General features: G+C 45.2%; 2 protein-coding genes across 16 annotated transcripts; both read left to right on the forward strand.

The window, feature by feature from the left end:
- The first annotated feature begins 1,173 nt into the window (after positions 1–1,173).
- Positions 1,174–111,626, forward strand: LOC147447623 (uncharacterized). Of its 15 annotated transcripts, XM_086523360.1 has the most exons (29): positions 2,882–3,063; positions 3,152–3,223; positions 3,942–4,036; positions 4,510–4,607; positions 4,694–4,822; positions 6,230–6,395; positions 7,493–7,769; positions 39,889–40,049; positions 40,170–40,259; positions 40,335–40,403; positions 40,804–40,920; positions 41,009–41,242; positions 65,154–65,300; positions 65,397–65,511; positions 76,451–76,638; positions 76,786–76,905; positions 77,024–77,081; positions 77,161–77,294; positions 77,446–77,539; positions 91,955–92,013; positions 92,101–92,211; positions 92,340–92,463; positions 92,533–92,645; positions 102,565–102,763; positions 104,150–104,278; positions 104,369–104,397; positions 109,295–109,455; positions 110,281–110,468; positions 110,830–111,626. In XM_086523360.1, the coding sequence occupies exons 3-29, from the start codon at positions 4,031–4,033 to the stop codon at positions 110,844–110,846; spliced, it is 3,333 nt and encodes a 1,110-aa protein (XP_086379486.1). In that variant the 5' UTR covers positions 2,882–3,063; positions 3,152–3,223; positions 3,942–4,030; the 3' UTR covers positions 110,847–111,626. The 15 variants fall into 15 exon arrangements, with proteins under 15 accessions (XP_086379472.1, XP_086379473.1, XP_086379475.1 ...); XM_086523346.1 differs by lacking the exons at positions 2,882–3,063; positions 3,152–3,223; positions 110,830–111,626 and adding exons at positions 1,174–1,460; positions 2,072–2,267 and having other exon boundaries at positions 110,281–110,794; XM_086523347.1 differs by lacking the exons at positions 2,882–3,063; positions 3,152–3,223; positions 110,830–111,626 and adding exons at positions 1,174–1,460; positions 2,072–2,243 and having other exon boundaries at positions 110,281–110,794.
- On the forward strand, positions 104,405–109,287 carry LOC147447624 (uncharacterized). The gene is made up of 2 exons (XM_086523361.1): positions 104,405–104,602; positions 104,699–109,287. The coding sequence occupies exons 1-2, from the start codon at positions 104,488–104,490 to the stop codon at positions 105,682–105,684; spliced, it is 1,101 nt and encodes a 366-aa protein (XP_086379487.1). The 5' UTR covers positions 104,405–104,487; the 3' UTR covers positions 105,685–109,287.
- Positions 111,627–144,179: the final 32,553 nt, after the last annotated feature.

Raw genomic sequence — 144,179 nt, forward strand, 5'->3', positions numbered from 1 at the left:
GAGAGGCATCAACTCTTTTATGAGTTGCTACTGTTGCTACACACCTTGGTGTCATATTGCGCGTTTATTGGCAAGGATAGAAGAGCAAATGTCCAACTCTGCTGAATTTATTAGGCCTAGAGTTAGATCTGAGGCCCCATGCGGGGGTGGGGGACGCAAGCATTGCGCAAGTGAAGGACCAAGGTCGGGGGTAAACCCTTGGCACTAAGTAACACCCATACTTAATGCGAGGTGGAGTAATGGGATCGACGGTCAGGTTGAGGGGCGAGATCTCGAGGCAGGCTAAACACGGCAGCACAAAAAGCGAGGCGAAGTGAACTCGGCTAGCGGGAAAAACGAGGTGCGTTGTCGGGGTTTGAACCGGTGGCCTTGCAGTCCAGGTTGAGGGTCACATAGGCTAATCACCGCACCCACGTGCGCATCATGTATGTCTAGTCATTTTTATGGCCTTATATTGTGAGGTGACATGGATTCCCCAAACTGTCCAGGTTTAGTTTTTGATTTGACTACTACGGCTGTGATCTCCTCGGCTTTCGCACGTGAGCTTCTCTGCCTTTGATCCCATTGCCTCCCCCTCTTAAATATGGGTGTTAGTAAGTGCTCAGGGGGGTAAGGGCGCATCCGCACCTCGCAGTGGCAGCGTTTTGAGTGACGCTAGCTATTTCGACGACTGCTCATAAGAACTAACCAAGAGAGAGAATGAAAAAAGTAGGAGAGAGAGTGGCAACGTTGAGCCAACTCTGCGATTTTGGCGGAGTTGAACATTGCGAGGCAGCGTTTCCGCTAAGCAGCCAAAACTGCATACATCAGTAAAACTCTGCCTTCGGCTGCGTGCGAATCTGCCCTAAACTGTAAACCCGTGAGAGAAAGCCCTCTTGTGGCGTTAATGGGGGTAGTAGTTGGTTGTCTGGTTCAGTGGTTAAGACAACTTCAGCCCTTAGGACACTCTGGAGTCTGGAAGCTTTCAGATTGGAAGTTGGGACAAGCGGCGGGTCCCACCTTCAGCATCTTTGGAAATCACTCCATTCAAAATGTGGCGGCGCCATTGCCCACACGTTGTTGGAATTTGGGATAGCAATGCAAATTATGCAATCATGTATATGCAATTTAATTGCTCTCTCCCCTCTCTCTCTCTCTCTCTCTCTCACACACACACACACACACACACTGCACATAGCAAGCTCAGCTGCCCAAAGCCCATTTTGCTTTTTGTGTGTGCTTTTTTCTCTCTCCTGCACTCTCTCTCAACGCTCAAGTTTCCACCTGAGGAGGCAAGACCATCATCGTCATGCATCAGCTTCTTCATTTTCTTCCATAAGCCCCTCGCTTCATTTTTTTTTTTGTGCTGCTACGCAACTTTCTCGCACACGACGTCTCCTTCCCGATGGCTTCTTTCAAGAACGCACTTCACAAAAATACTGCACCTTCAGTACCTCTTTCTTCATTCTCGACTTACTCAGGTATGTGCATTTTCTTGCATGTTGTGACAATCCCGTGGCTATGGAAAATTCTGCAATTTCTTTTTGCACCTAGGCCTCATGTATCACTTCTGTCTATTTACTGATTTGCATTGACCACTTTTTTTACATATTGTTTGCATTCAGGCTTTCAGTGTCCATTTGGGCATTTTGGCCCTTGGGTTACGGTCACCGCATAAGCTTCATGAATCATGATCTAACTTGTCCTGCAAGGGTAGGTTGTCCTCAATAGCAGTACAGCTTGCAAGTCTTCCCAATCAACTGCTACTTACAGTAGCGGAGTACTTCCTTTTGCTTTTTGGTATACAATGACAGTCTTTGCGCAATTGTGCGCGCACGCTTGCATGCTTGCACCCGTCTGTGTGCAATGTCTCTGAATATTGTGTACTCCTTTTTTGGTTTGGTTTCCATCTTGCTAGAGAGGTGAAATCAGCACGAATGAATATGAGAGAGAGAGAGAGAGAGAGAGAGAGAGAGAGAGAGAGATGTCTATGTGTTGTGAACTTTGTAGTTGGGGGCTCTCTGAGTTGTACTCCATATTTTTTTAAACTCTTACCACTCTCGTGTCCTGGTTATTGAAACTCCTTTGGCAGGCTGTCTGTAATCTGGTGATGGATATTGGAATTCTCTATAAGAAGTTGTGTTTAGTAACTTTAGGCTGCTGGTTAATTACGGATGACTTCTCTGGTTCAGACAGCTTCTGGTAAAGCTATAATAGAAACAAGAGTTCTACTTGTGTACGAGAAACTTTAACGACAAGGACACGTGAGTTCATTAAATGCCGTTCTGGTACGTCGCTTGTTTAAAAAAAAAGTGGTGAATATGCGGAGTTCCAGTGCTGGCAAATTTTTTTTTCCTGACTAGTTTTAAAGTCTTTTACTCCAAATTTCTTATAAGTTTGTAGGTTTTCTCACCCTTAAATCTAAAATGTGCAGGTAAATCTCAAAATTTGTAGTGGGATTTAACTAGTCCTATGTTTTTTCTTTCCTTTTTTTCTCTCTCTTTTCTCAGCTTTTCTGCTCTAAAAGCGCTACATTCCATCGACCTTTGTTTTGGGGGTTTTGCTTTCCTTCATTTTATCTATGATTAGTAAGGACTAGCTTTTAACCTTCTTTGCTAATGCATTTATCTGCGTATCCATGTTGATTAGTAAGGACTAGTTTTTAAACTTTTCTGGGCAGTTAAACATTACGTTATCTGGATATCCATTTTGATTCGTAAGTATTAGTTTTCAACCTTTCTGGGGCAGTTAAGCATTAATTTCCTTCTGCTGCAAATGTAATTAGTTGCGCATGATCACCTTCCTATACATAATTAGGCCCTTTTTTTGGTTCTTCCCATGGAAAATTTGAATATTTATTACCTTTTGATTACTGGATACAGTGTCTGATGCACGCCAATCGCCTGAAAAGCTCAATGTGCATATAATTTGGAAGTCCCTGCAGTCATATGTTGATGTCTCAACAGTATTAGCCAGCTAGATTCCAAAGAAAGAATACAGCTACATAATCTCATTGATGATTGGGCCTTTTACTGTTGCTCACACAATTCACCATTCAACACCCTGTTGCGGATGTAGTTTGGTGTATGGTGTCCTTTGCATCTCTTTATCCTTGCAACTAATGACTTACTGACATCACTTCGGTCTAAAACGGTTTCAATATTGTTAATAGGTTTTGTGACTGGTTGGTAAAGTTTGCATTTCAGTACCCTGCAGTGTGCAATGTTGTATCGGCTTGAAACTGGTAGGTATACACTGCTTTAACAATATAATTAACTGCTCACAATGGAGGACGTCACTACCCAGCTTGCTGTCTGTTGTTATACGCTGATTGGAAAGTCTGATATGGATGTGTAATCCGTGCACATTTTTTCATAGTTTCCCTGCTTCGTTCAACCCATGGGAAAAGGGGCTTATAAAATCTCTCTTTTCAGTTCTACAAATCAGTTGAGTGCTTGATTGTCGTTGCTTTAATCATCACCATCTCACTCATTTGAGTCCTGTTACTTGATATCCCTATATAAAGGTATATCCCACTTGTGGCTAGATCGATGCTCAGTGGACAACTTTGCACATCATTGGATTTGGAATGAAATGTTAGAAGCCTGGTGGTCTGCAAGAGTAGATGGTTATGTAGCTTTGTATGATATGAATTTTCGTTACGAATTATGCATGTATGGATAGCCTGTGACTGCACGCATCTCCTGTTGGTTTACATGATCTAGTCGACGAGCTTCCTTACATGTATATATCCAGTTAATTTCATTTGCATGCATGATAATTCTGTTACAAAGAGCTTCACAAATCAGGGACTTCATGGGGCAGGTGTCATTTTAAATTACATGAAAGTAAATAATATGACGGAAACATCTGTTCCCTCTAGTGCTTAATTTTATTAGTTTTGTTATATGAAAGGTTCAACTGGTTCTGACGACCTTCATCTTTATACTTAAATGGTACAGATATTGTGCACTTGCAACTTATAATGCGTGCAGTAATTAGCACTTCTTGAGTCTTAAGATTCAATCTTCCACCAACCAAGGGAGCAGCAATGGGGGTAATCTCTATCTCTCTCCCTCTTTCCCCCCACCCCGTTGTGTGTGTGTGTGTGTGTGTGTGTGTGTGTGTTGTGTGCAATTTATACCAGCACTACATTTGCACCTTGCTCTCAAGGACTTTTAAAATGATTACCAAATGAATCTCTTGAGCTTCCCCCTACTGAAAAATGCAGAGTTCATTCCATCTATCCTTTGTTGAAACAGAATGATGGACCAATGCCAACTCACAATAATCTCACTACTCTCCCTCTTAACACAGAGAAAAAGTCCTAGAACTTGATAACATTATCAACAGATTCACAAGTGCACTACAACTTTATATGTGCACAATGGACCTTGTGCCTTTGTGAAAATGTTCACCAGAGGATGCTAAAGGACGCACAAGAACTAGTCCCTTGCATTGACTTTACAATCTAATGTCGAAAGGATCATTGCTTTGAAAAGTGCTGATTGATCAGACCTTTTGCTGCAGGTCTTAAAGCAAGCATTACAAAAGTACCACGATGCAGTGCACGATTTATTTTGTGCATATGGGTCATTTGTTGCTGTTCATCCCTTCATCCCGCTTTGGTAAACAGTTAACCTTTGTGTCTAGACTTTAAGATGATCAGGTGTAATGTTTCACATGGAAATCAATGATTCCGTTTATCCTGCAGCATTGGAACTCTATTGTTGGGCTCTTTATGCATTGGTATAATGCGAGCTGAGAAGGAAACAGACATCGAAAATCTTTGGGTGGAGCAGAATTCTCGGGTTGTGCCTGAGAAAAAGTCTTTTAATTCTCAGTATGTTCCTTCCATCTGGCTGAATTCCCAAATAATTAGACTTTCTGCCTTCAGGCTGAAGATGGTAGCATTTTGCCGAGTCCAAGTTGTCTATGTTAACTTTAATTGTTAGTGTCTAAGTGTATTATGCAAATAAAAGAACCAGAGAAAAAAGATACAAGGTGATCCAGAAGCTACAGTTTCTTTACTATTAGAATCAGTCCACATGGAGAAGACTCAATGTAACATTGATGGTTCTCCATTTTTTTCTTCTTCTAAACACTTGTAAAACCTACATGTAGGAAGATTCCAGAGGCAAATTGACTGTGTTTGAAAGTATTGATACTAAATTACAAGAGTTCATACATGCACCTCCACAAGGTGACTCTCTAGGAGGAGGTCAGTACGTAGGAAGTTATGTTGGTCGTAGCTACCAACCATGCCAATGATTGTAATGATCACATGGCCTTATCATCTTTATTTCTGCTTTGACACTTGGAACTCCTAGAGTGGTCCCATGGTTCATGGAGGTACTCAGCTCCCAAATTCCAGTGTCCTTGTGAGATACAAGATCTTGTATGTTGACATACACCAAATCGATGTTCCCTGCGAAAACACTCCTCGAGTCAAGTGCTAGTGAGCCTCATGTGTTAGTGTGCGATTCGGAGACAAGGTGCAGGAGCTCATCTCAGCACCAGGGCCCTTTGGTGGTGGTTGCTGACATCAGAGGTAGTAGCCCTTGGATGAGGGTTGGCAGTATTCTCCTCCATGACATCAGGGAGGTGCGGAAGAAGTGATATCCCCGTAGAAACTCAGTAAGCAGACCTTTGTATTGATGTATGCTCGCGTGTATGTGTGTGGTGTGGGTGTGTGGGAGCATATATTGTTACCTAATTCTACACCCACTATTGGGCACTAACGACGTTGGTGAAAATGTCGTTGTACGTAGTCAATACAATGCATGATGGAGCTGACTGATTGTTATAATGTCTTGTGGGTGACTACCACGCGTCTATCCCCTGCTCTTTCCGTTAAGGGTGAATCTGGGCTTATCCTGGATTCATATTGGTATATCTGGTTTGATATCCTTTTGAGGGAGAAGTGGAGAGGACACTTCCCAGAACAGGGGCTAGCAGCGTAGAAAACCCTTACTCCTTGTCCCCACCTCTGTAAGCAGCCCCCATAACCATCTCATTCTATACTCTAAATGATGCTAAAGTTTTAATGCTCCTTAAAATTAGTGGTTAGTTATGAATGGAGCTCAGCTCCGATTCTTGTGTGTGGTCTTAAGATCGATGGTACATTGATCTTTTTGACCTACAGTGAAAGTGGTTTGCTTTGAAGCGCAGTTTTTTGTTGACTACAATCTTTCTAGCATATCATCTCTTTATGCATTATGGGAAGTGACAATTCTTTGTACTGCTGTAGTTTTGGAGGCATTTCTCGCAAGCAATCAGTGTCTATCACCCCAAAGAAGTACCCACATGAGAGACTTAAGGAGCTTGGTCTAGCAATGGATGCCTTAACATCAGCTATAAAACCCTTGTATGATGAGCTTGTGCTAAATTATTCAACAGACAGCCAGCTCACTCAGGTATTGATCCTGTTATCCTTGTCTCTTTACGTAGCTATATATCAAATTAAATTTGTCCATTTTGTATGAATGTCAAACCCCTGGCTGCTATGTTGTGAAATCACCCAAGGACTCTGGTGTCATTTGATAAACTGTGTGCATATTACACTTGACCAAGCCTAGAATTACATATATTTTTTTACCAATTTGTCAAATAGGATATACAAGTAGGCCTGCTACAAACTCCCAGGATTTTGGAACATAGATGAGGGGAAGTCCTTCATACAAACGAGTAGAATGGGACTAGGCTAGCACATATCAATATAGAGGTTGCAGGATTCATGTGTTCGGCATTCAAGTCATTACTGGTGGCTGTTCCTGCAGGCACATTTCTAAGCGGCCCACAAAGTTTGTGCCTCTTGTCTTTTTTCTCCTGTTTACAGAGGGTTATGTGATATAAGTTTTTACAAACCTGGTGCACAGCTTCCAAGCTGCTAGTAGGGGCATTGCTTGCATCCACCTTCTAAAGCATGCTTCAACACTTGAAGCTCTCTATAACAATATTTTAAGAAAAGGCCAAGCGTGGAGAAAGAGCCCACAATTTAAGCGAACTGTTGGGGATTTTTGAGGGCGTGTCAAAGGGGGTTGACAGCAGAGCTCGAATAGTGCCTTGACCTGCAGGTTACAGCTTCAAGGGCCTGAGAGCCAACAAAAATGGTCATCATCTTCTGTATTAATGTGTTGAGGCTTGTAAGCCTGTAAGAATGGGGGTAAGTCAATAGACCAAGGCTAAGGAAAGAGGAAAGGGCTGGAGGTACGGGTGTGAAGCTGGAGGGAATTCTTGTGTCTAAAGGGTTGTGGACCAAGGAGCCTCAAAATCTTTTCAACTGTGGATTGTTTTGGTGTACAATTGACTCATAACTTGTTCTGCTTAATGAGCCCCAGCTAACCCTTACAAGTTGTATGTCGGGCATTCGGTCTAAATATTTTCATTTTTCCGGATTGTGTTTTCAACTTTCAGCAGCAGTGTGTACCTCATTTTGAACTAATTCTAGAATGAATGAGGTTGTTCTCACCCTTATGTTGATAAATTTATTTCAGATCGTATTTGTGTGCAGAGTGATTTTTGCGAGCGGCCTCTCGTTCCTCAAACATTAAAAGGAGGGGTTGATCCTAATACACATGGAAATTGGTATGCTTGGGGCTATCGCCAGATTGCCAAATGTGCTCTGAAATTCGTAGAGGCTTTCTTAGGGGCTAATCTTACTGCATATCATCTTTCTGATGATTGGGGCCTTGATGTTCTTCCTTGTTACAAACTTTCGCCCATGGATTGCTTCCAAGAAGGTGGGGATTTTGATTATCCTGAAGGGCTGGGACAGCTTGATCAACTAGGTGAGGCACATTATCCACTTCTCCTTTTTTGTGAGTTTTCGCACAGATGTTAAAGTTTTTTTTTGGGTGTTAAAACACGTGATTTTCTATGTGACGTCTTTTGTTGATATTCAATGTCATTCAATTCTCTACAAGTTTTAGTTGAAATGTTTTCATGCATGAGATGGAAATATGTGTACAGGCATCCCCCCCCTTCCCCCCCCGCCACAAAAAAAAAGGACCAAAACACCCCCACCCAGTGAGCCCTCCTCTTCTAAATCCATCGTGGGTTCAAATCTGCTCTCATTCAACGGTCTGCACGTTCCTATTTCCCTCTTCAATACAGGCAAGAACAAAGGTCAGCCTTCAAAGCCTCGCAGCTCAGCAAATTGATTAAGTAAGAAGCGATGTCAACATTTACCAAAGAGATCAGGTACAAACCCATTGTCAAGCATATGACAACATTGTCCAGGAAGTTATTGGAAAGATCAAAGAGGAACAAATTCGAGAAGACTAGGGCAACTTCATCCCAATGAGAGGCCTCTCATATGGATTGCAAGAATTGGAGGACGGAGGATACATACCCGAATATGAGAAAATGTGTAGGAAAGTGCGGACAGCTGTCCCACTTTTACACATTGGAGACCCATGGATTAATCTCAAAGGAAAGCATGTATCTCTTTATAATAGAAAAACTATGTGACATGATAAAAAGTTCAAGCAAATGAGGTCCCTGCAAGGAACTAAGATATGTATGGCAGATGGCTTACTCCAACACACTAAGGAACAGGAAACAATAACATGCGGAGGTAGATGAGGCCCAGAAATATGGCAAATGGAATGTCTGTCGAAGGGGCAGAGCAGTGATTGAAGCCGGTCAGACAGAAGGGACTTCAAGAGAGGATAGTTGATAGTATTTAGGTGCATTGTTTTGATAATACGTAACTCATCCTAATAGAGAGCATTCTTTCCTATAGTAGTTTCATTTTCCTTTTTTATATGCCATTCGTAGCATCCCAAATTGGAATGTTTGACTTGTCCTATAGGCTGACTCCAGCTTAAAAGTACATTAATACAACTCTCTCTCTCTCTCTCTCTCTCTCTCTCTCTCTCTCTCCTCTATGATCTCGCGGCTCAATAGAGCCAAGGCATTAGTACTACGGGCCATTATTCGTGCAGAGCTGGCGGCCCCCCCACTAGTGGTAGAGGCGCTCACCAGATCAGTCTCCTTCATAAACCGCACATGGGAACTTCCCAGAGACAGATATGCTCGCATGGCACTTGAGTCCTCCCGACAGTTAGCCATACAAGGAGATACAACATGCTGGTATGGGGAGATGACATCATGGTTTCAGGCGCATGGGTTCAGCATAGACAGGCTGCCGCCATTCCAGTATGCATTGGATGCACCATCTCTCATTCTTACACAGTCAGAGATCACCAAGCTCATTCGCCAAGACCTGACCCAGCTAGACACCAGGAGGACATGGATACAACCAGCACAAGAACTGGGCACGAAGATGGATTTCTACAGAGACCACCTTCTCAAGCTTACGGAAGATGGTTTTGTGATGAGACCCAGATACATGGATACCCACCTGTCTCATGGAATACGGTGTGCTATTGGCCAGTTACGCACATCGTCTCACCAGTTGCGGATTGAAACCGGGAGATATAGCGGAGTACCAGCAGAGGCCAGGACATGCCCCTTGTGTGACATGGAACCTGAGACAGAGCTGCATTATACATGCCGCTGCCCCGTCTACTACGAAATACAAGGCCGCTTCCATTGCTTGTTCAGAGAGGGTTTTGGACCACTCTCAAGAGTAATGGGATACGAAGATCAAAGATGCCTGGGTCTGTTCTTGCTCGCGCTGCGCAGACACAGAGAGAGCCTGATGAATGGCGAGGCTAACCAGTCTCAAAGACGGATTACAGACTTCTTCAGAGCAGACACGGGACAGCCGCAAGAGCCACTCCCATAGCAGAGCTCCCCCCCCTCCGTCTCACACCAGAGGCACATTGATTGACCGAGCGATTGAACTGGGGAAATCCAGGCGCCCCCGACTGCGCAGGACTACACAGCATCGACGGAGGCTACGTCAAAAGATTTAGAGCACGCTGGCCAGGCATGCACAACTCCCGATTAGACGACTAACCAGGAGGAAATTGATGAGATCTGCCAACGACCGATGCTAGATCTTTTGTGATTCAGCTATCCCAACTAGCCGCCCATTCTTGCTTAGTTTTTCGGCTTAGCTCACATCGACCTATCTAGAATCCCATAATATATATCTTTGTTTTGTACTGTTGATTAGGTTATTTTGTTACTCTGACTTTGTATCAGATCCACCACCTTGTAACTTTCTGGTCTCATAGGTCACTATGGCCTTTTGAAGACGTTAATATAACATTTCATTTCATTTCATTTCTGTGTGTGTGTGTGTGTGTGTGTGTGTGTGTGTGTGGGGAATTACCGTACTATCATGGTAGGACACACATTGGCACGGTTGTATGCATCCATCCTTGAGCATAGGCTGAGCAGTTGGGCAGCGATTATGGGCATACGGGCACCTGGACAGGCTGGTTTCAGGAAGGGTTTCTCCACACTGGATCATGTCTTTACACTCAGAGTTGTCATTGAGGAGGGTCGAGCACATGATAAACGGATATATTGCAGCTTTGTGGACTTCCGCAAAGCTTTTGACACAGTACCAAGGGCCAGATTGTGCCAACTTATGGAATTGGGGGTACCCACAGAACTGATATGGGGGGTTATTGCATTGTACAGTTCAGTGATGGGTCATGTACGCACACCAGAGGGGATATGTGACATAATTCAGTCCACTATTGGAGTGAAACAGGGATGCCCATTGTCCTCTACTTTATTTGGTATGTATGTTGATGAGGTCTTTGATTATATTGACAGAGGAGGAGATAGAGGTGCTCAGCTTGCAGGGACATGGATCCCTCTTTTATTGTATGCTGACGATATCTTGTTGATATCCGACTCTCTAGAGGGTTTGCAGAGACATTTGGACGCATTGTATAGTTTTTCAGGGGATAGTGGATTGTCTATCAACCTTGGTAAAACCAAGGTCATGGTATTCAATACCACGCCACAGTAGGTCAGAAGATCAACACCTACATTCACAAATGGTCAGGACAGTATGGAGTACACTGATGCATACACATATCTTGGGGTGGTCTTTAGTGGATCGAGGTTCACACTGAAAGTGGCAGCAGACACTAGATTGATGTAGCCTGCTACAGTGTCACTTTCACTTTCACACGACAGTAGTTTACAATTGGGCTTTGGTCAGTTGGTCTTTGGTCTGGTCGGTTCACACTTGGGCAGAGACACGTGGCAGGGTGGTCTAGTGGGCATCGTGGCCAGGTCACCATCGCCACCCAGTGGGGATAGACTTAGATGATATTCTTTATGAGCCGTTGGTGGCTCTTGATGATTGTACATATGAGTAGTCGTTTTGGGTTCAATGGCATTATCTTGTACGTAGTGTCTAGAGTGGGTCTTTACATAGAGCACGTCTTTACCATCCCGGCACATTTGAGCCTTGACACCCCCATTGTACTTGTGAGTCCTGGGCTGGAGCTGAGTGTGTTGCCACGCCAGAGTCTGTATCAGTCTTTGAGATAGTCGAGTCATAAGTTCTGGTCTGCTGTTGTGTCTTTGCGAGCTCTGTTGACGTCTATTGTTCCTTTCTGATCAGTCTGTTTGAGGGAGTTTCAGTCTGTTTGAGTGAGATTGTCACGCACATTGCACTGAGGACTACCCACTGTAGAGAGCACGACACATTATCCGCGCTACAGGTGCTCTCATTTTTGGCGATCACGGTGGGACCTCTAAGGAAGTCTCACTCTTGTGGAGATAAAATCGTGAAGCTAATCGGTGTTACCTGGCTCTGCACACTTGCTTACACTGTGTAGATAGTTTGCAAGTCTGGTCCTCTCTCGCCCTGGTCCAAGTCCTAGTCCTCGTCCCTGGTCCTTGGTCCTGGTCTAGTCCTCGCCCCGGCCCAACCCTCCTCGTCCTGCCACTAGGTGGTCTAGTCACTGGTCCTGGACCAGGTGGTCTAGTCACTATCCTCACTTGTTCTGTGTTAGACCTGTGCTGTTCACTGTTCACTGCATGACACATACAAGGCGGTCAGTTGAGCGTCAAAGCGCACTACTGAGCCCTCTGAAGCACTATAACAAAAGACGCCCTGTGGTATCTAGTAGAAGTCCATTAACCTCATCAACCTTACCTCCACATACGAAATCCCCCATTCCTTCATTCCCCATTCCTTCATCCGGTTCCACATCTTCCAGATCACCTTCTCCAGTAAAGCTCTCTCTTATTCTGCTACAACAGGCTATTGAGCAACAGGCTCAACAAGGGGCCATGGAGGTGTTGGCTAGCGTGTTGGCCAAGGTAAACATCAAGCTCCCCACCTTCAAAGGACTCTCCTCGGAAGATGCGGATGACCATGCACGGAGGTTCGTATCTCTCTGTAGAGGACGTGGTCTTAACAGGGAAGATGCTTATCTGGTACTTTTTCCATCCACCTTGGACGGCTTAGCAAACAAATAGTACAGTCAGTTTGCAGAGAATCATTTTGCAACTTGGGCAGACTTAAGACAACAGGTCTGTGCAGCTTTCAGGCCGGGCGACTACCAAGAGAAAGTGTTGGATGAGTTGGCCAACATGGTGCTCCAGCCAGAGGAGACTTTTGCGGAGCTTATGACCAAAACCAAGTCTTGGTTGCCAAGCTTCCCCAGCAACCCGGTGAATTCATGGTTAAGAAGTGGGTGGAGAAGGCTCTTCCAAAAACCTCTCAGCAAAAACTCCGGGAGAGCCTCCGACCTGACGCCACTCTGGAGGAATTCATCGCAGCTGCTACTAGAATAGAGGGGGCTAGGAAGCTGTTCAACAACTCTCCTCACATAGATACTTCCTCTGTGTTCTCCAAAGGAAGTCCTGCTGATCCTTTGACTTCCTTGCGCAGGGAACTCGAAGCCCTCAAACTACAACGCGCCCTCCAAGAAGAGAAATCATTCTCTCTAAGACAAGAGAAACCATCGCACCTGGAGGCTTTGGATCAAATCAAGAGAGAACTAGAAGAGCTTCGGTCTCAGCAGGAGACCAAAGCTATGGTATGGTGCAGCTCTTGTCACTCTCCTGGACATCCTCCACTGGACTGTCCCCTTCGAGCTTATTGCCACTTCTACGAAAAATCTGGGCATGAAGATAAGGATTGTTTCTATATCAAAGGATTGCGGCAAATACAACAAAATCTAGGTCCTTCTCTCCAACAAGGGCTAGCACCTGCATCCAACATGGTCTCACCCTACGGCCATCAAAACCCGTTGCCTCCTCTGCTGACAACACCCCCTATGCAGCAAGGTATGCACAACAACTTTGCACCCCACAGCTTTTATCATGCCAGTACTCCCTCAGTTCCCCAAAGTTTCTACACCTCAGCCTCCAGCACCATGCAACAACAGGAGCAGCGACCACCTCGTCCCCCGTTTCGTCCGTCTAATCGGCCAATCCTATGCTACAAATGCGGTGAATATGGGCATTACCAGAGTAAGTGTCCTTTACCTGAAGGGTCTCCTCCGTGCATACATTGTCCGGAGTCTAAGGATCACTACAGTAAAGATTGTCCCAAACAAAGGGCATCCTCATCTTCACGCCCAAATCAAAATCAACAAGAGTTTACATTCCCGAAAATCAATCTAATCACAGTGAACACCACCCCTCAACCAACACCTGCTACACATACAGTTCAGCCACAACAAGTAGCACAGCCTACTGGGATGCTCACTCGAGCACAAAGAGCAGCCCTGGGTTTAATTTTGCCAATGGGACCATCCGGTCCAACACTTCAGCAACTTGTTCAAAATGTTGCATCCGTAACTGGTGCAAAAAATAGGCCAATCTCTATGCTTTCGGACATTGATGGAGCCTTCCTGGTAGCAGTAGCTGACTTGCAACAGGTCAAAGTTTCCGAGGAGGCCCAGGTTGTAGAAGCTAGGTCCACAGCGGAAGCAATTTTGAAGAACACCTTTTAGCAAGTGTCTCTTTATGAGATGCTCCGGCTAGATGCAACCCTTAGAAGTGACCCTCTCAATAATTCAGTCTTTGTACCCTGGTACAGGGCCTAGTGGCGGGCACCTACCTGTGCAGCCCCTGGAGTCCTACATGATTTCATATTCAGCTGCTCCCCTCACCGACTATAAAAGTCCACGTCTTACTGTATCTATTCTTGGGCAGTCATTCTCAGGCGTCATAGTGGATGGTGGGTCTGGAATCAATCTAATGCCTGAATTTACCATGTCAGCCTTAGGTCTGCAGCCTACTCGCCCTGCTCCGTTCGCTGTTACATTGGCAGACCAGAGGACAGTCTATCTTGTGGGCATAGTAGAGAAGGTGCCTTTGAAGGTACAAGACTTCACATTTAGCTTGGATTTTGTGGTGGTCAGTCTTTCTCAGGTGGACGGAGGATTTCCTTTGCTGATTGGTAGACCATGGTTGCAGCATACTAAGGCACTTCATGATTGGGGAAACGACGCCATGTGGATACACACTCCCGGCTCCCAAATGCAACCAATCCGGCTTGAAGGAGGGATGGATCCATTGGCTCAGCACAACTCATTGTCAGTATAGTCCAACCCCGACCCTGAGCAGCCCATCCCACCTGACGGGTCTGACGAGGACCTGCTACAGTGGTTGGAAGCTACCACTTCGATGCCATGCTACATGGTCTCTACTCAAAACTTACCTGGGCCGCCAGTAACACTCTCTCTTCAAATTGCTCAGGAGGACACAGATGTCCAAAGTCCTACAGCAGACAATACCATAGTCGAAGAAGTAAGTGTGTCAGCCCCAAATTCTCATGCTTCGAATGACCCGCCGATGGAAGCCCTCGGTCTTGGGGAACCTATAACACATCACCGAAGGGGGAAGAAATCTCCTCTGCATGCACTCGCCAAAGATTTCCCCCTTCCTGGAGCATCTCCCAAGTTGGACCCCCTTCAAAAGCACTCTGTCATGTCGTCCACATCTGAAGATTTACCCTTCGAGGAGCTCCCACAGGGATGGTTACAAGAAGACTATGCAGAGTTTCCAATCGATCAAACACCTGCACATGATGTCTTGAAGCTCCAAGAGGCAGCTCGCCTCTCATCTTCAGAAGCACCCTCTCGAGCTACACCCCCGGACCCTGTCAGAGAAGTCAACCTGGGAGATCCTGACAACCCTCAACACGTACTATTAGCAGCTTGGTTATAGGAGCATCCCGCACTACTCAATCAGGTAGTCTCTTTCATATACTCTTTTAAAGATGTTTTTGCTTGGTCCTACAAGGATAGAGGGGATTCCACCAGAATTGGGTGTCCACACTATACCTCTGGTTGAAGGGGCTAAGCCTGTAAGAGGCTGAGCTTACAAGCTCAACCCGAAGTATGCTGAGGCGGTCAAGACAGAGTTAGAAAAAATGCAAGAGGCAGGGATCATTGTACCTGTGGAGCACTCTGAGTGGTTATCACCCATGGTGATAGCGCCTAAGAAGCAGTCCAACAAAATCCGTGTGTGCGTAGATTACCGTGCTCTGAATAAGGTAACTATCCCATATGGTTTCCCAACACCTTTCACTGAGCGTGTGCTCGAAGATGTAACAGGGCATGTATTGTACAGTTTCATGGATGGGTTTAGTGGATACAATCAGTTGGGCATCCATCCAGGTGATCAGCTGAAAACGGCCTTCATGACTCCCTGGGGTATTTTTATATACACTCGAATGTCTTTTGGGTTGAAAAATGCCCCACCTTCTTTCAATAGGGCGGTATATCTCATCTTTTGTCCTCTGCTTACGAATTATCTTCGCATCTTCATGGACGATTTTTCGACCTTCTCAGGTGCTCAATGTTCAACCCCAGTGGAAAACCTAGAGGAACACCTCGCTTAGCTCTCTGTTGTCTTCGTCAGGTGCAGAGAGGCACGCCTAAAGCTAAATCCTAACAAATGTCATTTTTTGGTTACTGAAGGCACACTTCTAGGCCATGTGGTGTTTGCTGAAGGTTTAGCGCCTGACCTAGAGAAGATTGTGGCAATCTTAAAGTTACCACCTCCCATCAACCCAAAAGGGGTACAGAGCTTTGTAGGCCACACAGGGTATCATCGCAGGTTTATACGCATGTATGCACAGATGGCTCAATCCCTAACCCGCCTAACCAGTGCTGCTGTTCCCTTTCAATGGTCAAAGGCAGAGGCTGAAGCTTTTGCATACCTTAAAAAACGCCTCATTGAAGCGCCTATCTTAGTAGCTCCCGATTGGTCTCTCACCTTTCATGTGCATACAGATGCCAGTCAACTGGTTGTGGGTGCGGTACTGACTCAACCTAGTAAGGAGTATAACCTGGATCGCCCTGTTCACTATGCAAGTCGCCTACTCACCAAGGCAGAGTGCAACTATAGCACCACAGAAAGGGAAGGTTTAGCTATTGTGTATGCTCTGCAAAAATTTCGGCACTACTTATTAGGGGTCCACTTCATAGTTATTACTGATCACCATGCCCTGCGATATTTGCTCAACAAGCCGCAGGTTGCAGGTAGAGTATGGCGATGGCTACTCTTATTTCAAGAGTTCGATTTCGAAGTGGTACTCAGGACCGACAAACATCATGTCCTTGCCGACCACCTTTCTCGCGTTCACAGTGGTGAAGAGGCAACATGGGTTGCTGACGACTTTCTTGATAGCAGTCTCTTTAAGGTGGATACCACTCCGGAATGGTACGGCGATGTTTTGCATCTGCTTTCTACTAGCCTCTACCCAGAGAATGCTTCTCCCCTGCCGAAGAGACGCCTGTTGCTGAAGTCTAGGCCTTTCACTCTCATTGGGGGCCAGCTATACAAATCAGGGCAGGATGGTGTTCTGAGGCGGTGTGTCTCCCCTCATGAAGTCGAGTATATTTTAGAGGATGCCCATAGTGGTCCCACTAGTGGCCATTACCTTGGCCATATTACTGCACAAAAGATTCTCCAGTGTGGCTTATGGTGGCCCTATATTTTCCGCGATGCAATTGCCTATGTAAAGGTATGTGATGTATGTCAGCGCTGTGGCCCTAAGCCAAGCAAACAATCAAACCGTCCTCTGCAGGTCTCTATGGCATGGCAACCCTTTGAGAGATGGGGCATAGATTTTGTAGGCCCAATTACTCCCTCTGCCCAACCTGGCAATCGGAAGTATCTCTTGGTGGCTACCGATTACGCAACAAAGTGGGCAGAAGTACTTGCAACAACGGACTGCACTGGCACTACGGTAGCCAAGTTTCTCTACGAAAATATTTTGTGCAGGTTTGGATGTCCCTTGGAAATCACCAGTGACAGGGGTAGTCACTTTGTGAATGAAACAATTTCTACCTTTCTGGCCAACTACAAGATTTTTCACAGAAAATCTTGTTCCTATTACCCTAGAGCAAACGGGCAGGCAGAGAGCACTAATGGTTCTGATAGCACTCCTGCGGAAAGCATGTCATCTTCATCCCTCGACTTGGGCTCAAGCTATCCACGGTACACTTTGGGCATATCGAACTTCTTTCAAAGACACAACCAATCACACCCCATTTCAATTGGCTTTCGGTTTGGAAGCGATAGCACCTTTCAAATTCAACTCAAGATCCCCGCGAGTGGACAGTCTTCGTGCAAATGGAAATTTGGGGTCGGCATCTGTCTCTCGTCTTTTCCTTTTGGAGGAAAGCCGAGGTTTGGCTTCACTGGCTCTAGAAGCAAAGCAACTTCGTCGTAAAGCCTGGCATGATCGCCATCTCAGAAAACCGCAAATAACGCAAGGAGCACTAGTGCTACTTTATCAGGCCAAGTTTTTGAAAATAGCAAAGAAGTTGGTCCCAGCATGGCAAGGACCATATAAGGTGATGGAGATTCTACCCCACGGAGCTGTACAATTAGCCACTCTCGAAGGAGTTCCGCTGCCTTTAGTCAATGGATCTCGGATAAAATGCTATCATGCTTAAGTTCCCGCTCAAGGGTCTAACTGAGCTACATTCAAGTGTTGAGCTTCGTCGATTCGTGAACTTGTAAAGAACTTCGGAATCACTATCATCGGCATCTTGCTGTTCCTTTTCATCTTATCTCATACACCCTATGCTTACACCCTCTCATTAGACAGTTCCCCTTTTGCAGACTCTGTTAGGCTCAATGGGTTTGATTCTGGACTTGGATCAACTCTATCCTTCACTCTCTCTCTGTCTTCAATCTCTGTCTTTCTTGGGCATAACCTAATCTCCTCAATCTGACTCAGGTCCTTTTCTCAGCTTTTGCTCTCAAGTTAAACTCAGTTCTTGGAGATGCATAAATGCTTTGAGTCGGGTATTTATGTAGGATGATACTTCGCGTTTTATTTGAAATTGTTGATTCTTTCTGAGTACCTCGGTTTTATCAATGGTTTCTATTATTTTGGTCTAGCTAAATCTTTAAGGTCTCTGGGATAGTTTCCTAGGCGTTAAAGCAACCTGTTTTTTTTTTCTACCCTCACGCTTGTCTCTCCTCTCAACCCCCTCCCCTAGCCCTAATGCTCACCCTAGCCATTACCTTCCTCGCCCTAGCCCCTAGCCTCGCCCTAAACCTCCCATTCCCCCTTTCCCTGGCTCTCGCCCTAACCCTCCCGTTCCCTCGCCTATCGCCCTAACCTTCCTACTTTCCCCCTCGCACTAACTTTCCCCTCATCCTCTCGCCCTAACTTTCCCCTCATCCTCTCGCCCTCTTTCTAACCCTCCCAACCCCTCGCCCTTCGCCCTAGCCCCCCCCTCACCCTCTCGCCCTCGCCCTTTCCCCCTCGCCCTCGCCCTAACCCTCCCACCCCCTCGCCCTCGCCCTCTCCCATCCCCTCGTCCCTTGCCCCTTTCCCCCTCGCCCTAGCCCCCCCCCTCACCCTCTCGCTCTTGCCCTTTCCCCCTCGCCCTCGCCCTAACCCTCCCACCCCCTGGCCCTCACCCTCTCCCATCCCCTCGCCCCTCGCCCCTTTCCCCCTCGTCCCTCGCCCTAACCCTCTCACCCCCTTGCCCCTCGCCCTAGCCCCCGTCACCCTCTCGCCCTCGCCCTTTCCCCTCGCCCTAGCCCCCCTCACTCTCTCGCCCTCGCCCTCGCCCCCTCGCCCCTCGCCCTTTCCTCTCGCCCTCGCCCTAACCCTCCCACCCCCTCGCCCTCGCCCCTTTCCCCCTCGTCCCTCGCCCCTAGCCCCTTCCCATCCCCTCGCCCCTTGCCCCTGCCCTGTCCCTCGCCCTAGCCCCCTAACCCTCTCACCTCGCCCTAACCCTCCCACCCCCTCGCCCTTTCCCCCTCGCTCTCTCCCATCCCGTCGCCCCTCGCCCCCCTTGTGCTCGCCCTTCAACCCTAATCACCCGCCCCCAACCTAGCCTACTGTCTTGCGCAAAAGCAATCAAAGCCCAAATAAAAATAAAAACCTAAAAAGCACCTTTTAAAAACTGGAAAGCTACTTTAGCTCCAACTTAAAAGTAAATCAGCCTCAACTTCTTCATATCAGAAGCGCCAAGAGTATTCTGTTCTCCACAGTCTTCCCATCGCCAGGTGCCTCAGAAGCTCCTGCGCCTTTCTACTCCAATTTCTCACTTTCTCACTGGAAGTCCCCGCACAGTTTAGTAAGATGGTTTGTACTCGGAATAGAGAAAAGCATCTGCAATCAGAGAAAGAGCCCTCTGCCTTTGGGGATAGCTTTGACAGTAAATCAGACTATACTCCTAGTTCAGAGCAGATTTCAGAGACATCTTTAGAGGAAGATTCACCACAGTCAGTCACTGTTGACAGAGTCACCACTCTCCAAGTGCCTCGTCCGTCTGGTGCCCTCTCCAAGGTACCTTTAATAATGATATATCATTTACAGGCTCCGAATCCAGCACTCAAGGATGTGTTCTCTCAGCAGCAACTGATACACTTGGGTCTTCAAAATTTGGCTCAGACCGATTTGTCTGCCAATATCTCCACTGCCAAGCTATGTTCCCTCTTGCTAACTTTTCCAAAGCTGAATGATATTGCACTTACAGCGGAGGATATCGGACAGGCTATGGGAATATTGACTGTGCTGGCACCTCTGCCTGCAACCAAAACCTTCTCGAATCTCTCACCAGAAGAAACTGCAAATGCTTGTCAGGAACTATTGCTGGACTCACATCCAGACTATCACAGGAGTCAGCAACTGTATTCAGTGTTACATTATTATTTTTTATTGCGAGCACCAGAAAGAACAGGGGTTCCATCTTCTTTAGGTTCTCCAGCAATATGCGATGCTCTTTTTTGTCTCTACCACTGCTTGCCGTACCCATTTCACAATTTGCTGTTTAAAGCGCTACAGAACAGGGCAAAGCGTTTTCTGACTCAACGTAAAGGCAAAGCGGAAAGGTTCAATTGCTATGCAACGTCTATTACGTATTGGGTAGTGCAAATTATGCAGCAAAAGACAGATGCAAAAGCAGTTCTCACCCTTCAAGATGATCCAAAAGAGCAAGACCGTTCCAAAATGGCCAAAGGGAAAGGCATCTTGTGCAAGAGGGCAAAGGTACAAAAAGATTCATCTGAGCAGCTGGCAACACTACCTTTCTCAGAATCACAGGTCAAAATCTCTGATGTCCATACTACAACACCAGCAGTGCGTATGTCTACTTCTGTGGCCACCTCAACTTTCACACCACCTCTTGTGAGTAGTGTTGCAGTCACTAAAACACAACCTCCAGTTGTGTCGCTAGCACCATGTACTACTCTTAATGCTGGGGCACCGAAGGATACTGCAGGGGCATCTAGCTCTGGGACGCCTACATCTGACAAGCATGACATATATGATACTTTTGCGCCTCATGCCGACAGACTTTTAGAGGCAGATAGAAGAGCCATTACGACGATTATCAATGCAACCCTCTCATTGCAAGGTACCAACGGTCTGCATCGCGCTTGCTATGACGGTATGACAAGGGAAGTGCAGGCTCATCTTCAACGAGCGATGGATAGGACAATTTCATTGCTACAGCTCAAGATCGCATAAGAATCTTAACTCAACAGGTAGTGGACCTCAAACATATTGTCCACACTCAGCAAAAACAGTTAAAAGAGGCAAATGATATGACCGCAGCAGTTCAGGACCTCTCTCCAGTGGTACATATACTATGTCCTCCTTGTGCAAAATACCAAGCTATAGCCATTTCACAGGCAGTTCCAGCTACAGCTACAACTACAACTACAACCCCGGTTTCTCCGCAAGTTCCTGCTATGGCAACACAGATACCGACACAGACGGACGTTTCCAAAGCACATTCAGGGGATTCTCAAACAGCAGAGAAAGCAAATCCTACCAATATGCAGTCTAAGCCAATAGAATCGGTCTCATCACAATTTCATGGTCCCTCTATGGCCTCCCCCTCCCAATCCCCATCCTTTCCTCAGCACTTCTACGGCTTCCCGGGATTCCAACAACCTGTTACACCCTCGCAGCCTGCCCAGTCTTTTCCTGGGTTTCCACCAGCTCCACCTACTCACCCTCAACCTACTCACCCTCAACAGTCTCACATGACGCAGCCTGCTGCTCATGGGGTGGCTACTCCATATCCGATGTACCCTCCTCATGGCCACTACCCCTCACCATACACTTGGCCTCCATCTCCTTACCCACCTTACTATCAGCCTCCTCCTTCTCCATCATCCGACCACCAACAGTAGATCGCCCATATTTCAGTTCTTCAGTTCCGCTCTCCGGGACGAGCAACGGTCTTGTGGCGGGCAACCTGTAGCCTGCTACAGTGTCACTTTCACTTTCACACGACAGTAGTTTACAGTTGCGCTTTGGTCAGTTGGTCTTTGGTTTGGTCGGTTCACACTTGGGCAGAGACACGTGGCAGGGTGGTCTAGTGGGCATCGTGGCCAGGTCACCACCGCCACCGAGTAGGGATAGACTTAGATGATATTCTTTATGAGCTGTTGGTGGCTCTTGATGATTGTACATATGAGTAGTCGTTTTGGGTTCAGTGGCATTATCTTGTATGTAGTGTCTAGAGTGGGTCTTTACACAGAGCACGTCTTTACCATCCCGGCACATTTGAGCCTCGACACCCCCATTGTACCTGTGAGTCCTAGGCTGGAGCTGAGTGTGCTGCCACGCGAGAGTCTGTATCAGTCTTTGAGATAGTCGAGTCATATGTTCTGGTCTGCTGTTGTGTCTTTGCGAGCTCTGTTGACGTCTATTGTTCCTTTCTGATCAGTCTGTTTGAGGGAGATTCAGTCTGTTTGAGTGAGATTGTCACGCACATTGCACTGAGGACTACCCACTGTAGAGAGCACGACACATTATCCGCGCTACAATTGACTCGTGCCTATGCAGCCCTAGGCGGTTTAGAGAGGATTTGTTCGCAGGTTCAGTTCCAAGAACCTCGGACAAAGCTCTGGCTCTTCGACACTTTGGTTGCTTCAGTTATGCACTACGGGGTTCAGGTGTGGGGACCATCTGTTGGCAATGTTGGATGGAGTAATATGGAGAGGCCCTTGGACTCAGTCCCACATGACATCATACAAGCGGAGCTGGCTGCCCCACCTATGGAGATTGAGGCACTTACTAGATCAGTATCATTTGTACACAGCTTGTGGGACACCACCAGGGACAGATATGCTAGGCTTGCTCTTGAGTCATCCAGACAGCTGGCATTACAAGGGAATACATCATGTTGGTATGCGCAGATGAGCTCATGGTTTCAGCATGGACATGCTGCCCCCTTTCTAGTATTCTCTTGACGCACCATCTTTGGCTCTTACACGGATGGAGATTACTAGACTCATTTGGCAGGATCTTATCCAGCTTGATATCAGGAGGACATGGATAGAGCCATCACGGGAGTTGGGTATGAAGAGGGCTTCTATAGAGAGCATCTTCTCCAACTCACGACAGACGAATTTGTCACACGAACCAGCTACATGGACACACATCTATCTCATGGGTTACGATTTGCCATAGGCCAGATAAGCACATCTTCACACCAGCTTGGGATTGAGACAGGTAGATTCAGAGGCATACCAGCAGACAGGAGGATATGTCAGTTATGCCATGCAGAGCCAGAGACAAAGAGAGTTTCACTTCATAGGTCACTGCACAGTCTACTATGAGATTCGGGGACGCTTTCACTGTTTATTCAGAGATGGTTTTGACTCGTTAGATAGAGTCATGAAATATCAGGATTAGAGATGTCTTGGATTGTTTCTACTTGAGATACAGAGACATAGAGACTCTCTATTGAGAGTGCATAGACAGAGACAGTCCCAGAGACGCATCTCAGATTTCTTCAGTCCGAGTACCATAGACGTAGAGGGGCCACCACCACCACAGAGCTCGGTTCCCACCCATACACACACCAATGGTACTCTCATTGACCGAGCTATAGTGTTGGGGAGATCGAGACGACCACGACTGAGGAGGGGAGCTACGCAACACCGACGGAGATTGCGATAGAGGATCCACAAGATTTTAGCACGACAGAGTGTCGATCAGGATAGGCTTCATGCTGCTGCTATATTGTATCATGGTGACACTTATCCCCACTTTGTACCTTTGTGGCAATATACCATTGCTCAGCTTACCAGCCACCCATAGGAGTCGGTAGCACTCCTATCTCAGTTTCTAGTTTGTAGCTTTCTTTGTTTCCAGACTTGGTACTAGACTCACCAATGTAATCAGTTTGGTCTCATAGGTCATTTTGGCCTTTTGTAGACGTTAATATATCATTTCATTTCTCTCTGTCTCTCTCTCTCTCTCTCTCTCTCTCTCTCTCTCTCTCGGCTCTTCTTGTTGGGTGATTGGTTAATTTATACCAGATAGGGCATGTATTTATGGAGAGAACTAAACTTCTCAACAATGACCAGAGCAAATAAGACCACCCCTTCTCAACAATGAACTGGAGCAAATAAGATCACAGGCAGAGTACATGCCCACTACAAAATTGACCAGAGCAAATAGGACCACCCCTTCTCAACAACGAATTGGAGCAAATAAGATCACAGGCGGAGTACATGCCCACTACAAACTTGACCAACACCGTTCCCGGGGGTGGCCCGTTTATTGTGAGAGAGGTCTTCTCTCCTAGATCATAACCTCCACAAGTGGAAATCATCTGATGAGAAAATGTGTTCTACCACACAAATAGGGTCCCAACTAGCCAAAGAGCAAGATTCTTGATGAGGTGACTGAATCAGGTCCTTAATTGCACGCGCAACAAATGGGTCGTCCATATCTATGAGGCCGTTTCCTTGAGAATCCACAACAAACAGTAGGCAACCAAGGGGAGCACCCATGGGAGTTCAAGTGGTATCAAAAAGGCCACACCATCCATTATGGGTAGAGAGATCACTAGTACCTTGCATTACCTCACGCGAAGAAGGGGGGATCGCACCTCAATCTTTGCAATCCGAGTATGTTGTTTTTCCCTGTAAGCATACCAAACCAAACAACTATAAATGGTGCATCCAAACACCAATGCTGTGACCACTTCGCAAAGTGATGGTGCATGGCACCAATCCATGTTTGTCAGCTCCCCCAACCAACAACCCTCAGAGCTTGAAGAGAGGGGCAAGAAGTGCAACTTGTAGTAAAGCACATTTGAAGGGAGAGGCCTATCCAGGTGTGATCAAAACCTCTCGATGCTTTTAACACTAATGGGTGTGAAGCTATATGCTGAGGGGACTACAACCATGATGTGCAAAGACTAGCTAGCTCCATCCGGTACCAGAACTGGGGGTGTAGGATGTCATATATAGGTGGGATGTGAGTGAAGAATTTGAAATGTAGTAGTAGAGTTTGAGAAAGCCCATTCTATCTCTTCCCATTTGGTATGCTCTTGCCGTAGTTGTTTCCTCCTTCTAGATGCATTGGCCCCAAAGATTGATCCCCCTTTCACTATTTCTTTCTTTATTGCCGATCACTTAAGTACAACTGTTGGCTCTACTCTGCTTCCACAAACTTAGAATGCTAAAGTGAGAGCCTTGGTTACAAATTTAAAGGCCCTTGGCCTTGAAAATCACTCATATGAAAAGCTCTACTCCCCAAAAGCTTCAATCACCAAAAGTAAACACTCGGAACGGTGTTCCACGAATAGCGGCCCTCTTTGTACAGGTTGCCACGTCATCATGTGTTTTGTGTTTTTCGGTGGTTATCCGTACAACAGTGCCACGTCAGTAGTAGATTTGAGCCTTTTGTCTTTTTAGGGTTTGGGGCCCCTCGGCCAAACTGCCTAAGGTTAGGTTTAAAAACCTAACCCCTCGTGAGGCTCTTGCCATGTCACCAACTTGTGACATACCCCCCTCTTGAAAGAAGAGTAATTGTGGATCTCTTTTGTTAAGTTGCAATAAAACTGCTCTATTTGCTCTAGAAAAGGGATCTTTCGAGAAGCCACTGACAAAAAGGCATTCCAAGATCGTTGACAATATGTCGCTTCAGTATCGTCTTTTGTTATCCTTAGATAGTTCCAAGTTGTGGGGACATCCTCTTCATACTCCTCTGCAACCATGCCAAAGTGAAGAGTCTTTTGAACTTTACCCACATCTATGGTGCTTTCTTGTGCAAACTCAGGGTTGACCACCATGTTAGTGCATTACATTTTAGAGAAGACGCCGCATTTTGTACCTTAGAGGTTTCTGAGAAATGAACCCCAAAAAAAAGCGATGTCAAATTTTTGTGCGCAATTTGGAATCAGTCCTGTTCACGTTCCTCAGTTGCTCTTGAACTCTCAAGCCTCTCGTCGTCCTTGTCGTTCTGTTCTTTCTGTGCCGTTTTAGGGCACTTCGCGGAGATATGTCCAGTTTCCCCGCATCCAAAGCACTTCCCCTCCTTGATGTAGCGAGCTCTCTCCTGAGGAGTGAGTTTGGGTCGTGCATCTTTCTTTTCTGAGTTGCTCTTGCTCTTTCTACTTTCATTTGTCGAAATTTGTTCGGCTCTTTGTGTCATGATCTCCTTGGTGGAGTAGGTCAAACTGCCTGAGTGAATGGCAAAACCCCGTTTCGGATGACTCATCAACTCCTGAATGGAAGCTGACTTTTGTTCCAAGCAGTGATCTTGGATCTCTGTAGGAAGACCCAAGGTAAACCGCTCAATCTGTTCCTTGAACGAGATCTTCTTAAATGAAGAGGCGGGTAGAAAAGAGCTCGAGAATCTCTCGCAATAAGCGTCCACTGTGTCCTTCTTGGCCATCCGAAGATGGTTCCAAGCAGTTCGTATATCGCGTTCATACTCTTGAGTCATCCAAGAAGAAATAAAAAGCCTCTTGAATTTCAGCCATTTAACTGGCGCAGTCATTTTTAATAGAAGCATGAACCACCAAGTTCGAGCATTCCCCTTAAAGTAACAGGCAGCTCTCCAAATCTTAGAGTGCTCTGAGTAACGCCCTTCCGCGAAAGCGATGTCAAACTGTCGTAGAAAAGACAGCCTTCGAAGCATCTCTATAACAAGAAAATGTGTCAAATTGAATTGATTGTCCACCTTCCTTAAACTCTCGGACTTTCTTGCTTTTGTCGTCCAGAAAGTCATACTAGTTGGCTTTGTAAAAATTCTTCTTCTTTGCATAAAAGTTGCTGTCATCAGAGTCCGAACTGTCTTTAGACGAGTCCTCTGTAGAACTGTCAATCACGGGGCGAGATTTAGGCTTCTTTGCCTTTTTCTTGCCATAACCCGGGAAGTCACTGCCTTTCTTCTGCTTTTTGTCGTGCCTTTTAGCTTTGTTTTGCGCGTCAAAAAGCTGAGCAATTCGTGCATTAACCACCTCTTCTAATTCTTGCTCTGTATACTTCTTGGGAGTAGGAGGTTTCGTGAGAGCGGGTTTGCAGGGTGATTTTGTGGTATTCTTCCACTGCGTGTGCACCTCATCGAAAGAAGTCTGGCTCATATATATTGCCAATTTCGGGTCTTTCGCAAAATTGAGCATCATCTTTGTTGCATCGCCGATCAATTGTCGACACTCCACCTGAGTAGGCCGAGGCGGGCCATACTCCTTGCGTGAATCTTCGTTGTGATCCCTTCCCGCATCTTCGGATGCAGAGGGAGTCGACTGATCTTTGCCTGAAGCCATAAGTGTCGCGGAAAAAAAAGGATCGGATTTCCCGTGGAAGAGAAATCGGCCGCGCTCTGATACCACTATAACAGACTTGGACACTCCAAGTTGAGAATCTACCACGACACCACAGATAATCACTTCAAACAGTTCACAGTTCACAATTGGTTCAACACTGGCCCGACGGAGTTCCGTGCCTAGAGATATTGGCCTTAAAGACTCGCGCCCCTTTCGGTATTTCTATTTGTATTAATCTGTGTGCAAAGTACAAGAGTGCAGCTAGGCGCTCACACTCAGACTCTGCGTCTAGATGCTCTGAGTATGAGGCCCTGCCTGCTTATTTAAAGATTACAAGGGATGCTAAAAGCAGAGCCCAAAAGCTGAAAAATTAAAAGCTAAAGCATGTACAATCTTTTTATCTCTCATGCCATAATGGGCAATAAAGCAAAAGCTTTTTAAATAAAAGCTTTCTCTCTCTCTAACTCCTTGCGTAGAAAATAAAGCAAGTCTTGCTAGCTAAAAACAATCCGAAAACTGCCGCAAAAACAGCCCACGCAAAAGCTTCCATGTCAGCTATACGGTTCTCCATGATTAGCGCCGCAAAACGCGGGCCTGGCCGTACAGTACAGCCATGTCATCGTTTCAATCGGGACCAGCAAGGCGGGGGTGTGTGTGTGTGTACAGGGCAGCCACGTCACCAGTTTATGACATGTGAGCTGGTCTTGGTCTCCATTGTTGAATACAGTGAACAGAGTTCAACAACTCATTTTCGAACCTCTGCTCCAGTTGACCCCTCCTCAGTAGGATAAAGCTGTCCCCTTGCTGCAGCCGTGTGCATGCTTGTGCTTTAATTACAACAGCCCCCTTGCGTGCTAATTTAATAGCGTACGACTGATGACAGCAGGCAGGTGGTTGGGCAGTCCAGGAAGACAGAGAGGGAGTCGTGGGGTAGCAAGGTAGTACCGCGAGCAGAGTAGAAGGTGACAAGAAGGCAGATGGGTGCTCGCGACGAGGAGAGAGAGAGAGAGAGAGAGAGAGAGAGAGAGAGAGAGAGAGAGAGAGAGAGAGAGAGAGAGAGAGAGAGAGAGAGAGAGAGAGAGAGAGAGAGAGAGAGATGAAATGAAATGAAATGTTATATTAACGTCTTCAAAAGGCCAAAATGACCTATGAGACCAAAAAGTTACAATTGGTGAATCTGATACCATGTTTGAGTACGGAAATTACCAAGTTACAAAGAACTAACACTAAAACACTAAGGCACTAAGGAGAAAGGGAATAAGGGGGGGGGGGGGGGGGGGGGGGGGGGGGGGAGAGGGGGGTTTGTGGGTTCAGATGAAATCTCTCATTGGTCGCTATCGGATCTCATCGACTTCCTCCATGGTCAGAACTCTGATTGGGCGTCTTGCATGTCGAGCTAGAGTGATCTGTATCTTCTGTTGCAATCTTCGTCGGTAGTCGGAGGCCCCCCGAGGTCGTGGATGTCTGGATTTGCCAAGTTCAGTGGCTCTGTCAAGTAGTGTACCTCTAGTATGAGTAGGCTGTAATGACTGCTCTGTTTGCTCTCCTCTGTCTGGTGTAAAGAACTCTGTGATTCGTCTCTGAGATTGTCTTTCCCCTGATGTCCTCAGCAAGCTCTCCCTAAGTCTGCGCAGCTCTAGCAGGAACAATCTGAGACACTTCTGATCCTTGTATCTCATGACTCTAGAAAAAGGTCCGAACCCTTCTCTAAACAAGCAGTGGAAGCGTTCGCGTATCTCATAGTATGCCGGGCAATGGCATGTGTAGTGCAGTTTTGTCTCTGGCTCTAAGTTACATAGGTGACATATCCTGGTTCCTGTCGGCACCCCTCGGAATCGGCTAGTCTCGATCTGGAACTGATGCGAGGATGTGCGTATCTGTCTAATAGCGCATCTTATTCCATGAGATAAGTGTGTATCCATGTATGGTGGCCTAGTCACAAATCCGTCCTCCGTGAGTTGAAGAAGATGCTCTCTGTAGAAGGCCATCTTCGTGCCCAACTCTGTGTCGGTTGTATCCATGTGCTCCTGGTATTTAGTTGAATCAGATCCTGACGTATGAGCCTGGTGATCTCTGTCCGTGTGAGAGACAAGGAGGGTGCATCCAAGGAGTATTGAAGCGGAGGTAATCTATCCATATTAAGACCATGCGACTGGAACCATGATGCCATCTGTCCATACCAACATGCTGTATCGCCTTATAGAGCTAGTTGTCGAGATGACTCCAGGGCAAGCCGAGCGTATCTGTCTCTGGGGAGATCCCATAAACCGTGCATAAAGGACACTGATCTCGTCAGTGCCTCCACCACAAGGGGGGGGGGGGGGGGGGGGGGGGGGGGGGGGGCAGCTAGCTCGGCTCGGATAATCTCATGTGGTACTGAGGCGTTAGCCCGAATCATCCGAGTGATCATAGAGACCAGAGGCCTCTCCATACATCTCCATCCATCTGTATTACCAGATCTCCCATGGTGGTCTACTGAGGGTCCCCATACCTGAACTCCATAGAGCATAGTTGAAGTTACTAGAGTGTCAAAAGAGCCATAGCTTTGTTCGCGGTTCCTGAAACTGAACCTGCGAACACATCCTCTCCAGTCCTCCCAAAGCTACATATTCTCTCGTCAGTCTAGTCTCTGATGCTCTCCTTAGTGAAAACATCGGTCCACTGAATACTACCCCAAGATAGGTATATGCATCTGTGTACTCCACAGTCTCCTGGCCATACATAAATGTGGGTGCCGACCTCCTGACCCACTGTGGTGTGGTGTTGAACACCATAACCTTGGTTTTTCCCAGATTGACCGACAATCCACTGTCACGAGCAAATGTATGCAGAGCATCCAAATGACGCTGCATCCCCTCTGGGGAGTCTGAAATCAGCACAATATCATCAGCATATAGTAACAGTGGAATCCATGTCCTTGCTAGCTGAGCCCCCTTGTCTCCCTGCCGCTCTACATAGTCTGAAAACTCATTCACATACATCCCAAAAAGAGTCGGGGATAGTGGGCATCCTTGCTTTACTCCGATAGTGGAGTGGACCATGTCAGACATTCCCTCAGTGGTGTGTACCCGTCCCATCACTGTCTTGTATAGAGCCAGAATACCCCATATCATCTCTTTGGGCACACCCATGTCCTGTAGTCTGTGTATAAGTCTGGCTCTCGGCACTGTGTCGAAAGCTTTGCGGAAATCCACAAAGCTACAATAGATTCTCTTGCCATGGTGTCTACCTTCAATAATAGCTCTGAGTGTCAGAATTTGGTCAAGAGTGGAGAAACCTCTCCTGAAACCTGCTTGCCGTGGTGCTCTTATTCCCTCTCGCTCTGCCCATCTACTCAACTCCTGCTCAAGGACGGATGCATACAACCTAGCTAATGTGTGGCCAACCATGATGGTGCGATAATTCGCGGGAATCATGGGATCTCCTGACTTGAAAATAGGAACAATCGTAGACATACTCCAGGTCTCCGGGAAGCCTTCATACATGGCTCGATTAAACATCATAGCCCAGGAGCTCTGCAAGCATATCCCTGGCATGGATGAAGTGCTCTGCTACCAGACCATCATGATCATGCGCTCTCCTTGTCTTCATCTTGTCAATGGCTTTCCTTACCCTCTCCGCAGTAAAGAAAGAGCATGTCTCTGGGCATGTCTCTAGTGGGTCCGACAGAGGTGGTTGCCCTGATGCTGTGTAGAGAGATGTGGCATATTCCCCCCATGTCTCAGTGGAGGTGACCGCGGGTGGTGGTGAATGCTTGTGGAATAGCCTCCATGCTTCGCCTGAGTCCTGACTTATAAATAGCTGATATAGATCCCGCTCTAGCTGAGATAGATAGGCCCTTTTCTTTTGTCGCACTAGGCGGCGAAAGATAGTCCGTGACTATTGATGTGTGGTAATACCTGTGAGCACTTCCCTCTGTAGTTTGATCCTCGTCTCTTTGCACTCCTCATCATACCAACTGTTCTGGGGCATGTTTCAAGATCGTCTCCGTGTGGGCTGGCTGTGGGGGTATGCCTCTGATGTTGCATCATGGAGTGTCTCTGTCAAAATCTGAGTGAGTTCATCTAGTGGCCGTCCTGGCTCCTGGGTGCATAGCTGCCTGTATATCTCATCCATATACACAGAATCCGTCTCCCTCATGAAGGTATACCGAGTGTGTATGGGGACCCCACCTAATGGAGCTGTGCTGAACTGAAAGGTCAGGCTGAAAGACACGATAGCATGATCAACTGCTACTCCAACTGGCCTAGTGCCCACCAATCCTGAAAGAATGGGATGAGACCTGGCTGGGCCATAACATAATCCACTGTGCTTGCACCATGTCGGTGTGGAAAGCAAGTAAAACCTCCAGCTGTCGAAAATCTTTGTAGGCCATTCACAATGGCCAATCTGTGTGCGGTTCCCATATCTATCAAGTATCTACCATACTCAGTGTATTCCTCATCTTGTGATAGTTTGGATAGACCCATCTCTGTGACGTCCAGCTCCCTGAGCATCTCTTCGGAAGTATCATAGAATATTGTCTGGTGGTGGGCAGTCCTAGCATTGAAATCCCCCAGTATGATAATGTCACCATCCTTGGAAAACTCCCATATGTCATTATCCAAAATAGCAAAGGGGGATTGTCCTTTAGGTGATGCATATACTGACGTACTAGGAGGAAAGTAACAAATAGCAATGCAGAGGTATCTGCCCGTCTCTGCCTTGAGCCTCACCCACATGTACCTAGCCTGTTCATCCTTGCGTGCTATATATATCATTGGCCGCAGTTCCTCCCTGAATAGAACTGCCACTCCCCCTGAGCCCCGTCCTCGATGCTCCGATTTGGTCTCTTGTCTGCAGGCTGTCTCCCATCTATATTTGCTCACCTGTGGCGTGGATTGTCCCGGTGCTTGATGCGTCTCAGAGTAGAAAATGATGTCACTCCCCATAAAGCTATCCTCAAAGGCCCCTACATCAAGACGGAGTGACCCGTTACAATTCCAGGTTGCCATCTTTAGTGTGGTCCCATAGGTCTCGCACCGTCATGCAGGGCGTCGCTCCAATATCACCACCTTTCCATCCCTGTAAAAGGCAATCTTCCCCTTTTCCCTTGCTGCTCTTATTTCCGGCATTACTCCTTGCATATGAGCAATCTGCGAGAGGGTGAGGTCATCTCCAAGAAAGATGCCCGTCTTCTTTAGAGTCGCTCTCTTCTTCAAGAAATCTTTCTTCGCTTCCATGGAGGGGAAGCGGAGAATGAGTGCCCTTTCCTTCGAGGTTTCTCCGTTGCTCCCACTTTTCTTAGTGCCCACTCTCCAAGCCCTTGTATGCGTCTGCTCGTTGACCCCCACCAACGTCATGAGTTCTTTCACCTCTTTGTCTACATTATCTTGGTCTCTGAGGCCACATACCCTTACGTGTAAGGCCCGCACACGTCTCCTTTGCTCCTCTTCGAGTGTCAAGTTGATCATGGTTGGTGTGGGGGTGGGAGTTATTTCCTTGCCTTTCCCTTTCTTGACAATCTCGATCCATTTTTCGGCCCTTTCTGCTTTCTGCTGGGTCTTTGTGATGACATCTACCCACGAGGTTGTCATTTCTTTTTGTTGCTCCCCACATTCTTTGATGGCCCGTACTTGTTCTTGGATCGTGTTAAGCTCTTCAATGACAAAGGGTTGAAGTTCTCCCTCTTGGAGGACATTCTGCGATCGCACCTTTGCAAGCTCTTTCTTGAGTAGTGCGATTTCCTCATCTTGGGCCTTCACGCGATCTTCGAGTGTACGTATCGTGCTCTCCTGTGTTGCCACGCGTGCGTCGAGGCCGTTAATAGTACCTAAGAGGTGGGGGTTGATCTTGCAGATGGACTCATTCAGTTCTTCTTTGCATTTTTGGATGGCATCCTCCACCGGGTCATCCTTGCTATTCGGCTTTCTCATGATTGAGAGGCCGCGACAAAGGGGTGTGCACCCACACAAGCAGCGGGCGTGGTAGCTAGGCGAGTGGGGGAGCGTGTGGAGGTATGGCAAGCGAGGGGCAGAGAGAGAGAGAGAGAGAGAGAGAGAGAGAGAGAGAGAGAGAGAGGGGAGCAATGTGAAGGAACCGCGGTATAGTGTATTTTTGCAAATCCCGGCTAGATTTTGAGCTTGCCTTTAAGAAAACCGGACAAGTTTTAGTGTAAATACCGGCAAAAGCTTCAAATTTTAACTTAAAACCCTGAAAGCTTTCAAGCTTGCCCTTATTTTCTTCGGATAGGAATGTATTTTTCTAGCCTTGGGGGAGGGTGGACCAGCGCGTAGAGAGGGGGGGGGGGGGGGGGGGGGGGGGGGGACAGCGATCGCGTAGAGAGAGAAAGGGGGGGACAATGATCGCGTAGAGAGAGAAAAAAAGGGGGGGGACCGTGATCGCATAGAGAAAAAGAGAGCGCAGGGGCAGCGAGCAGGAAAGAGAAAGAGAAAGAGAGCGCAGCGGGTGCAGGGGGCAGCAGGCAAAGAGAGAGGGCGGGAGGTCGGGGCAGCAGGAGTGCAGGGGGCAGCCGGTGAGAGAGAGGGCGGGAGGTCGGGGCAGGGGAGGGCAGGGGCAGAGAGAGAGAGAGAGAGAGAGAGAGAGAGAGAGAGAAATGAAATGAAATGTTATTTTAACGTCTTCAAAAGGCCAAAGTGACCTATGAGACCAGAAAGTTACAATGCGGTGTATCTGATACAAAGTCAGATTAACAAAATAAATTAAACTAGGATAACAAAGAGAGAGAGAGAGAGAGAGAGAGAGAGAGAGAGAGAGAGAGAGAGAGAGAGAGAGAGAGAGAGAGAGAGAGAGAGAGAGAGAGAGAAGAGAGAATGTTATAAACGTTTTCAAATTAAGAAAAACAGAATGACCTATGAGACCAAACTGATACAAAAGTGGTGAATCTGTTACAATGTCTCGGTACCTTAGTACTAAAGTACTAAGTGTGAAAAGTGTGAAAGTAAATGCGAAAAAACTAAATACAAAGTATTAAATAAACTTCTTAGGAGCATTCTGGGTGTCTGGCTAGAATGCTTCTAATCCTTTGTTGTAGTCTCCTCCGGTGAAGTGTGCTTTTGCATCTTGGTCGTGGTCGTCTCGATTTCCTAAGCTCAATCGCTCTGTCAATTAGGGTGCCTTTGGTATGAATGTGGGTACACCTTTGTGTTGGCTGCTAGCCTCTTGCTTCCCCTTCCACTCCTTCTCTCGATCCGAAGAAGTCTGTGATCTGCCTCTGAGGCCGTAGTGCTCTTTGTCTTCTCATTAGATTATCCTTGTGCCGATGTAGTTCCAGTAGGTACAAGCCTAAACATCTTTGATCTTGTTATTGCATGATTCTATCTAGAGGTCCAAACCCTTCTTTAAAGAGGCAATGAAAACGCCCACGTATCTCATAGTATACTGTGCAGTGGCATATATAGTGTAATTCTGTCTCCGGCTCCATTCCGCAAAACTTGCAAGTTCCAAATTCTGCTCTCAGGTGGGATTCCCCTAAATCTGCCAAATTCAATTTCCAATTGGTGTGAGGATGTACGAATCTGACCAATAGCACATCTCAAACCATGAGACAGGTGGGTATCCATGTAACTCGGGCGAATCACAAATCCATCTTCAGATAGGTGTAGGAAGTTTTCTTTGTAGTCGGCCATCTTCGTGCTCAATTCTTGTGTAGGGTCTACCCATGTCCTCTTAGTATCCAACTGTATAAGATCCTGTCGGATGATTTTATTAGTCTCCTTTCGTGTAATTGCCAGTGATGGAGCCTCAAGAGAGTATTGGAAGGGGGGTAATCTTTCCATACCGAACCTGTGTCTCTGAAACCACGCGGATAGTTGCGCATACCAGCATGATGTATCCCCTTTCATTGCCAATTGTCGAGAGGATTCGAGGGCCAGTCTAGTATATCGGCCATTATTTGTATCCCACAAACCATGTATAAAGGACACTGATCTGGTAAGAGCTTCAATTTCTATCGGAGGGGCAGCTAGTTCCGCTCGGGTAATCGCGTGTGGTACGGAGGCCTTGGCTCTAATCATTCGGGAAATCATAGATACCAAAGGTCTCTCCATTGACTTCCAATTATCCTGATCCACAGATGGTCCGCATATCTGGACCCCATAAAGCATAGCCGAAGCCACCACAGTATCAAAGAGCGAAAGTTTTGTTCGTGGTTCCTGAAACTGTACTTGTGAACACATCCTCTCCAACCCTCCCAGGGCTGCAGAGGCTCTGGATAGCATCCGTTGCTTTCTTAAGAGTAAACTTCGGTCCTGCAAATACCACCCCAAGGTATGTGTATGCATCTGTGTACTCTACTGTATCCTGGCCATATGCAAATGTAGGTGCCGATCTCCTAACGCACTGCGGTGTGGTGTTAAACACCATAAATTTGGTTTTACCCAAGTTTATCGACAGTCCACTGTCCTCCGCGAATTTATGTAATGCATCTAGCTGCCTTTGCATTCCATCTGGTGATTCTGCTATCAATACAATATCATCTGCATACAACAACAAAGGGATCCATGACCCTGCAAGTTGAGCACCTCTGTCACCTTCTCTATCAATGTAATTTGATACCCCATCTATATACATACCAAATAAAGTAGGGGACAATGGGCATCCTTGCTTTACTCCAACGGTGGAGTGAACAATGTCGGAATCCCCTTCTGGAGTACGTACATAACCACTTACTGACCCGTATAAGGCCATGATCCCCCAAATAATCTCTTTGGGGACCCCTAACTCTTGCATCCTGCGCATCAATCTGGCCCTTGGTACTGTATCAAAAGCTTTCTGAAAATTCACAAAGCAACAATACATCCTTCTCCCGTTTGCTCTTCCTTCCTCAATAATGGCTCTAAGCGTAAGAATACGATCTAAAGTGGAATAACCCCTTTTGAATCCAGCTTGTCCTGTTGCCCTTATGCCCTCATTCTTTGCCCATCTACTCAATTTTTGTTCAAGAATGGATGCGTACAGTCGGGTCAAAGTGTGACCTACCATAATGGTACGGTAGTTCCCGTGTATCATAGGATCCCCTGACTTGAAAATAGGTACGATAGTAGATAATTTCCAAGATTCAGGTAATCCTTCACACATGACCCGATTAAACAAACGAGCAAGGACTTCTGAAAGTAGATCCCTTGCATGGATCAGATGTTCTGCTACTACTGAACCATCATGATGATATGCTCTTCTTGTCTTCATCTTGTCAATGGCTTTTTCCACCATTTCCGTAGTAAAGAAAGTAATAGTAGCAGGGCATGGCTCTAGCGGATCTGGTAATGGAGGCTGTCCATATACCATATATAATGATGTTACATAGTGACCCCAGATCTTAGGAGAAATAAGCGCCATGCCTCATGTGAGTCCTGACTCAAGAAGAGCTGATATAAATCCTTCTCCAGTTTGGCTAAAAATGCCCTTTTCTTGCGACGTACTATACGCCGAAGAGCAATTCGAGACTGCTTATATGTGATGATCCCAAGTGTAAGCTCTTTCTGGACCTGGGTTCTCGTCTCTCTGCATTCCTTGTCGTACCAACTGTTTTGAGGCATGTTCCCAGATCCTCTCTTCTGATCAGGTTGAGTATGTGGGTATGCCTCTTGTGCTGCTCCATGTAGTATCTCTGTTAATTGAGAAGTAATCTCCTCTACAATATATACTGGCTCGGCTGTCCACATCCTATTATAGATCTTTTCCACATAGACTGAATCAGTTTCTGGCGTGAAAGTATATCTTGTGTGTCTTCTTCCTTTGTACTTGAGAGGCATTGTATTGGAAGGAGATTGATAAGGTCAATAGAGCATGATCCACTGCAATCTTAACCGGTCTGGGTCCCACCTTAAATTCCTTGATACTAGAAATAAAGCTTGGTGAAGTCATGACATAATCCAGTGTCCTGGCCCCATGCCTGTGCGGGAAGCATGTGAATCCCCCAGATAACGGGAAATTCTCTAGACCATTAAGTATGGCCAAACCATGTATAGTTGCCATCTCCATGAGATGTCTCCCATATTCAGTGTGTTCTTTATCCTGTGAGTTTCTAGTAAGCCCCCTCTGTGATAAATCCACTTCTCTGAGCATTTCCTCAGAAGTATCATAGAATATTGCTTGAGAGTTGGCCATTCTGGCATTAAAGTCTCCTAAGAGAACGATGTCTCCATCTCTAGAGAACTCCCATATATCAGTATTCAATATGGAGAAAGGGGATTGTCCTTTAGGTGAGGAGTAGACTGAGGTACTCGGAGGGAAGTAGCATATAGCGATATATAGAAATCTACTTGTGTCGGCTGTCATTCTCACCCACATATACCTTGCTTGCTTGTCTTTCCTGATAATCTGTAGTAGTGGTTTCAGCTCCTCCTTAAATAATACTGCTACTCCTCCTGAACCCCGGCTACCCTGTAGAGATCTCTTATCTGGTCGACCAACTGTTTCTCATAAATAACCCTTCACATGTGGCATGCGCTGTCCCGGTATGTGGTGTGTCTCTGAGTAGAAAACTATGTCTCTGTCCCTAAAGCTGTCTTCAAAGGCACCTACATCTAGCCCATATGATCCATTACAATTCCACGGCGCTATCCGGAGCGTCGCCCCATAGGTCTCGCACCGTCACGCTGAGCGCTTTTCCAGAACCACTACTTTCCCTCCTCTATAAAAGGCGATTTTCCCCTTTTCTCTTTCTGCCCTGATCTCTGGCATCAACTCTTGCATGTGTGTCACTTGTGCCAATGTAAGGTCATCTCCCAGGAAAATACCGGTTTTCTTAAGAGTAGGCCTCTTTTTTAGAAATTCTTTCCTTATTTCTATATTCGGGAATCGGAGAATAAGTGCCCTTTCCTTTACGTTTCCGTTCTCATCGATTCCTTTCTTGCCGACTCTCCATGCACTTGTGTGAGTAGGCTCTGTGATGCCCATGCGTTGTAGCAGTTCCTTCACTTCTTCATCTACATTCTGTTTGTCTTCGACTCCTGTGACCCGCACATGCAGAGCCCGAGTCTTCCTTTTCTGCTCTTCCTCAATGGTCATATTAATAATGGTAGAAGTAGGTGCGGTCTCGAGCATCTGGGCCTTCCCTTTCTTCGCATCCTCAATCCATTTCTCTGCTTCATCAACCTTTTCTTGTGTCTTCACAAGACGTTCCGCCCATGAAGATGGCGTTTTCGATTTTTGTTCATCTCCTTCCCGTAGAGTTTTCATCTGATCCTTCATGTCCTCGAGGTCCTTCAGTACCGAAGGTTGGTCGTCTCCCTCCTCCTTAGTTGCAGATTTGCAAGCCGCAAGTTCTCCTTTTAGCTCCTCGATTATTGCATCCTTTTCCCCCATGTGTTTTTCCATATTTGTTCTCCATGCTTCAAAACTTGCTACTGCCTCATCGAGTTTCTTTTGCATAACGCATTCTGTTACATTTACTTCGGCCTTGATTAGGTTTCGTAATTCCGTTTTCAAGCTCTGAATCTCCTCTTCTGTATCCCCCGGATCTAACCCTATGTGCATGTGGAGAAGTTGTTCCTATTTCTATGGTTTTATGTAGCCTAGGAAGTGTTTTGGCACCCTTGTGAGCTTGCCCGCAGGCCGTGCATGTATAGGCACTTAAAGTAGCTGCAAGCCCTCTGATTGCACAACCCATAGCATGAGCATGTGCCAACGCAGGACCCAGTTTTGTAGTTGCGTATGAACCACCTCTTATAAGGTCATTTACTTTATAGATGACTATTATTTTTGTCAATTAAATCGTGGAGCCTCATCTAGCCTTGCTCGACCCAATTCTTGATGGCTATATAAGGAGGCCCAAGGCGCCTAGAAGAAGCAGAAGAGGCAGAAGGCACAAGGAGGTTCAACTTTTTGCAGACCTCAGGAACTCCAGCGTTTTTCTCAAGAAGAACCAGCATTTTCAGCAAGGAGAACCAGCGTTTTCAGTTTTCAGCCATTAGCCTCGCGAGAACCCGCAACATCGGTTACAGATCCTCTCCCATTTCAGCGTGGCATTTTCAGTTTTCAGCACACACCAGCCAGCGTTGTGCAGATTCAGCCCAGATCAGCCAGCGTTTTCTGATTTCAGCCCTTGACAGTTAGCTTTTTTGCATTCTCAGCCCTTGCAGTCCTCGGCGGTAGCAGATCAGCCCGTGCCTTGCAGTAGTAGTAGATCCACATCATCGGATCTTAGCATTTTCAGATTTCAGCCTTGACATCATCCTCATCATCGTCGTCAACATCGTCATCGTCGTCGTTGTCGACATCATCGCCATCGTCAACATTGTCATCGTCAAGTACCACAGCATCTAGAAGAGTTAGCTTTTGAGCTCGATGTGTCAGTAGCATGGCAGAATCTCTATTATTGCCAAGAACTGCAAAAACATGGTTTTGGCTACCTAAAGTTCCCGGTTACCACTTCATAAAGTACCCAGTGCACAAGATGACACAATTGATAGGGATTGCTTAGAATGCCTATCACATGCTTGGAAGAAAGGCGGATGGGTATGTAGAGATTGAGAGACTTGTTTTAGGTGCTCTCAGGTCTTTTGACCAGAGGGAGGAGAAAGAACCAAAAGCTTCTTCCAAGGCATGTGATAAAGGGCAAAAGGAAGCGGTCTTGCACCGACATGCTTACAGGGGAAGAGAATACCAGAGAAGGAGAGCATGGCAGCAGGAAAATGCTGTGAGTGGGGAGGAAGATTGTACTAACCCGAAAATTGCATACCACATGAGTTGATATTATCTCAAGCTTCTGTCATGTCATTCAAGGACCAAAATGTCTCGCTAGAAGACCAATTTAATTAAACATGTTCAACTGTCAACCAGCCAAGTGAAGATTTCTTTGCGAGGTATGTCTTAGTAAGGGTCAGATTTGTCAGCATGGTGAGCACTTTGTGAAGGCTGCATTTAGAAAAACCTGGATGACAGGGAAGGAGCTTTATAAAGGAAAAGTGTGATCTAGAATAGTGTATTGTGCCTTTCATCAATGTTTTTACTGCCATTCTGAAGGGATATTTTAGTGACATTGAACGATGGAGCTGTTACTTCTTTGCAGTCATTATCAATGCTACCCTCAATGCAACACTGGCTCAATTGGTCGTTGGGTTTGAACAGCTTTCTGGTCACCAATGTTTTTCAACCTTTGAGCTTGCATTAAGGCAAAACCCCCGTAGTATAGGCGTTACTCTTGACTTGTCTACAGAGGAGGTTGATGATGTAAGTTACATGTTTTATGGATACGGCATTATTGTACTTCTGGACGTTTGTCCAAGTATATATAAGTCTTGTATCAGTTTATGTAAAAGCTTTGTTGATCCCAACTCTTTTTTCCTTCAGATCTTGACAGGTGTAAAGACAGCCATAAATGTTTTTGCTAGTTGGGGATACAATTGGCGACCATCTTACAAGAGCATGACCAATGATCAGGCAAGTTTTTGTATGTTTCAAACAAGAACATTGATTGGGTGATTATGTAATTTCTTCATATTCTTCCTTATGCAGATAATGGACCATTTTAACAGTGCAATAGATTTTTCAAGGAACACAAGCCTCAGCCTGAGCAATCCAGCGGTAACTTTGTTTTCTCGTTTTGAATGAAAGGTGTGCGGTAGTCAAACTTGGTTCTTTTTTGGAAGCTCATTGAACGTTGGGCATGATTTCAACAAAGGATCAGCGAAGCTGCTCTCAAAGAATCAGAAAAAACCCTGTGAATTTTGATTTTTTGTGATAATTTCTACACATACGTGCAAATCATTTTGTATGCAAAAGCTTTTTAAAAATTTTGAACTTTCAAGCTCAAGGGCAAAAGGGCATACTGTCTATGTGGTCAAAAATCTTCAGGGGGGTGGGGTCAGTACGCAGGAAAACAACTCTCTTAATGATTTCTCTTGTTGTACGAGTAATTGCATTGTGCGTCCTTTTCTGTTGGTGTTGGTTTTCTGATTGAGCCGAATATTTATCTGGCTGGCAGGTTCAATATTGTATAACTGAAAAAAGGCCTTGCTGTTTAACATGGTTTGGGTCCACCGCTCCTCTTGAAGCTGTTCTTGGTGGTTTCGAATATGACACGACCGGAAAAATTTCTTCTGTAATTGTTTGGAGATGCTGATTGTAAGACAGCTGTTTTAGTAATCGCAACTGAAATTCGTCTTGCATGCTGAAATCTCTTTCTGCAGATAGCTTCATTAAGGTGGGGAGCTAACAATTGGAACCAAAACCATCCCTTGTGGATGGAATACATAGCAAAGAAACTAAATGCCAGCCTCTCGGAAGAAAATCGAGTAAAGCTAGTTCTTGATTGGGAGAGTTCCATGGTTAAAGAGGTCTCTCCAATAAGATCCAATGCAGCTGGTACAAATTTCAGTTCTGGGGGTCTCTACCAAGATTTACAACTTCAGTTTACAATGTGGGTAAGTTCTCTTTCACACAACAGTTTTAGTCATGGATCTCGACCCTTAGAACAGCGCACGATATGTTTTTTCATGTGGATGATAGCGCACGCAGGATTGTTTGTTGGCACTTGGGTTGCAGTCATTGGTCACGATCCCACTTGTCAGAGATATACTTTAGAGCCTGAGTCCTTGAGGCACTCTTTTTGGGTTTGTCTATATGCGCAGCCAGTGTGGATGGCAGTTCGTTGTTTGTTGACTAGAGAGGGCATGGTTCGTGACGCGGGGGATAGTTGCCTGGCTTTGCAATTTTTGGGGTCATGCACCTTTTTAGGGCTTGCCAACAGATCCGATCTTCTTGCTTATTTTCTTCGGATATAGTTCGGGCATTCTACAGATGATTCCAGATGTAGGTTGCCACTTGAATTGCTACCATTGAGACAATTTTCACCTTGATCTGCAGCATCACGCATTGGACTAGGTGGAAGGCTCGGTGTGCCCACATTTGCGACTCACAATTGTAACAGGCTTGGGCACTCCAAGCGAGAAATCAATAGCAACACATGAACACAAACTTCAAAATCAGTGAACTTTAATAGAGAGAGAAAGTTGATATGGCACGACAGAGTTTTGCGCCTAGAAGCACTGGCCCCAAAGATTGGCACCCCTTTCAGTATTTCATTATTATTAATCACAACAGGGTACAACTCCCAAGGGTCCTCTGCTCTGAGACTTTGCATCCAGATGCTCATCAGAGTGAGGCTCTAGGGGCTCTGATAAACAGTATAAGGGATGCCTAAAAGTAGAGCCCCAAAAACAATTAGTTCAAAAGCACTTTCCCCCAAAAGCATTTGCTCACAAAAGCTAGCGTTGGAGACTCTCAAAAGCAGCCATCGCAATTTGCGAAAACCCGTACAGCCTGATATGTGGCACCAACAATGCAAAACACAGAAATCTGTACAGTCCTCCCAAGTCAACATCCGTACGATTTGCCATGTCAACATGTCATCGCACTTTACGGAAATCTCTTTCAGGGTTCAAGCTTCTGTCTTTTAGGGTTTTGGGCCCCACGATCGGTGCTTCATAAGTTCTTCAAGTTAGTCCGTTTAGTGTCTCTTGTCCACTCGGCCATTTCTCTTCCAGTTGGCCATGCCACGTCATATCTTTGTGACATTTACCCCTCTTGAGAATTGTAATCGCCCTCAATTATGCCTGCAAAAACAGCCAATGGACAGAAACTTTCTTCGATATACACCAACTCTATGTACTCATGTGCCAGACTCCACCAATCCAACATTTCTACAAAGACATTAGTCATTGATCAATCACATTCTATCGAGGATCTCAGTTACAAATTCTGATCATTGTAACCATTTAGCAATCACATCCACATCTATCACTGATCTTTTTACGGATATTCTTGGTACTATCAGATTCATGTCTTTTCATTTCACATTTCAATCAAGCAAACCATGCCCATGACCATCCCCAGAAGACAATCTATCCATCTAGCATGGAGTTCACAAACTAGCTCCACACATCGGGGGAAGTAATCACTGGGGGAAGGGAGTGCTCATGAAAGAACCGCCATGCCTCTCTCGAGTCTCTACTCAAGAACAATTGATACAAGCCTCGCTCCATCTGGGCGAAGTCACCGGGAACCAATCCGGGATTGTTTGTAAGTGATGACTCCTAAAAGAAGATCCCTCTGAAGCTGTGCTCACATCTCTCTGCACTCCTCATTATACCAACTATTCTGGGGCATGCTCCCAGAATATTGCCTCCGACCCGGATGAGTGTGTTGGTATGCCTCTGATGCTGTACCATGCAGTGTCTCAGTCAGTAAAGTGGTGCACTCTTCCATTGAGAGGCCAGGACCAGTTGTGCATAGACGGTTATAGATCTCCTGTGTATAAACCGAATCAGTCTCTGGTGTAAATGTATAACGGGTATGTGACCTGCCTCTTGATGTTTGGGATGTACTATATTGAAATGAAACAGACAATGTCAAAAGTGCATGATCCACTGCTACGCCCATTGGTCTCGCTCTCACTATGAAATCCTGTATACCAGGAATAAAGCTCGGTTGAGCCATAACATAGTCCATTGTACTGGCCCCGTGTCTGTGGAAAGCATGTGAAACCGGCTGCTCCAGGAAATCGTTGTAAGCCATTAAGTACGGCTAACCTAAGTGTAGTCGTCATCTCTGTGAGGTATCTCCCATACTTCATTGCTCTCTGTCATGTGAGCATTTGTCAAGCCCCAACTCACCCACATCTAGCTCTCTAAGCATCTCACCTAAAGTGTCGTAGAAGACTGTTTGAGAGTCGTCCGTTCGGGCGTTGAAGTCCCCTAGGAGGATGATATCACCATCCCTAGAAAACTCCCATATATCATCATCTAGTATAGAGAAAGGCGACTGTCCTCTAGATGCAGCATATACTGACGTAATGGGGGGGAAGTAACATATAGCAATGTATAGAAATCGGCTTGTGTCAGCTCTCAACCTCACCCACATGTATCTAGCATGATCATCTCTCCGTACAATATGTAGTAGTGGCTGTAACTCCTCCCTAAATAGCACTGCTACTTCTCCTGAACCTCTACTCCCATGCTCAAATCTCCCGACTGACGTGTGGGTTGTCTCCCACCACATGTGGCATAAGCTATCCACGGGCCTGATAAGTCTCTGAGAAGAAAACAATGTCCCTGTCTCTGAAACTGTCCTCAAAGGCACCAACGTCCAACCTCATAGATCCATTACAATTCCAAGTAGGCATCTTCAATGTGGTCCCATAGGTCTCACACAATCTTGTAGAGCGCCACTCTACAATCAGCATTCGACCATCTTTGTTAAAGGCCATCTTTCCCTTCTCCCTTGCCGCCGTAATCTCTGGCATTACCTCTGTCATATGCGCAAGCTGTAGAGAATGAGATCATCACCGACGAAAATACCTATCTTCTTGAGAGTAGGCCTCTTCTCAAGAATTCCTTCTTCTCTTCCAAGGAGGGGAAGCGTAGTATGAGAGCTTCTCTTTTGAACCGGGCCATCACTCTTCTTGCCCACTCTCCATGCCTTTGTGTGTGAAGGCTTGTCCACCCCCATCATGGATGTGAGGCTTGTGACCTCTTTTTCCACATTGTTTATGTCCTTGAGGCCGATTACCCTAACATGTGGAGCTCGCATCCTCCTCATTTGTTCCTGTGTGTGTGTGTGTGTGAATTTGTAAATGATTGGCATAAGCGTGATAGGACGCCAATGTGAGAAAGTTTCACACAGTACTTGCTGCAACAACTTCACCAGTCCCTCTTTCCACGATTGCGGCAAAGATTGTGTAGCCTGAGCGTTTGGGTACATGAATTTTCTTTAAAAGAAACAATACTCTCCATGTTTCTCGCTGTTGCTCTCACCTCACTGCTCCCCCCTCGTGTTGCATCTCTCCCCGCGCGTTGCCCTACCCCATCTCCTTGGCCATACCCTCCCTCTCCCTTCGTGCTGCACCCCACCCCCCTGCTCTCGCATTCGCTTTGCCCGCCCCTTCCCTGGCGAGCGCGCTACTCCCCCCCAACGTTGCCCACCCACTTCTCCGCTGTGTTTTTTCGTTTCCGCCGTCAGCCCTCCCTAGGAGCCTCTCTTGTCGTTTGGCTCGACAGTGATGCCTTATTGACATTGCTCGTCGGTGTTTACTCAGCAGGAATGCGCCCTCCCGTGTCTTCATTAGCATTAGCAGACACAGGTAGAAGCGCGTGATCCCCCATAGAGAGACTCAAATGAAGCCCCCTGGTCCAACCCACCGAGCCCACCATCCGACTTGTTTTGTCGCAACAGAGCAAGCGAGCCTCGTAGTAGAGGTGGAGCCCCTTCAGGAGACCTATGTCACCTGCAAGATTATAGGCAGTCGTCTCAGTTGAGGAGAGGTACGCGACCTTGTGCAGGCCCGCTTGCTAGCAGAGGTGGGAAAGATCATTGACATCCAGCTTCTCGGACAAGAATACTATCAGATAGAGTTTGCGCCTCCAAAGACGCTGCCATGGTTATCTCGATGAGCCCATTGGCCATGCGAGCGGTGATAGATCATTTCTGACAGTGGCTCCATGGGTTCGATCCAGCATTGGATGTTCTTGGCAAGGAGATAGACTTGCCTACTTCGGTTTGCTTCCTAAGCCTGCGGAGGGAGTACTTACCACTTCTTTCTAGGATTGATTCCATGGTCGGACACTCTCGGAGACCTGGTGCATGGTTGCTTTAGTTGCAGCCAAGGTTGTCGGTGTGCCTTCAGTTTGCGTCCTGTTTCGTGACACTCACACTCTCCTGAAGGCTGCCCTTCTACCTATGGTGAGTGGAGGATGGTTACGCCAGAGGGTTGAGTATTCAGCACTCCCCGAACCTATGCTTCATTTGCAGACACATGGGTCACTTAGTGAAGGCCTGTCCTCGTAGGAGATCTCCACCCACAGTGCATGATAGCGGCCAGCCTCCAAAGGTTGAGCATGCCCGGCAGACAGGTACCCTTGGTACCTCGACAAAGGCCAACGGTTAGCCAGCTGACGGTTGACAGCAAGTACACAGTTGCTGTCGACAGGGACGGCTCGCCACACTGCCCCCCTGGTGGCCATACTCGTGCAGCTTAGCAGCATTGGGTTCCAATAGAAAACCGTTCTGAGCCCCTCCAGTGGGGTCCCCCTGAGGAGGCCCTTGCCACTGCAGCAGCTCCACCTCCATTGCCTCCTCCCCTCCACCTCCAGACTCCTTCGCTCTGTCTCCTCCCCACTCCCTCCTACTGCCCCTCCTCGCTCCCCGGTGGGGCTCTCACTCTCATCTCCCGACCCATCCCACACTCCTCAGACACAATGGTCAGGACACACATCCGCAGCGAGACGATCTCTTGGTAGTGCTTTTGCTAGGAGTCGCATGGCTCGAGAGGGACAGGCCCACTTGAGGACGCCTCTTCTGGTCAAGACCTCTCCTTTTGCAACAATCCCTCGTGGTTTGACCAGCTTTGACATTCGTAGACAATGGGATTTTTGCGACGCTTCATTGGTGACCCTTCTTCCGACATGGAGGAAGCTTGCTTTCGAGTTCACGTCCTCTTCTTAGCAGCCCGAGGCATTGAGGCTCTGTATATAGCGGCAAGGTTTTCCTTTCTGTTGTGCAAGAGGGACCATACAAAGTGGACCTTGCATACAGTTCTTGACTGGCTCCAGGTCGAGGCTATTGAGTTCTCACACCACACAGGAAACCTGGGAGTGACACATCTGGTACGAACACTTTGGCCTTTAGCCAAGTTTAGTCTGACACACCGTCGGATGCAGCAGGTTGCAGGCACATTGTGGTACACTTGTTTGTTGACACTCAAAGCCTCCCTTGCTATGTATTTGTACATGAGGATTCTTGGACAGAGGATGTAGCCTTACGGATTGCATGCTCGACTTGGGCCTGGGTGGGATGGTCACTTCAATTGCGTTTTTCTAGAGGTCGTGCTTAAATGTGGATTACTCCCCATCCGAGTCCGCCTCTAAGAAAGTGAGGTTGGTTGCTTTTGCAACATCTATTTTCTCTCACTGACTCCATGAGGATCGTCTCATAGAATATGCAAGGATTAGGAGGACCCCATAGAGATCCATCTTCATCTGCACTCTGGACGACGAAAGAGTATGGCTTGAATCCTTTGTCGTAGCCTCCTTCGAAACTGTGTAGCTCCTCTTCTCCATCGGGGTCGTCTAGATCTCCTAGCTCCAATGCTCGGTCTATGAGAATGCCAGTAGTGCGGGTAGACCTCTCCACAGTTGGTTGTTCCTCTGTCTGTTCTTTTGGGTGTACAATATCTAGTCTAAAGAAATCTGTGATCTGTCTCTAGGGATGTCTCTCTTCAGCTCTCCTCAGTAAAGTTTCTCTATGCCTCTGTAATTCAAGTAGATATAGCCCAAGACATCTTTGATCCTCATAACTCATTACCCTAGATAGAGGCCCAAAACCTTATCTGAATAGACAGTGAAAACGTCCTCGTATCTCATAGTACACTGTGCAATGACATATGTAATGTACTTCTATCTCTGGCTCTAGATGGCATAAGTGGCATATCCTGCTATTTGCTGGTGTCCCTCTGAATCTGCCAGTCTCAATCTCGAGCTGATGCGAGGACGTGCGTATCTGGCCAATGGCACAACGCAAACCATGCGAAAGATGCGTGTCCATATAGCTAGGTTGAATCACAAACCCACCCCCCGTGAGGTGGAGAAGATGCTCTCTATAAAAAGCCATCTTTGTGCCCAACTCCTGTAACGGCTGAGAGAACGGCCCGGAACGGATGGGCGTTCCTGATGGGAGTCTGGTATCGGAACGGTGGGGGAACGGCACCAACTGAGTAAATCACCAATCAGTCAAACCATTATTAAAACTAGAGTCAAACAATTCAAATCGGCACCAAGTTAGGTTTAAAACACATACCATCCATTTTAAACAACTTCCAAACAGGATCTCCAAACAAGTTATCAAACAAAAATCTGAAAACTGCTAATATCAAACTGAAAAAACATTAACAACATTAGTCAAGCTCAAAAGTCGACAGGGCTTCCATCTTGAAATCTCCACCAAAATTAGGGTTAATTTTCTTCCATAAGGTTGTAAGCGATAGCATCATGTCCATAAGCTCTTGAATAGTTGAAACAAGCCTCGACAGACAGTATTCCTGTGGTGTTGATGATTGCCCCAAGACATAGCAATCACACTAGGTCTCCAAGGTCATTAGCTTGAGCAGAGACACCTGTTCCGAGATGTCCAAAAATTTCAAGTCGTAATTTGCTAGGGTTTCCATGGCAAGCATTTGAGGATACCCTAGAAGCTGCATCCGAAGGAAGATGTCTGAAGGTATGTAAGTTTGGGCAAAAATTTTCTTGAAAGCTTGCGAAATCCTTGTGTACGGCTTTGTAGCTATAGACTTCCACGACTTCGTGACAGTGCCTCTGAGAAAAACGGTCGCTTGAAAAAGATTTTGATGCCTCTCCTGCAAGTGATCTTGAATTTCTTTTGCCATGTAAGACATAGCGATGAAGACCGGAGTGCGCCCGATGCGCGATGGAGTAACTTCCAAGTAAACTTGGAAGCGCCAACTTGATCTGTCTCCTCTTTGGTAGGACTGGTATGCTTTCAAAAAAGCACACGCCTGAAGCTCTGACACCATTGTCATAGGGACGTGCACCACGTGCCAACGGAAAAGAGCAGATGAAACAACTTTAAGCACTTCAAATAACACCGAACTGAAAGAGATGCATGACACACGAGACGAGGAGTGGCCAAACCTTGGCGCCCCTTTTGGTATTTCTGTATATTGCTTTAACGCTGTACAACACTAATACTCCATCCTCCGCACCTCTACACGTGGGCGTGCCATAGAATGAGCCCTTGGCTCATATTTGAAGTCCTTGGTCTATGAAAAGTATACATGAAAAGCTATAAACTCAAAAGCATCTAGTCCAAAAAACCGACACTAGAAGCTGCCAACACCGAATTCGGATATTTGTAAAATTTGCCACATCAACAGTCAGCGCGAATTTGCGGCACTCTGTATAGTGCCACGTCAGCATGTCGACGCAAAATGTGGGGCGTCCCTACAGCTCTGCCACATCATTAATGAATTTGCAAGAGAGTTGGAGAGTGTGTTCTGCTTTATTTTACTGTCTTTAGGTCCCTTGGCCCCATCGGACGGGTACCGTAAGTTGGTGGGAACTCTTCTTTAAATATAGGCCACTCAGCGACACTTTGTAAGTTGGTAAAACTTCAGCTGTTGCTTCTTCTTAGGGTTTAGGTCTCTCGGTCGGGATGTGCAGGTTGGCTCCATTCTTCAGTAGCGTGACACGTCAGTAGTTTGTGACATATAGTGAGTGGGGTCGATTGTTGAGACTGGTCCTTCTCCTCTTGAGCATGTAGTATTTCTTGGTCCTTGAAAGCATATGTCTCACGTTGTTACTTGCATGTCTGAGCGTTGAAGTCTCCCTTGAGATAAGCTTCCCCAAGTGTAGAGTACTCTATAATCCCCTCCATCAAACATTTGTACGGTGACTCCCCTCCACCCTCCTCCCGGTAAGTGGTAGCGAGTTTGGAGCGTAGGGGTACAAAATGACATAGGGCGACATATATAATCTCCTCCTTTGTAATCTTTAAGTGGATCCAAATGAAACGGGCCTCTCGATCTTGTGCTATAATCTGTAACCTACTCTGCCACTCTTGTCTGAAGAGAATGACCACTCCTCGAGGTACTCCCACTTGAATTAGTGGATTCACGATAGGCCGTCTCTGTAATCTGTAACCTACTCTGCCACTCTTGTCTGAAGAGAATGACCACTCCTCGAGGTACTACTATAATCTGTAACCTACTCTGCCACTCTTGTCTGAAGAGAATGACCACTCCTCGAGGTACTCCCACTTGAATTAGTGGATTCACGATAGGCCGTCTCTGGGCTCTCTATGTCTCTCTGAGTATGACAATGTCTTGATTGCTCATCACCTTCCCTAGTCGCTCTGGATGTCTACATAGATTACCACTGCAGTGACCAGTCCCAAAATGCAATGTGAATCTACTCATGTTATGTCCCATAGGTTGGGAGTCCCTATGCGACGACCTTGTTGTTCTTTGCCATCCATGTCGATTGTGGAACTTTTCTACTCCGCTATGCTAGTGACTGTTATGTTGAGTCGGCGGGTATGTCGCATCTTCTCCTTCTCAAGTGTAGTGTGTACAAGAAGGGATTTCTTCTTCTTGGCGTCCACTTGAGCCTTTTTGTCCGCCGCCACCTTGACCTCTTTGTTCCGCTTCACTAACTCCACCCACCCTTCTTCGGTGGCCTCCGTTTTGCACGCAATGCTCTTGTTGATTGCTTCTGTAAGCTCTTCCTTGATCGCTTCTGAGTTCGCCTCGAGAATCTCACCTTCTTCACATGATGGGTGGCCTCGAGGGAGTTCATTTCTGCCTTCGCTAGGTCCATCTCTTTCTCTCTCCTTATTCCATTCCTCTATCTTTTATCCACTCTTTGAAAAAGGTCTCTTTCTCCTTGCTAGATTCTTGTATCTCCTTCATTCTTTTATCCTCATCTCGAATGTTTGTTAATGGCCCCGAATGTGGAGAGTTTGCTTGCCACATGAGAAGCCACTTTGCTTGTCATGGGGGGAGAGCGAAATGAAATGAAATGTTATGTTATTGTCCTCTGAGAGAGAGAGAGAGAGAGAGAGAGAGAGAGAGAGAGAGAGAGAGAGAGAGAGAGAGAGAGAGAGAGAGAGAGAGAGAGAGAGAGAGATTCAATTATCGTCCACGGAGGTCAGATATGACCCATGGGACCAAAAACAAACATTACAACGGTGACGTTTGTAGCAGATCGCACTGAATACATATCAGTTAAGGATTGAGGGTCCATTGGAAAGATGAAAAATGAAAAGGACAAAAACCTAAGAGGGATCAGCTGTGGGGAGAGCTGATTTGGGTTTTCGAAACTCCTGGATGATGGCTTTACCACCTCGGTAGACTGCCCATTTGCTTGTTTGCGGGCTTAATGTACTTCTTGAGCTCTTCACTTTTGCGTTTGAGTTGTTAGCAGGGGTGAGTTCTTCTGCGATAACAAAACTTGGTGTCCTTAAGAGACTTGATTGTTGGAAGAAGCTTGAGCCCGACATTCCCTACTTTCGAATTCAAGGATGGCATGTCCACTTGGTATAGGTAGGTCAGGGCCTCTCCAAGTGATACGACTTATTGCATTGTGGTCGACCTTGATCGGCTTGAGAGTTTCGTTGAGGAAGTTGATGCGTTCCGAGAAGTCGAGCTCGGTTGTTTCCCATGCTTGAGGTAGCCCACCGATGCGGATCTTGAGGGTATTTTCTGCTTGGAGTCGTTGTTCTCAAAGCTCTACTGTCACACATGTCTTCACCTTCGCAAGGGTTGCCGAGTGGGTTTCGATGGCCTTGGCTTCGACTTCTTTCACTTTATTGGTGGCGAGATCGACCATGGAATCAAATCGCGCCTCAAGCTTGCAAAGACGAGCTTTGAGGTCGTGATTTTCTTCCATGACGCGATCGAGATGTGCTTGAAGGCGTTCAATTCGGTCAAATTTGCTTGGCGCTGATAGGACAGCAGCAAGGCTTGGTCGTGTTTTCGCAAAGCTCTTCGGAGTGTTGGTTTTGGTCGTCATTCTTCCGATGCTAATCTTCTTGTTATTGAGTGCACCCACCAAACTGAAGTTTTGTGGGAGTCTCTGCTTAGTTTAGGCTGTGTATGCCTGAGAGACAGAGAACTGTGGGCTTGGGCTTGGGGATGCAAGGGTCGAAACTTGTGCAAGAATCATCCCCTGCCTGTTTAATGCAAGCCTAAATCGGGGTCGAAGCTTGTGCAAGAATCATCCCCTGCCTGTGTAATCGAAAGAAGAAGCAGGGTGCCTAAATCGGAGTCGAAGCTTGTGAAAGAATCATCCCCTGCCTGTGTAAGAGAGAGAAATGAAATGAAATGAAATGTTATATTAACGTCTTCAAAAGGCCAAAATGACCTATGAGACCAATCAGTTACAAAATAGTGAATCTAATACCATGTCTGGGTACAAAAGAACTAGAAAAGAACTAGAAGTGGAACAAAATACTACTACTACTACTACAATCTAAAACTACGTGGGTGTAGCAGCTGATACAATAGGTACCCGGTAAACTGGATGTAACAGTGTGTGAAACAAAGATGGAAGAAATGGTGAGGATCCATCCTCATCTGCACTCTGAATGTCGAGAGAGTATGGCTCGAATCTTCTGTTGTAGTCTCCGTCGATGCTGTGTAGCTCCTCTCCTCAGTCGCGGTCGTCTGTATCTCTGTAGCTCCAATGCTCGGTCGATGAGAGTGCCAGTAGTGGTCGAATGAGTGTGGGACGAGCTCTGCAGTGGTGGCTGCTCCTCTGGCTGTCCCATATCTAGTGAAAAGAAATCTGTAATGTGTCTCTGGGACTGCCTCTCTCTAGCTCTCCCCAGTAAAGTGTCTCTATACCTGTGTAACTCAAGTAGATATAGTCCAAGACATCTCTGATCCTCATAACTCATGACCCTAGATAGAGGACCAAAACCCTCTCTGAATAAGCAGTGGAAACGCCCCCGTATCTCATAGAACACTGTGCAATGACATATGTAGTGCAACTCTGTCTCTGGCTCTCTCTGGCATAATCGGCATATCCTGTTGTCTGCTGGTATCCCTCTGAATCTACCAGTCTCAATCTCGAGCTGATGTGAGGATGTGCGTATCTGACCAATGGCACAACGCAAACCATGAGACATATGTGTGTCCATGTAGCTGGGTCGAATCACAAACCCATCTCCTGTGAGGTGGAGAAGATGCTCTCTATAGAAAGCCATCTTCGTGCTCAACTCCTGAGGTGGCTCTATCCATGTCCTCCTGGTGTCGAGCTGGATCAGGTCCTGACGAATGAGTCTAGTGATCTCCACCCGTGTAAGAGACAGCGAGGGTGCCTGAAGAGAATACTGGAAAGGGGGCAACCTGTCCATGGTGAAGCCATGCGTCTGAAACCATGAAGTCATCTGTGCATACCAGCATGAAGTGTCCCCCTGTAGAGCTAACTATCTGGAAGACTCAAGGGCCAGTCTAGCATATCTGTCTCTAGTAGTATCCCATAGGCTGTGCACAAAGGACACTGATCTGGTAAGCGCCTCAATCTCCATGGGGGGGGGCAGCTAGCTCTGCTCGAATGATCGCGTGAGGTACGGAGGCCTTGGCTCTAATCAATCGGGAGATCATAGATACCAAGGGCCTCTCCATACGTCTCCAACCATCCTGGCCTACAGGAGGTCCCCATACCTGTACCCCATACATCATAGCTGAGGCTACTAAAGTATCAAAGAGCCATAACTTTGTCCGAGGTTCCTGGAACTGAACCTGCGAACACATCCTCTCCAAGCCTCCCAAGGCCGCATAAGCTCTGGTCAGTCTAGTCTCTGCTGCTCTCCCCAAAGAAAACCTCGGCCCAGTGAAGACTATCCCAAGGTAAGTGTATGCATCTGTATACTCCACAATCTCTTGACCATACGTGAAGGTCGGTGCCGATCTCCTGATCCACTGCGGTGTGGTGTTAAACACCATGACCTTGGTTTTACCAAGGTTTACAGACAATCCACTATCCTCTGCAAAACTGTGTAATGCATCCAACTGTCGCTGCATACCCTCTGGTGAGTCAGAGATCAAGACAATATCATCAGCATATAACAACAATGGGATCCACGTCCCTGCCAGCTGGGCACCTCTATCACCCTCTCTGTCAATGTAATCAGACACCTCATCAACATACATACCAATAGAGTAGGAGACAATGGGCAACCCTGTTTCACCCCGATAGTGGAGTGAACTAAGTCAGATATCCCCTCTGGGGTGCGTACATGTCCCATCACTGATCTGTACAAAGCCATAATCCCCCAAATCAACACTGTGGGCACCCCCATCTCCTGCAGTCTGCGCATCAGTCGAGCTCTCGGTACCATGTCAAATGCTTTGCGGAAATCCACAAAGCTACAATAAATCCGTCTCCCATGTGACCTGCCCTCCTCAATGATAGCTCTGAGTGTCAGAATATGGTCAAGAGTGGAGAAACCCCTCCTGAAACCTGCCTGTCCCTTTGCCCGTACACCCTCACCCTCTGCCCAGTTACTCAACTGCTGCTCAATAATGGATGCATACAATCGTGCCAGTGTGTGTCCAACCATAATAGTGCGGTAATTTCCAGGCTCTGTAGGATCACCTGCCTTGAATATAGGCACAATAGTAGACAACCTCCAAGTCTCAGGTAATCCCTCACACATGGCACGATTGAACAACACTGCAAGAACCTCCATCAGCATATCCCTAGCATGTATAAAGTGCTCCGCTACTAGACCGTCATGATCGTAAGCCCTCCTGGTCCTCATCCTGTCAATGGCTCTCTTTACCATCTCAGTGGTAAAGAAGGTGCTCGTAGGTGGACATGGCTCTGTAGGATCTGGAAGGGGATCCTGCCCAGGAACCGTATATAACGATGTCGCATACTGGCCCCACACATCAGGAGAAGTAATCACTGGGGGAGGGGAGTGCTCATGGAAGAGTCGCCATGCCTCGCCTGAGTCTCTACTCAAGAACAACTGATACAAGTCTCGCTCCATCTGGGCCAGGTAAGCTCGTTTCTTCTTTCGCACAAGGCGCCGGAAAGCAATCCGCGACTGTCTGTAGGTGATGACTCCTAAATGAAGATCCCTCTGAAGCTGGGCTCTCATCTCTCTGCACTCCTCATCATACCAACTATTCTGGGGCATGCTCCCAGAATGTCGCCTCCGATCCGGTTGAGTGTGTGGGTATGCCTCTGATGCTGCATCATGTAGTGTCTCAGTCAGTAAAGTAGTGCACTCCTCTACTGAGAGGCCTAGAGCAACTGTGCATAGACGATCCCAGATCGCCTCTGTATAAACCGAGTCAGTCTCTGGTGTAAATGTATAACGGGTGTGTGACCTGCCTCCTGATTTCTGGGCTGTACTAAACTGAAAAGATACGGACAGTGTCAAGAGAGCATGATCCACTGCTACGCCCACTGGTCTGGCTCCCACTGTGAAATCCTGAATACAAGGAATAAAGCTCGGCTGTGTCATAACATAGTCCACTGTACTGGCCCCATGTCTGTGTGGAAAGCATGTGAAGCCTGCTGCTCCAGGAAACCGCTGTAAGCCATTAAGTATGGCTAGCCCATGTGTAGTCGTCATCTCCGTGAGGTATCTCCCATACTCAGTCTGCTCTTTGTCATGTGAGCATCTGTCAAACCCCAGCTCACCCACATCCAACTCTCTAAGCATCTCATCTCAAGTGTCGTAGAAGACTGTCTGACAGTTGCCCGTTCGAGCATTGAAGTCTCCTAGGAGGATGATATCACCATCCCTAGAAAACTCCCATATATCATCATCTAGAATTGAGAAAGGCGACTGCCCTCTGGATACAGCATATACTGACGTACTGGGGGGGAAGGAACATATAGCAATATATAGAAATCGACCTGTGTCAGCTCTCAGCCTCACCCACATGTATCTAGCCTGATCATCTCTCCGTACAATATGTAGTAGTGGCTGTAGCTCCTCCCTAAACAACACCGCTACTCCTCCTGAACCTCTACTCCCATGCTCAGATCTCGTGACTGTTCTATGGGCTGTCTCTCATTTGTATCCCACCACATGTGGCAACAGTTGGCCAGGGGCCTGGTGAGTCTTTGAAAAGAAAACAATGTCCTTGTCTTTGAAACTGTCCTCAAAGGCACCAACATCCAACCTCATAGACCCATTACAATTCCAAGTCGCCATCCTCAATGTGGTCCCATAGGTCTCGCACCGTCATGTAGAGCGCCGCTCTACAATCACCACCCGACCATCTCTGTAAAAGGCCATCTTCCCCTTCTCCATTGCAGCTTGAATCTCGGGCATTACTTCTCTCATATGCGCAAGTTGTGAGAGAGTGAGGTCATCGCCTAAGAAAATACCCGTCTTCTTGAGAGTAGGTCTCTTCCTCAAGAATTCCTTCTTCTCTTCCAATGAAGGGAAGCGTAGTATGAGAGCTCTTTCCTTTGAAGATTCTCCGGGGCCCTCCCTCTTCTTGCCCACTCTCCATGCCTTTGTGTGTGAAGGCTTCTCCACCCCCATCATTGATGTGAGGCTTGTGACCTCTTTTTCCACATTGTTTATGTCCTTGAGGCCGGTTACCCTCACATGTAGAGCCCGCACCCTCCTTCTTTGTTCCTCTTCGAGGGTCATGTTGATAAGAGTGGGTGTACAAGGAGCTTCCTTACCTTTCCCTTTCTTGGCAACCTCAATCCATTTTTCGGCCTCCTCTACTTTCTTTTGCGTTTCGGATATGACCGCGGCCCATGACTTCTTCTCCTCATTGATGTTGTCAATTTCTTCTCTCAAAGAGGGCTGAAATTCCCCCTCTTCAAGCCCATTTTTTGACCGTGTTTCCAACACTTCTTTGTGGAGGTCCAAAATGCTATTCTCCAACGTGGCGATCTTGTTGAGAAGATGATCCTTCTCGTCCTTCCACCTCTTCTCCTTTTCTTCATTTTCTCGGAGGAAAACGGTCTTCGTGTTCCTCCAATCTTCCATCTCTTTTCTCCATGCTTTCATTTCCAATTCAATGATGGAAATTCGTTTGGAGTGAAGCATATATTTGAGTTTGCTTGTTGCCATAGGTGAGGTTGGGGATGACATGAGAGAGAGAGAGAGAGAGAAGAGAGGATTGATGTTTCTAAAGTGCAGAAAATGCAGCAAACCCTAAAACGCAGATCTGTCTAACAACCCCCCAAAAAAAAAAAAAAAAAAAAAAAGTTTGCGAACCCTAAAATACAGGTCGCAGGCCCCAAAAACAAGTCGCGAACCCTAAAATACAGCAGCGAACCCTAAACGAAAGCATGGTAAAGAGAGAGAGAGATGGCGTGATGAGAGAGAGAGAGAGAGAGAGAGAGAGAGAGAGAGAGAGAGAGTGCCTTTGGTATGGATGTGGGTACTCCTTTGTGCTGGCTGCTGGTCTCTTGCTTCTCCTTCCACTCCTGCTTCTCTCGATCCGAAGAAATTTGTGATCTGCCTTTGAGGCTGTAGTGATCTTTGTCTTCTCATTAGATTATCCCTGTGCCGGTGTATTTCCAGTAGGTACAAGCCTAAGCATCTTTGATCTTGGTATTGCATGACTCTATCTAGAGGTCCAAAGCCTTCTTTAAATAGGCAATGGAAACGCCCACGTATCTCATAGTATACGGTGCAATGGCATATGTAGTGTAATTTTGTCTCCGGCTCCATTCCGCATAACTTGCAAATTCTGCTCTCAGGTGGGATTCCCCTAAATCTGCTAAATTCAATTTCCAGCTGGTGTGAGGATGTACGAATCTGACCAATAGCACATCTCAAACCATGAGACAAGTGAGTATCCATGTAGCTCAGGCGAATCACAAATCCATCTTCAGATAGCTGTAGGAAGTTTTCTTTGTAGTCGGCCATCTACGTGCCCAATTCTTGTGTAGGGTCTACCCATGTCCTCTTAGTATCCAACTGTATAAGATCCTGACGGATGATTTTATTAATCTCCGTTCGTGTAATTGCCAGTGATGGAGCCTCAAGAGAGTATTGCTATGGGGGTAATCTTTCCATACTGAACCCGTGTCTCTGAAACGACGAAGACAGTTGCGCATACCAGCGTGATGTATCCCCTTTCATTGCTAACTGTCGAGAGGATTCGAGGGCCAATCTAGTATATCGGCAATTATTTGTATCCCACAAACCGTGTATAAAGGACACTGATCTGGTAAGAGCTTCAATTTCTATTGGAGGGGCAGCTAGTTCCGCTCCGATAATCGCGTGTGGTACGGAGGCCTTCGTTCTAATCATTCGGGAAATCATAGATACCAAAGCTCTCTCCATTGGCTTCCAATTATCCTGATCCACAGATGGTCCCAAATCTGGACCCCATAAAGCATATAGCCGAAGCCACCACAGTATCAAAGAGACAAAGTTTTGTTCGTAGTTCCTGAAATTGCACTTGTGAACACATCCTCTCCAACCCTCCCAAGGCCGCAGAGGCTCTGGACAATCTAGCCTCCGCTGCTTTCTTAAGAGTAAACTTCGGTCCTGCAAATACCACACCAAGGTATGTGTATGCATCTGTGTACTCTACTGTATCTTGGCCCTATGCAAATGTAGGTGCCGATCTCCTAACCCAGTGTGGTGTGGTGTTAAACACCATAACTTTGGTTTTACCCAAATTCACCGACAGTTCGTTGTCCTCCCCGAATTTATGTAATGCATCTAACTGCCTCTGCATTCCATCTGGTGATTCTGCTATCAATACAATATGATCTGTATACAACAACAAAGGGATCCATGACCCTGCAAGTTGAGCACCTCTGTCACCCTCTCTATCAATGTAATGTGATACCTCATCTATATACATACCAAATAAAGTAGGGGACAGTGGGCATCCTTGCTTTACTCCAACGGTGGAATGAACAATGTCGGAATCCCCTTCTGGAGTACGTACATAACCAGTTACTGACCCGTATAAGGTCATGATCCCCTAGATAATGTCTTTGGGGACCCCTAACTCTTGCATTCTGCGCATCAATCTGGCCCTTGGTACTGTATCAAAAGCTTTCCGAAAATCCAGAAAGCAACAATACATCCTTTTCCCGCTTGCTCTTCCTTCCTCAATAATTGCTCTGAGCGTAAGAATATGATCTAAAGTGGAATAACCACTCCTGAATCCAGCTTGTCTTGTTGCCCTTATGCCTTCATTCTCTGCCCATCTACTCAATTTTTGTTCCAGAATGGATGCATACAATCGGGTCAGTGTGTGACCCACCATAATGGTACGGTAGTTCCCGGGTATCATAGGATCCCCTGACTTGAAAATAGGTACGATAGTAGATAATTTCCAAGATTCAGGTAATTCTTCACACATGACCCGATTAAACAGACGAGCAAGGACTTCTGAAAGTAGATTCCTTGCATGGAGCAGATGTTCTGCTACTAAACCTTCATGATCATATGCTCTTCTTGTCTTCATCTTGTCAATGGCTTTTTTCACCATTTCCGTAGTAAAGAAAGTACTAGTAGCCGAGCATGGCTATAGCGGATCTGGTAATGGAGGCTGTCCAGATACCATATATAATGATGTTACATATTGACCCCAAATCTCAGGAGAAGTAATTGTCGGAGGCGATGAGTGCTCGTGAAATAAACGCCAGGCCTCATGTGAGTCCTGACTCAAGAAGAGCTGATATAAATCCTTCTCCAGTTTGGCTAAAAATGCACTTTTCTTGCGACGTACTATACGTCGTAGAGCAATCCGAGACTGCTTATATGTGATGATCCCAAGTGTAAGCTCTTTCTGGACCTGGGTTCTCGTCTCTCTGCATTCCTCGTCGTACCAACTGTTTTGAGGCATGTTCCCAGATCCTCTCTTCTGATCAGGCTGAGTATGTGGGTATGCCTCTTGTGCTGCTCCATGTAGTATTTCTGTTAGCTGAGAAGTAATCTCCTCTACAGTATATGCTGGCTCGGCTGCCCACATCCTACTATAGATCTTTTCCACATAGACTGAATTAGTCTCTGGTGTGAAAGAATATCTTGTGTGCGTCTTCTTCCTTTGTACTTGAGAGGCATTGTATTGGAAGGAGATTGATAAGGTCAAGAGAGCATGATCCACTGCAATCCCAACCTGTCTGGGTCCCACCTTAAAGTCCTCGATACTAGAAATAAAGCTTGGTGAAGTCATGACATAATCTACTGTGCTGGCCGCATGCCTGTGCGAGAAGCATGTGAATCCCCGAGATAAAGGGAAATTCTCTAGACCATTAAGTATGGCGAAACCATGTGTAGTTGCCATCTCCATGAGATGTCTCCCATATTCAGTGTGTTCTTTATCCTGTGAGTTTCTAGTAAGCCCCTCCTGTGATAAATCCACTTCTCTGAGCATTTCCTCAGAAGTATCATAGAATACTGCTTGAGAGTTGGCCGTTCTGGCATTAATGTCTCCTAAGAGAACGATGTCTCCATCTCTAGAGAACTCCCATATGTCATTATTCAATATGGAGAAAGGGGACTGTCCTGTAGGTGAGGAGTAGACTGATGTACTTGGAGGGATTGATTTGGACAGACACACAGAGAGAGAAAGAAAGAAAGAAAGAAAGATTTTTAACGTCTATGTCAGGCCGAAATCGGCCTATGAGACAAATCAAGTGTACATTGTGTGTATGTCATCCGTCTATCGGAAAGACAAATGAAACAAAATTGATACAAAACTGAACTGAATGTAGGTAGTGGAGTATCTGAGGAGGGATGGAGCTCTATCTCTAGGGGTATATGCATGTCTGTATGCTCAAGGTAGTACAATCATGAGAATGCATCAAGCTATCTAGCTCCATCCTGTACTAATGGGGGGATGTAAGATGTGGTACATGGGTGGGTCTGGTGCCAAGGCTACCCGGATGAAAGCTGTCGGGTCAGCCCTCATCTGAGCCACTCGCTCCTCAGTGGCACGGCGCTCCCGGGCTCGGATCTCCTCGATCTGTCGGTGGTGGGAGCTCGCGCCCTTGTAGCCATTGACTCGTGGTCGTCGTCTAGCTCGGTTCACCTCCGCCTGTGGGAGTGTCACTCCCCTCTGAGTGTCTGGTGAGGGGGGGGCGGAAATCCTCTGAAAGAAGTCTGTGAGCTGCGACTGTCTCCCCTCTGTCTGTGTAGCTGTGTGTGGCTGTAGTAGTGTGTCCCGGTGGCTCTGTATCTCTAGTAAGAAACGTCCGAGCTGTCTCTGATCTCGAGATTCCATGATCTCTCGGAGAGTGGGCTGTCCTCTAAATAGGGCCTCATACCTGCCTCTGATCTCAGTGTATGCTCTGCATCTACATACAAAGTGCTCCTCACTCTCCACCTCCTCTGTGCAGGCTCTGCAGATTCGCTCCTCCCTGGGAACACCAGTATGTCTCCCGATCTCAATCTCTAACCTGTGTGAAGCCACTCTCAGCTGACCAATCGCCACCCGTGAGCTATGTGGCATATATGTGTCCATGTAGCATGGTCTCTGTATGAACCCCCCAGACAATATGGTGAGAAACTGGTCTCTGTAATCTGACATCCTCGTCCCCAAGCTAGGTGCCTCCCAGACTCTCCTAGTGTATAGCTGCCACAGATCCTGTCTCAATACCAAGTTCCTCTCACTGCGAGAGAGGTGAACATATGGTGAGTGGGGGTCGTACTGGAATGGTGGTAGGCTCTCCATGTCAAGACCGTGTCCCTCAAACCATGCTCTGACCTGTGAGTACCATGCTCTCTCATGCCCACTCTCTGATAGCTGTATAGCTGCCTCAAATGCTCTACGGGTAAGTCTGTCAGGAGGTAGCTCTCTCATCCTCTGGATGAAGCAAACTGTCTGGAATAGTGCCTCTACAACCATAGGTGGTGTGGCGAGCTCGGCTCTAATAATGTCATGTGGCACTGTCTTCTTGCTGCGGAGCAAGCGTGAGATCATATATACCTGTGGTCTCTCAAGTTGTGTCCACTGGTTAGCTGTCAATCCTGGTGCCCATACCGCCGTCGAGTACATCAAGGCCGGGGTGACTAAGGTGTCGAAAAGCCACCCCTTGTGCGGGGCTCCTGAAAGTGTGCCTGGTGGCACCTCCGCTCTAGCATGGCCAGAGCTGCATATCCTCGGGTGAGCCTGTCAACAGCGGCCTGCCTCATAGTGAAGGGTCCTGGTAGGTTGGTGAATGTGATGCCAAGGTAGACATAGGAGGTGACTACATCAACCTGTCCTCCTGCTGCTGTGAAGGTGGCGGCGCTCCTCACTGCACTGGATGTGTGAAAGATCATAACCTTGGTTTTGCCAAGGTTCACAGTCAACCCCCTGTGTGTGCTGAATTCGTCCAAGGCCTCAAGATGGCGTTGCAAGCCCTCGGGTGACTCTGAAATCAACACAATATCATCAACATATAACATGATGTGGACCGGAGTACCTGCCAAGTCGCTCCCCTCTCCCCCTGCTCGCAATATGTAGTCGGAGATCTCGTCGATGTATAGCCCAAAGAGTGTCGAGGAGAGTGGGCATCCTTGCTTAACACCAATGGTGCTAGCAATGGTCTCTGAAAAACCGCCTGGGCAGCGAACCCGACCCGTCACCCTCTCATAGAGAGCATATATGGCCCAAATCATCTCTGTTGGTACCCCAATGCTGTGAAGGCGCTGGAAGAGTCTCTTGCGTGGGACTGTGTCAAAGGCCTTGCGGAAGTCCACAAAGCAGCAGTAAAGCCTCTTCTTCCGCGCCTTTGCCCCATCAATGAGGCATCGTAGAACGAAGATGTGGTCAATGGTGGAGAAAGCTCGTCTGAAACCTGCCTGGCCTGGAGCTCGTAGACCCTCGATCTCTGCGTAGCAGCTGAGCTGTGCCTCAAGTACTGCTCCATATAGCTTGGCCATCGTGTGGGCAATCATGATAGTCCTGTAGTTCCCTGGGTCCAGGGTGTCGCCAGATTTGTGGATAGGCACTATGGTGTGCTGTGTCCACTCCTCTGGGAAGCCCTCCCCTATAGCCCGGTTGAAGACATGTGCAATCAACGGGGCTATAGTGGAGGCCGCATAAATGATGTGCTCACTCTGTAATCCAGTATGGTCAGCTGATCGTCTGTGCTGCATGCGACGTATGGCCCTCTCTACCATCTCTGCTGTAAAGAAGGAGGAGCACGTGGGGCGAGGCTCGTGTGGTTGTGGAATAGGAGGCTGCCCTGGCACTTCATAAAGTCGCTCTGCATAATCATGCCATATCTGTGGATCCTCAATAGCTGTAGTCGGACGTGGCTCGCGCAGGGTGCGCCATGCCGTCGCGCTATCCATGCTCATGAATAGGCGGTATAGCTCAAGCTCCTGTGCCTCTTCGAATGCTCGCCGCTTTTGGCGTGTCAGCGTCTTCATATGCCGTCTGGCCTCTCTCTCTGTGATCTCTCCTAAGGCTCGCCGTGCATGGAGGCGTCGGTATAGCTCTCTGCACTCATCATCATACCAGCGGTTCTGAGGCATAGCCCCGGGGGGGGAGTGCGTCCTGTGTGAGTGGTGTGTGGAAAAGAGCTAATAGCTGAAGTGTGGAGAACGGAAGAGATATGTGATGTGAGAACTGAGAGTGGTGTGGATGGGTGGAGGAGACATAGGCCATGTTCGACCTTGGCCGAGTAAATAGAGGCTAGCTCATGTGTGAAATGGATGGTGGTGTGTGGAGTGTGTGTAGTGGAGCTGTGTGTGATGGTATCTCCGGTGATGGAGAAAGAGAGGTATGTGTGGTCGGCTCCGATGGGTATGGGTGGAATGGTGAAGGATGTGATAAGGTGTGTAGCCTCCCTGGGTCCCAGAATATAGTCGACTGTACTCCCCCCTCCTTCTGCAACTCCATGTGGTATACAAGTCAGGCCCCCTGAGGTGGGCCACTGGACCATCCCGTTATAGATAACGAGACGGTGCTGGGAGCCAAGTCGAAGTAGATGTCGTCCGTAAGCTGTGACTGGAGCTCTGTCTGCTGTGTCTCTCATAGTAGCCTCCTCATCTAGAGTGTGTAGTGTCTCTGGGTCCTCATGGTCATATGTCTCACACTGCTCACTGCGTGTACGAGCATTGAAGTCTCCCATAAGGAAGACTTCACCCAGTGTGGAGTACTCCATAATCTCCTCCGTGAGGCATGCGTACGGTGACTCCTGCTCAATAGGGGCGAATCTGGAGCCTGTGGGAGCAAAGTAGCAAAGGGCAATGTAGACGATCCTGTCTCGTGAGAGCTCGAGGCGAATCCACATGTAGCGGGCCTGTGGGTCCCGGGCAACAATCTGTAGTCTGCTGTGAAGCCCCTGTCTAAAGAGTATGGCCACTCCTCCTGAGCCGCGAGTGGTGTGCTGGCGCATACATCCCCGATGTAGAGACTCCCACTGGAATCCATGTATCCGTGGTAACCCTCTCTCCGGGCTCTCGTGTGTCTCTGTAAGTAGAATGATGTCTCGACCTCTCATCACCTCCTCAAGTCTCTCTGGGTGTGTCCATAGGTCTCCATTGCAATTCCAAACCGTGACATGAATCTCCTCGTGTGTCCCACAGGCCGCGAGTCCCTATGCGATGGTCTTGCCATCAATGATAACCCTACCATCCCGATATACTGCCTTCTTCCCTTCTTTGCGGGCTTGGTGGACTCGGGGCATGCACGCGCGACGGTGATCTTGTTGCATCTTTGTGAGGTCATCATCAAGATAAATCGGGGGGCCGTCTATCCCTCTCAAGATGACCCTCTTTCGGAGGAAAGAAGTTCGAGACTCCTCGGAGGCGAATTGGAGGATGAGAGCTCTTTTCTTTGGATCTTTGCCGGCTCTCCAAACTTTGGAGAAAGGGATCTCTTCTTCCTTGTATCCCACTTTCTTGCATAAAGCTTTCCCATCGCTTTCGGGTGTAGACCCTTCTTCTTCTTTGATGCCGGTCACTCGCACATTGAGGCGGCGAGCTTGTCGCATCTTCTCCTCTTCGATGGTTGTGTGTACGATGAGTACCTCATCTTTTTGGGCTTCCTCTCTTGCTACCTTCTTGATGTTCTTTTTGACCACTTCGACCCATCCTTCTTTGGTGGCCTCTAATTTGTCCTCAATGCTTGCGGTGAGGGCTTTGGTGATCTCCTCCTTGAGGGCTTCCTTAGCCTCCCCTTTAATCTCTCCTTCCTCGGGGGTGAGGGATGTGAGGGAAGCATGAAGGAGATCGATTTGTGCCTCCATCTCTTCTTGCTCTTTCCTCCATCTCACCCTCTCCTTCTCGTTCTCCCGTTCCCTTCTCTCCTTCTCCTCTTTGAGATTTTGGATTTCCGCTCTCATGTCCTCCTCCTCTTCGTTCCATAGCTTGATGAAGTTGGCTTTCTCCTCCTTCCATATTTCTCTCTCCATCCGCCATTCCTTCATGTCCTTCTCCAATTGTGCAAGCCTCTTATTCGTGAGCATGAAGGACGTTGTCTTCGTTGTCGGTGTCGGCGTCTTGATGATGGGGGAAGACATGGTTGTCTTCGTAGCTACCCTCTCTTCATATTGTGAAGAAGAGGGGAGAAGGGGAAGAGAACACTCGGCTTGTGTGTATGCAGGGGGCAGCGGGCAGGGGATGGGGATGGGGTGTGTGTTCAGTGGATGAGCTGGTCGTCTTGGCGTGCAGGGAGCAGCGCGCAGGGGGGGGGCAGCGCGCAGGAGGGAGCAGCACACAGGGGTGGGACAGCGCGCAGGGGAGGGAGCCACGCGCAGGGGGAGAGAGGGGAGGCGAGGGCTGGCAGCGGGCAACCACAGAGAGAGAGAGAGAGAGAGAGAGAGAGAGAGAGAGAGAGAGAGAGAGAGAGAGAGAGAGAGATTCTTTTCGTTGCAGAGATCCACAGTAGATATACTTGCAGAGGCAAATCGTGTCCCTGTTTGGCAGATAATATTGAGTGCCTTATTAGTTTTCTCTTATGCCATTGGATGTTTCATCAATTTACGATCTCCAGTCCAATCGCATACATGGTTGGTCCTCATGGTAATATAATTACTATCATAGCCATCTGAAAGATTACAGAGTTGACAACATCTCGCTCTCAGAATTCGACAAGTTTTTTTCTACAATGTCTAATAGGGGATGATTATCGTGTCATTTGCCATTATCTCGGCTTTTGGACTAACTTCAGCTTTGGGTATCAAGTTCTCACCATTGGCAGGCTCTGTTGTCCCATTTCTTGCCTTAGGTCTTGGTATGTTCTCTGAAAGTTTCAATCTGATGTTTAATCACAATGGCTTTTTGAAGATTAAGAAACGTACAGCTATATGATTTGGTAAAAGCAAATACTGACTGATTGATCGGTGGCAGTGTGTGTTTGTCTGTGTGCGCGTATCTGTGCGCGCGAGTACATGACAAATGACATGAAGGTTCTTAAATATGGAGATCTATAATTTACACGAATGACTGCGTGATGTATGTCTGTGTGTGCGTGTACATGTGGCATGCATGTATACATAGATTTCTGTGAAAATTAGGTCTTCTCTGCTAGGTACTATGTGATGAATAACAATTTTCACTGTGTACAGTTAAGAGTGGTCAGTAAGAGTTTGGATGACAGAGTTTTACTGAAGTATTGTTGGTGCACTGTACTTGGCTGGGGGCTTTCAAAAGGAGTAGAATGTAGCTAGGGTGGAATAGTATCGAGCTAGGCTCAGTACTAGTTTGCGTACTGGTACAAGAAGAATGAACAAAGATGGCTTCCTTAAACGATAGAACGTATATGTTCTGAATTACCTTTTTTTCTGCAACGCATGATGACCTGAGATTGCATCTAGTTTGCATAACGTGGGAGATGCATTGGTTGCAGAATATTACACTTTTCAGGAAACCTAGGGCCACAGATTAGAGCAAGTCCAGTTTTAATAAACTGTCCACATTTTAAAGTGGTCAGCCAATCGGCCAACAACTAATAAATAGCAGAAAATTGGGACACCAAAAGAAAGTAGAGCCCCCCCCCCCCCCCCCCCGCCTCTCTCTCTCTCTCTTTTCTAGGATAGTGGATTGTCTGTAAACCTTGGTAAAACCAAGGTCATGGTGTTTAACACCACACCGCAGTGGATCAGGAGATCGGCACCGACCTTCACGTATGGTCAAGAGATTGTGGAGTATACAGATGCATACACTTACCTTGGGATAGTCTTCACTGGGCCGAGGTTTTCTTTGGGGAGAGCAGCAAAGACTAGACTGACCAGAGCTTATGCGGCCTTGGGAGGCTTGGAGAGGATGTGTTCGCAGGTTCAGTTCCAGGAACCTCGGACAAAGTTATGGCTCTTTGATACTTTAGTAGCCTCAGCTATGATGTATGGGGTACAGGTATGGGGACCTTCTGTAGGCCAGGATGGTTGGAGAGGTATGGAGAGGCCCTTGGTATCTATGATCTCCCGATTGATTAGAGCCAAGGCCTCCGTACCTCACGCGATCATTCGAGCAGAGCTAGCTGCCCCCCCCCATGGAGATTGAGGCGCTTACCAGATCAGTGTCCTTTGTGCACAGCCTATGGGATACTACTAGAGACAGATATGCTAGATTGGCCCTTGAGTCTTCCAGACAGTTAGCTCTACAGGGGGACACTTCATGCTGGTATGCACAGATGACTTCATGGTTTCAGACGCATGGCTTCACCATGGACAGGTTGCCCCCTTTCCAGTATTCTCTTCAGGCACCCTCGCTGTCTCTTACACGGGTGGAGATCACTAGACTCATTCGTCAGGACCTGATCCAGCTCGACACCAGGAGGACATGGATAGAGCCGCCTCAGGAGTTGAGCACAAAGATGGCTTTCTATAGAGAGCATCTTCTCCACCTCACAGGAGATGGGTTTGTGATTCGACCCAGCTACATGGACACACATATGTCTCATGGTTTGCGTTGTGCCATTGGTCAGATACGCACATCCTCACATCAGCTCGAGATTGAGACTGGTAGATTCAGAGGGATACCAGCAGACAGCAGGATCTTTTCTAGTTCTTTTGTACCCAGACATGGTATTAGATTCACTATTTTGTAACTGATTGGTCTCATAGGTCATTTTGGCCTTTTGAAGACGTTAATATAACATTTCTCTCTCTCTCTCTCTCTAACTTTAACGTGCTGTGGCGTGAGGGAAGAGCCGCGTGCTGTGGCGTGAGGGAGCTCTCTCTTTGCAGCAGCGCGAGGCTGAAGGCCTCTCTCTCTCTTTGCGTGCATGAAGGACTGCTGCTGCCCCTGCTCGTTGCGCGCGTGACAGACACCATGGCGGGCAGCTTAGGCCCCTGCTCTTTGCGCGCGAGAAGGAGACCATGGTGGGCTGCTGATGCTGCCCTGAGGCTCGCGCTCACACTGCCTGAGGCTCTCGTTGCACGTCTGTCCCGCGCAGTCCTACGCGTAGGACGTCAAGCTGTTCTACGCGTAGCAAGGCCAAGAGTCGCCCCAGCTGTTCTATGCGTAGGAAGTCAAGATCCCCTACGTTTAAGTTTATTTCAATTTTAAGCCCTAAGGAAAAATTTTAAGTCTAAAGAGATTTTAAGCCTTCTCTTTGCGTCCAATTTAAAGCGATTTAAGGCCTTAAGGTAAACTGGTTAAGTTTGCCATACTCTCAGTCCCTCACCCTAGTACCCTAGTACCCTATCCCAGATTTGGGGCTCGGGTTCGATGGACCCGCCTACCGAAGGGGAAGGGCCGGGTGTAGATAGCTACACCACCCCAAAAAAAACAACGGCTACTTTCAAACGGAGAAACAAAGATACTGTACTATCACCAAGATCCTTACGCGTTGGGAAAACCTCCAGGATACATGATGAGCTACTGATGGAGAAGGTCCAGGTGATGCTCAAATCAGAGCTAAACTATATGAGGGACGACATCAGGAAGGAAATGCACGAGAACGCCGAGAGCTACAGGAACTCCATGTATGGAGACATGATGAGAGAACTAAGGAGAGAGATCCGGGGGATACAGAATGAGGAAATTCAGACCATGAAAACGAAACTACGAAACCTAATCAAGGCCGAAGTAAATGTAACAGAATGCGTTATGCAAAAGAAACTCGATGAGGCAGTAGCAAATTTTGAAGCATGGAGAACAAATATGGAAAAGCACATGGAGGAAAAAGATGCAATAATCGAGGAGCTAAAAGGAGAACTTGCGGCTTGCAAATCCGCAACTAAGGAGAAGGGAGACGACGAACCTTCGGTGCTAAAGGAGCTCGAGGACATGAAGGACCATATGAAAGCTCTACGGAAAGGAGATGAACAGAAATTGAAAACGGCATCTTCATGGGCGAAACGTCTTGTTAAAACACAAGAAAAGGTTGATGAAGCAGAGAAATGGATTGAGGATGCGAAGAAAGGGAAGGCCCAGATGCTTGAGACCACACCTACTTCCACCATTATTAATATGACCATTGAGGAAGAGCAGAAAAGGAAGACTTGGGCTCTGCATGTGCGGGTCATAGGAGTCAAGGACAAAGAGAATGTAGCTGAAGAGGTGAGGGAACTGCTACAACGCATGGGCATCACAGAGCCTACTCACACAAGTGCATGGAGAGTGGGCAAGAAAGGAGTCGATGAGAAGGGAAACGTAAAGGATAGGGCTCTTATTCTCCGCTTCCCGAATATAGAAATAAGGAAAGAATTTCTAAAGAAGAGGCCAACTCTTAAGAAAACCGGTATTTTCCTGGGAGATGACCTTACATTGGCACAAGTAGCACACATGCAAGAGTTGATGCCACAGATCAGGGTAGCAAGAGAAAAGGGGAAAATCGCCTTTTATAGAGGAGGGAAAGTAGTGGTTCTGGAAAAGCGCTCATCATGACGGTGCGAGACCTATGGAGCGACACTCCGGATAGCGGCGTGGAATTGTAATGGATCATATAGGCTAGATGTAGGTGCCTTTGAAGACAGCTTTAGGGACAGAGACATAGTTTTCTACTGAGAGACACACCAGATACCGGGACAACTTATGCCACATGTGAAGGGGTATTTATGGGAAACAGCGGGTCGACCAGACAAGAGATCTCTATGAGGTAACCGGGGTTCAGGAGGAGTAGCAGTCTTATTTAAAGAGGAGATGAAAGCACTACTACAGATTATTAGGAAAGATGAACAAGCAAGGTATATGTGGGTGAGAATGAGAGCCAAGACAGGTAGATTTCTATATATCGCTATATGCTACTTCCCTCCAAGTACATCAGTCTACTCCTCACCTAAAGGATAGTCCCCTTTCTCCATATTGAATAATGACATATGGGAGTTCTCTAGAGATGGAGACATCCTTCCCTTAGGAGACTTTAATGCCAGAACGGCCAACACTCAAGCAGTATTCTATGATACTTCTGAGGAAATGCTCAGAGAAGTGGATTTATCACAGGAGGGGCTTACTAGAAACTCACAGGATAAAGAACACACTGAATATGGGAGACATCTCATGGAGATGGCAACTACACATGGTTTCGCCATACTTAATGGTCTAGAGAATTTCCCTTTATCTGGGGGATTCACATGCTTCCCGAACAGGCATGGGGCCAATACAGTGGATTATGTCATGACTTCACCAAGCTTTATTTCTAGTATCGAGGACTTTAAGGTGGGACCTAGACCGGTTGGAATTGCAGTGGATCATGCTCTCTTGACCTTATCAATCTCCTTCCAATACAATGCCTCTTAAGTACAAAGGAAGAAGACACACACAAGATATACTTTCACGCCAGAGACTGATTCAGTCTATGTGGAAAAGATCTATAATAGGATGTGGGCAGCCGAGCCAGTATATACTGTAGAGGAGATTACTTCTCAGCTAACAGAAATACTACATGGAGCAGCGCAAGAGGCATACCCACATACTCAGCCTGATCAGAAGAGAGGATCTGGGAACATGCCTCAAAACAGTTGGTACGACGAGGAATGGAGAGAGACGAGAACCCAGGTCCAGAAAGAGCTTACACTTGGGATCATCACATATAAGCAGTCTCGGATTGCTCTACGACGTATAGTACGTTGCAAGAAAAGTGCATTTTTAGCCAAACTGGAGAAGGATTTATATCAGCTCTTCTTGAGTCAGGACTCACATGAGGCCTGGCGTTTATTTCACGAGCACTCATCGCCTCCGACAATTACTTCTCCTGAGATTTGGGGTCAATATGTAACATCATTATATATGGTATCTGGACAGCCTCCATTACCAGATCTGCTAGAGCCATGCTCGGCTACTAGTACTTTCTTTACTACGGAAATGGTGAAAAAAGCCATTGACAAGATGAAGACAAGAAGAGCATATGATCATGAAGGTTTAGTAGCAGAACATCTGCTCCATGCAAGGAATCTACTTTCATAAGTCCTTGCTCGTCTGTTTAATCGGGTCATGTGTGAAGAATTACCTGAATCTTGGAAATTATCTACTATCGTACCTATTTTCAAGTGAGGGGATCCTATGATACCCGGGAACTACCGTACCATTATGGTGGGTCACACACTGACCCGACTGTACGCATCCATTCTGGAACAAAAATTGAGTAGATGGGCAGAGAATGAAGGCATAAGGGCAACAAGACAAGCTGGATTCAGGAGTGGTTATTCCACTTTAGATCATATTCTTACGCTCAGAGCAATTATTGAGGAAGGAAGAGCAAGCGGGAAAAGGATGTATTGTTGCTTTGTGGATTTTCGGAAAGCTTTTGATACAGTACCAAGGGCCAGATTGATGCGCAGAATGCAAGAGTTAGGGGTCCCCAAAGACATTATCTAGGGGATCATGACCTTATACGGGTCAGTAACTGGTTATGTACGTACTCCAGAAGGGGCAGATTACATTGATAGAGAGGGTGACAGAGGTGCTCAACTTGCAGGGTCATGGATCCCTTTGTTGTTGTATGCAGATGATATTGTATTGATAGCAGAATCACCAGATGGAATGCAGAGACAGTTAGATGCATTACATAAATTTGCGGAGGACAGCGGACTGTCGGTAAATTTGGGTAAAACCAAAGTTATGGTGTTTAATACCACACCGCAGTGGGTTAGGAGATCAGCACCTACATTTGCATATGGCGAGGATACAGTAGAGTACACAGATGCATACACATACCTTGGTGTGGTATTTACAGGACCGAAGTTTACTCTTAAGAAAGCAGCGGATGCTAGATTGTCCAGAGCCTCTGCGGCCTTGGGAGGGTTGGAGAGGATGGGATCACAAGTGCAGTTTCAGGAACTACGAACAAAACTTTGGCTCTTTGATACTGTGGTGGCTTCGGCTATGCTTTATGGGGTCCAGATTTGGGGACCATCTGTGGATCAAGATAATTGGAAGTCAATGGAGAGACCTTTGGTATCTATGATTCCCCGAATGATTAGAGCCAAGGCCTCCGTACCACACGCGATTACCCGAGCGGAACTAGCTGCCCCTCCGATAGAAATTGAAGCTCTTACCAGATCAGTGTCCTTTATACATGGTTTGTGGGATACAAATAATTGCCGATATACTAGATTGGCCCTCGAATCCTCTCGACAATTAGCAATGAAAGGAGATACATCATGCTGGTATGCGCAACTGTCCTCGTGGTTTCAGAGACACGGGTTCAGTATGGAAAGATTACCCCCCTTCCAATACTCTCTTGAGGCTCCATCACTGGCAATCACACGAACGGAGATTAATAAAATCATCCGCCATGATCTTATACAGCTGGACACTAAGAGGACATGGGTAGACCCTACACAAGAATTGGGCACGAAGATGGCCGACTCTAAAGAAAACTTCCTACAGCTATCTGAAGATGGTTTTGTTATTCGCTCGAGCTACATGGTTACCCACCTGTCTCATGGTTTGAGATGTGCTATTGGTCAGATTCGTACATCCTCACACCAATTGGAAATTGAATTTGGCAGATTTAGGGGAATCCCATCTAAGAGCAGAATTTGCAAGTTATGCAGAATGGAGCCGGAGGCACCATTACACTACATATGCCATTGCACCGTATACTATGAGATACGTGGGCGTTTCCATTGCCTATTTAATGAAGGCTTTGGACCTCTAGATAGAGTCATGCAATACGAGGATCAAAGATGCTTAGGCGTGTACCTATTGGAATTGCATTGCACAGGGATAATCTAATGAGAAGACAAAGAGCACTACAGCCTCAGAGGCAGATCATAGATTTCTTCGGATCGAGAGAAGCAGGAATGGAAGGAGAAGCAAGAGGCCAGCAGCGAGCACAAAGGAGTACCCACATTCATACCAAAGGCACCCTCATTGACAGGGCGATTGAGCTTAGGAAATCGAGACGACCACGACCGAGATGCAGAAGCACACTTCACCGGAGGAGACTACAACAAAGGATTAGAAGCATTCTAGGCAGACACCTAGAATGCTCCTAAGAAGTTTATTGAATACTTTGTATTTAGTTTTCACATTTATTTTCACACTTTCACACTTTTCACACTTAGTACTTTAGTACTAAGGTACCCAGACATTGTAACAGATTCACCACTTTTGTATCAGTTTGGTCTCATAGGTCATCCTGGCCTTTTGAAGACGTTAATATAACATTTCATTTCATTTCATTTCGAGCGAGGAAACCTCAAAGCGAGGAAAACCCACGAAAAAGATCAAACAATGGGAAACCTCAAGGCGAAGAAAACCCATAGAAAGTATTACAAACTGCAACTTAGAAACAATCAAAATAGAGCTGGTAATGCTAACACGGAGCTCGTCCAAGTCATAGGCAACTTGAAGAGACTGTCTAAGAGATATCTTAAAGAAAGAAACATATTCCACTTGAATCTGCTGAAACATGAGGGAATTCCGTGCTCTCCACACTGTCCACAGTACCCAGAACCTAACCCAGCCGAAAAAGTATGCATACGGCTGAAGCAAAGGCAGAAGCACTCCAAAGATCCAGAAAAATTACCAAATTGTAAGCCAGGAAAATGCGAGCGAAGAGCTGAAGAGATGGTATCCACAAAGTGTCGCGTACGAGAACAAGACCACAGTAGATGTGGAATATTCTCAATGCTTGCCCCACAACGAACATAGCGCGAAGAGGCCAATCTCCTAGAGTGCAATAATTTTCCAATGGGAGAACCCCAACAATACGTCTCGACATAAACAGTCGTTCCTTGAGAGGTAACTTGGCATGCAAGATTTTCATAATTTTACTCCGCCACCAAGTAACACTCTTATTCATATTCCATACCTTGTTACAGTGTTCTTGGATGCAGGAAGATGACTGCAAGTTACAGTACACTTTCTTTACAGATATCGAACCAATCAAAGAACCAGCATAGAGCCAATCGCAAATTCTATTGTCTTCAACTAGCGGCGGGATGTGAGATATAGAATCGACCAAATATACAATTGACCAACTCCTTAATGGTGTCCCACATGCGCCTGTAGTGTGACCCAAGTCCAAAGGTAAGAGCAGCATGTCTGAACGAGAGCACCCGTCTTTCAGCGTCTATCACATCTGCTATTCTGTCAATACCTTTGTGGGAGAGAAAGTAAGCCTATCTAGGAGAGTGTTGAACAAGAGTCTGAGCAAAAACTCTGCTCCAATGCAAACTTTCCAATCGAAGTGAATTTCCACAGGCGTCATGTATACCATCCCACAACAATTCCTTCATTGCCAACTTCCAATCTGCCACTAGACTGGAAGCAAAGAGACATCCCGGAATTGTAGCCTCAACTTTACCAAGAACCACATCCCAATACGACGGCTACCAATGGTCGAAGGTCGGCGTGGAAACCGCATGAGAGCACAAAAACGCAAGCATGTGCGTCCAAGGCTATTTTTGCTCAACCAGCACTAACAACAAAGTAGCCTTCCCTGCTGTAACATGACAACACAGCTGAAGGATATTCAGACCACCACAACGTTTTGGAGTTCAAAGCTTATCCATCGCAAGCAATCGCAAGCCTTTTTTGTGAGAGAAAGTGGACCAGAAATGCTCCAGAATCCGAGACATGAAATCCCGAAGAGGACGGGGTGGCCAATGGAATAAAGGTTGGAAAAATTGCGTGTATGCCACCAAAATAGATTGCATTATTTTGACTCTTACATGGAGCGGAGAGGTAGACAATTTCCAATAATGCAATTTAGACCTCAGTTTATTTTCAACCCATTGTAACAACTTCGCATTGTTAACCGACCAGGCCAACGGATAACCAAGGTGCCTTACAATTTGATCAGGCTTCACTATCTCGCCTGGCCATAACATAGCATGCCAATCCATTTGATTCAAGGGGAGCAATTTATATTTTCGGAAATTCACTTGCAGACTTGCCGCCAGCCGATAAATACGTAGTGCTTCCATGACACAACGAACATCCTCAGGTTGGTTTCTAGGCCATAACATGGAGTCATCCGCATACGCTTGTGCCACAAAATGATCTTGAGCTGGCAGTTGCAATCCATGCAGCCGACCAAATGCTGTCAAGGAGTCAAGATACAATAGCAGAGGATGTGTAGCGATAGCATACAACATGGTACTCAAAGGACATCCTTGCCTGACCAATCGACCAAGATCCCATAACCGAGTCAGCTCACCGTTAAGAATTCCGACAGACGGACTCTTCTCATAAAGGAAATAAACTACTTGACGCATCGTGGGCCCAAAGCCCAAAGCGGTCATGATCTGAGCAATGAACTCCCATTGAACGGTGTCAAATGCTTTCTCTATATCAATCTGCATGATAAGCACATCTTGTCCTGTGTATTTTGCATACTCAATTCCAATAAATGCGTTAGCGATATTATCCATAATTTCCCTGTGAGGAATAAATCCATACCGAGCCGGATGTATGCCGGAGAACAAATAGTCAGCAACACGAGTAGTTATCATTTTCAACTACAATTTGTAAACCACCGGCATAAGCGTTATTGGACGCCAATGTGAGAAGTAATCACACAATGCTTACTTAGGCAACAGTTTCACTAGACTTGCTTTCCACGATTGCGGTAAAGATTGCTTGGTCCATGCATGATTTATCAAAGGAGAGGTTGCTTAAGAAATTCCCAAAAGCGAAGGGAAAAATTCAATCATAAGCCTGTCCCAACCAGACGATTTCTAGCGACCAAGATGCAACAGACTGTCGTGCAACTCGTCCGCAGTAAAACTAACCTCAAGGGTAGCCACATCATTCATTGTCAATATAGGATGTACATAAGACAACAATAATTTCCTGGCTTGGAAAACCTCAGTCGAGGGAGCCTCGGGCTTGGAAAAAACTCGTTGAAAATGATTGACCATTGAGTCTGCCAATCGACCTTTCTTGGTCATCCATTGCCCAACCTCGTCTCTAACCACTTCTGATAGAGGCAAATGTCCTTGAATGATGCAAATGCTTAAAGAATTGTTTCGATGAACAACCTTTATCCATAAAAGCGTGTTGCCTAGATCTAATTTTCCATTTTTCAAGTTTTTTCTTATCATTATGCATCAACAAAGTTTTAGCTACGCATAATTCCTCTTGTTCTGATTTTAGTAAGCCTTCTACTATCTGCAAGACTTCCCAAGGCTTGGCAAGTCTCCTTATCTTCCTGCACTTTATTTCTCAACTGGTACATGTACCACGAACCATAATCCTTTCTGATTGCTTGAATGTGCATGACAAAACGATACCAGGGCACATCCACATCAATAAACATACGAGAGACAAGTGAAGGAATCACTGCTTCACTCAAAGTTTGCAATGCTCTATGTGAAAAATACGCATTATTAATATGCAACAACCGCTTACGAAGGAGCGAGAAATCTGCATCCAATGCCTCAAGAGACCTCATAGCTCTATTTAACGAGAGTTGATCTCAAGACCCGTTATTCAAGAGGGAAATGGCATAACCAATCTACCACACTAGGGTGATAGAATCGTTATACCGTTTTTCTCTTTTTATTAACACACCCACACACACACACGCACACGCACACGCGCACACACACACACACACACACACACACACACACACACACACACACACACACACACACACACACACGAGAAGAAGAGGATTTTAACGTCGTAGGAAACTATCCCAAGAGACCTCAAAGATCTATCCGACGAGAGAGAGAGAGAGAGAGAGAGAGAGAGAGAGAGAGAGAGAGAGAGAGAGAGAGAGAGAGAGAGAGAGAGAGAGAGAGAGAGAGAGAGAGAATTTGTTGATGCAGGCATAGATGATGTTTTTGTCCTTGTCAACATTTTGAGAAACTGTCTATCTCAGCAAACTTTTGGCATAGCAGAGGCATCAGATTCTATATTACCGATTCATGAGATGAAGTTTACTGTCAGTCTGGCAGGACCTTCTGTAGTGCTCACGACATTAACTGTTTTTGCCTCTTTCTTTATCTCATCTTTGGTAATCTTCGTGCTAATGTTTTTATTGTCTCGCACGTGTGTGTGTGTGTGTGAGAGAGAGAGAGAGAGAGAGAGAGAGAGAGAGAGAGAGAGAGAGAGAGAGAGAGAGAGAGAGAGAGAGATTCTAATTTGGGAAGTAACTTAATAGAACCCAATGCCCCTTGTTCGATGGTTTTGCTGGCAAATGGGATTAACTGCCATGATACACACGTTTGGGATGCTACTGATATTCATTCCGCTAATGGCGTTGGATGCACGACGAGTAAAGGTTTGCAGCTTTCTCTTTGTTCTTTCGCTGCAAAACTTTGGTATTTTATTCAAGGGAAAAAGAAAAACATTAGTGTATGGGATGAACACAAAAATCCAGAGTCCTCTCTTTTTTGCAGGCAGAAATAATCGATCCATGCCTGTGGATATTTTTTGGTACAAAAGGAACTCAAATAGGTAGAAAGTCATGAAATTTTTGTATGCTGTTATCCGTTGCTTGAATAATGCATTTAATGGTATGGGTGGACCTCTGCAGGGAAAGCATCACTTGACCACAATGAAGTGGAAAGGTCAACAGTTTTAGAACAAACTGCAGGGACTGCAGTCTCCAAAGCAATTGTTAGGTTCTATGCTCCATTGTTCAATTATAATAGCTTCAAAATCAGCGTGGTAAATTTCTCCTACTGCATTGCTGGATTCTTTTGTGTCGTTTATCTATGTAACTTCCTGCAATGAGTTGCGGTTTGGATGTTATTACTGTTTTCTATTGTAAAGGTAATTTCTTAATCCATGGTCATCCTTGTTTCTGGCTATTATCCAGGTTGTATTATTTGCAAGCCTGTTAGGTGCAACAACATATCTTGGGTTTTGGAAAGTGGAACATGGGCTAAAGCTTTCAGAGATAGCTTTGAAAGGTAATTCCATCGATTTTACGGCTGGGCTGTGCATGGGATGTTGGTAATTCTTTTTCTACTCAATATTGTTGCCTTTGATTGTGTTGTGGAAGACTCTGAGATGGGATCGAGCCAACAATATTTAATGTCTTTAGAAATTGTTGCTTTGATACTTTTGCAGCTACGAGTGGCACTTCCGCCACCTCCGGCAGCAAGAAAAAGTACTTATTTAGGGCTCAATAGTCCGTAGATCATCGAGAATTTGGGTTTTCGAGAATACCTCACATTTGCTGTAGATGTCGTACATATCGACCAAAGCATGCAATGTTTTCCAGGCTCCTTGTTATCAATCTCAGCTTGGGTCTGTTTTTACCCATGTCAACTTCATAATGCCACATGCCATCAAGATGCAATCGTAGGTTATTGCATCTTGCTTCACATCCTTTAATAACACCTCAAAGCTTCTCTGTGCTGTTCATGTTGGGCCTGCAAAAATTGTATTCCAAGTGGCACATTTGGGACTACAGAAAGATCAATTGTGCAAGTGTAGTGTGTTTCATGCAATGGCATTTTTCCGTCACATTATCTAAGTACATTTTGCTCTCAGCCAGTAGACTTGAGTAACTATATGCATGGAGCACAGTAATAAAGCTCCAAAAGCAAGGTCTTCATGTGATTACTTATCTTCCACCACTCTTTCCACATCCTTGCTATCCTACACATCCATTCATGTAGACCTATATCCCAACTACTCAGATCTTTGTCTATTTAGTATTTATCACCACAAACTCTTGGAGCAGCACCTCGTGATACTGATTATGTTCCATGTTTTTGCTAGATCATACGAAGTAAGGTCCCGACAGAAGTATTCGATTGCGTTATTGCCAACTAATCTCCCCTAGCTTTCCGTGATCATTGCTCTCTTTTGAAATCACTCTTGGAGGCTTTTGTACTTGCCACATAGATCTTTGTGCATCAATCCATAACACCACTACTACAAGATATACTCCTTGATTTTGCCTATCAAGAGGGTAAAAGATGAGATTCGTTCTTCTTCACTTGATTCTTTCGTGGAAAAAAGGATGTCTCTACATAAGCTTGATCCCTCCGAAATAGCTGAGCCTTTGGGTGAGAAAATCAGAGCTATAGAGCTTTGTATAGGTGGGTCTAAGAAGCGCATGGTTATGTGCACTGAGAGACATAGAAGTGCACCAAGGGTGCCAAAGGCCAGAGTAGATAGGAGGCTACAATGCCTTGAAGTTTGATTGTGTATGTTTGATCCCACAATCAATAGCAAGGCATGTACTACCTTGTTGCTGCATATGAAGCCTCTTGATTGACTAGTAATTTGGAATTTGTATCACATCTAATACGGTTCTAACTTTGGTCTCATAGGTCACCGGCCTTATGCAAGTAGAGGGTGTGCTTATCATAAAGAAGACATGGGTTGCTTGGTTAGTGCTTTACCCAAACAAACAAAGCACTGAACACAATCATTCTTTAATGTATGCTTATTGAGGACATTCATGTATGAGTGTTCAGGTTCGGGCAAGTATGAAGCAATTGCATATACGTCGAAGTAAAATTACCAAGTATGGGACTACTTGGAGTGCCATGCTTGGAGCCATGTACATGGATACGTCTATTGATTTATGCCATTGGTATTGTGCTTATTTGAGACTCTCCAGAGGGTAGCCACATGATAGTGGGCTCTCCAGCAACCTTGGCAAAACCAAGGTGATGGTATTGAATACTACAACATAGTGGTTCAGGAGATCAACACTTATTTTCTACCATGCATTAGGGAGTGGAAATATTGGGGCCTAGGTTGGACTATCATAGTAGATCACGGCGCACATGATGGATGGATATCCATGAAGAGATCACTTGTATCCATGATCTATCTCTAGGTTGATCTCAACAAAAGCCTCAATGTCAATGAGATTATCAGAACTAAGACGAGTGCACCACAGGCTCTTGCTAGATGAACGTGTTTCATTCATAGCACATGGAAACACCCACACGATATATATGCTCGACTAGCACTAAACTCATCACGACAATGGGCCAGATACTTCATGTTGGTTTGCACAGATATTGTCGTGGTTAAAGCTAAATGGATTTAGTATGGAAAAGCTATCTCCATTTTACTATTCCTTGGATGCACCATCCCTCACCCTCACACATTCAAAGATTAGCAGGATTATAAAACATGATCTCACTCATCTTGATAGTAGGAGGACTTGGTTGTCTTCGTCACATGGGTTGGTGAGAGGTGCTAGGGGGGTGGGTAGGGACGAGAAATGGAGAGGGGGTGGATAAGGGTGAGGAGGGAGGGCTAGGGGGTGGGTAGGGGTGAGCAATGGAGAGGGGGTGGGTAAGGGTGAGGATAGAGAGGGGGTGGGTATGGGCGAGGGATGGAGAGACTAGGGGTGGGTAGGAGCGAGGATTGAGAGGTGGGTAGGGGCAAGTGGATTGGGGTAGGGACGATTGGAGAAGGGGGGTGGTGTGTAGGACAAGGGGAAGGAGTGAGGAGGTGGATAGATAGGCTAGATAGGGTTGAACAGGGTGGGCAGGAGCTGAAAGTGTGGAAACACATGCCATGTCCATTAAGCGGCACACTGAAGTATTCCAACATTGCAACTGGAAGCTTGCAATCCACTAGGAGATAACCATTCAGTGAGACAATTGTAGCTACACCAGCAACAGGTCTTCGATTAATTGACAAAATTCTATGGTCGCCTGAAAGCTTCGATTGGCCACATCCACAACTTTGCATCGTCAGCAATGGTCAATCCCTCATCTCAACAGCCAAAAGAATGAGTTGGAGGTTGTCACAGTTGACCAAGTTGAATTTATTTATTGGGTATAGAGAGGGCACGATTGAATATGTTTTGGTAGATGAAGAGGATACTGCTTTTTGGAGTATACAAACATCAAGAGGTGGTCGTTGATCAATATTGAATTCTGCATATGCTTCTTGTAGACATCCTTGGGGAAGCGCATCGAAGGGTACCTCATCAGACACATAGGTGAGCTTTGTTTTGGTCAGATAGTCCGACAAAAAGGAGGTCGAGGATTGGACAAACTCTTGGAAAGGAGATTTCTTTCCTAATCTATGGTTTATAGGCTCACTAAGCCCATAGGCTTCACAGTAGAAGCAATTGAGTCAACAGATGTCGTGACCTCAGCACTTAGTTCTGGTTACTTAGCACACTGGGCCTGGCTATTGTAAGGGCAGTGAGAGATGGGGTTTCCCTGGAAATTGGATAGAAACCACATAACAAGGCGCAGACTTTGTAGCTTCCAACCACTCAAGCAAGTCCTCCTCTAGTCCGTCAGGTGAGGAAGGTTGTTCCAGGTTGGGGTTGCATTCCACTGACAAAGAAATATGATGCACTAATGTATCCATATCGCCTTTTAAGTCGAATGGGTTTCATTGGGGAGCCAAGAGTATGTATCCACATTGCGTCGTTTTTCCCAGTCATATAGTGCGTCAGTGTGCCGCGACCATGGTTTGCGGATTAGAAAAGCAAAATTGCCCTCAACCCGAGGAAGAGGAACCACGATAAAATCCAAGCTAAGGGTGAGGTCCTTCACCTGCAGAGGCACCTTGTCTACTATGCCCAATGGGTAACAACTCTCTGGTCGGCCAAAGTCATTAGGAATGGAGCAAGCCGAGTAGGCTGGAGACCCAGTGCTAGCATAGGGAACTTAGGCATCAATTTGATGTGAGATCCATCATCCACGATTACACCTCAGAATTGGCGGCTTACAATAGACACAGTGAGACGAGCAACGGGATAGGAGATCATGTAGCCCTCGGAGGGTTGCACTGGGAGGTGCTTGCCATTGGATCTTGCATTGGGGAACTTAGATTGAATTAATGTAAGGGTGTCACTTCGAAGATTTGCAACCACCAGCTGAAGCATGTCGTAGAGTGAGTCTTGTTGAAGACGGTAAAGTCGGCTTCGAGTAGAAAATGTCGCCATGGAGTAAGAGAATGGATAACTGCCAACAATTGTTTCTCATAAATCTGTGCAACCTGTTTAGGACATGAAAACATCCTGCTCTCGTAACCCAAACATTCAAACTTCATGAACATTCTTCAAATCGGGCCAATCACAAATGGTCTCAACTTTGGCTGAGTCCATCTTTACAGCTTCCGTTGAGACGATGTGTCCCAAAAAGTGTATCTCTCACAAGAAAAACTCGCTCTTTTTCGTATTTACAACCAATTTATGTTAGCACAGTGTTTGGAAAAATTGTACAGATGGTGTCTGTGCTCTGCCTCACTCTTGGAGAAGACGATGATGTCGTCAAAGGAAGTGCCTAGAAATGATCGGTACTCTTTCAAAATCCAACATGCAATTGAATGTAGCCGGAGCATTCGTAAGGCCAAATGGCATTACCAAATATTCATACAAACCAAAAGTCGTCCTGAAATCTGTCTTGTAGACGTCTCTAGGAGCTCTGATACCACTGTAACAGGCTTGGACACTCCAAACGAGAAATCAATAGCAACACACGAACAAAAACTTCAAAATCACTGAACTTCAATAGAGAGAGGGAGAGTCGACACGGATCGGCATAGTTCGGTGCCCAGAGGTATTGGCACCAAAGTCTGGTGCCCCTTTTGGTATTTCTTTATCATTAATCATTGCAGAGTACAACTCTCGAGGGACCTCTGCTCTCAGACTCTACGGCTAGATGCTTTGGAAAGTGAGGCCCTAGGGGCTCTTATAAACCTACAAGGGATGCCCAAAAGCAAAGCCTCAAAAGCAATCAGTTCAAAAGCATCCTGGCCCAAAAGCTCACGCTCCGCAAAGGCTTGCGCAAATTACGGAATATCCGTACACATTGCCAGATCGGCAGCCAGTGCATTTTGCGGGCATCCGTACAACTTGTCATGTCAGCATGAATTGCGGAGGTCTCTGCCAAGTCAGCAACTGCACGCAATCTTTTTTTTATATTCTTTGTGTTCCCATGGGCCCCATCGGATCGGACCCCCATAAGTTGGGACAACTTGTAAATTCATTTCATCTGTCTGGGATTGTCTGGTGGACATGCCACATCATCACTTTGTGACATACCCCCCTCTTGAAAGAATTGTAATCGCCTTCGATTACGCTTGCAAAATCAATCATAAGTCATAAACGAGTTCGGTAGACATTGACTCTAAGTATTGACGCACTAGACGATACAAATCTAGCACTTGCACAAAGGCGACGGTCACTGGACATCCACATCACATTCAAATCAAATCACAGGGGCCGATGCCCTTCCAAGCGGGTATGGCATTTCCTAGGGGAAAACCGTCGGGTTACAAAGGCAGTTTAGTGAGGTGAGCGATAAGTTACCTAGAGGAGGCAACTCCAAAGGGAAGACCGAAGCAAGTCCCGCAATACCTGGGCCTCTGAACAGAGGTACTTGGTCCTTGTCACGCCCATATCAAGTTAGCGAAAAGGGTCTCTCAAAGGAATGCTCATGGCCCTAAGAGTGTAGATAACCCTACCCTCTCGTAGTCGAGAGGAAACTAGTGACAAAAGCGTCTGCTTAGGATTCTGGGTGCATAGTCCTGGTCGTTCTTCTTGTTTACTTTTCCGGTGTATGAGGAGAGCGGCCGGGAGTGCCCTACCCGACTTCTAAAACAAAACAAAACAAAAAATTGGATCTCATAAATGTCGGATTGACTATGGCTTTCATGTCCATCTCATGTGGAATCTCAAGACCAAAATGCTGCAGTCATTCCGTCTTCAAACATGCACTTAGACACGACTCACATGAGAGAGCACACGTAAATTAGAATCATTTCGGGAATTCCCACGTCGAAGTACTTCTTTCATAAAGTCATCCAACAGAATGTTGTCAGCCCAACAATATCCCTGAAATCCAAAGGAAAATCAGTGATTTTATTCCATTTGGGTAATGTGTGACAAAGGAGCGGAGTGACTCCTCTGTTGTGCAGTCTCGTCTGCCAGATTCAACCCTGCTGATCCACGGGATCTTTAGGAAAAAATCGAAGCTAGACCAAAAACCTCAAGGTAAAGTTCCAGTATCCGAGAAGTATCTGCTAAGTCCTCCTCCATTCACTTCGCATCCAATGCCGAGAGTTCTTGACTGTAGCGCGGATAATGTGTCGTGCTCTCTACAGTGGGTAGTCCTCAGTGCAATGTGCGTGACAATCTCACTCAAACAAACTGAACAGAAGGAACAATAGACGTCAACAGAGCTCGCAAAGACACAACAGCAGACCAGAACATATGACTCTACTATTTCAAAAACTGATACAGACTCTGGCGTGGCAGCACACTCAGCTCCAGCCCAGGACTCACAGGTACAATGGGGATGTCGAGGCTCAGATGTGCCGGGATGGTGAAGACGTGCTCTGTGTAAAAAACCCACTCTAGACTACTACGTACAAGATAATGCCACTGGCCCAAAACGACTACTCATATGTATCACCATAAAGAGCCACCAACGGCTCATAAATGACAGCATCTAAGTCTATCTCCCCTGAGTGGTGGTGGTGACCTGGCCACGATGTCCACTAGACGACCGTATCCTTGCCACGTGTCACTGCCCAGCCCACAGCCCAGAGAGTCCGTCCAGTGTGAACCAGACCAGACCAACCGTACTAACTGAGTGTCTTGTGAAAGTCACACTGTAGCCTGCTACAGGTTGCCCGCCACAAGACCGCTCACCGTCTCGGTGAGAGGAAATACTGAAAAAATGTGAAATAAAACCAATAGGTACTGCATGTACATCATTCTTGAAGCCGGTGCTTGGCCCACCCATGCAAGACATGATTGCAGCTGGCAAGACAAATCAACACTTGGAGGAGGAGGTTTCTTTGCTCGAACACATGTTGGTGGATTCTTATGCAGAGATGATGACAAACAATTTAAAGAAGTTCCAAGTAGAGTGTGAAGAGTTGCAACAACTCTTGGCACTTCTCGAGCTGAAAACCAATGAAGTGTAGTGTCTCTGACGGAGGCATATGAGAGGCTCTTGAAGGAGTTGCAGAGGCCAGTCGTAGTTGTTGAGGAAGAGCATGAAGGGTTCACGAAGCAGATTGAAATGCGGACTCCTTGATGAGAATTTCTGGGGAATTTGCAAAGGGAGCTTGAGGCTACTGAAGATGATCTTGTTTCTGATACCTACTCTGTGGGTTCTGAAGATGGAAGAATCAAGGTTGAAGCGCATCCCTGGCTGTTTGCCTGCTAAATAGTAATGGGAAAGCTTAAGGCTACTGAAGGCCCAATTTGGATCAGCGGGGTGGTGGAGCTGAGCGTGAATGACCAGATGATACCTCACATCCATACGTCTCTACTGTTGTTCTTCCAAGGAATGACTGCTCCAGCAAAGGCGTTTGCAGTCCTCAAAAGCTCCCTTGGGGAGGCCTTGAATACATTCTATCCATTAGCTGGGCACTACAGAGACAAGAGCTGCAATCAAGAACTTGACATTGTGCAATGACGAAGGTGTTGTCCGCCAGGAAGCGTGGGTGGACTACGACTTTGAGAGCTTTTGCCTAAGCGCTGATTTTCCCCCAGATTTGATCTACTGGTGCCTCAGATTGAGTTCTCTGCAGATGTGTCTCAAGTCGCACTTGTGCTATCCCAGATACCACATTTTCAGTGCTGCCACGTCTACCTGGGCTTCTGCTTGCATCACAAGGCAATGGACGGATACTCGCTGGACCAGCTCTTGATGCTAGGGGGGACTAGTTAGTGGCGAGGGGCTGGGTAGGGGCGAGGGAATGAGAGGGGGAGGGTAGGCGCGAGGGGAAGATGAGGGGGAGGGTAGGGGTGAGGGGGTTGGTTAGGGGCGAGAGGGCTTGGGTAGGGGCGAGGGGAAAGGGGGAGGGTAGGGGCGAGGGGAAGATGAGAGGGTGGGCAAGGAGGGTAGGGGAAGTGAGGGGGTGGGTAGGGGCGAGGGGAAGTGAGGGGGTGGGTAGGGGCTAGGGGGATTGGTTAGGGGCGAGAGGGAGTGAGGGGGTGGGTAGGGGCGAGGGTGAGCTGGGGTGGGTAGGGGCGAGAGGGAGTGAGGGGGTGGGTAGGGGCGAGAGGGGGTGGGTAGGGGGAGGGCGAGGGGGTGAGTGGGAAGGGTAGGGCGAGGGCGAGAGGGGGAAGGGGTGAGGGGGAGGGTAAGGCGAGGGGGAGAGGGGGATAGGGTAGATAGATGCAAATAATGAGCACGCAGCTACCATGAGCAATACAGCGATCATTATCTTAGAATTCATCTTGCAGGACGGGCTCTGGGAAGGGCGTTTGCTATACACAAAGGAGAGCTTTGTTCTGGTCGGAGAAGTAGACACCAAAGGTGTTTGTAGAGGAGATTTCTTATTGCTTCTATACTTCTTCATAGGCTCAGGTGGCTCATTTGGTGTAGTTACTATGGCACCATTTGAAGAGGGTGTACCTTCATGCAAAGAGTGAATAGAGACTCCATAACAAGGCATAGATTTGGTAGCCTCCAACCACTCCAGCAGATCTTCATCTGACCCTTGAGGTGTAGTAGGCTGTTCTTGTTCAGGTTTGGTTTCCATTGACAAAGAAACTTACTGCACCACGGGAAGACGAACCACAACAAAATCCAAGTTAAAAGTAAAGTCTTGTACCTGCAGAGGCACATTGTCCACTATGCCCACTGGGTAGACTGTCCGCTGGTCGGCCAATGTAACTGTGAAGGGAGCAGGGCGAGTAGGCTGTAGACCTAGAGCTAACATAGTGAACTCGGGCATCACGTTGATGCCAGATCCACCATCCATTATCACTCCTGAGAATTGTCGACCCAAAACGGACACTGTCAGGTGAGAGCTTCTAATCAGAGTGGAGCAGCGGGATTGGATATCATATAGGACTCTGATGGTCGCACTGGGAGGTGCCCGCCACTAGGACCTGCTCCAGGATAAAGTGACTGAATAACAGCAAGGGTGTCACTGCTAAAATTTGCATCTAGTCGCAGCATGTCATAGAGGGACACTTGTTGGAAGGTGCTCTTCAAGACTGACTCTGTTGTAAGCTTTTCCTGTTCTACCAGTGGTTTCTCGGGTACATTGATCTTTTGTAGATCGGAAACTGCTTCGAAGCTAGCTTCATCAATATCAGAGGGCAAAGATTTGGATTCTTTCATGGCACTGGGAAATGGCTTGTTAACAGATTCAGGTAGGGTATCCATTGGTGTGAGACTGTGTGGGGAAGTTGAACTTGCTGGAATGCTAAGACCGAGAGCGGCTCTCTGGGCCCGGGTGAGGACGCCCGATGGCTCCTCTACCAATTGCGGCGGCTTATTTTGAGGTGTAACCACGTGGGTAGAAGGGGGCGGCTGAGAAACATTGCTAATTGCTATCAAATTGAGCGTGGGAAAGGCAAACTCAGTCTGGCTTTGACTTGGTTTCGAAGCCGTAGATGCACGAATTGTAGGGCAATCCTTACTGTAGTGATCCTTCATATCAGGGCAATGATGACAGGGAGGAGACCCTTTGGGCAGAGGGCATTTGGTTTGGTAATGACCATATTCCTCGTATCTGTAGCACAAAATGGGCCGATTCACTGGACGAGTCGAAGGACGAGGTGGTCCTTGCTCCATGGAGTTGCTACAGCAGAATATGAGAGAGCTTCACTGGAGAAGGCGATCTGGAAGATGTGGAACCAGAGGGAGGAATGGGTGATGCCATATGTGGAGGTATGGGTGATGAGGTTGATGGACTTCTAACAGGTTCCAAGGGTCGTCTTCTGTTGTAGTACTTCAGAGGACTCAGGAGTGCGCTTTGACGCTCGAGTGACCGCCTTGTATGGGTCATGCAGCGACCACCAAACCAACCAAGCTTGGGGCAAGAAAACCTTGAACTGGCTGAAGATTGGTCTATACTCTACTAGACCAGGCAATGACTAGACCGGACTGGACCAGGGACGAGGAGGACTAGACCAGGTTCTAGACCAGGCAAGTGACTAGACCAGGCTGGACCAGGGACGAGGAGGACTAGACCAGGGTCGAGGAGGTCTAGACCAGAGACGAGGGAAGGTTGGACCAGGGCGAGAGATGACTAGGGTGAGAGAGGACTAGACCAATTGGACGAGGCGAGAGGAGAACAATGCAAGGCAAGGTCGGTGAAGCTAGGCAAGGCAGGCGAAGCTAGATAGACCCAACTAGCTTCAAGATTTGCACCTCACAGAGTGAGATTTAAGTTGAGGTCCCACCGTGATCGCCAAAATGAGAGCACCTATAGCGCGGATAATGTGTCGTGCTCTCTACAGTGGGTAGTCCTCAGTGCAATGTGCGTGACAATCTCACTCACTGCAATGTGTGTGACTATCTCACTCAAACAGACTGAACCAAAAGGAACAATAGACGTCAACAGAGCTCGCAAAGACACAACAGCAGACCAGAACATATGACTCGACTATCTCAAAGACTGATACAGACTCTGGCGTGGCAGCACACTCGGCTCCAATCGAGGACTCACAGGTACAATGGGGATGTCGAGGCTCAGATGTGCCGGGATGGTGAAGACGTGCTCTATGTAAAAAACCCACTCTAGACTACTACGTACAAGATAATGCCACTGGCCCAAAACAACTACTCATATGTATCACCATAAAGAGCCACCAACGGCTCATAAATGACAGCACCTAAGTCTATCTCCCCTGAGTGGTGGTGGTGCCCTGGCCACGATATGCACTAGACCACCGTATCCATGCCACGTGTCACTACCCAGCCCAGCCAAGAGAGTCCGTCCAGTGTGAACCAGACCAGACCAACCGTACTAACTGAGTGTCCTGTGAAAGTCACATTGTAGCCTGCTACATTGTCTAAGTAAGAACCGCACTTCACTTTACCTTTCACTTTCCTTTCGTGGCGAACCAGTATCTGTTCCGTAACAAGTATCACCTCTCTCTCTTCCACTTCAGGTTTCTCCTCAGCTCCTTGTCGACTGTCACCTCACCCTTGAAAGTTTTCAATAGACTCACATGAGAAGCATTGTGAATCTTCCAACTATCTGGCAACTTCAGTCCGAAGGATACATCATTTATCTTCTCTTGAATTTGAAAAGGGCCATAGTCTCGTAATCTTAGCTTTGGAAAAAGACGCTCCTTTCCCTTTCGTTGCCTTAGGCGTGCCTTCTCAAACCGTAAGAGCATCTTATCATCTTCCCTCAGCTACAAGTCGCATCGATTCTTGTCGGCTGCCTTCTTATGCCGTCCTTGAGACTTCTCAAGAGCCTCGTGCACCTTGGGAAAAGAAGTATCCAGATCTATATCATACTAATCTACTTCAAAAATCTTATCCTGGTTTTGGGGAATTCTTTGATCTACCAGTTGATTCCCTTTTTCCTTTCTTTGCTTGTGCCGTGGGACCTCTAGGTAGCTTCGGTAGGGAGAGGGGGTGGAAAGGGGCGAGGAGGGAGGGCTAGGGGGTGGGTAGCGGCGAGCAATGGAGAGGGGGTGGGAGAGTAGGGGCGAGGGGGATAGGATAGGGGGTGTGTAAGGGTGTGGGTAGGGGCGAGAGATGGAGAATGGGTGGGGCGAGGAGGGAGGGCTAGGGGGTGGGTAGGGGCGAGGGATGGAGAGACTAGGGGTGGGTAGGGCCGAGGATAGAGAGGAGGTGGGTAGGGGCGAGGGATGGAGAGACTAGGGGAGGGTAGGGGCGAGGATAGAGAGGAGGTGGGTAGGGGCAAGTGGACTAGGGTAGGGGCGATTGGAGAGAGGGGGGTGGTGGGAAGGACGAGGGGAAGGAGTGAGGGGGTGGATAGAGGGTAGGGTAGATAGGGTTGAGGGGGGTGGGTAGGGGCAAGTGGACTAGGGTAGGGTGGTAGGGGCGATTGGAGAGATGGGAGTGGTGGGAAGGAGTGAGGGGGTGGATAGAGGGTAGGCTAGATAGGGTTGAAGGGGGTGGGTAGGGGCGAGGGATGGGGAGACTAGGGGTGGGTAGGGGAGAGGATAAAGAGGAGGTGGGTAGGGGCAAGTGAACTAGGGTAGGGTGGGTAGGGATGATTAGAGAGAGGGGGGTGATGGGTAGGATGAGGGGAAGGAGTGAGGGGGTGGATAGGGTTGAAGGGGATGGGTAGGGTCTGAAGTGTGGAAACACATGCCACGTCCATCAGGCGGCACACTGAAGGAACCCATAACCTTTTCTTGGAAGTCACTTGGTCTGAAAGCTTCACAGAAGTGTTGCCGTATTGCTGCCCAAGTAGTAAAAACTGGCTCTCAGCAAGCTGATTGTATCATTTATCTGCTAAGCCATTTAAGGTTGACAGGAAGAGCACGAGGTAGGCGTTTTCTCGGTCGAGGCCACGACCCCTACAGAGGGAGACAATTATCCTAGCATGGTCTTCTTCATCGTCTGTGGAGAGTCGTTTGAAAGTTCGACCCAAGCTCTAGGCGCGTTGACACTTGAACTTGCTAGGTAGTCAAGACCCACTGGACCAGACCCAAGTGGACTAGGCTAGATTGGCTAGACCATTCCTGGTAGATAGGGGTGAAAGGGACTAGACTAGCTAGACCAAGTTGGACGAGGCGAAGATGGACTAGACTAAGTTGGACGAGGCGAGAGAGAGGAGTGTTGGGAGCTCATCAGTGGCTTGACACTTTGGTTCATCTGACGGGCCTGTTGCTTCCGCATCTTTGAGGCTTGATCCATACTCTCAGAGGACAGCTTGAGGGACTACAGGGCAGCTCCGACCGCATGCGGGAGCGCAGAGAGTCTTTCCTTTGTCTATGGCATCCTGGGCCTTTTTACACCATGGTCCAGGGTGTACTCCGACGGCACTACCGACCACCTGTGTGGCTTTTCCCTCCCCCCATTTCTTGATTTAGCCCCATTGTACATATGCTGTAACTAATAGAAGGATCTCTTTCTCGGAAGAAAAAAAAGTTGGACGAGGCGAAGATGGACTAGACTAAGCTAGACGTGGGCAAAGCTTGTCTAGACCAACTTGGACCACACAAGCAGACTAGACTAGGCGAGGGGTTGAACCAGCTAGCTCCTCAACATGCATGCTCGATGGAGTGGAGTGACACTTCAGTTGAGGTTCCGCCGGGCGTGCCAGAAATGAGAGCACTTGTAGCAGGGAAAGTGTGTTGTGCTCTCTACAGTGGGTGCTCCTCAGTGCAATATGCGTGAAACCTCACTCCAATAGAAAGAAAATAGCACACAACAATAGATCAACAACTTAAAGCACAACAACAAAGTCGAAACTCAATGGGACTCGAGAAACTCATAGAACCACACAGATTCTAGCTGGGAGCACACTTAGCTCTCCAAGCGCAGGACTCAAAGGTACAATGGGGGTGTCGAGGCTCCAATTTGCAGGGAGAATGCAGACGTGCGATGTTGGACACAAGACAGAAGACTCAAGACGCTAGACCATAGAAAGTAGATGATGTCCCAACGACCAAAACCAACTACAAATATATACAATGATAAAGAGCCACGAACGGCTAGCAAAATATCTTAGTCCATCTAAGTCTATCTTCAAGCTAATGTGGTGGTGATCTGGCCACGTGTCCACTAGAGCACCACCCGTATCATTGCCACGTGTCACTACCCACGCGCTAGTCCGTCCAGTGTGAACTCCAAACCAGCTGCAAGTAACTGCGTCTCTTGTGCAATTGACATTGTAACCCTGCTACAAAAAGCCGCCATGAGGGACGAGACTGACCTCGTCAAAGCAACATTCTTATCCTTACGTGACGTGCCACCAAGAGTGGAAAGGAAAATCAGCGAAAAGAATTTATAACTCTGTTTCTTATTCTCCTTCTCTCTCTACACATCTCTCTATCAGTGTGTGTCCTCTCTTTACCCCTTAGTTATAACTGATGATTCGCCTTATTTCCAACTAGTTTGTCTATGCCTAACTAAAAGAGCATCCCCGCATACACACTCTAAAAGAAGAGTTGACCAAGGTCATCATTGCAAGCATTGAAGAGAAGATAGAAGCCAAGAAGGATGGGAGGGATAGAGGAAAGAGGGAAGAGAGGAGTCAGGCAAAGTGCTCATGCTACCTTAGAGGAAGCAAAGAATAGGCAGGCCCGTTGCCTCAATATGCGAATGATTGCAACTGGTATTTCTAAGACGGCATCTCTACTTCAAAAGAGGAAGGTAAGGCGATATGTTGTCCCAATCAGGTTTTCGGTAGTCAGTCCGGGGATTAACTTGGCGGATATTGTTTACAGGCATTGCATTGCTTGAAGGCCATGGATTATCTCTTGTAAAGTTATGCAGTGCTTCTTTCTCCTGGGTACCCTTCCTTGTACTGATCCTTAGGTTTTGCCCCTTTGCTTGTGTATCAATGAATTGTGTTGGGCTTTTTTCACCTATTTTGTATTGAGATGCTGGCAACCACTGTTTTGTAACTGGAAATTCTCCTATTATGTGATAAAAAGGGTACAACATCCACACTAAAAGCAAATAAAATCTTCAATTTTGCAGGATCTTACCAGCATGATTTTGCCGCTTTAGTTGAAGACATCTACCCACAATATGATCTCGTGAGGAACTTTTTTGCCCAACAGCTGTGAAAATAATGTGAACTTGCAGCGCTGTTCTCTGACCAGGAATATTTATTATTTTTCTAGTACCTTGTAACAGACAATATCAAAGATTATTCCAAGGTGCAAACTAAGTTGTATGATGTTTATGATCGACCACAGCAGAACGTTTCTAGTTACTTTCCATCTCTTGTCAAAGTAAGAGCCTGTCATCAAGTTGTTTCAAAAGTAATTTTATGTTAGTAAGCACTGTCTTCTCGTATACTTGTCAAGGAAAACATCTTACTTACAACATCCCCTTCAGCCTCATTACTGTTTTCTTACAGATCTTGGACTACACATGGCTTGCAAACCTTTACACATCAGTGAACATGTCTTTCAACCTAGGATACCCACTGCCAGAACAGAACTTTACTGAAGTAGCAGAGTCTTGGTCTACATCAGTGTTAGGTTGCTATTTTATCATTGGTATATTCTCTTATTTGTAGCTGGCTCTTACAGATCATATCTTTCATGCAGGCATGTTTTCGCTGCAAGATTTATCTTGTAGGAGTAGTACCACAGGACAGCAACTGAGCTGCTTCGCTGAGAAAAAAAGTGCGAATTGGAGCATTGGCGCCACAAAGACCGTGGTATGATATCAATCCATTTATCGTAGAAGGATTTCAACAGGAACCGAGACCCTAATTTGGATTCCACATCAAATTTGCCTTTCATCCTTTAGAAATTTGTCTTTAAAAAGATCTCTGTTACTCAAATGCATTTTACAGCTATCAATGGTAATGATCCTATTATAACAAGTAGAACTAGTCTGTAGAAGATTGACCATCTTGTGAGCTGGTTGAACAAAGCACGCTGTTTTCGAGCTTCAATGCCTCCCATATCTGTAGCAGCGTCCCTCCACCATGACCTATGGCTCACTTGCCAGCTTGGCTCTTAGCATGCTCAAAGTGTATGAAAACATAGAAATTCATGGGAAGAATGTGGAACCATGCGAGGGCTCACTCCTCAAAAACAGCCTGAGCGAGGAGAGAGAAATTACGCCACATCCTGAAAGGAAGGAATGAGTCGTGGCAGAGCCATAACATAATCCACTGTATCAGCGCCATGCCGATGTGAAAAGCATGTAAAACCACCTGCTGCAGGGAATCTTTGTAGGCCATTCAAAATGGCCAATCCATGTGCAGTCCCCATATCATTAAAGTATTTGCCATACTCAGTGTGCTCCTCATCCTATGATAATCTAGACATGCCCATTTCTATAATATCAAGCTCCTGCATCAACTCCTCTTAGGTATCATAGAATCTTGTGTGGTGATGGGCAGTCTCCTAGCATTGAAATCCCCCAAGATAATAATCCCGCCTTCCCTAGAAAACTCCCATATAACATCATTCAAAATAGAGAAGGGGGACTGTCCTCTAGGTGATGCATATACTGACGTACTAGGAGGGAAATAGAAAATAGCGGTGTAGAGGTATCTGCCTATCTCTGCTTTCAGTCTCACCCACATACCTAGCATGCTCATCCCTCCGAGCTATATGTATCAGAGGTTGTAACTCCTCCTTGAATAAGACTGCCACTCCTCTTGAACATCATCCTCTGTGCTTTGATCAAGTCTCGTGTCTGAAAGCTATCTCCCATCTGTAACCGCTTACATGTGGCATGGACTACCCCGGGGGCCTGATGCGTCTCAGAGTAGAAAATGATGTCCCTCCCTGTGAAACTATCCTCAAAGGCCCCTACATCAAGGCGCAAAGATCCATTACAATTCCATGTAGCCACTTTGAGTGTGGTCCCATAGGTCTCGCGCCGTCATGCTGGGCGCTTCTCCAGAATAACCACTCGTCCATCCCTTTAGAAGGCCACTTTCCCCTTTTCTCGAGCTGTTATTATCTCGGGTATAACTTCTTTCATATGAGCAAGTTGTGGGAGTGTGAGGTCATCACCAAGGAATATGCCCGTTTTCTTTAGTGTAAGAGGCTTCTTCGAGAAGTCCTTGTTTGTTTGCCCCATGGATGGGAAACGCGTGATTAGAGCTCTCTCCTTTGAAGTCTCCCCATTTCCTTGTGACTTCTTCCGTACCCTCCATGCCTTTGTATGAGTAGCCTCACTACCCATCATGCGGAGAAGTTCTTTGACTTCCCCTTCCACATCATCTTGGTCTTTTAGACCGGTTACTCGTCATGCAAAGCTCTAGTCTTCCTTCGCTGCTCTTTTTCCAAAGTCATGTTGATGATTGTAGGAGTGAGGATAGATGTGGTTTCTTTCTCTTTCCTTTTCTTAGCGACTTCTATCCATTTCTCGGCCTCATTCGTCGGAGAGAGAGAGAGAGAGAGAGAGAGAGAGAGAGAAATGAAATGAAATGTTATATTAACGTCTTCAAAAGGCCAGAGTGACCTATGAGACCAAACTGATACAAAAGTGGTGAGTCTGTTACAATGTCTGAAAAGTGTGAAAATGTGAAAATAAACGCGAAAAACTAAATACAAAGTATTAGATAAGCTTCTTAGGAGCATTCTGGGTGTCTGGCTAGAATGCTTCTAATCCTTTGTTGTAGTCTCCTCCGGTGAAGTGTGCTTCTGCATCTCGGTCGTGGTCGTCTCGATTTCCTAAGCTCAATCGCCCTTAGAGAGAGAGATGAAATGGTATATTAACGTCTTTAAAAGGCCAAAATGAACTAAGAGACCAGTTCTTTACGAATTGATGATCTGAATACAATGTCTGAGTACAAAAAAAGATATACTAAAATGAATCTAGAAGTGTTACTAGTTGGAACTGTGTGGGGTATGTGCGATCATTGATACAATGGGCATCCAATAGAAGAGAAAGATACAATGAGTCATGAATCCATCCTCATCTGTGCTTTGGATGTCGAGATAGTACTTTATTGTAGTCTCCGTCAATGCTATGATGCTCGTCTCGTTACTCGTGGGCGTCTCGATCTCCCTAGCTCCAATGCTCGATCAATCTCTCTATCTCTTGCTGTGTATGGCATAGGTGGCATGTCTTGCTTGCTGTTGGTATCCCTCTAAATCTACGAGTCTCAATCTCAAGTGGTGTGAAAATGTTTGTATCTGACTAGTGCCACACCGTAACCCATGAGATAGATGTGTATCCATATAGTTGGGTTGATAGTAAGTCATCTTCGTTCCCAACTCCTATGTCGTCTCTATCCTCGTGTCCAACTCGTTAATCTTTGGAAATGTGAACTCTGGTTGGTTTGGAATGAAAGACCTTTTAGAAAAGGGTCTTATCGAGCCGAGTACTTCACCCTATTGCTCTCCGGTGTTGTTGGTTTTAAAGAAAGACGGATCTTGGAGAATGTGCTTTGAATATAGAGCTCTCAATAAAATCACCATCAAGAATAGATTTTTGATTCTGAGGATCGATGATATTCTTGACCGATTACAAGGATGCTCTTGCTTCAGTAGGATTGATATGAAAAGCGGATATCATCAGATCTGAATCGTGTCGGGAGATGTCTAGAAGACAACTTTTCGGACGAGTTTCGGTTTATATGAATTTTTGGTGATGCCTTTTGGCCTTACCCCAATGCTCCAACTACTTTTAACTGAGTGATGGATAGGATTTTCAGAGAGTACAGATCTTTTGTTGGCACTTTCTTCGATGACATTATAGTTTTCTCCAAGGATGAGGCAGAATATAGACACCATTTGCTACTGTTCTTTCGGCATTGCGAGATCACAAGTTAGTAATCAATGCCAAGAAGAGTGAATTTTTCTTAGCGGAGATACACTTTTTGGGACACATAGTCTCAGTAGTAGCAGGAGTACAGATGGACCTGGCCAAGATTGAGACTATACGTGATTGGCCCAATTTGAAGGATGTTCATGAAGTTAGAAGCTTCTTGGGCTTATGTTCTTACTACCGGCGATTCATTAGAAAGTTTGCAGAGGTCGCTTCCCCTTTGCATATCTTGACATAGAAAGGAGTACCTTTCTCGTGGGGACCCATAGAGGTGATTGCCTTTTAGACTTTCAAAGAGAAGTTGACTACAGGACCAGTTTTGACTTTGCCGGATTTGCAGAAGTCATTTGAAGTACATTGTGATGCTTGTGGTCGTAGTCTGGGTGCGGTCTTAATGCAAGAAGGCCATGTCATTGCCTACTAGAGTGGGCAAAATGGCATTTGGACTATCATCGACAGATTTAGCAAACAAGCTCACTTTGTTCCAGTGAAGAAGATGGTCAAGCCGGATCATTTAACGAGACTGTTCATTTCACAGATTTTCAGATTACATGGCATGCTTGAGACAATAGTCTCTAACGGAGATTCCTGATTAGCAGTTCTCATCATCTTTCCACCCGCAGACAGATGGGCAATTTGAGATTGCAAATTCAGTCATACTGAATTTATTGAAGTCTTACATTTCTTCAAAAGACTCAATGGGAAAAAAATTTGCCCTTGGTGGAATTTGCCTACAATAACATGATCCACTCTTCGACGGGGAGGGCGCCATTTGAGATCATTGAAGGTGCTCCGAAGGTTCCACCCTTCCTTAGCACGGAAGATAAAATTTCTTGAAGCCGACCAGTACACGAGGGACTTGGTTACTTTAGCGAAATCTCGCGAACAACACAAGAAGGGAGCAGATCGACACCGTCGCGATTTGAAATTAAAGAAAGACGATTGGGTGCTCTTACGTTTTGAGAAGACACGCCTAAGAAAGAAAAAGGAAAGGGAGTGGCTTTTTCCAGAGCTTAGCATGAGGTACTATGGGACCATCGATGGAGTGTGTTTTGGTGGCACTAAGACGGGATGTTGCTATTATACCTCTCATAGGCAAACTTCGGTTGCATTGTCAGGGGTTTGTAGGGCACGAGGATTCCTACATCATGCCTCAGGAGGGGCATTCCAATGCCTTTCTCTGCGGGATTTTAATAATGCACCAAACCTTGCGGATAATACTACTGGCCATTCTCACATGCTTCATATGGAACGACAATCTTGGGACCAATTTATGTCGACCTGTAATGGGCTGACTCGATATCCAAATGGAAGCTTGATCATACTCAAAGAATCTAACTCTACTAGAATAATGTTGTGTTGCACTGAGCACTTGCTACGAAACAAGGACGATATCATACATATATGTGGTCTCTCAATCTGTGTCCATGAGGTGGCTAATAGTCCAAGAGCCCATATTGCTACAACATACATAGGTGGTGTGAGGTTCTAGTGACGTTATCAAATTTTGACGTATGAGTCTAGTGATCTCTGTGCGTGTGAGAGATAGGGAGGGTGCATCAAAGGAGTATTGGAACGGAGGGAGTCTATCCATGTTGAAGCCATGTGATTGACACCAAGATGTCAGCTGCCCATACCAGCATGTTGTGTCCCCCTGTAGCGCTAGTTGTCGGGATGACTCAAGGTCTAGCCGAGCATATCTGTCTCTATGGAGGTCCCATAAATTATGCATGAAGGATACTGATCTAATAAGCGCCTCATGTGGCACTGAGGCCTTAGCCCGAATCATCCGAGAGATCATAGTGACTAGAGGCCTCTCTATACATCTCGATCCATCGATGCTACTAGATCTGCGATGGTGGTCCACTGAGGGTCCCCAAATCTGAACCCAGTAAAGCATAGTTGATGCCACTAGAGTGTGAAAAAGCCACAACTTTGATCGAGGTTCTTGAAACTGAACCTGCGAACACATTGTCTCCAATCCTCCCAAGGCTGCATAAGCTCTTGTCAATCTAGTCTCTGCTGCTCCCCTCAATGAAAACACCGGTCCACTGAAGACTACCCCAACGTAGGTGTATGAATCTTTATACTCCACGGTGTGTTGGCCATATGTAAATGTGGGTGCTGACCTCCTGACGGACTGCGGTGTAGTGTTAAACACCATAACCTTGGTTTTCCCTAGGTTAACAGATAATCCACTATCATGGGCAACTGTGTACAAAGCATCTAAATGACGTTGCATCCCCTCCGGAGTCATAAATCAAAACAATATCATCAACATATAACAATAATGGGATCCACGTCCCTGCTAATTGTGCTCCTCTATCACCATCCCTCTCAAATGTAGTCAGCAACCTCATCCACATACATGCCAAATAGTGTAGGAGATAGCAGGCAGCTCTGTTTCACCTGGTAGTGGAGTGAACCAAATCAAAAATCCCCTCTAGAGTGCGTACATCCCCCACTACTGACCTGTATAATGCTCCCAATCCCCACTTTTTTTTTGTGTGTGTGTGTGTGTAAGAAACCCGCCAAAGCTCTTACAACTCGTGTTCCGGCATCTTCTCGTAATTATGTGCCTCTTTTGAAGAATGTTGCTCATAAAAAACTCCTTTCTAATGACAACACTTCTTTAGCTGAAGCTTGGGACAAGGTGGTTCGCTCTTACAAGGAAGTTGTTACCGGAGAAGCTTCTTCATGGCAAGGTGCATTTACTTTCAATTATCCAGGTCCAGGTCTTGACCCACCTTCTCAGGCACCTACAGCTGGGAAGGATGTGTCGATGGGCACTGGTAGTTGAGTTTTCTCCACCCTTTCTTTTCCTATTTCCTCGTCCATTGTATATACCATATAGAATGCATAGTTCTTTGAATTGCATCTCCTATAATGTGCGTGGGTTATGTAATCACGACAAGTGGCGGCTTACCTGGCATTATGTACATACATGTAAAGCAAACATTGTGGTTCTTTAAGAGCATAACCATCATCAATTTGCAAGACAAACTTCTTACTTTGAGGGCTATTGGATAGTTTATGCAAGATTAGCTGGCCATTCTGGAGTGCTTATGCTTGTTCGACATGAACTCTTCCCGACCTTGGTTTTTAATGACCCGGTTGGGAGATGGATGGTCATCCAATGTATTGTTAACGGGGAAGTTTTCGAATTTGGAGGATTATATGCATACACAGCTTCTGCAGATAGGGCACGGTTGTGGAGTGCTATCTCTTCTTATTGTTGGCGTTCCAATGCCTTTCACTGCGGGATTTTAATAATGCACCAAACCTTGCGGATAATACTACTGGCCATTCTCACATGCTTCATATGGAACGACAATCTTGGGACCAATTTATGTCGACCTATAATGGGCTTGATTTGTGGCCCTTTTTGCATCCAACTGAATCAGGATTCACTTTTCAGCATAATGCTCAATCTATGTATCGCGCTCAGTTAGATCGCTGGTATCTTTTTCACATGCAATAGTATGATGACTTGGTATGCGAGATGAGGATTGAATATGCTATGTGTCTCTCGGATCATTTTCCCGTATGCTTGAAACTTCGTTTTGGCTCTTTTGATGTCAATGATGGCCTACCCAAGAAGAGACTTTTGCATATCAATAATGCTTATCTCAAGCATGAGCCTTTTCGCACTATGATTGTGAATATCATCCTGCCTTTACTCTCCCATATGTATTCTGACATGGACATAGCTTGGTTCTGTTTTGTTATGCGTGTTCAATCAGTTATACAGGATTATGGCAGGGATTATTTGTCACAATTAAGGGAACATGTTAACCAAGCAAAGGATGCTTGTAGCTGAGTAATGCACTTGGCTAATCATACCTCTCTTAGTGACGCTCAAATGACTGAGTTGTTTTTTGCCCGCGCTATATTAAGGCACAATGATGAGAGAAAATTGGCCAAATGGCAGACTCGAGCTCGTCAACAGGCTTTTGCAGATAAAGGATGTGCTTCTAAACAATTCTTTCAGCATCTGCATCGCTCGAGGCAGTCTCAAGCTATATGGATAGTTAAATTACCGTCAGGGGAGTGGACCTCCACTTTCCGAGAGCTAGTACTAGCCCTACACTCTCATTATGGCAAGATTTTTGAGGCCCCTTCTTCTCCCATGAGAGAAGCTCGCCAAGCAATCGCATGTTACTTCCATTCTTTCGATGCGGCAGGCTCAAGAGTTGGAAGCTGTTTTCACTGAGTGGGAATTGTATGCCAGCTTGCTTGATTTGGGTCGATGGAGAGCTCCTTGTTGGGATGGTCTCTGTGGAATTTTTCTTGTCTTTCTGGGATTATTTGAAGGTGCCTCTATTGTTCATGATGAATACAGCCTGGGAACAACAGGAATTGCCCTCCTCTTGGAAAGAAGGTTTGCTCAAGCTAAGACCGAAGCATACATTGTGTGAAGAATTCTCACATTGGCGGCCTATTACGCTTATCCCTGTGGTATATAAGTTAATGGCAAAAATGCTTGCTAACCGACTCAAGTGCTTTCTGCATGAAGGCTTGCATCAATCTCAATACGGTTTCATTCCACGACGTCAAATTATTGATAATCTCGCAAATGTCATCATTGGTATGGAGTATGCAAAATATACTTGACAGGATGTCTTAATCATGCACGTCGACATTGAAAAGGCATTTGATACTGTTCTTTGGGATTACATTGCGGATACCATGAGACATTTGGGCTTTGGGCCTAGGCTATCCCGTGTCGTGCTTTTCTTGTATGCATACAATACTTCTGCTGGCTTGTTGGATGGTTTCTCACGGAATCTTGGACTTTGGGACGGTCAGTAAGGCAGGGCCGCCCTCTGAGTGCTTTGCTTTATGCGATCGCTACTCATCCCTTGTTTATGTATTTGGATTCCTTGACCTCCACTAGTGGGCTACATGGCTTGACTTTACCTTCTGGTCGACAGTTTGCTGGTCAGGCTTATGTGGATGATTCTTTGTTCATGCCTCGTAATAACCATGATGATGTACAACAGATTATGCATACTCTTCACTTGTTTGGATTGGCAGCAGGTCTCAAAGTTAACTTTTGCAAATCCAAGCTATTGCCTCTGAGAGAGTATGACTGGCATAAGATATTGTGGCCTGGGGAGATTGTTCCTCCACATGTTCTGGTTCGCCATTTAGGTTATCCACTAGGTTGGAATGTATCGGCTATGCAGAAATTGGATTGGGTGATCCAATGTCTGCATTCCAAGTTGAATTATTGGAAATTGTCCACGTGGCCACTTCATGTGCGTCTCAAGATTGTCCAATGCATCCTTGTGGCTTATGTGCAGTTTTACTTGCCTTTGTTATCCTGGCCTCGGTTGCGCTTGCAATCTTTCATGTCCAATATTTTAGAGCATTTTTGGCGGACCTCGTCTAGCAAGAGGGGCCTTCGGCTTCTATCTATGGACAAGCTGCGTTCTCCCAAGTGGCTAGGAGGGTTGAATATTTTGGACTTGAGACGTCATCTTCTGGCTCGGAAAGCTATGTTGTTGCCAGTTTTCGTGGAGCAGCAGCAACCCTGGGCTCTCATGGTCACACATTTGTGTTTGTCACCCCTTCTTTTGGTCGTTGGAAACCGACTTATTGGGATGTTGTTTTTGGGAAGCTTGAAGGACACATTCCTGGATGTCCGTTTACTTCTTCTCTAATTGTTGATTGGAAGGTTGTCACTTCGCATTTGGCTTGGGATGGTCGACAATTCTCTAGGGGTAACTCTATTCGCCTGGAGAGTCTGCATTGGAGCAGGGTTTTTGCTTCGACCTTGGTTCAACGGTCTCCTCGCCAAGCGTATTTTCTTTCCCAAAAAGGAATCTGTCAGGTGCATCGGGTGGTTAATGACTCGGGTTATGTTCTTTCTTTCGCTAATGCCGTCTCCCGCTTTCGGTTGGGCCTTCACTATTCTCCTCTCTGGCGGGAGATTCAAAGGATGCTTGCTGCTCATTCACCTATTCCTCCTCTGGATGTGGACTCGCGCTTCACTTATTGGAATCTGGCTACTACTAGATTGGACTGCATCTCAGCTGCCAGTGTGTATGCCATCCTTCAGTCTGATGTATGGATTGTGCATCGGGGTAATCAGCTGTGGTCGCTTTCCGAGTCATCCTTGTGGTGGCAACACATTGTCTAGCATTTGGCAATCATCTACCTTTGAAGGAACGTGTTTTCTTGTGGCGGTGCTCGGTGGGAGCTCTACCTGTTGTCAGTGTGTTGCATGCTTGGCATATTGCGAATTCCCGCTGCCCCAGATGCCTTGAAGCTGAGGAGACCGTGCCATACTTATTGTGGTGTTGTCGTCACTCCAGAGCCTTCATTCGGCAAGTGTCGACTGCTCTTCGACTACATTTTCCTTCCGGCTCTTTTCACACACGATTTTGGCTTTTTGGGGTGCTTCGGTCACCACAATCTCAGTTTGCGATCTTCTTCACCTGGGTCAGATTTTGGACTATGTGGGCCATCTGGCATCATAGGAACTCCTTAATGTTCCAGGGCACTTTTGTTGACCCCTTTCCCTATTTCAAATTATCTCTTGGTCAAGCGCTGCATTTTGCCTATGACGCTGGAGACATCACTCTTGATGCCTACAGGATTTACTTTGACTGTTTCTAGCCTTAGGAGCCTCATAATGCTCCGTCTTTTGTATTCCTTTCTTTTCGTGGGTTTTCCTCGCTTTGAGGTTTCCCACTTGTAAATTAATCAAAGCAGATTTACCAAAAAAAAAAAAAAAAGTGTGTGTGTGTGTGTGTGTGTGTGTGTGTGTGTGAGAGAGAGAGAGAGAGAGAGAGAGTTGATCGATTACGTAAATTAATTTATGCTTGTTTGTGCAGGTGTTTGCAAACAGCCTAGGATCTGAAACTAAAAATAATGTGGAGATGATTAGGCAAACTCGAAAATCACTGGATAATCTCAACAAACTGTATTTTGATGGGACTAAAGCTCTTTATATGTATGGCTACCCTTTTCTATTTTATGAGCAATATCTACACAGCACACATGACCTTTATATGGTGGCAGGATTTGCCTTAGGTAAGTTCAGAAGTCAAATTTGTGCTTTGAAAGTATCAGAAATCTGAACACATTGTTATTAGAAGACTTTCATAAAATACTTGCTCTTATAAAGGATATAATACTTTTTTGGGGCCGTGTATGCTCTGATGGTAGTTTCAAAATTTTGAAATGTCAGCACACATGCTTTACAGTTGGACCAAACAAGAATGCAAACAACACGTCACATTCATTCCAAGAAAGTAAATTAAAAACACTATAAATCAGTGTCTCAGATAGATTTCTTGTCTATGTGCAATGTTCGAGGAGGAATATATGTAGAATGTGCAAAAAAGAATCCACCACATAAATTCTGATTAACATATTTTACTTTCTTTTTCCGTGAAACAAATCTAGTCAAATTGAATCACATGTAGTACATCAAGAAAAGCAGACAGCATGGGATAAACGCGACTTTGGTTGCCTTCTATCAGTATTCTCTGATTCTAGTCTTAATGACCGCTTTCCATCCTGATGCTGATACAATAATATGAGATGCATGAGAAGCTTGCACCTTTGAGTCCTGAGTGAGAAAGATTATCTGCAGCCTTTGCAGGAAAAGACGTCTATCGTACCCTTGAGATCTGTAAGAAACATTACTGAGTCTGCCCTGGCCATTAAACAGTTACCTGGGCTGAAATTGCTTAGGCAGTGGTCACGAGATGCATAGCTATCCGTTACTTTTTGAAATAGCTGTGCCTCGTGCATGGTCACACATGCACCAGCTATATGTTTGTCTTATATGCAACTACGCATGTCATCTTGTAACTATGCCGATTTTGGCATAGAACTAAATGTACGGCATTTTCCAAGCGGCCTTTAGTCTAAGGGGTCCTTCAGCCAACCCCTAAATGAATAAAGGCCATCTTTACCCACACGACTTCATATTGCAGGTTGCTCCACCTTTTCACCTCCTAAAAAGGGTGTCCTCTTCCCCCCAATGCAAAATTTGAATTTTTGACCAGGTAAGCAATGTGCTATTGGGCTGCACTATTTATAAAATGGTGGTTCTAGAGTCTAAAGGGCTCTTCATAAAGAGGGTCTATGGGGGAGCCCTCTAAATCACCCAAAGGGGGGAGCCCAACATTTTGCATCTTGGTGGTCATGCAAGATACCTATAGTCCTTATTGGCCTTTGGTATATTGCTCCTGCCTCAACACTGTACATGGTATTTGGAACAGCAAATACCTCGACGAACTTGCAACCATTGTATCATGGATGATGTGCAAACAGACTACAGGCATCATTCTTTGTTAATTAATGTACCAATGTTATTAATTATTCTACAGTTGTTTGCAAAGAAAATTAGGAATTGTTATTCTGAAGCCTTTATGTTGACTTCCACGGTTTCTTTTCTATTTGCTGCAGTGGGGGTTTTCGTGGCAGTTCTGTTATTTCAGTTTAGCCTCAGCATCTCTCTCATCATTGCCATAGTTCTTCTGATGGTTGATATTGAAGTGTATGGGTTTATGTACATCATAGGAGCTAAACTGAATGGTAAGACATTTCTTTTATTGAGTTAGTTAATGTTTCCATCTCATGAACTAATGTTTGAACTTTTGGTGGTGATATGCATGACCATGCCAGCTCTGTCACTCGTCAATCTTGGCATAGTGGTTAGTCTCTCTCTCTCTCTCTCTCTCTCTCTCTCTCTCTCTCTCTCTCTCTCTCTCTCTCTCTCTCTCTGGGGGATTATCTGGGGGATCATGGCCTTATACGGGTCAGTAACTGGTTATGCACGTACTCCAGAAGGGGATTCCGACATTGTTCATTCCACTGTTGGAGTAAAGCAAGGATGCCCACTGTCCCCTACTTTATTTGGTATGTACATAGATGAGGTATCAGATTACATTGATAGAGAGGGTGACAGAGGTGCTCAACTTGCAGGGTCATGGATCCCTTTGTTGTTGTATGCAGATGATATTGTATTGATAGCAGAATCACCAGATGGAATGCAGAGGCAGTTAGATGCATTACATAAATTTGCGGAGGACAGCGGACTGTCGGTAAATTTGGGTAAAACCAAAGTTATGGTGTTTAATACCACACCGCAGTGGGTTAGGAGATCGGCACCTACATTTGCATATGGCCAGGATACAGTAGAGTACACAGATGCATACACATACCTTGGTGTGGTATTTATAGGACCGAAGTTTACTCTTAAGAAAGCAGCGGATGCTAGATTGTCCAGAGCCTCTGCGGCCTGGGGAGGGTTGGAGAGGATGTGTTCACAAGTGCAGTTTCAGGAACCACGAACGAAACTTTCGCTCTTTGATCCTGTGGTGGCTTCGGCTATGCTTTATGGGGTCCAGATTTGGGGACCATCTGTGGATCAGGATAATTGGAAGTCAATGGAGAGACCTTTGGTATCTATGATTTCCCGAATGATTAGAGCCAAGGCCTCCGTACCACACGCGATTACCCGAGCGGAACTAGCTGCCCCTCCGATAGAAATTGAAGCTCTTACCAGATTAGTGTTCTTTATACATGGTTTGTGGGATACAAATAATTGCCGATATACTAGATTGGCCTTCGAATCCTCTCGACAATTAGCAATGAAAGGAGATACATCATGCTGGTATGCGCAACTGTCCTCGTGGTTTCAGAGACACGGGTTCAGTATGGAAGGATTACCCCCCTTCCAATACTCTCTTGAGGCTCCATCACTGGCAATCACACGAACGGAGATTAATAAAATCATCCGCCAGGATCTTATACAGCTGGACACTAAGAGGACATGGGTAGACCCTACACAAGAATTGGGCACGAAGATGGCCGACTACAAAGAAAACTTCCTACAGCTATCTGAAGATGGTTTTGTGATTCGCCCGAGCTACATGGATACCCACCTGTCTCATGGTTTGAGATGTGCTATTGGTCAGATTCGTACATCCTCACACTAGCTGGAAATTGAATTTGGCAGATTTAGAGGAATCCCACCTGAGAGCAGAATTTGCAAGTTATGCGGAATGGAGCCGGAGACAAAATTACACTACATATGCCATTGCACTGTATACTATGAGATACGTGGGCGTTTCCATTGCCTATTTAAAGAAGGCTTTGGACCTCTAGATAGAGTCATGCAATACCAGGATCAAAGATGCTTAGGCCTGTACCTATTGGAACTGCATCCGCACAGGGATAATCTAATGAGAAGACAAAGAGCACTACAGCCTCAGAGGCAGATCACAGATTTCTTCGGATCGAGAGAAGCAGGAATGGAAGGAGAAGCAAGAGGCTAGCAGCGAGCACAAAGGAGTACCCACATTTATACCAAAGGCACCCTCATTGACAGGGCGATTGAGCTTAGGAAATCGAGACAACCACGACCGAGATGCAGAAGCACACTTCACCGGAGGAGACTACAACAAAGGATTAGAAGCATTCTAGCCAGACACCCAGAATGCTCCTAAGAAGTTTATTTAATACTTTGTATTAGTTTTCACATTTATTTTCACACTTAGTACTTTAGTACTAAGGTACCCAGACATTGTAACAGATTCACCACTTTTGTATCAGTTTGGTCTCATAGGTCATCCTGGCCTTTTGAAGACGTTAATATAACATTTCATTTCATTTCATTTCTCTCTTCAAATATTCTTAACACCTAACAAGCCACCTAACAAGATACAACCATTACCCAATGAGTGTAGCTAAGTTTGTTGAACCTTTGTGATGTAACCCCACGGTTAAGGACAGGCTACGTTGGATGGGTGCAAGCAACTTTGTTCCCACCATAGAGCCCCTTGTTCGTGTAATGCACATCAATGAACAGTTGTAAATACATGAATATGCATAGAGGTCTTCCTACTTCCTTCCCCTCAAGATCTCAAGCAACCACAAAAAGTGACACTAACTAGTGTTTAACTTTAGTCGCTCTTCCCTACACTCCTAGGGTCTGTAGTGTAGTAGTGAACTCTACAATTGAGAATCTGGAAAAAGTCAACCAAATTGAGTGAGTAGGGGGCTGAAGATTATGTGAACTATCAGTGGAACAAGGGTGAAGCATTCTTCCATCCATCAGTCACCTTATGAAAAATGGAAGTGTCCTTGTGTCACAAATGTCATCATTTGTCTGATGTCCACCTCCACCTGGTTGTGTCCAATAAAACCATTTATTAAATTGGAGACTGCATGATCATATGATCATGATAATGTAACCTCTTTTGGTGTCATAGGTCTTTTAGGCCTTTTGCAAATGTTAATATACATTTCATTTCATTTCTCTCTCACAAAAGCGCCCATAGGTCAGATATGTCACTAAAAGCTTGAGTTGAAGAAGCATTACATATGCAATTTGTGCTACTCATTATGAGATCCAAGGACGATTTCATTGTCCCTTTAAAAAGGGGTTTGGACCACTTTCTCGGTTCATGGACTAATAGATCAGAGAGGAATGTACACCAAATGACATAACAGTAGACTCGATATCCAAATGGAAGCTTGATCATACTCAAAGAATCTAACTCTGCTCGAATAATGTTGTGTTGCACTGAGCACTTGCTGCGAAACAAGGACGATATCAGACATATATGTGGTCTCTCAATCTGTGTCCATGAGGTGGCTAATAGTCCCAAGAGCCCATATTGCTACAACATACATAGGTGGTGTGAGGTTCACGAGCAACAGGGCTGCTTGCATTCGTTGACAACAAGAGCAACACAACAGTTGAACGAGGGCAGGGTCAGCAGGAGGGATGACAAAGCTTTTTGCCCCCCTATATTAAAGAAGTGATTTGGCAGCACTATAACCAGCTAGACGTGGTGGTTAGTGTGTTGGTCTTGAAATCCGGCCCATCTGAGTTCGAATTCGACTGTTGAAGGACGGTTTTGTTCCTCTATGCGCTATTGCCATTGCAGTAAATGCAAGAACAACCATTAGGTCTCCCCAATACGGTGACCAAAGTGTTGAACAGCCACCTCTTCGTGCTCTAGCAGGCTAATGTACATGGACAACAGTTACAGTTGGCCTTGGGTTCACACTCAGTAGAATCTTGCCTTGGTAATGATACTAGTAATCCAAGACACGTGGTTGACAGAGGGAGTGGTCGTCAAGAGGACACCGTGGCCAGTTCACCGCCCCTACAGTCCAGAGATAGGCATAGCCGTGTTGTCAAAGAAGTTTGGTTAGCTGTTGGTTGCCCTTTATGTTTTGTATATATACTCAATTGGTTGGTGTTAGGACATTTATGAGTCATTTGAGTCCTGGACTCTCCCTGCACAATTGGAGCCTCAACAACCCCATTGTACCTGTGAGTCCTCTGCTCTAAGCTGAGTGTGCTGCCAACGAGGGTCTTTATCGCTATTCACCGATGCTAGTCTACTTGGGGCTATTTTCGAGACAATTTGCCTCATTCGGAGAATTGGAGAGATGCCATCGGATAGACTCACATGTAGAACCTTCAAGGCCTCTAGACAGATTTCAGTACTCGCAGGTGAGAGAGTGGTTTGGATCACATGGACTAGACATGGATAGATTACCACCCTTCCCATACGACCCGGACTCACCCTTCATTGAGCTCTCACAGTGAGAGGAACAGAATACTCACACAGAATCTTCGGCAGCTGTACGTCAAAGAGACATGGATTGCACCTCTCTTGCCCGCAAGATGTTGCATTACTGTGAGCACTTCTTGGCCATGCTATATGAGAGTTTCATTGAAAGACCACGCTACATGGATACATACATGCCACATAGCTCACGAGTGGCAATTGCTCAGCTCTGGGTATCATCACACAGTTTAGAGATAGAGAGAGGACATACCCACCGAGCTGACAGGTTCTGCTAGCTTTGCACAAGAGGGTGATGGAGGACGAGGAGCATTTTGTCTACCGATATAGAGCATATGAGAATATCGAAGACAGATATGAGGCTCTTCACATAGGACAGCCCACCCTACGACAGATCATGGAGTCTAGAGATCAACGCCAATTTGGCCGTTATTAGAGGGTATTGGCACCTCTAGCGGCACTAGAGGGTGACCGACAGTCACAGCTTACAGACTTCTTCCAGAGAACCACAACCCTACCGCCACACATCAACCGACACAAAGAGGTGTCACCCTATAGCAAGCTGAGACGGTCAATGCTAGGAGACACCCTCGAGCTTCAAGACTCCATCACATACAGATATGGGAGATCCAAGCTTGCCACCAGCAGGCAGCCTAGGAGAGATTTGCTCAGATGCTGGTAGACACAGCCACGTTTATATTCTTACACTACATCTACCCATGCACCAGATCTTACACCCCCAGTTTGACATAGGATGGAGCTTGTTAGCTTGATGCTCTTCATGATTGTACTTCCCTCAGCATATAGATGTGCACCCATAGCCATTTCTCAATAGATTGATGACACCCACGTATCTTTGAGATGTCTCATAGGCTGACTTTGGCCTCTAATAGATGTAAAAAGATCTTTGTTTCCTTCTCTCTCTTATTCCAACTTTGTTATAGTCAACTTTTGCTGAGTGGCCATTTGCGATTGTAAAAAAAGCTGTTTTGAGGTTTTGCAGATTGGAATGGCATCAGAATTCACATATTTGGCGAGGTCATTCTTATTATTTGATGGAACACGAAACGAGAGGGTGCAAAAGGCTTTGGCGTGGACCTTTGAACCTCTTTTGCATGGCCTAGGAACTCAAATAGTAGCAACATTGCCATTGCTCTTCCTCAAGTAAGTAATCAGTGACTTGAATGTATGTGATGTAATTGCAAACTTAGCCTCTTTTATGTATGTGATTTACATTGAATGGTTTCGTGCATAGAAAGACGGGCGTTTTTCATGTATAAATGAACTCTTCCAGTTATCATGTGTTGTCGAAAGGCAACGAATGTGAGCCAATGGCTAGTTTTTATCTCATCATCAAAAAGGTTATTGTGTTTCTGTGAGGACAAGGGTCCTGGATGAGGGGCAATGAGTCCATATGGCATTTTGGCAACGGGACTTCATATAGCGGTGGCTATATCGAGGCTATATAAATATTGGTTGGGCAGAGAAGCATATGCTCGCCCTCACCGTCTCCCTCATATTTAAGTAGCATAAAGGAGAACATATATAGCACAATCAAAAGGTTTGGCACACATAAAATAGAAGTGTTATCATGCTGTGAACTTCCAAGCTAGCAAAAGAATTCCTGTATCAGCAGTTTTGATTTGCAAGCAGCAAATGCGTGTAATGTGTGCAATCAACTCTATTTTGGATAAAAATACACTCAGATTAGCTGGTACAGTTGTCTTATTTTCTTTTCAGTAATCTTTCTTGCTTGCTAAGATATTATCTGAACGTGTGGCATGTTAGACTGATTCCCGTCACGTGAAATGAAAATTTCCTTCTAAGCAAGCAAAAGCAGTCGCATCATCAATTTGAAAACAGGAAATGCATGGAATGTCAGCAATTGGCTCTATTTTAGATGTCACTAGTTTTTAGTTATGTTAATTTAAGTATTTCTTCTGAGAATTGAGAGTCTGACAAATGATTGCACTCTGTGTCATTTGCAAGGTTCCATGCTTTCAGAATATACTACTTCGCAATGTTTACGATTATGGGCATCTTGGGATTCTTGAATGGATTTGTTCTCCTGCCCGTCATTCTATCATGGATAGGACCTCGATCCCTAGTGCAATTCAAGAAGCATGCGGGAGGCGGTCTTGTTGTAGAGGACAAGGAACTAAGAACCCATACTCCTGGTACTGGAGAGAGGGATCAACAAGTACTGTTGTAGTATAATGGATAAGAGATATATTGTGTATTGCCATCTTGGTTATAGGTTAAATCATTGGCTGCAATTTTTGAAAAATAGTTTCATTGTATAATAGGTAGGGTTTACATCATTCAATTTTTAAGGTTCTGTTCATTTTGACTACCACAATATGCTCTCTCTCCACTCGTGCTCGCGAAGTGGACCATTGACCATTTGGTGATGATGAGAGCTCTCCTATGTACACCATATTACACCCTCACGCACATAGTCTTTGACATATTCATCATAGTGCAGAATTTTATGTCAATTGCATCTTATGGCTTCATGTTGAAATTGATACTTTTCAGGTTCATGGCCTCTATGAGACATTAATAAAACCTTGCAAGGTTGTCCTATGTCGACACGTAAGCCAAAGTTGATCTCTTCTATTGAGACTCTCTCTGACAGTGGTAATGCACCTCAATGTGCTGTGTGAGCACGAAAATCAGTGTAGATGATGATGGCAGTTTCTTGTCAACTATCCAAATCAGCCATAATGCGTCTGTGCCACACTCAATCGTAGCTGCAAAGATTGCCTTATAATGAGTCTCACAATGGAAAGTGGCCATAGTAGCTTGCTTAACCGTGATATGCATGAATTGCCAAGCATGAAACAAAAACCACTCACGAATACTTGCGTGTCAAAACAACCAACCCAATTTGAGTCCAAAAAAAAATGTGTAGCCTGCTACAGTGTCACTTCTCAGGACAGGCAGTTGGACAGTTAGCTACAGCTGGTTTGGTTCACACTGGACAGACCCTTTTGGCTGGGAGTGACACGTGGCAAGGTACCTACGGTGGTCTAGTGGACGTCGTGGCCAGGTCACCACCACCACTCAGTTTGGAGATAGACTTAGCTAGTTGGACATTTATGGGCCGTTGGTGGCTCCTATGGTTGTACATATCAGTAGTAGTTTTGGGATAGTTGCATCTTATCTTGCACGTAGTTGTCTAGAGAGTCTTGCACAGAGCACTGCTTCACCATCCCTGCACATCTGAGCCTCGACACCCTATTTGTACCTGTAAGTCCTGGGCTGGAGCTGAGTGTGCTGCCACGCCAGAGTCTGTACATGGTTCTTTGGTTCTTTGAGCTAGTCGAGTCCTCATGTTTTGGCCCACTGTCGTGTCTCTATTGTTATCCATTGTTCCTGTATTTCATTCTGTTGAGAGAGTGTCCATTTGTTTGAGTGAGATTGTCACGCACATTGCATTGAGGGGCACCCACACTGTAGAGAGCACGACACATTATCCGCGCTACAATATGTAAATCTAGCAATAATGATACCCCCCTTTGGGATTGAACAAGCTAAGATGTAAAGTGTCACAGAAGTAGCAAAACATTCTCTTGACAGCTAGACTTGAGCTTTGGATTAACTTGTTGATTAGTGAGATTGCAACTACATATCGGGCCTCGTATTACATGCATAAGTAAGGCATCCCAACAACAGTTTGATGAAGAGTGGCATCGAAAGGATCGTCAGCATCATGAAGCCTCAATTTCAAAATTGATTTCACGATAGTAGCAATAGGTTTGTAGTCCTCAAGTGCTTAAACTGCTTGTTTAACACAGGGCAATATCACCAGTTAACAATAGTTTGATAGAGAGTGGCATTGGTAAGATCATCAACATCATGCAGACTCAATTTCTAACTTGATTCGATGGGAGTTCCAATAGGTTTGTAGTCCTTAAGTGCTTGATTCGACACCACCATCATATTGCTTAAACTGTATGCCCATGTAATGATGCAATAGCCTCGAAATCTTTCATCTTGAAAGTAGGATTCAAATCTGTCTTAAATTTAGCAATATGTCTTATTCGAGCCAACGGTCAACAAATCATCCACATATAAAACAACGATGAGAAATACATGACCCTCCCGCTTTACATACAAAGTGCTTTTTGATGGACTATTACGAAAGCATTGTTTAACTAAGTGTCAGCTTTCTCGTACCAAGCATGAGGAGATTGCTTCAAGTCATACAAAGCTTTCTTACATTTACACACTTTCTTAGATACAAAATGCTTTCGGTTGAACTGCTTTTAAAGCCTTGTTTAACCAATGGAGTGTCAGCTTTCTCATAGCAAGCATGAGAAGATTGCTTTAACGCATACAAAGCTTTCTTACATTTGCATACTTTATCTTCTTGTTCTTTCTTGACAAAACCGTGAGGTTGCGATACATAAACTTTCTAAAATATATCACCATTCAAGAAAGCAGTAGCAATGTTGGATTGATGGACATCCCATCCAAAGTGAGTTGCCAATGCACATAGAAAATACATAGAAGTCATACCACAAGTGGGAGCAAAAGTCTCTTTATAATCTATGCCTTTCTACTTTGCATAACCTTTTGCAGCAAGTCAAACCTTATAGCGATCATTCTCACCATCTGGCTTACGTTTCAACTTGTACACCCACTTTGTACAAATGCCGTTTTTCCACGTAGGCAATTCACAATCTATGTGTCATTTTCTATAAGTGCAGCCATTCAATTTTCTAGTCTGCTTCATCAAAAGAGAGGTCCCTCCACATTAGATAAAGTAGAAATAGCCAAAGCATAACAATTTGATGCATAAGATGCATGGGGAGAGCTTGAACGAGTACAACTAGACATAAGTGCATCCCATTTACTGTCACATGTAAGTAGGCCTTGAACCTGAAGATCGACCAAAAAACACATGCAAAGGTGTTAAGGGCAACATTTGGGTCTAGGGTTTCTTCTGAGTAACAAGTCAATTGATAATTAGCCTTGTAAACAAACACATGAATATTATTCAAAATATTTTATCCTTTGTGCACGCCTTTTGTCTTTTCATAGAGAGAAATTGCAAGGCTTTCTTACTTTGCTAAAAAAAATTGATTTTTTTTTTTTGCGTAAAAGCATTGAAGGAGGTAGTTGGCCAATGCAACAATGGTGTAAAGAACCAAATATACTTTGCAACATACATTTTGAAGCACTATCTCTACCTGTGGAGAAGAAGTAGCACGTAACGGAAATGGATATCCCAAATGAAAACGATTTTAGTAGGTTACATAATCTTGGTAGTTGACAATGAAGCATGGCAATGCTTAAGATTCGAGGCAAGGAACTTTGATTCATAGTCATTTGTACATCGTATGAAATAAGACAAGGATAGAGTCATCAGCATAGACTTGTCCCTCTAAGACTGAGAGCTAGAAGGTGAAATCATTTCATACACATAATTCATAGCAGTCAAATGATTATTGTGATAGCAAATGGGAGGAGGCAATTGCATAATATAGTGCACTCAATGGATAGCCTTGACACACGAAACATCCAGGTGATTGCATGAGTAGAATCACCATAAAAATATCCCTTTAGTAATATTGACCATACAGCCAGATTGTTTTAGTAATAGAATCTTAGTGAAAAAGAATCAATGGATTTCTTTGTTTTGTCGACTTGTATGAGATGAACCTTTAATTAGGTGGCCATGGTGATGCCTACGGGTGGCTCTTGCCCGATGGTACGCGACCCTTGCCCAACCATGTAACATGGCTAATATTTGGAAGGGATAAGCACCTCCCCCTGTGGGCCCTCTGGTGTGTCGAAAAAAAAAGATGAACATCTTCATCAACGTATTTTGCATATTCCATTTCCAAAAGGACATTGGCAATATTATCTATGCTATAGTGATGGCAATTAAAGTCATACCAATACAGATGCAAATCAACATACGTAAGAATTTTTTATACGATTAACCAACATTCGTTCAACTTTGGAGAACTTACGTGTGTCTTGCCTTAAGTTTTCGAGAGTACAATGGATTACATATTTGGATCTAGATAGGCCATAGATGTGACCAATTCTCTCACCATCCCAACACTACCATTTGTACCAACCACACATACCTATCACTCTCTCTTGAAAATGTGCCACTCACTTTGTCACGGATTCTTGAAGTGGCATGGCCATTGTATGGAGTAACGAGATCAAAGACCAAACACTAAGAGAGACCCTCACGGGACTATTGTATGGCATTGCAATTTAAGGTGGATTTTACAATGATGATGATGTGGCATTCCGATGGATGATGATGTGAAAGATTCAATGTAAAAGTGCTAACATGAAAATTTTTGTACCAACTTTTTATTGCTTTCTATTGCAAGTATCCTTAGTGGGACTTCATCTAAATAACAGATTCTATTTAGCATCTTTGGACCTATGCCTTTATAAAGAGGGCCATACCATTAGTTGCTATGAGATACATGTGAGTGAGTTCACAGAATGGTTTTAACCAAAGTAGTTCACTAATATAAGAAGAAATACCGCAAGGGGTGTCTGTTGAGGGGCCAACATCTCTTTGATTGGTTGCAAGTTTACACAAGGCTCAACCTTATGTTGCTGAGAGCTATTTATGTCGTATGTTGGGTATGTCTAACCAAGCTTCTTTTAGGACATTGAGGCATAAATTGTTAGTATGATGGGTTGAGGTTCCATAATTCTTCTTTTTGCTAGTTTGTAGTAGGCATGGGCGTGTGATTTTGTTTGATGTGGGCACATGTGGTAAATTGTATTGTTTGGTAAACTATTTCTGTGGAATTTAGGAGATATTTTGATATACTAGTTAATGTGTACTTTGGATTTTCTTGGGCTAATCTTGAATTCTATATAACTAATTTATTTGAAGTACCATGTTACTAGATGTAATGTCTTGCTGCGACATGTGGAAAGTGTCTCTTTATAATAGCTTCTACTTCCCTATTTGATGCATCCCCATCTATGACGAAAGCCATCACATGTTGGTCTCTGATTTTCTATATGGCTGTTATTCACTCTATGATGGTGAGGATATTGGCCGACGTACTGCTCTTGGTGGCATCATGAGAGTGCACAAAGTACATCTCTTCCCTCAAGTATGCGGCAAGGCCATCAATGGATCATCTCCTCCTCAAATCACTCCACCCATCAACAATAAGCATAACCTCATGCTTTGCCCAAAGCCATTGTATGTTGAGCGTTGCTTGTTCCACAACTGCCTTTTGTCGGTTAAGAAAAGTGGATTGCAGGGCTTCCAAAAATGGCAACACATATCATGTGTTATGCTCTCCTTTTCGCTGCACCCTAGCTTTCTAATACTTTGACATAGTTTGATCACACATGAAAGAGGTTAGTATCATAGTTCAGGGATCATCGTGGCAATGCATAGAGAAAAGAAGAAACTATAAAGAGAGAGAAAATTGATAAAGCTTACCAAACCGCGACAAAAGGGATGTGGGCATGATAGAAGAATTGGGCAATGGAGATATCCACCTCTTTCTTCTTCTTTGGGTCCCAACAGGTGGAAAGAGTCCTTTGGAAATTTACCAAGTAGAGTAGAAGAGGGCAATATGAGGATCTTTGAGTGGATAGCTTTGTGTGCAGGCTTGGAGAATTTAGGGTTGAATAGATGTTGCTTTTTCTCAAGTTTCTTCTTCTTCTCAGCACTTACGTTGGTGCAAAATTTCACCCCATGCCTCAGCACTCGAAGGAAGTGTGACCTCACTTTGTTGTAGTCCCCTTTTTTATGGTAAGAGCATAGCTTGCATGCCTATGTGTGAGCACATCCCACCACTCACAAGGTGCCCCCCATAGTCACCTCATCCCACCATGACCATTCCTTTGGTTTTTGAGTGTTTTCTTACATTCATTTAACAATTCGTAGAATACCCTTTCGATGTTCTACGGCCAGATGAGGGTGTTCCCCGATAACTTTGCCAATAGTCAAGCTAGCACTAATATATTTGGCCCGTTTAATGATATCCAATGGATTGATTACAATTCTTTCTAATTGGCTATTATTGACTCTTGGAAATTCACAACATATTTCACATTAGTCTTCGTGGGCCTTTTTAAACCTTTGTACCTACACTTCCTACCATGGACGACCTACCACTTTTGGATGAGTACATTGAAATCCTTTTTCTTGAAGCTATCGTAAAGTATCAACATGCTTTCATTTACAGTGGCATGTTGCATCCAAAGTATTTGCTTATAGGAGTTATGGCCTTGAAATTGCTAAATGAATTTTAGAGAGGTGTTTTTGCTTTCATCCTCGTATCCTGGAAGCATATCAAAATTCTACAAATTGAAAGCTTTTACTTGAGGTTCAGCCTTTGACACTTTATTGAGTGGCAATTAATTGTTGAGATATGCCCTCCGACTGATTATGGTGTTTATACTTGAGATTCGCCCTTTGACAACAACATTTAAGGGGTTGGTGCTTCCCACATTTAAGCAACATTTGATTGAGGTTTGCCATTTGAACAATGTTGGAATTATAAATTTTACACTGCTTTGACCCATTACATGCTAAAGGTTGGGGAGAAAGAGCATTTATCACTATGTAGCTTGTGGCACAATGCCTTCAATTGATTAGTGATGTTTTGGCCAAGAAAAGAAAAGTGTCAAAGGTCAACATTACATTGGCCAATGACTATTTCCAAGATCTTCAACCTAGCAAATACAACACCCCACACTCCAAAATGAATAAGTAGCGATCGCAATTTAAGTGGGTGCGCCCCAAAGCTAATTGGATGGTGAAAGAGTTTTTTGCTCATACTGCACATGCTAAAGAGGATGGTTAGATTACATGGTACAAGATTCTACATAAGTGGCTATGCACATATATCAATGAAGCCAATCACAAAAGTGACGAGAAGCCCGCCCAAAGTATCCTAATTATCACAGTCCTCTTGCTGACAAATCTTGTCCCAGCTAATGTCCTAGTCTCTTCGATTGTAGGATCCTCCAAGGTGAAAAAGGGCACAAAGGAAATCAAGCAAACTAAGCTTGCAACCAGTGGTAAGGCGTTGGACATTTTTGACAAGGGCAAAAAAATGTTCTTGCTACCCATCAATAGCTAAAGAAGCTAGTAGAGATTTTTCCCTAGTGGTTGTTCTAAAAGTTAGCACACTTGAAGCAGAGTGCAATGCCGTTCACCCCACAATTTCCACTATTGGAATCCTTAATGCCTTAGTGGACCCAGTGCTCTATGAGACTAGCAAACACTACATGTCGAGGATATTCCAGTAAAAATGCTCAAGAATGTGCACTTGCTTACTTGTTCTTACGTTTTTCCATGAACTTATAAGCTCATGCATAGATTGCAAGCCAAGGGTGACAACGACTTCTAAGGACAAAAATGACATCGCTTCACATCATGTAACTTATAAGTTTCATGATCTTCATGGATTTGCTAGCCCTGGGCACCCGAAGCCAAAATAAGTATGGAAATTTCATCGTTGGGCAATGGCAATAGGTGCAAAAACAAAGAGCAAGAGAGATGATGCAATGCTCCCTGATGGCCTCCCCATCTCATGCTCTTTTGGTTTGGAACTCTACTACTACCAAGGCAACCTCATTGTGCCCATTTTCAAATGGTTCTGTACAAATTGCCCTTATGATGAGCTTTGTCTTCCCATTGCTTATTGTCAACCTTCCTCCTATGCAAGCCACCACCCCCATGGCTCTCCTCCTGCATCCATCCTTTGCATGCCCTTTGCATGGCTTACTGCATGTTGCCCTCATACCCTCCTGCCTTTGTGCATCCCATTCTCCCTCCATGCACAGGTTACAAGCCCCTCTCCTCCATCTCCTTCCTCAGACCAAAACATTACAACGGTTCCTTCTAAGTGTAGGAGGTGATCAATACATATCAGTTAAGGGAACGAAGGTCCATTGGGAGGGTAGAAAAAAGGAAAGAACAAAAACTAAGGGGGGTCAATTGCAAGGAGAGCTAGTTTGGGAGTTTAAAGCTCCTGGAGGATAGCATTACCTTTGTAGGCTGCCCATTTACCGTGCTTGCAAGATTTATGCATCTTCTTGAGCTCGCTTTCTTTTAATCTTGAGTTGATTTGTGGTCAGTTCCTAGCAATTTAAAACCATTTTTCCTTGAGAATTCAAGATTGGCGTAGCAATTTCAACCACTCTTCTTTGTCCTTGAAAGTGAGGATGAAATGCTCAAGTGGCACATGCATATGTGCGTCATTGATCCAAGATGTTGAAGGATTTCATTAAGCTTGGTGATTTCTTCCTAGAGGGTGTCCTCGTCAGTGCACCATAATGGGTGGGGCCCCTCAATCCTAACCTTGAGGCCAAGAGATTCTTGTGGTCAGCATTCTTGTAAGACCGCATGTATCTTGGTGTCAATCTTTTTGTGTGTTGCCTCATGGGAGTTGCCACGGGAGTCTCGGTGAGCAAGGCTTCAACTTAGTGTGCTTTTGCAAGCAGGTCTTGGATCTCTACTTCCTTCACATCTTTAAGCTTGAGTAAACATTGCTTGAGTCTATCATTCTCCACGATGAGTTCTTGCATATGAGCCTCAAGGGCTATAATCCTTGCTTCTTGGTGGGTGACAAGGTCCTTCCTTGGTGCCATTTTCACCACAAGAAAACTCTTCCATGAGACAAGAGTGCCAAAGGAAGACATCAGTGCTGCAAATACGGCTAGTTACACCTTCTCAATGGTTGGTTGTCTTGAATACAAAGTGGTGCTTTGAAGAACGCCAACTCTATCTAGCAGAGTTGTGAGATCAAAGGCTTAAGGAGGTGAGCAAAGGCTTAAAAATGGAGGCCATTTTAAAACTAGAGCTCTATGTAAGGAAGCAAGAAATTGGGGTTTGTAGGTCGACAAGAAAGAGCTTCTTTGAACTAGCAAGAATGAGCTGCTTTGAACAAGGATCTGCAACTCCTTAATGAAAGTGCATTCATGTGCGGATGTATGTGTACACAATGTAGTGCGGGGAAGGAGAGAGGAGAAGAGAGTGCATAATTGTGTGGGTGGAGCAACACTCAAGAATAAGAAGCTTCTTATTCTTTGGTATATGAATAATAAGGTTAGTGTGGTTAGTGGGTGGATGGCCGCTCACCCAATCGCTGGTAGAGGTGTAACGTCTTTACCTGGCAAACTCCCACTTGAAGGTGATGCATCGATGAGTGGAACCTACTAGATAAATTACTAGTATGTGTAAGAAAACATGTGAGAGACTCTCTCAGCCTACACCCATTGGCTTGATGCACCAACGAGCGGGACCTATTAGCTAAACTACTAGTATGCATAAGAAAATACGTTGAGAGACTCTCTCAACGTATGCCCACAAGCTCACTAAGTCAATCTACATGCAATCGTATCAGGTCTAGGGATAGGCAAGCGTCTATATCCATGCTAGAGCCTGCATGAAAATTCCAAAGACAATTGTGTATGCTATGTAAATCTCCACAATGCATCATGGTAATATCAGTCCTTGTACAATTGACAATCCCTGCTAATGCTTGCATTGCAAATGCTAAATTGGCCTTGATACTAGTAGGTCGTACATGGGATACCCAAACGGTGACAAAATCTACGTAAACCCTCTGTGCTAGCCTCCCCTGCTCTACTCGAATGTACTACATCATCAAGACTATTCATCGCGTATAGATGTGTCACCACTAACACTAGGATATATATTTCCCTCTCATCCATAGATGAAATTATGTGTTGGCATCAACTAATCAGCCTCTAGCATGAGCATAGCAAAGAACTCCATGTTCATCATCTTTGTATGTGTCTCTAGGGAGCAGACCCGCTCTACCTCTGTTTGCACAGACTTTGACAACACATGTTGTATCTCCCTAGAGCAGTGCCACTCTGAGCCAAGCCACTCCAGATGGGGGCTAGAGGAGAGTTGATGCCCCTCTCGCTCAATCTATCTCCAAGTAAGTTGAAATCAAGAAGCCGGGGGAAAATCGTCGAAGCAAAAATCGCTCCGGAAATGAGTGTGGGAGGAAGGTCAATGGCAAAGCTATGATGGAGAAGAGTCATGCCTCCCTTGCTTGCTCTCGCTCAAGGACAAGAAAAAGTCGATGTTGTCTTTTGTCGTTGGACTGAAGCACATCGATGCCATAGTCAATAATTGTCGAAGCCGATGCTCAAAGTTGCCGAGAAGAAAACAACCAAAAGTTGATGTTGTAGTCAATGCCGAGATGAAATAATGTTGAGAAGAGCATGGAAAGCCAAAAATCCATAGGAAAGTGTGCTTGTCAAAGCTGGATCCAAGGCGAGAGTCAATCCGCTCTCTCTCTACGTGTATGCTGAGCTCAAGAAATCGAGGAGAAATTGTCGTTGTCAGGGATGTCGGGCCGATTCCGGGTGGCCCGGGCTTACTCATCAGAGATCACACACAACACATGTGTGTGTGTGTGTATGCATGTGCACCAAGAGTGCACATGTTGTGTCTCTCTCTTCTTTTTGCCTCCGATGCCGGCTCCTCCTCTCTCTCTCTTTTGTGTGTAGCAAGAATTGTGTGTGTGTGTGTGTGTGTGTGTGTGTGTGTGTGTGTGTCTCTATGAACACACTCTAAGAGAGATTATAAAAATGTTTAATTTTTCACTACTCTATAGAAAATTTTTCTTCTCTACCGACTATGCATGTGAATGTGTGTGTGTGTGTGTGGGTTGCGCACACCTCCTCCCCTGCTATGCTACACACTCAATTGCTTGGCACTCAGCACAATGTTGCCAACCCCAACTTTCAATTGATTTTCTTGATTTTAAGCTCCTTGACTCTGCTTCTAATGCTTCAATTTGTAGTGCTACTAGAGGCCTTTCAATTTGCAACGATATTGCTACAAATACCCTCTACTCACTTGCTTGTCCAACGTGTGTGTGTGTGTGTGTGTGTGTGTGTGTGTGTGTAGCTAACAGATGCTACCTATACTCGATTCCTTGCTACTTGCCCGATTGTGTGCTGCAGGTCAAAAGTTCCCTTCAGTCTTGGCCATTTTCCAAGCTCTCTTTACTGTTGGTGCCCACAACTTCACCTTTAATTCCCTTGCTTCTTTCCAAGCTGTCCAAGAGCTCTTCAATTCTGCGCAGACTTGCTTTTCTTCAAGCTCATCCTTGTTGCTCTCACAAGAAGTTTTGGACAAATTCTCACAATAATTCCCACCTTGTGACTTATCTCAACATCATGAGTTTCTCTGAGGGAGGCACCGCATACCTAGATAGGTACGATTGGGGGCAGGGGACCGCCAGCCCGTGGGGGGCCGGTGGTCCCCTGCCCCCAATCGTACCTAGCTAGGTATGTGGTGCCTCTCGAGCAAAAGCTCATGATGTTATGCATTGTATGAAAAAAAACACTAAAAAAGGCTCTGCTTTCGTACATTGGAAAATTTCTAAATCTTCTTGTGTATCTGTAGATCCTGAATTTCTACAAAGATTCTCTCAAGATTTCAAGCCCAAGAGGCGTTGGGCACCTCGGTGAGGAATCCAAGCTCCGGTGAGGAATCACTTCCTCGCCTAGCCGGGAGAAATTGCATGCATGCCCACCAATTGCTTAGTAGTAGCTCTGATATCAGTTGAAAGTGCATTCGTGTGCAGATGCATGTGTGCATGGTGTGGTGCAAGGAAGGAGAGAGGAGAAGAGAGTCCAGCGCTGTGTGGGTGGAGCAACACTCAGGAATAAGCATCTCCTTATTCTTTGGTATACAAAGAATAAGGTTAGTGTGGTCAGTAGGCGGACGGTTTGCCACCTGACCACAGGCAGAGGCATAACGCCTTTACCCCAACACTCAAAAGGGAAACCACCTTGAAGTTGGACAGCAGTAGTGTAGGTTGCAAATAATGGGCATATCACGCTTGCAACCTTGTAGCAAACTCACAAGTGTGTTTTGGGCGATGGGTGTATCTTGATGTCCCCCCATAGGGCTTCCCTCGCACAGGGGGAGACAACGAAAGAGTATGAGGCTATGTGTGTGTGTGTGTGTGTGTGTGTGTGTGTGTGTGTGTGTGTGTGTGTGTGTGTGTGTGTGTGTGTGTGTGTGTGTGAGAGAGAGAGAGAGAGAGAGATGTGTGTTTTGATACCAAAGTAAGGTCAAAGGGCTTACAAATCTCTGCCCATCCTACACCTATATAACCCTTTAGCTATCATAGGTCCCCTTACCTAGGCCCTTCCTAGGGCTCTTTTCCTCACAACATTGCTTATGAATAAATGGTCAATAATTCTATTGTAATTGCATACCTCAAGTCAAAGAAGTAGGGAGGGATTATCACCTACCTACTTTATCATACACTCTCATAAATTATGAAGTACTGTTGCTCAAGAAAAAGTGGCTACTAGAGCTTAAACCAAATGTATGGGAATAGTATGTAGAAAACGATCTTTAGGGTAGTTCAATGCATGAACAAATTGAAGAACACAAATATAAGTGGAAAACTAAATTGTTCAAAGAAGACACCAACTCTATGATACAATTCAACTATGCTCAATCTAGTTGCAAGTTGACCCCATTTACTATCCCATCATCATCAAGTGGACTCGGAAGACATTATAGAACAAGATCAAAGTGGATCATCCTTACAATATCAATTACCCTTTCATGTCCAAGACCACACAATATGAGTCAAGTGAAGCATAAAAAAATACACTCTATAAACCATGATTGTAGCAATCAAGGATATGCCAGATATTTCCTGCAAAATGCTAAAGATGATTATGGAGATGTTACTCACATGTATCACGACATTCACATATACATAGCAAACAAAATCTCCATGGCTATCCTTCTTAGGAGGCAGTAAGTGACTATGATGTGATCTATCAATGGTACCACTGAAGCAGTTTCTCTATGGAATTTTTGCATGAGGCATTGTCCCTTCCAGCCCGCTTCAACGTGAAATCCTAGGAGGCATGCTATAAAGGCTTCTCCAATCATGATACAAAGACCTTCATGTGTGCTGATGGATCTTAGAGCCAAATTTGTGGGTTACACCATCCTTGAGAAAAACGCACCATTTTGAGACATTATGGCCTAGATGTAGATGCGACAACAAAATACAAGCTTAGACAAAGAAGCTAGAGTGGCTTGCAGTAAGAGACAAAGTCAAAACTCCTCCCACATACAAGACCATGTCAAGCATGATATTAGCAAAGGAGATGTGAGTGTTGCAAATACCAATTGAGGGCCATTGGAGCAGCTATACTATTTTTGGAAACATTTAGTTTTTGATTGATAGGAACTCATTTTGTGATATTTGACATTGCCACAATGTAAAAGCCCCAATTGTATTTTTGAGCTTGAGAGAAACACAAAGTGAATCCATGTTGTGAATTTTAAGCCTCGGTTACTTTAAGTGAAATGGCCCCATGTACAAAATACTAGTTTTTAAAATTGGATAAAGGTTTTAGTCTTTTGTGATGTGAGTGCTTTCAGGAGACAAAGAAAAAAGTTGTTATAACAATATGAGAGTATCCACCAGATCTTTCTCCTTTGTTGTATTCAACCTTAGTGATCATACAATGCCTTTTTGATTCATTCTTATTGGGCTCTACTAAAGGTTTCCTTCAAGCAGCTAAGCACGCTCGGCCTGGACCATGGGCCCATGGCATGCATGTCTTGGCTTGAGCAATCAGGATTAGGCATTGGGTAACCCTCCATGACGTGGTAGTCAGAGAAAGTCACTAGCCGCTATGTTTGGGTCTTGGGTTGTACTACCTTGGGTCCCCGTCAAGGACCCAGAACCTAAGGTAGGTGGGTATTGAGAACCCGCGTAAGTCGAAGTGCTCGCTAGTTGCTTAGCCTCTATCACACACCCAGAATGCAAATGCATGTGTCTTTGGCACACTACAAGCAACGACGAATACCCTCGAAGGTTAATCGCTTGATTTTTTGGGCATTTTGCACCCCGTTTTCACTCGTTTTTTGATGTTTTTTAATGTCTTTTTACAATCGATTTTTGGATTAGAGCGTGTGATAGCTCGAAACGAGCATATCACTCAGGGGGTTATGGTGTGCTTTATAGCACAGCGTTCGATTACATGAAGCTCCGTTGGTCCTCAAAAGGGTTAATTTTTACTTAGGTGTGAAGCTAAAATAAGTAATTCTAAAGGGTGATTGAGGCTTGAGCCTGAGCGTGGGCTTGGGCTTGGGCTTGGGCCTAGGGAATGTTCCCAATCCCGGTCCTACCTTTTTTTTAAAAATTAATTTGGTTTTTAATTTATTTTTTTGGAATAAGGTCGTCGCGGTCACGCAGCGCGCGTGAGTACACACACACCTGACCTACCTACTTGCAACTAACATAGCTATTGTTAAACACTAACACAGTACTACAGCAACTAATTAACAAACAGATCTACTTACTGTACCTTACAGATCTAACATTATAGATCTAATACCTTAAAGTTAACACCTTATGAACTGAAAACATATTACATTGCAACACTTTATTAACAAAAACAAGACACTGCAGCAAAACAAAGGTCACAAATCCTTCTCAACAAGCAACACACCTTCTTTCTCTACCTTTCCTACATTTAATAATGCACAACAAAGCAGCATAGAGTGCTATTCGAGCTTAGTGCAAGGCTTTTCCCTAGCAACGGCGCCAAAAATGTGCGCGTCTATTGCACTTGTCAATGCAAGGGACTTGTTGTACATTGTGTGCGAGCCACAGATGGCTCCAAGAACACAACCAAACTAATATATCAAGGTCAAGAGAGCAAGGGTGTGTCACTCACCGCCCTACCCTCGCCTTCGTGGAGGATTCCTCGCCGCGAAGAAGAGGGAGCTACCGTCGTGCTGCGCTCAACCACCTCGCTGCCGTTGTGCCGTCGCAATGCTTGATCGCACTCTCTCTCTCTCTCTCTCTCTCTCTCTCTCTCTCTCTCTCTCTCTCTCTCTCTCTCTCTCACACACACACACACACACACACACACACACACACATACACAAGGAGATGAAGAAGAAGATGGAGATGGAGCAAAAGCACTCTTCAATTGCACAAATGAGAGCATGAGTGATTTTTGGGTTTAGGTGACTTTTATATGAGCTCGCCCATTCGCACTTGGGCGCCCATGCTTAGCCAACTAACCCTTGAATGTTCCAGTTAGAGTGCGCCTCTTATCGGTGATCACTCTTATTATTTTCATATTGGAACGACAAGCCCGATCCATGACTACTAAAAGTGGATACCGGTGGTTAACAGTGTACTCCTAGGCTAACATTATTCATCTACTTGATACATCATGGTGGTTCAATTTGATTTATCACCATGGTTCAATGTCCCATGATACATCATAGTGGTTCTCAATTTCATCCACTAATATTACAATGTGTTGCAATCTTATGGTAGACATGCATTTACATACGCACGAAGGCACTTTATACACATGTACAAGAATTAGACATTGCCTTGCAAAAACAAGGTAAGACCTTTCTCATGAGCACCCACATTGACACACACATAATGAGCACCATATTTGACATGTATGTGTGTATTACAGAATTATCCATGAAGACAACATTCTCAACAAATCGGACCAACAAACATCAACAAACCAAAGCACAACATCGGCTTTGGTACAAATGAGTTCAAACTCTAAGAGAATACGATTAAGACATGGGCATCAGATATCCATCTAAATTTATGTTTACATAACTCCTTAGAGTAACTAATATTATTGCAGTGGTCAAGGAAATTAGCTGATATAGGATTGGGAGATAGAGTCTGGCATTTGAACTCGTACCCTGCCAGTCTATTACGAGTTGCATTCCAAGCCAGTCTTTTACACATAGCCGTAGGTCTAATGAAATCTTTATCCAGCCCGACAATAAACCATTAGAATTTGAAAGTAACAAGTAATAATTGGGATGATCCAAGAGTTCTAAGTAGAAAGCCATTGTGGTGGTTAAAGAGAAATTTTCTAGTGAAATCACTTTTGTTATGCTTTCTATGTCCATTTGGACTATCAACTCTAGTTGGAGTGTATTGACTCTATCAGTCAAGCAGCCAAGTAAGGCCTTAGAGGGCTAAATGTGGATTCTTTGGAAACGTAGAAGTATGATTTAACCCTTTAGCAATAAGTTTCCTAACCTTAGGATTGTCAATGATAAGTACCAACATGTTTACCAATCTCCTCAAAGGTTCTACAAAACTTATCATATTGTGAACATTAGCATCCGAGACATAACACTTTTTGTAGGAAAACAATGTTATTAATCAGTTTTTTAGAGGATGGTAAGAAGTCCTTCCAATCATGAAATTTTTTAGCATATCATGGTGAGCAAACAGAGAATCAAAACATTCACTAAAGATGGGTTTAGGAGAAAACTAGTCCCAAAGTTCATTGTGGTAAAGACAATGTATGTAGACCGATCCTTTATCATGTGCCTTCTTGGATAATGCTTTCCTACCACAAGGACCAAAAGCACCTGCACCCATATCAAAAATACATGTCAAGAAAATGTTGAATTGGGGTATTCCTCCCTCTTCCTCTAGTGAAACTCCTAGCTTTTCCTCTAATAGTGCTAGAAGAGGAGCCAAGGGTTAAGAAATACATAAAAGAGCTATTGGGAGTGGTGCGAGGGTTTGGTCTCTTTAGAGATGGAGGGTTATCTTCTTCATACATGGCTAAAGCAGATTCACAACCAGTTTAACCCCTTTATAATTTGCATATGTAGTAAGGTACGTACTAGATTCATCCTATTTTAACACTTTTAGAATGTCCAGCATCATGCTTCTAAAAGTGTTAAAAGAAATTTGCCAGATTACAAGGCTACTGATCTGACTACTAAGCCCTGAACAAAAGAGGGAAAGACTAAAGTCCGCTTGTTTGTATAGAAAGAGAAACTCGAGATGGTTTAAAATGTACCGGATAGCATGGTTGAACCACATGATACTTGAGTCACAAGATGCCTTAAAATCAAGAAATTTGCAAGCACGTTTTAAGTATGGTTTATATGTATCCCCCAGATTTTGTGTAGTAGTCGGGGTTACTCTTGGAAAATTCCATCACTCCTTTAGGATGGATGTAAAGCCTTACATTGGACATACATTTAGATTGATCTATGAAGTGAGGTTAAAGGGTGCTTTAATGAGTTTTACCTTATCTAGGAATTGCCCTCCTTTAAGGATTTGAAGGTGACACTCTTCAATAGTGACAGCGGGAACGCTCGTGAGGTAGACCCAGGTTTCACTAAAGATGGGAACAATAAAGGCTTTGTTGGGTCAAATCCATAGTTGGTGATCAAATCCAAAGGACTCAAATTCACCATATCAAAATTGATATGTAGGAAAAAAAGCTACTGCTAGAGTGCACCACCTTCTTTTCCATAAGAATCCATGATAAGCAACCAAAACTAATAACGATATGCATGAGGTAATCAGAGATTGCATAATTTAGATCAGTAAATGCTCAGTAAAGTGAGCACGCAAGTTGGCAGGGAGAGGAGCAATGAAAGCTAGCATCGGGTAGGATGCAAGCACAGCAATATAGCACGCACGATTAAGGCTGGCAGGGCAAGATTTAATTTAAGTTATAGGGCGGCCAGTCCTTAGTTAAAACCTGGTAGGCAAGGGACAAGAGGTGAGTCACCCGAGGTGGGGTCGGTGCAAGGTACTCGATACCCAATAAAGGCTATATCCTAGTTAAAGGGCCTCATTCCAAATGCTCAGAGAGAGAGGAGATAGGGTCTTACAAAAAGGGATAATCTTACCATGTACGCAACCTACTGTAACTTCCACTGAAGTATTAACAAAGTATAACTCATGTAAGACACCCATAAAACGCTACATACACCAGTTTAATCATGCAGTGCTAAAGCCAAAATTATTGAGGGAAGTGCAGAGTATAGACTCACGATGATCACCCATAAAACAAAATAACCATGAACTACATCAATTCATGCATGTGTGTGTGTGTGTGTGTGTGTGTGTGTGTGTGTGTGTGTGTGTGTGTGTGTGTGTGTGTGTGTGTGTGTGTGTGTGTGTGTGTGTGTGTGTGTGTGTGTGTATCCAAATGTATCCATCCACGTAGATGAAGTATAGCAAGGTATAGACATCCAGGTACTCACCTACAGGTCTAGATACTTACATGTTACCTCAATAGTTCAAGTGTTTGTTGTGTAGCTGGACGAAGCAGTCAAAGTTAGATGAAGCCATGCCAGTTATTTTGTGAAATAGTATTTGCGATAGTATTAGTAAGGTCTCTTCTATTGAAGCCATTGAGGCAGAATTTGTGAATGAGATGCTTGATGTCTTCAAATGCTACAAAGTACTTAGATGACGAATATAACATCATGTAAAGAAGAACAATACATGTACTTAATGCCGCTTTATGTGGTCAGTTAACAATGGCCTCCCAAGTGGACTGAATAGTTATCAAGAAGCCATGTAATGACATCATTAAGATTCTTCTCATTAAAGTGGGCAATATGTGCCGGGTTAGTTTTTTAATCCATCTAGGTTTATTGACAAGAGAGATGTAGGAAAAACCTCTTAGTTGTGCATGGACAAATGCAATTTTAGTCATTTCTTTCAGAACATTTTTCAGCCCTCTATCACCATTAAGGGGAATATTTTCGTAACACTAAGTAATGTTGGCAGAAGCCAAGGCAGATTCACATATAAGTTGTAAAGCTTCCAAGCTGCTTATATATCTCAAGACTTGGGAAGTTGCCACAGAAAGAGGTTCAGAAGTTAACTCCAGACCTTGGGAGAGTGATAAGGCTTGAAACAAACGGTGTTGATGAGTTCGAAAGAGATTATTTAGGGTAGGAGATTACACAACTTTTGGCCTTTTGGACAAGAAAGGGCCTAGATCTAGGGGCACGGTTCTTTTTTTTTTTGGAATGGTCTTTAAGGTAGAGTCTAGTTTATTCAAGAATCTTTGCATGTTTCTCTAGGTCATGGATGACTCTCATGTGAGCAGTCATTTTAAACTGAGTGTGATCCTAAAAGATTATATAAAAAACAAGGTTAATATAGGTGGATTAACCTGCAATCTTAAAACCGGCAAAGTCAAAAGACTACGATATCGTGATCAAGAATCCAAAACTATATTCTAAGAGGGACCGCCTAGCACCAGCCAACCTAAATAGGAATCATTGACAGTGGGTCCGATTAAGCTCTATAGTCCAACCAAACCTCTAAAGCCAGCGTCTCGATTCTCCCAGAAAATTGGGAGAGCCTTGTGTTTAAAATGTGTGTGTTGCTATTTTACAATTATAAATATACACAAAAGAATATGAAAGTTCAAAAGACAGCTGACGTTAGACAAGTGACAATGGGTAGTACAAAAACAACTCATGCTTTGAATTATTTTTTTACATAGTTATAAGAATGAGGTCTCATTTTAGTATTTATATACAATGGGTGATCTGAACTGATCCTCTCACAAAAGTAGTAGGAGTCTGGTAAAATAGTGACAGACAACAACTAAGCCAAAAAAAATCTGAGAAAGGATAGAGTCCTCACCTGCATCTATTCGAACAAGACAACAACTATGTTAGTCTTGAATGCGTTTTATAGGTGTCAATGGACTATATGAGTTGTTATCCATGTCCAACTTCCAACCTTTTTTGTTAAGTATGGAGTTTGATTTACCTTGTAATCTTCTGTGGTAAAAGCGCACATTTGTAAGGCCCCCATTATGAGGAGAAGCCATCGTGTGTGAAGGAAAATCACTCACCGGAAACCAAAATTTTCACGAACAAGAATCGGGGGCAACTTTAGGGGCCTTGGGGACGAAGGCCCCTGAGACTTTTTTTTTTCCCCCTCGCCGGAATATTATGGCCGGACGGCAGCCGGAAAGTGGTCAGAAAACAACCGGTCGGTAGGCCGGTGGCCGGTGGTCGGAAGTCAATGGCCGGTGGCCGAATTCAAAAGAGGACTTGTCTTCTCAAGGGCGGCCACACATGGGCGGATTGGAGGGTCCGATTTGGACTTATTCGCACAAGGGCGGCTACACATGGCTGCCTCTCATAAGAGAGGGCAGCTCTTTTGGTCTATAAAAGGAGGCCATTTCTACACACATTTCATAGTGTGAAGTTGATGCAACAAGGTGAGTGTGAGGCGGTGAGAGTGAAGCAAGGCGGGAGCTCCATTAAGGGTATAATCCCTTTGTAAACTACTTCTTGTTTTGAAGTACTAAAGTCATTGAGTGGCTGCTTTTCCATGGACGTAGCCCACATTGGGTGAACCACGTATATCGTGTGTACTCTCTCTCTCTCTCTCTCTCTCTCTCTCTCTCTCTCTCTCTCTCTCTCCTCTATAATCTCATGTATGTAAATCTGTCTCTCTCCATTAAGTAATCTACTCAATTATTTATTTAACTACGTTTTATTTCATAACATTTTTAACTTAAAATCATCGTCAAAAGTAATCATGAATTCCAGTTTTGCCAAGTAAAAGGTGTGTTTTTGTTCTTTTAAGTTTAATTAAAGCTTGTAATCACAAAGGTCGTCACTCCTTTAAGATACAAACAATTTCGTAGTTTTTATAGATATGGTTATTATATAACCCGATTTTTTAGGACCTTAAAGAGCTATTTACATACATATCATTCTGATCGAAGGGCACCACTCCTTCCGATCCAAGTGTTTATTTTCAATTTCAATCCCAAATTATTTTGCACCTTTTCATTAGTCCTACCATAATGTATATTGCAAAAATGTTGCCATACACTTTTAAAAATGTTGTAAAATTAGCCCAAGAAATCATCAAGACCAAGTAAGTGATCACAGTATCATTCTTACCCCCCTCCAACCCTCTCTTTATTTTAAAACCAAAATGAACTTAGTAGCCCTTTTCTTTATATCAGACAAGATTTTTAAAAAAAATATTGTGTTATACATCACAAAATTATCTCCTGTTTGGCTTAGGCATAAACATAGCTATGTACATCAAGCCAAGATAAAAAGAAATCATTCCGACCAAAATGTGAACGAGGTATCATTCCTACCCCTATTTGAAAAACCAAACTAAATGTAGTAACCCAATTAGAAAATCGACAAATATTACGATGCTATGCATTATATGTGAAAAAACATACGATTTACAGGTTGTTCAGCCACAAAACCAACCTGCAGGTGTTACGAGAACAAGCCCCAATCGCCTTTAAACCCCCCTTTTAAAAAAAAAAAAAAACCGTAGTATGCAATACATCAACCAGTCCATTGCATAATGTGCAGCATGGTAAAAAAAGTGACACCCACAGTATGCAAACAAAAACAGATAATGAATGTAACTATAGCCCTTCGGGCTAGGTATCTTCACATACAATGTTTCCAACACCCCCTAACTCAAAAAATTTGCGCAAAAGTCCCCTGTTTTTCCTGAAAACACAAGGGGTATATCATACTTACCCTTCTTGTGACACCTAAGCAAAGCCCAAAATAATATAAAACCCCTGCGATTAACATTTCACAACATAAAAAGCCAATAGCTGCCATCAATCGGCATTTCTCAGAGCCAAGACAATCATCTTGCAGGAGTTTCGAGAAAAGCCCCATGTGTCTTTAACCCCTTTAAAAATCCACAAGCAGTATGGCAATCCATAACTATGTCAATCCACCTTGAGCTGACCGGCACGAAGAATGTATCAACTTGTCCCTCACTATAGAATGGATTATCCAACCACAACAACTAGTGAGCCAGCAAACAAAAGCAACAAATCAAGACAACCATGTAGACAATCTTGACTATGCAAGTGCAAACTATATTGCACGTTTTGATGAGCAAACAAGCATGGAATGCAACAAAATGAAAGGGGGTGTTATACTAGCCTATTATCACCTTCTGGACCATATAAAAAATCAATCCAAATGCACACCAAAAAAAAAATCATTATCCTTTGCTTCCAAGGTGCACAAAATTAAGGTGCACAAAATTAGTGTAAAAGGTCTTTAACAGCTTAGCAATACCTCTAGAACCTTTGCAACAAAAATTTAGTGAAAAATACTTTGTTTAGACCACTCAAGCAATGGTTTTAAGTCGTAGATCACACGTCATCAACTAGCACCAATCACACAATGTGAGCAGTTAAATCAAAGAGCAAGCATAGGAAATTATCAATGTGCAATTAAAAATAAAATTAAAAAAAGCAAGCTCGATGCAAGAAACCTTGATTTGAATTCTTATCACTACTTCTCAATACATTTTGTTGCCTATCTAAGCTAAGCGACCTCTAAAAAATGAGCTACAAGTGACTGTTATACCAATGAAGTGGTAAAAACAAATATTCTAAGGCTCAAAACCTTATTAAAGACTCGTATAAGTCTACAAAAATGTGATGAAAGAACGTGGGTATAAAAGACTGTTGTAACATGAGCACAACCCTTTTTTGTATAGCTTTAATTGATCCATAGCATGTATAACATACAGTGTATCAAAATCCAAAAGGAAAGAAAATGATTGGTTTCAAAGGATGGTGGCATGGATAGCATGCCTTGCATACAAGAGCCTTTCCACCTTGAAGAAACCTTGAATGCATAGCATCGGTATGGACACTTGAGCATCGAATCTACTCTATAATGATAGGCTACTTGTTTCAAAACAAAAACGCACTAACCTGCTTTTGCTTTGTACAGCCTGCAATTAAATTGATTGGTGTACATTTATGGCTTAAGAAAAATTGAAAGGTATTCCTAATTCAAAGATTCCCTCAACAACAACAAGAGTGATGCGCTAGTCTATAGCCTGTAGCCATAGGCAATGACGAAGCACGTAGATCTGTAACAGTGTTAGCCTGTAGCCATAGGCAATGACGAAGCACGTAGATCTGTAACAGTGTTAGCTATAAAAGATGGATGCAACATTGTGTGTGTGTGTGTGTGTGTGTGTGTGTGTGTGTGTGTGAGTGTGAGAGAGAGAGAGAGAGAGGACACTTTGAAGAGAAGAAAACACTAAAGGAAAAATAAAGGAGGAGAGAAACACCTATTTATATGGACACAAAAAGTATTTTGACCTTCTATCTTCATGTGTCTTTTGCTGCTAGTTTCAAAACAAAAACGCACTAACATGCCATTGCTTTGTACAGCCTGCAATTAAATTGATTGGTGTACATTTATGGCTTCAGAAAAATTAAAAGGTATTCCTAATTCAAAGATTCCCTCAACAACAACAAGAGTGATGCGCTAGTCTATAGCCTGTAGCCATAGGCAATGACGAAGCACGTAGATCTATAACAGTGTTAGCTATAAAAGATGGATACAACATTGAGAGAGAGAGAGAGAGAGAGAGAGAGAGAGAGAGAGAGAGAGAGAGAAAGAGAGAGAGAGAGAGAGAGAGGACACTTTGAAGAGAAAAAAACGCTAAAGGAAAAATAAAGGAGGAGAGAAACACCTATGTATATGGACACAAAAAGTCTTTTGACCTTCCATATTCATGCGTCTTTTGACTTTCCACCTTCGTATGTCTGTTGACTTTCCACTCTGTCTTTTCATTTCCTAAACTCACCCTTCACTTATGCACTTAATATGTTTTTGAGAGAATTTTTATTTTTATGAGATTGGGGAGACCTAATGACCTTACACATTTTAACCTTTCATGTCTCAAGGTCGTTAAGAAAGGAAAACTTCAAAGGGCTTTTAGTGTGAGCACGCTTTAGAAAAAAACTCTAAAGAGACTCTTAGCACAATTTTTTGTTTTGTTTTAGGAGTCAAGTTGGGCACTCCCGGTCGTTCCCCTCATAGACCAAAAAAGTGCACAAGAAGAATGACCAAGACTATGCACCTAGGCTCCTAGGGCATACGCTTTTGTCACTAGTTTCCTCTGGACTACATGGGGCCAGAATTATCTACACTCTTAGAGCAATTCCCTTGAGAGACCCATCTCGTTGACTAGTTATGGACATGACAACGACCAAGTACCTCTGTTGAGAGGCCCAGGTACTGTGGGACTTGCTTCAGTCTTCCCTTCGGAGTTGTCTCCTCCATGTAACTTATCGCTCACCTCACTAAACTGCCCTTGTGACCGGACGGTTTTCCCCTAGGAAATTCCATACCCGCTTGGAAGGACGTCGGCTCACAGGTGGCGTCCGCTGAGGTTGGTGGTGTCTCCCTTTGCACCTCCCAACCCCTTTTTCCATGCCTCAAAGGAGTGTTTACCTATAGTTGAGGTGAAGAAAAACACATCTTGCCACTTTGAAGGCCTCTGCAAAATGCCTACTCTACACTACACGAGTGGCTTTGAAAGGGGAGTAAAACTACAAGGCACTTTCTGTCTGCTGAGGATATTCTCACTTGCCTCTATTGAATACCTTACCCTAGACAGCATGAGTGGCTTTGAAAGGGGAGTAAAACTATAGGGCACTTGGTGAGGATATTTTCTAAATGCCTCTATAACATGTTCCATAGAACGTCACCTAAAACTTGTGATCACAACACGGACACAAAAGTGATCTCAACCCAGTGTGACAACACTTTGAAAACATTTAGAAAACCAAACTGAAGATCCACCCAACCAACTCCTTTTATAGAGTAGCTCGGCTTCCTATACCTACAACCCCTTGCCATGTGTACATCTCCAAAAATAGGCCTACTTAGGACCCTAGCATGTAAGGTCTTACGATCACTAATCTAGGCCTCATTTCTAATATATGTGATGATACTTCCATTTGACACCCGGCCACCATATATATGTGATAACACTTCCATTTCTAATATATGTGATGATACTTCCGTTTGACACCCGGCCAGTATGTGGCATGAATGTGTCAGATTTTGTATGACTCCATACTTCATATGTCCATAAACAATCTCTATAACACATCATCTTTGACCGAAGAGGCAGTGTAGTTGGAATCTCTCTATTGGAGATTTCGTATAGTTCCTGTTTGAGGACGTGAGTCCTCCAACTATGTGATAGGTGAGTGGATAGGGAGTATGGGTCATACTAGAACGTTGGTAGATTCTCTATGCGCATGTCATGTGCACCTATGAGTTGCATGATCTTGTCACCTTCACTTCTACTAGTACTCCTTATCCCTCAAAAGCTTTGTATAAGATTGTATTTGGTGGTAGCTCTTTTCATCCTCTAAATGACACATTGTTTGAAATAGGGCCTCCACTAATATGGGTGGGGCAAATCTACTTGTGTGAGGGTTCAGTGTAGATGATAGTTGGAGAACATCATGATTTGTAGCCTCTTTATTTGTGTTTACCACGAAATTGTGAGTCAAAGTGCCCAAATAGTTGTTGCATACATCATAGCAAGTGTGACTAAAACGTCCAATAGCCACTCCTTTGTGCAAGGATCCTAAAAATGTGTCTAGTGCCACCAATGCTTTAAGAGCAAGAGAGTTGCACATCCACTAATGACCCATTGGAATTCTCCCATTGGGATGACTTATGCCTTGCCAAAGTACTCCGTGATCCTCTCGGCTGGGCATGTGTATGGCAAGTGTCCATGTCCCTCCTCTCCCTCCCCACCTGTAGGTCTCCTCCAACCATGGCAAATGTCAAACTTGATGAAGCAAAGTGGCATAAGGAGATCTATATGAAGCGCTTCTTAGATATTTGGAGCCTTGTTCACATACATTAGACCTTTGAATCTTTTGCCCATGTAGCTTCCATGTACAAGCACTACCACTCTGCTTGAGCCTCTAGGAGTCGTGTTTCCATAGACTCCCTACGTGGCGACTCCCATTGATAGCCACTCCGTTTTGAGCTCTATGTGTCCCTACAAGCCCTTTTATTGCGTTCTCTAGTCTCCAAGGATGAGTGATGCAGTTCCAAATTACCATGTGTATCTTCACTGCGATGTCTCATAAGGTGCAAGTCCCTATTTGACACCCTTGCTATTAGTATGACTTAGCCATCACATTATATAGCTCTCTCGCCCTCTTTGCGAGCATAAAGGACTCTCATCACAATGATCATCCATGCTCTATCCGCATCTATGAGGTCTTCTTTAGATTGTTGGAACTCTAGATAACAAACACTATTTTAGTGAACAAAGTAGGTGATTTTTGACCGACTTATGGTCCATACCATAATTGTCTTGCCCAATCAAAAGATTCTCCTTAGTTTGGCCTCTCCTTAGACGAGAGGTAAAATTCACCCCCTTCGTTGATATGCAAGATTAAAAACTAGTCCTATAGAAATTGGGACATAGAAGTCAATTCTAACCCATTGCCGTGTGTGTGTGTGTGTGTGTGTGTGTGTGTGTGTGTGTGTGAGAGAGAGAGAGAGAGAGAGAGAGAGAGAGAGAGAGGAGGAGGAGGAGAAGAGAGGTTTAACGTCGTAAGAAACTAACCCAAGAGACCTTAAAGATCTATCCAACGAGGATAGTTGAACTCAAGACCTGTTATTTAAGAGGGAAATGGCAGAACCAATCTACCACACTTGGGTGATAGAAAGGTTATACCATTTTCCTCTTTTTATTAGCGCACACACACACACACACACACACAAGAAGAAGAGTGTTTTAACGTCGTAGGAAACTATCCCAAGAGACCTTAAAGATCTATCCGACGAGGAGAGTTGAACTCTAAGACCTGTTATTCAAGAGGAAAATGGCATAACCAAACACCCACACTTGGGTGATAGAAAGGCTATACCATTTTCCTCTTTTTATTAGCGCGCGCACACACACACACACACAGACACACACACCCGAGAAGAGAGTTTTAACGTCGTAGGAAACTATCCCAAGAGACCTTAAAGATCTATCTGACGAGGAGAGTTGAACTCAAGACCTATTATTCAAGAGGAAAATGCCATAACCAATCTACCACACTTGGGTGATAGAAAGGTTATATCATTTCCCTCGTTTTATTAGCGCACACACACCCACACACACACACACACACTCTCGAGAAGAAGAGAGTTTTAACGTCGTAAGAAACTATCTCAAGAGACCTTAAAGATCTATCCGATGAGGAGAGTTGAGCTCAAGACCTATTATTCAAGAGGAAAATGGCATAACCAATCTAGAGAGCGAGAGAGATTGAGTTATCATCCATGAAGGTCAGATATGACCTATGGGACCGTTAGAAAGGGTTCCTTCTAAGTGAAGAGGTGTTAAATATGTTGGACCCTCGATCCTTAACTGAGATGAGGGGTGAAAAAGAAAAGATAAAATGAACAAAATCTAAGGAGGGGTAGTGAGAGGGAGCCGGTTTGAGAGTTTGGAACTCCTAGATAATGGCTTTACCTCCTCAATAAACTACCCATTTCCCTGCTGTGCACACTTCTCGTATCTTTTGGAGTTTTGCCTTCTTCTGTTTGAGTTGGGTGGGTGTAAGATCTTCTGCAAACCAAATTTTAACGTCCTTCAGAACCTTGATTGCTCAAGGAGATTGATTCAATCCACCTTTGTCTTGAAAGTGAGGATTGCATGGTTGGTGGGATGTTGTGTGTAAGAGAGGTGATTGTTATTGGATCCCATTGTATATGTGTGTTGATTGGATGTAGATAAAGGACTCATGGAACTTGAGGTCCCCTTCCCCTTTCCAACGCTTGACCTCCTATGTGAAGGCGGTCTCTACTTCCGCCTTTGTTTTATTGAACTTGACTTCCATTTGTTCCATCTCTTCCTTCTTGCAGTTTCCCACTACGATGAGCCAAGCCTCAATGATAGTGAGTTTGTTGGAGCTCATGGTTCTCCTTGCGAAGTTTTTCAATTTGATTTTTAAGGCGGGTGATGTTGTCCATCTTTGGGGGCATTGCCACGACCCCGACGAAGCTGAGCTTGCCTCAAGATAAGGCCCGAGTGGCCATGGTTGTTACTTAGCAGATGCACCCAATGGCAAGGCTTCCTGTGGTGGAGCTTGCAAAGGCAAGTCTAGTCAGACAGAGACAGCTCGGGACCAAACAATTGGGGTCAGACGTGTGAGCAAGGGAAATGCTGGTTGGAGGGCAGGGCTATGTATTGACGCCCCCCCACAAGGCAGCCCCTCGCCCAAGGGGAGGCTGGGGAAGCACGAGAGAGAGAGAGAGAGAGAGAGAGAGAGAGAGAGAGAGAGAGAGAGAGAGTTAGTTGCAATGCAAATACATAGACAATAAGTTTCTATGTTCTACTACAAATCTTTACAAGAAAGTGCAAACACTGCATTCATCTCTATATCATGCCTTTGGAAGGTGCTAGAAAATAGGAACTTACGCTCAAATCACATTCGCAAACTTCGAAGGACTTGCGTTCACACACACATTCGATGAACACTAATGAGATCTATTCTGAGTTACGGTAACTCTGCAAAGTTTGTACTCTTCCTTCACAAAGCTAGGGTGAATTTCCCCTTCCTTAAGTTACACTAGCCAATAACTCACTTAGCTCTATGATGCCTTTGAAGCAAGGCCAAAGTGCAGAACTCTGTCTGCTGCAACTGTTTCGTTATGGAAGCAAAGACTATATTATCTGGTGGGGCTCTAACTGCAACTACGACAGCTTCATCAATGCGCACTGATAGTCAGATTCAATGTATTCGCCCTCAATGTGCACTGATATTTGGATTCACTGCATCACCAGAACTTGCAAATGACTCACAGGTTACAATGATCAGCCTATGTCATGTCAACAAGCCTGTCTTCCCTCTCTTTACTCCACCTTTTGGCAGTTCCCTGCGCCATTACTTGTCCAATAACACTGCACCATAGAGTACTTCAACAACAGCGCCTTACTATAAGCACAATGTTGTGAACGTGAGTTCACTGTGTCAAGATATATGCATGCAAAAACTACCAATGACAGGAAAATGTACTCGATTGTGCCTTTTGGTAACAAAAGAAAAGCTAGAACAACTCATTGCTCAGCTATATCAATTAGAAAGAATATGCTAGAACAGATATGAAGAGACACAACCATGTATATTTTGAAGCATGCTCAGCAATAAAAGGACAGTCTTAAAGCAGAGGTGAAATACTAGTCTCTCTCTCTCGAAGTGAAACCTCTACGGCCAAGGAGAATAAGGTCTACAAACTCACATAACAGATTGCAACTCAGCTCATTTGTGAATCAAAAGTCTAGTAGCACCTGGAATATAATATGTCCCTGCTTCTGAAACCGTCAGAACCTTACAAAAGTGAACCAGAAACCTGTAATTATCTTCCAACATTTGAAAATGAAACAGAAGCAAAGAGTGTAGTTGTCGCGTTGTAAACTTCATTTTTCTTTAACCAGACTCTATTGATAGAAAGCTTGCATAAACTCCATCAGTGAACTCAGTTTGGAAGAGTAGATAATATCATGTATGAACTTTCCTCCATGAAAACAAACATCAAGCCAAAATACACACATAACATAGCAAAAACGGACCATCAGCAGGACAGCAAGTTGTAGTTTCACTTCCAGATAGCAAGCTTGTCACAAGACTGTAACAAACACTAACCTTATTTGTTGGTTTCCTTCGCTTCATTTTTACTTACTTTTTGGGACCCTCTTTTTGGAATCACAAATGCCCGGACATTGCATGGCCTGTGTGAAATGGCCAATGGCCGAGAGTTTCACCCGCAGGAGTCAAAGGCCAGGCAGCCACGAGATGGTTGAGCCAATCGGCAATGAAATCTGACTAGTGGAGAAGTGGCTAAGCTCAGATAAAGTCATTGAGGCCCCTCGGCGAGACTTCATAAGTTGGTGAGTACTAGGAAATTACACCAATGGGTAAAGTGGACACTTGGCAGCCTCGGAGCAATCTGCAGGACACCTCAGCAAAGAGGGGGCGCCCAAATCGATTTGGGGCTGATTTTGCACTGATTTTTTATCAGTGTGACTACAGTATGTGTGCGAGTAGTGGGTGTAGGTGATCATAGCTTTAATGGAAAGCTTGCCTTCTCCTCTGTCTAGCACAATGATTCTGCTCTCGTGCATCTCTCTCCCCTTTTGAATACATATTCATGATGCCCAGCTCAAGGGCTATTCGTCTGTTATATACAATTTGTGGGGATTCTATGCTCGATTGCCAAGGCAAGAGCCTGGGAGCAATCTGCAAGACACCTCAGCAAAGAGGGGACGCCCAAATTTGGGGCTGATTTTGCCCTAATTTTTTATACGAGTGTGACTACAGTAAGTGTGAGTAGTGGGTGCAGGTGATCACAGCTTTATGGAAAGCTTGCCTTCTCCTCTGTCTTATCTAGTACAATGATTCCGCTCTCGTGCATATATCTCCCCTTTTGAATACATATTCGTGATGCCCAGCTCAAGGGCTATTCATCTGTTATAAACAATTGTGGGGATTCTATGCTCGATTGTCGAGGCAAGAGCCTCTTGCGCAAGTACCAAATTAGCTAATCACTAATTCAAAGCGGATACACACATTAACAAGATGATTTAGATCTCGAGAAAATCTCGTCTCTAAATCAAAGGGCAAGTAACCCTACAGGAGCGGGAGTTCGAGGGCATTCTTACCGTTCTTACCGTTCTGAGGGTTCTGAGAAGTCTGAGAGGTACTTGTGAAAGTCTTGTTTTCTTTAGGCTTTCCCTTGTTGTGCTTCATCTCTTGTGCGAGAGCAATCGCTACCGCCTTGTTGAGATCGATTAGGACGAGGACTTCAACATCAAACCTGATATAATCGTCCAACCCGAAAATGAAAGCCTCCTTGCGCTCATCATCCGATTTGCGTAATTGGGAGCCAAGCTGCAAAACACGATTAGAGAAAAACATAACTAGCATACCATTTTGCTTGGGACTGTGCCAATCGTCTTTCGATGGTGCTAGGTATTGTGGGGGCATAATCCGCGCCTTAAGCTTGTCTTGGAAGTCAGCTTAATTGAAAGAAAGGGGCACCTCATCCTCGGCTTCCTCTAGGTGCGCGCAAATGTGCCTCTTGCCATGCGTGGTACCAATTAATGGTATCACCGGCAAGGTACATAGCTGCCGTCAAAACCTTGCTATTTTCTGTCTTCTTAGTTGTCACAAAATAAGCATTAAATTGATGCAACCAAGAATGAATAATCGTAGCATCCATCTTACCATCATACTTACTGAACTGGATCTTCTTTGTGACGGGGTTGTTGGAGTCCGAATCTCGGCTTCCGCCACTTGATGAACTACCAACATCTTTGGCTGGCTCGGACTTCGAGGTGAGAACTTGTCGGATCAACTCTTGTATGCGTAGTTCTCTCTATGCCTCACGCTCTGCCTGTCTTTCTTCGGCCGCCAAGCGCGCTTGCTCAAGCTCACGCTCCATGGCTTCCTGTCGTTCTGCTTTTCTTTCTAGATGTGCCATCGCAACGTGATTCGCTTCTTCTTGTTGTGCCATCATGTCCATCATCGTCTTGACCAAAGCCTCCATAGGATTTGGTGCAAACCGTCACGTAGATGGGGAAGGGGGAGGGTCGGAAAAACCTCCTAGTGGGGAAAATTCTTCTTCGCCACCTCCATGCGAAGTATCCATTCCGCTTCTGGTGATGACCATAAACTGAGGTCTTGGGTTCTTAAGTTCACGAGGAACTTGGGTTCTTGTGTGTCACGTGACACATCCTAACCCTATGTGTCCGTGGACAAGCTACACCATAGCAGGGTTCCCGTCAGTTCAGTCAAGTCTAGAGTAGCAGTGATCTGGCACTTTTGTGAGTCTATTCGTAGACCGTGCATGTCCAGTCACTTAGCATAGATGCATATCCTCCAGTTGCACACAACATGATCATCGGAGTTCCCATCAGAATCCATTAGCATCAGTTAGGGGAATTTTCCAGTGCATTTAGCCTATTTTCCTATTTATTGGTATTTTCACTTATTATTTTTAAGTGACTTTCCAATAAAAGTAGGTAGGGCAATTTTGCTAAGTTAATATATAAGCAAACCCAAGTTAGCACTTTCTGGCAGAAGAGGCAGCAGGAGCTTCCCGCTCAACAAGCAACTTCTCACCAGAAACCCCCCCAGCACCCTCACCACTTGGCCTCGCCATACCTCCCACTTCCTTGGCGTTTTCTTCACGGATTCAGCCATCGCCTACAAGCTCTCTCTCTCGCGCTTGTCCCCCTTCAGGCAGCCCTAAAAGGCCAGCGTTTTGGGATTGCAACATCAGCAGGCCCAGCCAAAAACGCCAGCCAACTATTGCAGATCATCAAAGATTTGCAGCATTGTTTGCAGCGTTTTCAGCAGGTTATTAAAGCCATAAAAACGCAGCCCCTCAAGCCAGCAACATCAGCGTTTTTACCCTCAGCATGACCCCCGACCAAGACGGTCATTTTCAGCCATACCCACAGCAAGGAACAGTCATTTTCAGCCCCGAAACAGCCACCGAATTCAGCCCATAGAAGATCACAGTTTTCAGCCACGAAGTCGTCGTCGTCATCACCGTCGTCGTCATCGGCATAGTCCCATTGCATCAGTCCATTGCATACGCATTGTACAACTTTGTGCAATCAAAGTTAGACCACTCTCACCGACGAGAGTGGGGCCTTCGGAGGAGGGTTTTACAACCTCTCGGGTGTCGTATCTCTTCTCTCTCCTTCTCTCAGTCTCATTCACTTGCACGCACAATATCCACTCACTTTGTTCGTGATCATAGCACTCTACAAGACGGAAAGCTCTCTCTTTCCCTAAAGAACTAAAAGGAACCTTGAGCAATAAAGATCACTAATCTTGAGAAAAAAACAACATTCATTCCGCTGCACCTTACATTGGTATCAGAGCTTTGGAAGTGTTCTGCATTACTCAAGGAAAGAACCACAATATTTTTTTTGCTTGTTGCGATCGCACGAACCCAAGTTTACTTGGGCGTGGCGATTCCTAATCGTGTTTTGTTGAAGAGTGACAGGAATCCTAAGAAAGAAGGGCTTGTCCAGCCTCCCCTTGTGTCTCTTTTCACTCATTGAGAGAGGACCGTGCACTTAGCGGCCGGCCAATCGACATGAGGTGGGAAAAAGCAACCTTGGTGTGAGCGCAAGGCCGCCAAGGGGTGCGCCCGCAGAAAAGGGTAGAACTCGGGTGAAGAGAAGATCCTTCTCTAACGCGATTTGCAAGCGAAAGAAAACCTCAAGAACCCAAGACCCTCAAGACTCAAGAACCTCAAGAACCTCAAGAACCCAAGATTCTCACGAATCCAGGACCTCAAGAACCTCAAGACCCTCAAGAAACCAAGTTCCTCGCGAGCTTAAGACCCCAAGATCCTAGTGCATGGTCGTCACCCGAAGCGGCATGGATACTTCGCATTCAGGTGATGAGCATGAGAGAGGCGATGAAGGATTCTTCCCACCAGGAGATTTTTCCAACCCTCCCCCTTCGCCATCTACGCCACGAGTTGTCCTCACTCCTATAGAGATGATGGTCAAGTCGATGTTGGACATGATGGCACAACAACAAGAAGCGAATCGAGTTGCATTGGCACAACTCGCAAGCAAAGCAGAAGAACAAGCAGCAAAGGACTGTGCACAAGAAGCCAAGGACCGCGAGCGCGATGAAAGAAACACCACACTTGCTGCAAAACAAGAAGAAAATCGACTTGCTCAGGAACGTAATCGCCTTGCTCAGGAACATGAGCGCCTTGCTCTTGCCGCAAAACAAGAAGAAAATCGACTTGCTTTCGAACGCGAGCGCGATGAACGAGAGGCTCAAAGAGAGATTCGTCATCAAGAATTTATTTCCCGCATCCTAGCCTCGAAGACCGGACCACCCAAAGATCGTGGAAGTTCGTCAAGTGGCGCAAGCCACGACGCGGATTCCAACCATCCAGTTACAGGAAAGTTGACTTTCAGTAAGTATGACGGTAAGATGGATGCTACAGTTATTCATTCTTGGTTGCATCAATTTAATGCTTATTTTGCGACAACTAAGAAGACAGGAAATACAAAGTTTTGACGACAGCTATGTACCTTGCCGGTGATGCAATCAATTGGTACCACGCATGGCAAGAGGCACAGCTAGCCGCGCACCTTGAGACAGCCGACGATTTCACGCCCCTCTTTTAGTTGGGCTGATTTCCAAGACAAGCTCAAGGCGCGGTTTATGCCACCTCG

This window comes from Adiantum capillus-veneris, chromosome 11 (assembly GCF_014529385.1).
Source record: "Adiantum capillus-veneris isolate H3 chromosome 11, ASM1452938v2, whole genome shotgun sequence".
NCBI lineage: Eukaryota > Viridiplantae > Streptophyta > Polypodiopsida > Polypodiales > Pteridaceae > Adiantum > Adiantum capillus-veneris.

What these genes read in the sequence shown, in the direction of transcription:
- LOC147447623 (XM_086523346.1), top strand. An exon ending in AAAAAGTCTTTTAATTCTCA is followed by an intron (nt 4,823 to 6,229) that starts GTATGTTCCTTC and finishes GTACTGCTGTAG; the next exon opens with TTTTGGAGGCATTTCTCGCA. An exon ending in TACAAAAGGAACTCAAATAG is followed by an intron (nt 77,082 to 77,160) that starts GTAGAAAGTCAT and finishes GGACCTCTGCAG; the next exon opens with GGAAAGCATCACTTGACCAC.
- LOC147447624 (XM_086523361.1), top strand. Translation starts at nt 104,488, where the DNA reads ATGGCCTTATACGGGTCAGTAACTGGTTATGCACGTACTCCAGAAGGG. An exon ending in ACTGTCCCCTACTTTATTTG is followed by an intron (nt 104,603 to 104,698) that starts GTATGTACATAG and finishes TGTTGTATGCAG; the next exon opens with ATGATATTGTATTGATAGCA.